At 42.3% G+C, this 144,179-nt stretch overlaps 1 protein-coding gene across 8 annotated transcripts; it reads right to left on the reverse strand.

Moving 5' to 3' along the window:
- Window positions 1-8,641: 8,641 nt before the first annotated feature.
- Window positions 8,642-105,872, reverse strand: cep63 (centrosomal protein 63). Of its 8 annotated transcripts, none has more exons than XM_041182945.1 (15): window positions 105,852-105,872; window positions 99,534-99,607; window positions 85,112-85,295; window positions 74,064-74,159; window positions 73,701-73,829; window positions 71,151-71,264; window positions 62,492-62,746; window positions 56,130-56,275; window positions 49,238-49,384; window positions 41,327-41,441; window positions 31,595-31,792; window positions 27,005-27,076; window positions 25,400-25,602; window positions 20,308-20,647; window positions 8,642-9,810 (listed from the first exon to the last, which is right to left on the reverse strand). In XM_041182945.1, exons 2-15 carry the CDS (start codon window positions 99,575-99,577, stop codon window positions 9,661-9,663), a joined length of 2,193 nt encoding a protein of 730 aa, XP_041038879.1. In that variant the 5' UTR covers window positions 99,578-99,607; window positions 105,852-105,872; the 3' UTR covers window positions 8,642-9,660. The 8 variants fall into 8 exon arrangements, with proteins under 8 accessions (XP_041038879.1, XP_041038878.1, XP_041038877.1 ...); XM_041182944.1 differs by lacking the exon at window positions 105,852-105,872 and adding an exon at window positions 103,619-103,640 and having other exon boundaries at window positions 49,238-49,381; XM_041182943.1 differs by lacking the exon at window positions 105,852-105,872 and adding an exon at window positions 103,619-103,640.
- Between the last annotated feature and the right edge of the window lie 38,307 nt (window positions 105,873-144,179).

Genomic DNA, 144,179 nt, shown 5'->3' on the forward strand with positions numbered 1-144,179 from the left:
TGGGCCATAATACAATCATCTGCTAATCTACTTTTTTGACACGTTTAGTCATTCTGCTGAAGTAGGAATAGATTTGCATTCACATTTATAAATTTACATGTCTGATCAAATATTTCCAGCATGCAGCAAAACCTTTTTAGTTTTAGCATAAAAACATAGGAAATAGAGACAGGAGGAGGCCTTTTGGCCCCTTGAGCCCACTCTTTCATTCAATAAGATCACGGCTGATCTGAATATGCTCTAAGCTCCACTTTCCTGCCTGTCTCCCACAAACAACTCCCTTGTCAATCAAAAATTTGTCTAACTTGGCCTTGAATATATTCAACAACCCAGCCTCCACTGCCCTCTGGGTAAAGAACTCCAAAGACTAATGACCCTCTGTGAGAAGAAATTCCTCCTCATTTCCATCTTGATGGGAGACCCCTTATTTTGAAACTGTGCCCCCTAGCTAGATTCCCCCTTGTGGGGAAACATTTTTTCAGCATCCACCCTGTCAAGTCCCGTCAGAATCTTGGTTCATTAAGATCACTTCTCATTCTAAACTCCTATGAGTTTAGGCCCAACCTTTCCACATAAGAAAACCCCTTCATCCCTAAGAATCAGCCTAATGACCCTTCCATGAACCGCTTCCAATGTAAGTATGTCCCTCCTTAAATGAGGAGGCCAAAACTGTTTACAGTACTCTAGCTGTGATCTTACCAATAATCCTGTAGTTATAACAAGACTTCCTTACAATTTTTTACTCCATCTCCCTGACAATAAAGGCCAACATTCCATTTGCCTTGTTAACAGCTTGCAGCTATGACAAGTAAACATTTTGGGATTCATGGAGAAGGGCACCCATATCCCTTAGTACTGCAGCACTCTGCAGTCTTTCTCTATTTAAATAATATTCTGCTTTTCTGTTCTTCTTGTCAAAGTGGACAACCTCACATTTTCCCACATTAGACTTCATCTGTCCAGCTTTTGCCCACTGACTTAACCTATCTATATCCTTTTGCAGACTCTCTGTATCCTCCTCACAACTTGCTTTCTGATCTATCTTTGTACGAGCAACAAATCTGCCTGCACTACAGTCAATGCCCTCATCCAAGTCATTAATATATATTGTAAATAGTTGAGAAAAGAAGAGTCCTAGAATAACTGTACTGTGCCCAACACCCACAGTCCTATATTGTACCAAAGACAAAAACATTTCTGTTCACACTTTTCCTTGTCTGATAAATACAACTGAATGGAGGAGGATCAAGGATCTCAGGATTCTTTTGACATTCCACTATTGATTCAGATTAAATAAAGTGAAGGGCTACATTATTCTCCAGTCAGATCTAGAAAGCACTTTCATTAAAAGCAATGATTTTTTTTCTTGGTAATTGTGACAAGTGTGCTGTTATATGCTGCTTGATCCTGTGCAGATGCTGTCGAGGTCCATTAAATAGCAAAAAGTAGTTTACAGTTACAAAAGCAGTTTCCTTCATAATGACAGAACACTGATAAAAGAAGGAGAAGTTAAACTGGAGATTCACACTAGTTTTGTCACTTACAAAAACATTGTGATCATGGTTTACTGAAGTTTTGAAACAAAAACAAAAGGGACCGACTTCTATTTTTTTTTGTCAGCTGTTGAATATATTTCCAAAATAAAGTTGGAGCATAATTAGTGAAATTGGCATTTATTTTTAACTGGTCAATTTTGCTCAGCATTTTCTGTGATAATCAAAACAACATTAGAAACAGTAACTTTTTAAAAAGATTTTACAGAACATTAAAATAAGGAGCTGAGATATGAGATTTTTAAACTGCAGCATTACCTGAGGAACATGAGAACAGGAAGAGGCTATTCAACCCATCAAGCATATTCCGCCATTCAGTTAGACCAAATGAACTCCAAAGTGAATGGCCTCACATTTCTCAACATTGAATGCCATCTACCACAGTTTTACCCACTCTTGTGATCTATCAATGGCTTATGTAACTTTCTGCTCCCTACTTCATTATTTACTGACAGAGAATATCTACCACAGAAATAAGCCATTCAGTCTAACTGGACCCAGCTTTTATGCTTCACACAAAACATCTCTGGCCACATTTCATCTTAGCCTATCAGCACCTCCTTCTATTCCTTTCTCCTTCATGTGTTTATCGAGCTTCCCCTTAAATACATATATGCTATTCCCCTCAACTGTTCCCTGTGAATTCCACATTTCCACCACTTCCTGAGTAAAGATGTTTCTCCTGAATTCTTTAGTGGACTCCTTATTAGTGATTGCCTTATATTTATGCCCCTTAGCTTTGGACTGCTGACAATTGGAAACATCTTCTCTACATTTACCCTCTCAAACAGCTTCATAATTTTAACTTTTCTGCTGTCTCATATATGTTTTGTATAAAATGGAGACCTGAGCTGTACACAATACACAGAAACTCTTAGAGTGGTCTAACTAAGGGTCTATACAAATTTAATATAACTTCTCTGCTTTTCAATTCTATCCCTCTAGGAATAAAGCCCAGTGCTTTGTTTGCTATTTTATGGAATTATTATGGCATTATTATTACACTTTTATGGCATTATTAGCCTGTGTTGCAACTTTGAATGAGTTGTGAACCTGGACCCTTTGCTCTTTTATCTCATTTAGATTTTTATTTTCCAGAGAATGTGTGACCGTCTTATTCCTCCAATCAAAATGCACCATTTCACAGTCCTCTATCTTGTAACTAATTTACCATTTATCCACCCATTCTGCGGGTTTATGAATGTCTTCGTGTATTTTGATGATGTTCTCTATATTAATTTTTAACTGTAGGGGAAGATGGTCACACAAGGGTAATGTCACTGGAATAGCAATCCAGAGGCCCCAGCTAATCCCACCACGGCGGCTGGTGGAACTTAAATTCAATTAAAAGCTGGGCTCAGTAATAATGATCATTGAAACCATTGTCAATTGCTATTAGAGCCCATCTGCTATCCTCACCTGGTCTGGCCGATCTGTGACTCCAGACCCACAGCAATGTGGTTCACTCTTAAATGCCTTTGAAACTGGCTGAGCAAGCCACTCTGTCGTATCAAACTGCTACAAAGCCAAAAATGAATTAAGTCGGACAGACCACCCGGCATAGACCTAGGCACAGGAAACGACAATGGCAAACTCAGCCCCATTGACCATGCAAAGTCAACTTTACTAACATCGGGGAGAGCGGTCCCGCAGATTAGGCAAGTAATAGCCTGACATCATCATACTCAGCAAATCATGCCTTACAATGTTCTAGACTCCACCCTCACCATTCCTGGGTACATCTTGCCCCACTGGCAGGACAGACCCACCAGAGGTGGTAGCTGTTAGGATCCCTGCTGAGGTTACCCCTGGACAAGCCTGATCCCAGAGTGGAACCCAGCTTGATAGATCCTAACTTTGTTTGTGTAGATATGTGGAGAGTAGCTACTGAACAAATAAGAGTCACAGGAGTCAACTGATGAACATTTATAAAACAATAAAACATTTAGTCAACAAGAAAAGGTGAACTATATTGCAATACTCCTTCACCACGACTAAACCTTTAAAGTATAAGATAGCTTTTGTGACTTGTGTTATTCTTACTGTGTACATTATAAATCTATACAGATTTGTAAATACCCAGTCCATGTAAACCCATGACACCCTGTTGTCAGACACACCACACTCTGACCTCAAGTGACAGATGCCACCTCAACCAGATGTTATGGATCCCTCAACTCCCCCCAGATATCTGTCACACTGTGAGCCAACCAGTCTCACTGAACTCTGTCCTTCACACAAGGGTTTCCAATCTCCACTCTCCAAGACCTCACCTTGGATTCTTCTCCCAAACTGATGTTTTCACTCAGACACCTTCCACAAGGGTTCACCTTCAGGGTTTCAAATTTTCCATTTCCCTGGTTCACCACGTGCATTCAAGCTATCTTTCATACAGTCTCTCACCAACTCAGCATTAGGAGTACACCACTGTTTCACATGCACATAGCAAAGAATTACAGACCTTCAGTTGTCTCTTTGAACCTTCTTGCTTCTTGCAAGCTGTTCTCACTTTAAATCTGAAGCTTGGAGCCTTTCCCTCTGCCACTCACTCTTAACTTTACTTAATAGGACATTTTCCCAGGCTCCTGTTCTTCCCTTAACTACAAGGCTTCCTTTAGACTTTCCCCTCTTTCACTTCTCTGGATTTTTGGGATTTTTCTGCACTTGAGGCCTTTTTGTTCTTTTGGGAAATCTGCAGTTCCCTCTCCCAGTGTCCAGTCTCTCTGGAGTCCTAACTTCAACTGAACTTAAAACTGTTGTTTCTTTAGTTCTGTGTGTATAACTTTGGGAGGAACCTGCCTATCTGCCTGCAACCCCAATCACCCCCCTCCCAACCTGTTGCTAGGCAACCAGCATTATTCTCTCTACTCGTGTGTTTACTTTTACTTTTTAGGGGTCGTAAACTTCTCGTTAGAAATGCAAGTAACCTTTTAAAGTGAAACTGCAACTCTATTTGACCTTTCTTAACACATGGATACAGAAATACAAATCAAACTTATTTCTACCACCCACAAATACAAATAATTTGAGTTTTAGCTTTGTAGTTTAAGTAGGTTATAATCTCCATTTCCTAACAGCGGCATGGTGGTATACAGTTGGAGCATGTGGCAAATGTCATATACTTGTACTTTGAAAGGGCCTTTGGAAAAAAAATAGGTAGGCTCAGGACAAAGTTAAGATAAATGCAGTCAGGGATAAATAGCTACACTGATAATAGCTACACTGATAGTGAATTGGCTAAAAATTGATTGGAGTTGGGGGCTAAAGGATAGTTATTCCTGAGAGTAGAAAGGAAAGTTCCACAAGGATCAGTGTTGGGACCATTCTCATTCACAATTTGCATCAATGATTTGGACTTCAACAAATAACTCAATGAACATTTGCAGATGATAACAAACTGAGGGGTCTAATAAACACTGAGGAACTATGCAATATTTTCAAAGATGACATTAGAGATCTGGCATACTGAGCAATTAAGTGGTAAAGTAACTAACAGTAAGTATGAGGTGATTACTCTGGTAGGTGCCATGAAGGGACATTAATCTATGTAATGTTATTGGAAATTATTTTAAATTGGATTTGTAGTAGAGCCTGTATCTGTGGGTGTGCCTCTATGTCTTAATTGATTCAAGCCAGATGGCAGGGTGCTTCGATGTACAGTAGTTTTGAGATGTTAACAGCAAGGTAAAGGGTGTATTTGCATTTTGATGAATAAACCATTTGAAGACTGGGGGTGAAATCTTGTACCTAGCTAAGAGGCACCAAGCAATATATTGATATTACTAATAAAATTGGTTCTATGAAAGGGGTTTGATTGTTAGAAGAGGTGGAGTTCAAAGGGCATAGTGATATAATGAGATTTTACATTCAAAGGGAAGGCTAGGTAAATACAGAAGAGTTTTGTGTTTGGAAGTCAGAGGCATGTGAGATCTAAGCCTGGAAGTCTATAACTGTGTCTGAAAAGGCAATAAATTGAAAGAGATCTCATTTTGAATTCGTAAGATAAAATGTGCTTTGCCTGGTGTCTGTTTAAAGTCTATGGGTAGAATTTTCTGGTCGGCGTGTGGGGGGGCGGGCGTGCATCCCGACGTCACTGCGTGTCATTCCAATCTTTAGTTCGGCGGGCACGCACCAGAGTTGGCTGCATGCCCGCCGAATTGTCAAAGGCCTATTAAGGCCATTGAGAACCTAATTAACCAATTGAACAGGGCTGCCCGTCCAACTTTAAGGCTGGCAGGCAGGCAGGCGAAGAGCCCAAGTGGCGCATCCACAGGCAGGATGAGGTTTCATGAAGGTTCTATTAATTCAATAAAAGTTTTCATGAAAATTCATAAACATGTCCCAGCTCATGTGACACTGTCACATGAGGGGACACGTCTGAATAATTTTATTTTTTTCCTTTTTTTTCAATGTTTCATTATGAAAATAATCTCCCTGAGGCAGCTTCATGCCTCAGGAGATTTCTGTGCTCTTTCGCGCACATGCACAAAAGAGCACAGGCCCCGACTCTCCCTCCTTACCCCACCTGCACAAGTAGCACTGAGCACTACTGGGCGTGCATCACGCTGGGCGGGCCTTAGTTGGCCCACCCATGTAAAATGGTGGCAAGCAGCTGATCAACTCCTTGCCCACCCCTGCCCACTCCCAAACCACCCACCTGACGGGGAGAAAATTCTCCCCTATGGGCTATTGTTGCCTTGGTGAAGATTTTAGGAGTGATTAATTTGGGAATTTGTTTAATAGTTACTGTGGTAGTAATTTGTAGATATCTTATGTGTTGTAGCTTTAATTCTGTGTCCATGTTACAGTGTGGGGGCCAGAACTGTGCACAGTACTCTTAAGTACAGCTTGACTAGTGTCCTATACAGTTTAACATAACATCACTATTGAATTCTATATCACTGGAAATAAACCCCAGTGCTTTAATATTTTTAATTATTTCGCTAACCTGTGGTGATGATATTACAGCTAATAGTTATTATGGTGGTAATTTGTAGCTCTGTATGTGTTTAATATCTTGTTAAAATTAATAAATGTTTAATTTAATTTATATAAAAAACCTCTGGAGCCTTGGTGGTTTTATTTCTGAATTCAGAGCTGCATCTCAAATATACCAATTGAAAATATAGCTTATGACAATTGTTTAGTTTCCCTCTGGGATTTTAAATAACTCGGCCTTTACCAACTGCTGTGTCATAACAGCAGGGAAAACAGAAACATCAGTGACAGCTTAGAAAATCAAACTGAACGGAGTAGAAGAGCAAAGGGACCTAGGGGTACAGGTGAACAAATGATTAAAATCAACACCACAGGTTAGCAAAACAATTAAAAATATTAATAAAGCACCGGGGTTGATTTCCAGCGATATGGAATTCAATAGTGATGTTGTTACAACTGTATAGGACGCTAGTCAGGTTATACTTAAGAGTACTGTGGACAGTTCTGGCCTCCACACTGTCACATGGACATAGAATTACAGAACGTGTAAAAACATTTACAAGGATGATGTCAGAATTAGCAGATTACAGCTATTGGTTGAACAGTTAAACTTAGGAAAGACCTGATGTTTTTAAAAAATTGGGAATGGGTTGGACAGGGAAGGTATGGAGAGAATATTTCCCCTTGTGTCAAAATCAAACTAGGGGCCATCATTACAAAATAGCTCCTAATAAATCCAATAGGGAAATAAGGAGACATTTCTTTACTCAGAAAGCAGTTAGAATGTGGAATTTGCTACCATAGAAAGTGATTGAGGCAAATAGTTTATCGAGTTTCCATCTGAAAGTATCTGAGTACATGAGAGAAAAGGGAATAGAAAGATCGGCTGAAAAGCTAAGATGAAGCAGACAGAATGAGAGAAGACTTTTGTGGGCCATAAACACTAGCACGTACTATTTGGTCTAGACAGCCTGTTTCTGTGCTGAGTGTTCTATGTTATTATTACATAAACTATTTGAATTTTTTCCTCTTTCTGCACATCACTGAAGTCCCATATCCCTGGTGCTATTCTAGAAAATCTCCTCTGTATCCTGTAAGGGCTTGAAATCCTTCTGAGAGTGTGGCATCCAGAATTAGACACAACACTCCAGCTGTGCTGTATAGGTTTAGCATAACTTCTTTGCTTTTGTCCTTAATTCATAAAGCCAAGAATCCCAAGTGTTTCTTCAACAGCCTTCTCAAATTGTCCCTCAAGGTTTTGTGTACATATACTGCATCCCGCCACACCCCACTCCACCCACCACCATCACAGCCACACCAGGTATCTCTCATCTTGCAACCCCTTTAAAATTGCACCATCTGGGACCACTGGTGACAGAGGTCTAATACAATACTAAGCAGGTACCTGTGTTTTACTTCAAAATGTGAACAAATAATATACTGCCTGGGATTTTGCCACATAATTCTATGGTCAAATCCTGGGCATTATATTGACATTTTTAAAAAATCATAAAAGTAAACTTTCTATCCTGTGTAGCACTGACCAACATAGTCACTATTTTGAGTTACCCTAGACAATTACCAAAAGCATCTTTTCTTGAAACCGTTTTACTTTCTCTAAGGAAACGTCAACCCTCCATCTAACATTTCCTCTAACCCACTCATTCAAGATTAGATCCTTGGGTGGAGAAGCGCAGAGACTCAAACACAAGAGCAAAATACTGTGGATGCTGGAAATCTGAAATAAAAACAGGGTTCTCTTTTTTGTTTATTATTTCACAGGATGTCAGCATCACTGGCTAGGCCAGCATTTGTTGCTCATCCCTAATTAGCCCTGAGAGGTGGTGAGCCACCTTCTTGAACCACTGCAGTCCCTATGGGGTAGGTACACCCACAGTGCTGTTAAGGAGGGAGTTCCATTGTGGAATTACTCAAGCAGCATCTGTGGAGAGAGAAAAAGAGTTGAAGTATCAGGTCTGTGACCTTTCATCAAACTATGGCTCCGTGTCTGTGCAATGCAACATGAGATCATGTATATTACAACAGGCAAAATAAAAACGGAAAGGACTCATTGTTGTTTTTATACAAATCTAACATGCATATAGATGTCACATCTGTGTACTTCAATAAAACAAGCTGGAACAAGCTTCTTCAATTGTGTATAAAGTTTATTGATAAATCTTATGTACATAAATATACAATTATAAATTAGCACTGGAGGTTTCCTTTATAAAACAAACAATTAGCTTCATTGATTAGTCTTTTCAGGAAGATGCAGGTCCTTTTAAGTAATACTGACCAATAGGCATGGGAACCTACTACCAATACATAACTGACAAAGGATAAACTGATCAAAAGCAGACTCTGAACTCATCAGTTTCATTCCTTCGACTGCACGAATAAAACTCTAACTTTTTGATAGAGTTTGAACTATTTGTTAACTGGCATTTATCCACCAGTTTATAATGGTGTAAAAAGTGTAAACATGATTTCAGACATGTCTAAAATACTGGTCATTCTTGGGCCACAATGTTGTACCAAAATACAGCTGTCAAGCAGATAGATTATTGTTTCCTTTCCTTTAACAGAAGCACCCATTGTTGTGTTTTGGCTAGTTTATTGGACAAGTAGGCCCAATTCAACGTCTTTAGCACAGCACCAATATGGAGTCTTCAAATGATAGTCTTCAAATGGTTCACAAATGTGTTTACTCATAAATACTGATGTAAACATGGCCTTGCACTTGACACTTGCAAAGTTGGGCTGTTGTAGGCACTGGAGTAGTTTCTCGGTGCCATCTCTGAAAATCGAAAAATTCAGGGACAGAGACTGGATTTTAGGGGAAGAATAAGAGCTTGAAGTAAACCTCCAAGAGTGGTATAGAGTGCACTTTGAGGCATATGCCGGCTGCACTGCTTTAGACTAACGTGATTACAGATCAGTAACTTTGGTCAGGATGAACAAAAAGCTACAGTACCACAGGTTATTAAGAAACCAGGAGAAGGATAAGTCAATGCATACTCTAATATACATTAGGTACAGTTCAAAGAACCAAAATGTAACAATCACCAAGGCTGGACAGTACACACAATAGCTCCATTTTATTCAGACTCACACTGAATAATGTCCATTATCTGGAGCCTGGGAGCTGTGTTTGGATCACAGTGGACTAAACATATTTGTCAATGGTTCTTTCGCTTTCAGTTTTGAGTTCCTCAATGTGCATGTCTAGACGTTTTAAGAGCTGCTGTGATCTCCTGTCCTCTTCCTCAAGAAACCTGACCGCGAATGATGTGTTGGTAGATGCAATTGTTGGGCTCTGAAATACATTAACCAACATGATTACAAACAATAAATGGGAGGACTATCTATTTTGAGAGAGACAGATAAATTAGTGCTACTAGTATACAGGTGTGAGCTGTTTTACACTATGTGCTCATATCATTAGTTGAGCCTCTTAACAACCTGCAGAGGAAGGAGACATTCTCATGGACTGGATATAAATGTGGATCCCTCGTGCAAAAGCTAAAGTCCTAACCAAATACATTGTGCTATTCCATTGTATAAATATGATGTTGCTATGAGCAATTTCAGGTCACCTTTTATGGTTTTTTTAAACACTAGCCGGAAAATTGGGCAAAGCCCAATAACGTGTGTGGGTATTGCAAAGCATAATTTACCCACATCTGTTGCTTCTGATGCAGGCAGCTTGCAAACTTTGTGCTACCTGTTAATTTGCATGATGACTGCATGCAGCCAGCCGTAAACCTGGCTGCAAGCAAGGGGCCCCAAGTTTGGGCAATACTCGCACCACTTAAAGCTGTTCTGCATCGCTTGAATGGAGAGGGGGATTCTGGCAGGATAATATGTTGGAAATGGTTGTAGAAGAGAGTGTGAGCACGAAGGACACTGAAATATGGCAGAACAGGTCATGAAGCGTGCTCCAAAGCTGTGGGAGTTTGCTGTGTGTGAACTGGTGTTGCATTTCCCACATCATAACAAAGACTATTCTTCTAAGGTACCTCACTGGCTATAAAGCATTTCAGCACATCCGGTGGTCATTACAGAAATGCAAAACTTTGTTTTCTTTATCAATCATGACTCATACTGCACATTCATAGTTTCATCTCACCTTCACACATTGAGAACTGGTGCACGCCTCACACCCACATCTCACAACCTGCACATACAACCAGCAGTTCAACCATGACAAGCACATCACCCAAATACATTGCAACACACTCACTAACACAGTTCCTTCTCTATTGCAGATAATAGGTGCATAAACTGGAGGCAGCAGCACCAAGCCCACAAGGGGCAGACAAGGTTGCAAGTCCTAACTAGATAGAAGAGATGATGGTTGCCGTGATTAGAGCAGCTATTGCGAATATTGGGGCAAGCAGCGGGGCTGAAACAATTCATAACAGCATCCTGTTACATAATCCTCCTCTCTTGCATCCTATAATTTCTTTTCCCAGTGGTCCCACCACAGCAGCCATGTAATCTGGGAGAGTTTGGGTTGGGTAGAAATGAGAAATGATAAAGGCAAGAAGTCACTTGTGGAAGTGGTGTACAGGCCCCCTAACAGTAACCACACAGTAGGACGGGGTATAATGGAAGAAATAATGGGAGCGTGTCTGAAAGGTATGGCAATAATTATGCAGATTAAAATCCCCCATCTAGACTAGGAAAATCAGATGAGGAATTCATAGAATGTTTTTGGGATAGTTTCTTAGAACAGCACACTCTGGCACCAAGCAGAGAGCAGGCTATACTAGACCTGGTACTGTGCAACAAGATAGGGTTAATCAATGACCTCATAGTGAAGGCACCCCTCAGTAGCAGTGATCATAATATGATTGAATTTTACAGGGAGAGTAGAGTGGGTCCAAGACTAGTATTTGAAACTTAAATAAGGGCAATTATGAAGACATTAAAGTGGAGCTAGCTAAAGTGAATTGGCAAATTAGGTTAGAGGATAAGTCAATAGAGATGCAGTGGCAGATATTTAAGGGGATACTTCAGAATATACAGGATAGAATTAAAGATTGTTCCAAAGTTAAAGAACAAGCATATACTTGCACAAAGATGGGTGGCAGGTCAGATGATAGGGTAGAATATAAATGATGGCAAGAATGACCAAAGGATTGATAGGCAAGGAAAAATTAGAGTACGAGAGAACGTGAGCTAGAAATATAAAGACAGACAATAAGAGTTTCTATAGGACCAGCGTTCACTTTATTAACTCATTTCTTTTTAAAATATTTACAGAAAGTGAGTCTGGGAAAATAAACAGATGGCAGATGAATTGAACTGGTACTTTGCATCGGTCTTCACTATACAGGATGCAAGTGACATCTCAGAAATAGCAGTAAATCAAGAAATGGAAGGGAGGGAGGAACTTAGGAAAATTACAAACACCAGGGAAGTGGTACTGAGAAAATTGTTGGAACTGCGGGCTGACCAGGACCTCATGGACTTCACCCTAGGGTCTTAAAAAAGTGGCTAGTGAGACAGTTGATAGTTGATCAAAATGGAGTGAGATGGCTGCAGCATTGGTTTTAATTTTCCAAAATTCCTGAAATTCAGGGAAGGTTCCTTTAGATTGGAAAATAGCCAATGTAACTCCTTCATTCAAAAAGGAAGGGAGGCAGAAAGCAGGAAACTACAGGCCAGTTAGCTTCTAATACTTTCCCTATGACAGATATTAAGCTATTATTAAAGGTGTTATAGCTGGGTGCTTGGAAAAATTCAGGGTAATCAGGCAGGGTCAATATGGTTTTGTGAAAGGGAAATCATGTTTAATTAAGTTATTGGCGTTCTTTGAGGAAGTAACATGGATAAAGGGGAACCGGTGGATGTGATTACCCAGAATTTTTCCAAGTACCCTGCTATAACACCTTTAAGTTTCTAGAAGGCATTTGATAAAGTGCTATATCATAAGTTACCCCGTACACAACGAGCTATTATTTTTCGCAATAACCTACCGGCATGGATAGATGACTGGCTAGCTGACAGGAAACAGAAAGAAGGCATTAATGGGTCTTTTTCTGATTGGCAAGGTGTAACAAGTGGTGTGCTACAGGGATCAGTGCTGAGCCCCAACTTTTTACAATTTATTTAAATGACTTGGATGAAGGGGCCTAAAGTATGGTTGCTACATTTACTGATCACACAAAGATAGGTAGGAAAGTAAGATGTGAAGAGGATAGTAGGAGGCTACAAAGGGATATACAAAGTGAGTGGGCAAAGACCTAACAAATGGAGTATAATAAGGAAAATGTGAAATTGTCCAGTTGGGAAAGAAAAATAAAAAACATTTTTTTTTATTCATTTATAGGGCATGGGCTTCGCTGGCTGGGCCAGCATTTATTGCCCATCCTTAACTGCCCTTGAGAAAGTGGTGAGCTGCCTTCTTGAACTGCTGCAATCCCTAGAGTGTAGGTACATCCACAGTGCGGTAAGGAAAGGAGTTCAAGGATTTTGACCCAGCGACAGTGAAGGAACGGTGATATATTTACAAGTCAGAATGGTGAGTGGCTTGGAGGGGAGCTTGCTGGTGGTGGTGTTCCCATCTATCTGCTGCCCTTGTCCTTCTAGTGGTCGCAGGTTTGGAAGGTGCTGCCAAAGCAGCCTTGGTGAATTTCTGCAGTGCATCTTGTAGGTGGTACGCACTGCTGCCATTGTTCGTCGGTGGTGGAGGAAGTGAATGTTTGTGGATGAGGTGCCAATCAAGTGGGTTGCTTTGTTCTGGATAGTGTCAAGCTTCCTGAGTGTTGTTGGAGCTGCACTCATTCAGGCGAGTGGAGAATTTACCATCTCACTCCTGACTTGTGCCTTGTAGATGGTGAACAGGCTTTGGGGAGTCAGGGGGTGAGTTACTCATCGCAGGATTCCTAGCCTCTGACCAGCTCTCATACGTGGCTAGTCCAATTCAGTTTCATATTATCTAAATGGTGAGAGACTCCAAAGCTCCAACATGCAGATTGATTTAGGGGTCCTCTTGCATGAATCGCAAAATGCTAGTATGCAGGTATAGTAAGTAATTAGAAAAGCCAATATAATGTTACTGCTTATTGCGAGGGGAATTGAATACAAAAGTAGGGACCTTATGCTTCAGTTATGCAGAATTTTGGTGAGACCATATCTGAAGTAATGTGTATAGTATTGGTGTCCTTATTTAAGGAAGGATGTAAATGCATTGGAAGCAGTTCAAAGAAGATTTACCAGACTAATACCTGGAATGGGCGGGTTGTCTTATGAGGAAAGGCTGGACAGATTAGGCTTGTATCCTGGTTTGTGGGCTGGTTTAGCAGGGTAAGAGGTGACATATGTTTCAATCAAAAGATCCTGAGGGGTCTTGACAGGGTGGAGAGGATGTTTCCTCTTGTGTGAGAACCCCTAGTACTAGAGGCCACTGTTAAAAAATAAGGGGGTTCCCAGTTAGGACAGAGGTAAGGAGAATTTCTTTCTCTGAGGGTAGTAAGTCTTTGGAAAACTCTTCCTCAAAAGGCAGTGGAAACAGAGTCTTTGAATATTATGGCAGAGGTAGATGGGTCCTTGATAACCTTTCACCACTTTGCTTATCAGGGTAGATAGGAATTTGGAGTTGAGGTTATAATCAGGTCAGCCATAATCCTATTAAATGGTGCAGCAGGTTCGAGGAGCCAAGTGGCCTACTCCTGCTCCTAATTCGCATGTTTGTATGTACCATCTTCCCCACTGAGTATCACCAACTATGCTGCAGCCACTGGGGTAGTGCCATGTAGCAGCACTAGGACACGGAAAGCCATAAGGAAACAGATACTAAGGAAATGCACACAGCTAACATTTATATGCAACATGGTATGGCTTAATTCATAAGTTTGGTTGGTATACTTATTTTTTTGCAGCTTTTTTGTATTATAGCCAAGCGGATACTGCGATGGGAGGGACAGTAAGGTGTGGGATTGTTGGGGAATTGGAACGGTGTTTCCTAGGATCACAGTCAGGTGAGCTGATCATGAACAGCCTGGCCAGGAAGGAGCTGTATGTTGGTTGCCTCTTCTCTTTGTCCTCCTCCTCCTATATATGGGAGCAAGGATTGTTCCCTCGGCAGGATTGTGCAGCAGACCACTATGAATCTTGGCACATCCTCTGCAAAGTACTTCAGGGCTCCTCCAGCAAAGTCTGAGCAGCATAAGCGTGGTTTAAACATCCCAACAGTCTGCTTGACCATATTTTGTGTGGCAGCATGGTTTCCATATGCATGCTGCATATTTAACGTACAAAAGTCATGTGCTAGGTGGTAGCTGATGGTGTTTGTGGCCCAGCAGCCTCTGATTTGTCCTGGTGGCTCAGATGCAGATGGGACTGTTGCAGAAGGAAGACATCATGACTGTTGCCAGGATACCAGGCATTGACCTGCATGATTCTCTGCTTATGGTTTGCACATCAGTTGGACATTGAGGGAGTGCAATCTGAATTAAAATGCACAGCAAAGCAATGGGCACACAGTCAACGGCATCTTGCACCTTAGGGAAGCCTGCAATCTTCACAAAGCCCTGTGCTCACTCTGCCTGCTTCTTTCTGGCAAGAGAGAGTGAAATGTTGCCAGTTCTCTTGGATATTTAAATGGAGAGAAACATCAGAAACAGAATGTTTCAGTGCGGAGGGATCTGGGTGTCCTCATGTATGAATCGCTGAAAGCTAGTATGCAGGTTCAGCAGATATTAAGGAAGGCAAATGGAATTTTGGCATTTATTGCTAAAGGAATAGAGTATAAAAATAGGGAAGTGTTGTTGCAACTGTGCTAGGCATTGGTGAGACTGCACCTGGAGTACTGTGCACAAGTTTGGTTCCCTTACTTGAGGAAGGATGTAGTTGTATTGGAGGCGTTTCAGAGGAGGTTCACTAGATTGATTCCAGAGATGCGGGGCTTGTCTTATGAGGAGAGATTGAACAGTTTAGGCCTATACTCGCTAGAGTTTAGAAGGATGAGAGGAGATCTAATTGAGGCATATAAGATGCTAAAGGGGATAGACAAAGTAGACACAGAGCAGATGTTTCCCCTTGTGGGGCATTCTAGAACGAGAGGCCATAGTTTTAGGCTAAGGGATGGTAGATTTAAATCTGAGATGAGGAGGAATTATTTTTCTCAAAAGGCCGTGAATTTATAGAATTCACGACCTCAGAGTGCAGTGGATGTCGGGTCGCTGAATAAATTTGAGGAGATAGACAGATTTTTAATTAGTAACGGGTTGAAAGGTTATGGGGAGAGGGCGGGAAATTGGAATTGAGGCCGAAATGAGCCACGATCGTATTGAATGGCGGTGCGGGCTCGAAGGGCTGAATTGCCTACTCCTGCTCCTAGTTCTTATGTTCTTAATACAGAGCCTCAGTGGACAACAAATTGGAAATGTTGCAAATATCACCTTCTCCAGCCTGCAAGCGCCCAGGCACATAAAAATTCATCACCATGGTCACCTTCACAGCCACTAGCAATGCCGTCCTCACCCTCTACTGAGCCTGCAGCAGGTGGTAGATTTCAATGAGGTGCCCTTAAGGCAATATCACACCTACCCTTTGTAAACACAGTGATATCAGCCTCCTCTAGGAACTTGCCTGAAACACTGTTTCTTACTGAGGATCAGGAAGGAAAATTGCTCCCTGAACCCTCTTTGTGGATGTGGTCTCCTGCAGAAAGCCCATTGTCCACCTCCCTCTTCCAACAGCCTGTCTTACTCTGTATTGCCTCTGCCTATTCTCCTCACCATGCTGTAGTCCAAGTGGGGTGCAAACTACTACACCTATGGCTGAGAACAAGTGGACTGTGCAGAATCCTCCAAGTCAGGCGTATCTCACATCACTCGCCATAGACTTGAACCATTTTAAAGAATTTAGAAACCAAACATTCCTACAAACTCTGCAACAGTCAGTAAAAATCAAACTGGCCTGACAGTTGATGATCCCTTGAAATAGCTCTGGTGGGGCAGCCTTCTGCTGCTGAACAGCTGAACATGTGTGTGAGGTGAAGAGAGGGCAAAAGCTGTATACTCCCAGCTGACACTCACTGCTCAGGTGTTAATGCCCTCATCAAAATGGCACCAGATGTGGCTTGCACCAGAAGCATGTGGTTTACCCCAGACGGCACTTGAGGCAAAAATAGCACTCATAATGCCAAGAAAACAGGCAGTCAACAGCATGATTTCAAAGACACTATGGGTGAATTCTGGTCTTCTCGCATGGTGAAAGATTCAGAGGCAAACCAGTAGATTACTACCCAACTTAAAAACCCTTAGTACTTGCAAGATTCAGGGACTTGGGCCTTTTCATTCTGGAAAAATGTAGGGAGGCATAATTAAAGGATTTAAAATTACATTTAAAGGATTTTGTACATGTAGCCATTTCCCCATGTGCTTGCTAATTTATCAAAATGAAATATTCTGTCTACAAGTTACGTGAGCATAAGGTTTAATGGCTTTCTTTTCAGAGAGTCACTGACCTTTATTGGCATTAGTGGTCGATCACAACATTGGGGCAGATTTACAGCAAAGATTCAAAAGGGAACAGGACAAGCTCTTAGAAGCGGCTCATATCACAGAGTTTACAAAAGGTATATGATGCATCTTGTGGTCATTTACCACCTAGAGCTAGTTTTTGATGATCGTCAGCAACAACTTGCATATATATAGCACATTTAACATAGTGAAATATCCAAAGGCACTTCACAAGAGGATATCAGACTAAGTTTGAAAATGAGCGACACAAGGAGATATTAGGACAGGTAACCAAGAGCTTGATAAAAGTGGTAGGTTTGAACAGGCTTCTTTTTATGAAAATGCATGTTCCAAACGCTTTGGCCAAATATTCTGCAATCATTTGCAAATGCTACCACTTTCCAAACCTGATAAAATTTTTCCACAGCTGGCAATCATTATACAAACTTTGGAAGTTAGAGAACAAAACGGGTTTCAATGACTAATGGTGGAATCATCCTAGATTTGCACTAACTGCAGCAATGGCTGCTTCTCACGCTGTACTGTCCCAGCATCAATTATGCAATTCCGGCAAACATGGCATTTCAATGCCGGACTGGTTTTCATTCGCCCGCCACCCCATCACCTCTCCGCTTCCTCACACTGGGCGCCATATTTAAAATGCATCTGTGTGCACATCTTTCAGTGCTTCCAGCCCAGGAATGCCGCATGGAAGACATGGACCTGAAATACAAAACAACTGCAGCCCCCAGGTTTAATGATGTGCCCGTTGAGCGCATTTTGGATGCAGTGGAGGCTCGCCGTGATGTCCTCTACCCCTGCTCTGGCTGCAGGATGAGCAGTAACATCACCAATCAGGCTAGGGAGATGTTGGCAGCTGTGGTCATTGCAAACACCTGACAAAAGACGACAGCCATCCAGTGCTGAAAAAGGATGAATGATCTCCGTTCTGCCAGGGTAAGTCACTCTTCTCATCACGCTCAACTCTCAAACTCACAAACCCACCACACAACCGCAGGGAGACTCCCATTCTCTCATGCACAGCTTCATTGTCCTCATCCCATCCATGGGACCACTCACCACCCACACATGCCAGGTATACTTATCATTTTACTCTCTCCATCTCTATTCATGCAGGACAAGCTCGCACACAACAAGAGGGAGAGGCTGCAGACTGGTGGAGGAATGCCTGAAATCAAGGCCATCCAACAGGCCGGTGAGAATCTGGGCTGTTCCTGTGTTGTCGGTGAGGCTGGCGGTGCTCTCCCAAATCCATTAGACAACCACGCTTTCAGTGGCGTGTACTGTTTCACAGACTACTGCCATGCACTAATTATCTCCCCTTGCTTCTGCAGGCACATCTGGGAAACAGCCAAGGGAGTCCACGACCCAAAGCCTCCAATCAAGCCATGATGAAACTTCTGAAGAGGAATCTGAACGCCCTTGTCCCCGAGGAGCCATCCCTGCAGCTTCAGTGGACCCTGGAAGATGCCAGGGGTCTGTGACCGACTGAGAATGTAGGAGTCGTGGACACTCCCTGGAAGTCGAGTGCAGACCTGCAGGGTGTGTTTGTGGTGGTCACACACCAGCTGCACATTCAGTGAATGGAAGCCCTTGTAGTTGATGTAGTTGACTGCTTGTTGCCATGCATATCTGAGCACCATATGAGTGCAGTCGAAGGCACCCTGTATCTGTGGGGAACCTGAGATCTAGGCAAGTTCAATAGCTCTTGCATCCTGGCTCTCCTGGTCCCAAGTGAAATTCACAAAGTTGTGTGCCTTCACAAAGATGGTGTCTGTGACCTTATGGGTGCATTTGTGGGTGGAGGATTGCGATATCCCACAGAGGTCACCTGTGGAGTCCTGAAAGGAGTCACTGGCATAAAAATTGAGTGCTGCAGTCACTTTCACAGCCACTGGCAGTGGATGTCCTCCATGTCCCAGTGGGGTCAAATCCTGCAGCAGCTGGCAGATGCCTATTTCACATGTTCCCTAGACATGCGCAGAATTCGGTGACACTGGTTCTAGGTCATCTGCAGGAATGAAAGGTTTCGACTTTAGACCCTGGGTCTGGACAGACTCCGCCCAGCAATGGCTCATTGTGGCTCTTCAACGGCGTATGCGGGAGTCAGCATCACCTCATCTTCCTGAGGGTACTACTTCTCCATCTGCACAGCCAGACGCCTCCGCTGCTCTCTTCTCCATCATCTCTGCTCTCTGTATGCCACGAGGCATACAGCTAGTTCACCAGGCTCCATGCTCCTATGTACTCCTCCTGCAGGATGAGAGAGACCTAGACTGTGGTGTTCATGGTATGATTTCAAAATTTTCAAGTGATACGAAGATTGGAAAGGTTGTCAACTGTGATGAGGATAGTCTTAAATTTCAAAAGGGACATAGACATGTTGGTGGGTTGGGCAGCCAAGTGACAGATGAAGTTTAATGCAGAGAAGTGTGAAGTGGTTCATTTTGGCAGGAAGAATATGGAAAGGAAGTATAAAATAATGGGAAAAACTCTAAAGGAGCTGCAGGAACAGAGGGACCTCTGTGTATATGTACCATAAGTTACTGAAGATGGCAGGGCATGTTGAGAGAGCAGTTAAGAAAACATATAGAATCTTAGGATCTATTAATAGTGGCATTGAGTACAAGAGTAAGGAGGTCACATTGAACTTGTATAAGACACTGTTGGACCTCATCTGGGAGTACTGCGTCCAGTTCTGGATACCATACTAGAGGAAGGGCGTGAAGGCATTGGAAAGAGTACAGAGGAAATTCACAAGAACAATTCCAGGGATAAAGAGCTATAAAGAGCTGTAGCTATGAGGATAGATTGGATAGGTTGGGACTGTTTTCCTTGGAGCAAAGAAGGCTGAGAGGAGACTTGATAGAGGCATTCAAGATACTGAGGGGAATGGACAGGATAAATAGTGAGAAATTGTTCCACTCAAGACAGCATCAAGAACTAGAGGGCACAGATACAAAATAATTGGCAAAAGAAGTCAAAGTGATGTAGAGAAAATTTTTTTCACCCAAAGGGTGGTTGGAGTCTGGAACAAACTTCCTGAGAGGGTGGTGGAGGCAGGTTTGATCGAGATATCAAAAAGGAGTTGGATTGCTATCTGGAAAGAGAGATTGTGCAAGGTTCTGAAGATAAGGCAGGGGAGTGGGACTAGGTAGAATGCTCTTTCAGAGAGCCAGTGCAGACACGATGTGTCAGATGGGTCCTTCTGCACTGTAAGGATTCTGTAATTTATATATTTCAGAATAAGATAGAAATTCACTGTTGAGGAGAATGCAAGTGTTTGATATACAATAAACGTACAATATATTACTTACCAAAGGCAGAAATTGTTCGCTGGGAGGTGAATGGACAGACTGTCCTGATACATTGTCAGAAAAATCTGCTTCATTTTCATCTGCAGACAGGATGACACAGGAGGTGATCCTGTGCAGGGATTCAGAAAATGAAGCATCAGATGAATCACTTTGAATGGCATTGGAAAAGCCCCTCTCAGTAAATCGGCCCTCTGTAAAATTGGGGAAATCAGACTCTGAGCACGGATGCTGGCTTCGCAGTGCCTGTTTGTCTCCTTCAGAGTGGACAGCCATCTCCTGGAGTCTGTTCTGAAGCTCTCTGAGTTCCTTCTTATGTTCAAGCTGGAGCTCCTCCACTCGTCTACAAATATTCAGAAAAGTTTTCAGATTACACAACTGTTCCTCTAATTAATGGAATTAAAGCAACTGCTGGAAGCTGTAAAACATCAGTTCTCCAGTGAGTGCTGCACTGAATCAATTACCTTTACCACTTTACACATTTTAAGGGAATTTTGATCAAAACATATTGCTCAAAAACTATTTTACACCTCTAGGGAAGGAAAGCAGCTGTGCCTTTCTAGCCTGGTCTATATATGACTCCATTATGCTGCAGGGTGATCTAGTGTTCAGTAGTCTAGTAAGCCATCTAGTTGTGTCAAAGCCAGTACAAAGAATAACGGAAATAAAACAGGGTGGACCACTCAGCTAAACACTCTACCTAATAGCATAGGGGAGCAACTTCACCAGCTGGACTGCAGCAGTCATGTCAGAAGGCAGCCCACCACAATGTTCTCAGGGTAACTAAGAATGGGCAATAAACGTTGGCTTTGCCAGTGATGCCCACAGCCTGAGAATGATGAAGAAGGTTTTATTTAACCAAAATTTGGAATGCAAAGCAATCACTTTTGAAGATCTCCAACTATGTCTTTCACCATCATGAGCTGCAACAGAGAGCTCCTGAACTTCTCAATTCTGGATGGGGCACTTAAAGCAAAAATTATATTGCAGTTTCGGAAATAAATGCCTGTAGATTTACTTTTTTGTCATGAGTACAGTGAAGATCTCTGCCAACTCTTCAGGTTACAGAATCAGCAGTACCACTCAATGTTACTAGGCTCCACCTAATTCAACATTAACCCAATGATAAAATCTGACACTGCAATGAAGCCATGTCTTATCAACAAGTTTCTTCATCACGATGTAACATCCAGCTCAGAAAAATACTCTCTTTTGGATGGTAAGAGGCATTACTAAAGGTGGCTCACTAAGTTTTGTGCATCATAGTTTGGAGCTTTTGAACTCGAGGAGATTGGGGAGAGGAACTTGTAATGAAATTCTGGAATTATAATCACACTACACTCTGCTCGGGGTGGTATAGTGGTAATATTATTGGACTGATAATCGCTTGATAGGACCTCCCAAACCCATGACCTCTACCACACAAGGACAAGGACAGCAGGCACATGGGAACACCACCACCTGCAAGTTCCCCTCCAAGCCACACACCAGCCTGACTTAGAAATATATTGCAGGAAACTATGTTCACTGTTGCTGGGTCAAAATCCTGGAACACTAACAGCTCTGAGCATGTACCTACACCACAGACTGCAACAGTTCAAGGTGGTTCGCCTCCAAGGACAGTTAGGGAAGGGCAACAAATGCTGGCCTAGTCAGCGAGCCTCATATTCAATAAAAGAAAATTGCAGGATACTTGTAACTTAAGCAAGTTAAGTTCTCCTTCCTTCTCCAGAACATCTTCAACTCAGTTTCTTTTACAATACATTTCACTCAATTAGATTTTCTCAGTTATTTCCATGATGCATTAGATACATGTCTGCCTCTTACACCCTACAGTTGCCTTCTAACTCTTTTTGAAGCTATTGTAGCACTTCCCAACTCAGGTCACGAACCACTAGACTCATCAGCCAGCTTTGTCCATGGTATTCACCATCATCAATAAATTGCCTCACGCATCACCCTTCAACCGCCACGTAAGTAAGAAATGAAAGAAGCTATTCAGCTCCTTGAATCTGTTCTATCATTCAATTAGATCATGGCTGGTTCAGTACCTCAACTACATTTAACCATCTTAACTCCATACTCCTTGAAACTCTTATCTATCAACGGTTTATCCATCTTGTGCCTGAAATTGCAATTATTCCAGAATCCACAGCATCTTGGGAACTAGTTCTAGATTTCCATTATGTGAAAAAGTGCTTCCTGATTTGACTCCTGAATAGCTGGCTTTAATTTGTAGTTATGCCCCCTTGTTCTGGATTCTCCTAACAGATGAAACAGTTTCCCTATTCTGTTGATCCCTGTTGTATTTAATTGAGTTCAGAAGGTTGAAAGATGATTTATAAAGTTGTTTTCATAATTTAACCCTGGTATTATTCAGATGAATTTGCATCGCTCCCCCTCCAATATATCCTTCCTTGAAGATCATTCCCCTGAACTGAAAACGATCCTGCAGATGAGGGTCTGATCTCGACTCAAATACATCTGAAACACTCCATTAGTCTTTTTGATTACCTTTTGTAATTTTATGTACATGGACATGCAGATCTCTCTACCCTTTCATAGTTCCAACTCTCTAATTGAGAAAACATTCCCATTTGGCTTTCCCAGGTCCAAAGTGGATGATCTCATATCTTCCCGCATTGAACGCCATCAGCCAGGTTTGCCCACACCCTTAGCCTGCTTAAATCGTTTTGTAACTTCTTGCTTCCACCTATATAACTTGCTAAGTCTCCCAACTTAGTGTTATCTGCAAACTTGATAGGCAGTTCTCTATTCCTTCAGCCAAATCATTGATTACATGGTGAAAAGCTGAGGCTCCAGAACAGATCCCTGGGGAATACCACTTATCACATCATATCACAATAAACCTCTCCCTTTATCCCTATGCTTTACCTCCTACCTCCATTACTAACCACAAGGTTACCTCCAAATCCAGATACTTGCATTTTTGACAATTTTCTGTGCTGGAACTTGAAAAATGCCTTCTGGAATTCCATTCTGACAAGATTCACACGCTACCATGTTAGTAACCGACTCCAAAAATTGAACTAGATGAGTCAGACTTGAACTACACATACATTATTAAACTGACAGGTCCTAAGTTACAACTGTGACTACACTTCATTGGCTGCAAAGCACATTGGGAAGTCTTTGGGTCCTGAAAGACACTAACCAACTGCAAATCTTTCTCTTCTTCTTTAGTTGGCTGGTTTCTACATCCCTCCCTTTTTAAATAATGAAACGACGATCACAATTTTCCAATCCAAAAGCACAGTTCCTGTATCTAGGGAGCTTTGAAAAATGACTAAAGCCTCACTATTTCTCTTAATTGCCATCAGGCCCTGAGGATTTGGCTATCATAAGTCCCATCATTTTCTCTATTGCTATTTTATTTAGAGTCCTAGAATGACACAGCAAAGAGGGAGGCCCTTCAGTCCATCATGCCCTGTAAAGAGCTATCTAACAGTCCAACTCCCTATAACTTATTTACTCACACTAAATCCATAATGTTTTACCTCATGAATTATATTTATGTTTCCTGCACCCCTGGTATTTTGTCCACATTCTCACTGAAAATGTATTAAAAAGTACTCATATTTCAAAAGCAAAATATTGCAGATGCTGGCAATCTGAGATAAAGAAAGAAAATGCTGGAAATACTCAGGTCAGGCAACAGCTGTGGAGAGAGGAATCTGCACCAATTCTAATAAAAGATCATTGACTTGAAATGTTGGCTAGAGTTTCTCTCTCTACAGATGCTGCCAGACATTCATTCTTTTGAGCATTTAATATTTATGTTCCCTTTACTCCACTTATATTATAAAAACTTTAGCTTCCATAACTCATCAAAGCTGTTTTTCTTTAAATATTACCTTGTTGCTCATTACCTCCTTTATAAGTCTGTTGCATTTTAGAGCTTTCCAGTCTCCTGGATTTCTACTTTCCCTTACACTTGTCCACGCCTTTACTTTCAGCTTTATTCTGTTTCTTGTCTCATTTATTTCCCACTGCTCAAAAATTTTCTGCGGGTATTTCTAACATTAAATTATTGATCTGAGCCTTGAAAGTGTCCCTCAGGATCTGCAGCATTTTTTGGGGAAGCGTGTTCCGGCTTTCCATTACCCTTTGTGTGAGAAAATGCTTCCCGAGTTTGCTCTTGAATGACCTGGCTCTAATTTTAAGATTATCTCCCCTTGTTCTGGATTCCGCCATCAGAGGAATTTGCTTCTCAGTCTCTAACCTATTGAAGCCATTATCATTTTAAACACTACTATTACATTCCTCCTAAATCTTTTATGCTCAACACAAGCCAAGTTAATGCAATCTGCCTTCAAGCTACTTGTTTGCATTTAGTCAACAAAATATTTGATAACAGTTTGCGGTTTTCTGAACTAATCACAGATGCTTTGGTCTATGACTGTGAAGTCTTGGAAGGTCTGGTACACATAACTACTGAAATTTTTAATTATATTAATATAAGCACATTTGGCATTACAACTGCATGGTGATGTTAACCAAGACTGCATACATCAAATGGTTTCTGACATCACTAAGTTGGAACATTCTCCTAAGTAACTACTGCCTAACAACAGATTGTGGCTATTAAGATGTTAAGTATTTCTCTATAAATACAATCTTAGATCTATTTCTTTTATATTCTTTCTTGGCCAGACCAACATTTATTGTCCATCCATAATTGCCCTTGAGGAAATGGTGGTGAGTCGCTTACAACTTCGTGGCTTGAGGCCATTTCAGAGTCACACAAAAGTCAACCACATTGGCGTGGCTCTAGAGTCACATATATGCCAGACCACATAAGGACTGCAGATTTCCTCTCTTGAAGGGCTTGAAGGGCAACAGTAGCCTAAGGAGGGTTTCACAACAATCTGGATCATTATTAATGGGACTAGTATTTCATTCCAGATTTATTCATTAATTGAATTTAAATTCCCTGAGCTGCCTTGGTGAAATTTGAACTCATGTCTCTGGAACATAAGCCCATTCCCCTAATGATACTGTAAATGTTAGAGGTTAATGCAGTGCATCTAGTTGAGATTTAACTACATATTTGTGCCTGACAAAGATTTCATACCTCTCCTCCGTTTCTCTGATATCTGTCAGCTTGTTCTGTATTTGCAGCAAGAGCATCTCGTATCTGTCCTGAGACACCTTGGCTGACATCTCCAGCTTGCTTCTCACATCAGTCAGTTCTTGTTGGAGCTGCTGGTTTTCTTGTTCCAGTCGCCTCACAGATGAAACATAGCCATCATGAAGGTCTGTTATTGAACAATTCTGCTGTAGTTGGAATGAATGGAGAGGTTGTTAATTTGTATCCCTTTCTCCCTCTTCCCCTTTGGAAGTCATGGATTCCTGCAGCTTAACAATATAACCATTTTTCAAGTGTCAACCGTAACACAGACTATTCAACCACAAAGACCATCACTGCTGAACACAATCCTACCATCATCCAGCATACGTGTATTCCAGAATAAGCCAGGACCTCTTATCATTGTTCCATTTATCTAGCTCAAAGGCACTAAGGTCAAGTATAGTGTCTGACATTGCTAGCCCAGCAGGATTCAATTGCTCCAGCAAGAGAGGGTGCAGGACCTGATACCTCATGTCGCAGTTAAAGGCTAGTTTTACCAAATGAGCACCCAATGTTCACTTTCAAACCGATTAATCAGTCACTAAGAAATTGTTAATAATTGCACTGTTAATAAACAGTTTTTTATATAAAAAAATAAATATTTCAGTAACCAAATCATTAATGTGAAAATAGTAATAGCTTCAGGGAACACATTTATTTCAGTAAAACTAGTTTACTTTTGACAAATGTAGCCCCATACTATGAAAACTACATTTTATTAATTATGATTTGGCATCATCTTGGAAAATATATTTAATTTCCTATTACTAACTATTAAGGAACATAACATAAAACCTTGCTTATGGGGATTTCAAATGGGAGCTGGTGTAATGTGTTAGAGAGAGAAAGTGTAATCTAGTTCATCTGCATTTAGATAGCGTCTTTGACAACAAAGTGTTTTTGCAGCTAATGCAGTGTTTATAAAGTCTAATTACTGTTTTAGTGTAGGAAACAGGGCAGCTAATTTATGCACAGCAAGGTCCCACAATCAGGAACATCATTATGACCAGACGATCTGTTTTAGGTTTAGTGATGTCAATCAAAGAATAAATATTGGCCAGGGCACCTATGTTTCCCCCATTCTTCTTCAAATAGTGCCCTGGGATTTTTTATGTCTACCTCAGTGAAGAGTTTGGAGCTTGGTAGCTCTGACAGTGCAGAGCTTCCTCAATACTGTACTAAAGTGTCAGCCTAGATTATGCACTCAAATCTCTAGAGAGGGACTGCACAATTGTGCAGTTGATGCAATGTGCTACTGAGCCAATCAGTAAATCATAAAACTACAGTGATGTGGCTTGTGCCGTTAGTCTTGTACAGGATGGACCCTTAACCTCAGCCTCACTGCTGAAAGATCCAGTTGGTGTTCATGTTTTCCCGCAAACTTTGCACTAGTGTTGACTGGAATCAGCGGCAGAGCGCCATATCTTTTCAACCAATAGCTCTAAACTGAAGTTAGGGCAAACAATTGTGGTCAAGAAGAATTGTCAAATTTAAGTGAACCTTAAGCTTGGCCATGCCTCACCCAATACATTTTAAATATGCCCTTACCCCATCTACTTTTAATTTTGCTGCTAAGTGTTCATTTTCCAATTTCAAGTTCTCTAACTGATTTTGGGTAATCTGGAAAAAAGGAAAACAAAAGCTCTTTAAAATCCAGGAGTTATCGTTTGAGGCTTACAATGTTACTCATAATTCAGTGTGTGTCCATTTTGATATTTAAGTACATTAAAGCAGATTCTGTAATAAGGCAAGGCAAAGATCTAAAAATAAATCCGAAGGCAGGATTCTGTTAAACTTCAAAGTAAGTAGAATATACAGCACAGAAATAAGCCATTCAACCAAGCCAGTCCATGAGTGCTTCTGTTCCACTTGAGCCTCCTTCTATCCTTCTTCATCTATCAATCAACACAACCTCCTATTCTCTCTTCCCTCCCTATGTTATCCAGCTAAACCTTAAATATCTTATACTGTTTGTCTGAACTAGTTTCAGCTGAATTCCTTATTTGATTTTTTTGATGCCTATCTTAAATTGATGGTCTCTGGTTTTGTTCTTCCAAATTTGTTACCTCTAGCACCTAGGAGAACAAGGACAGCAGATGCTTGGGAACACCCTTTCCATACAAGCACAGGAGATGCAACACCTGCCCTTTTATTTCCTCTCTCCTCACCATCCATGGCCCCAAACACTCCTTCCAGATGAAACAACAATGTACATGGATTTCTTTTAATTTAGTAAATGCTGTATTCACTGCTCACTATCCAGTCTGCTCCATATTGGAAAGGCCAAATGCAGATTATGTGATCACTTCACAGAACATCTCCGTTCAGTTCACAAGCATGATTCTGAACTTCCCGTCAGCAGCCTTTTTAATTCTCCACCTTCATCCCACTCTGACCTTTCTGACCTCAGCTTCCTGCAATGTTCCCATGAAGCTTAATGCAAGCTCAAGGAACAGTACATCTTTTGATTATTCACTTTAAAGACTTCTGGACTCACTATTGAGTTCAGTAATTTCAGGTCATAACCTCGGTCCCCATTTTGTTTCCATTTTCTTTGCAGGTTTTGGTTTTATTGTCTTGTTTTTCTATTTCTTTCCTTTATGATTCATATTCATCATTCGGCCATTCACACCTCCTCTAGAAACATATTTTGTTTCTTTACTTGTCCCATTACTACTACCCTTGACCCTAAACCACCAACCTTTTTGTCTTTTAACCTCTCCTGTTTTCCACCCCATACCACAGATCTTCCCTTTCAATCTTTTTCCAACCTTCCTCCCCTCCCACAACATTTCACCTACTTAAAACTTATTATATTTCTAACTTTTCCCAGTTCTGATAAAAGGTCATCGGCCTGAAATGTTAACTGTTTTTTTCTCTCTACAGATACTGCCAGACCTGCTGCATATACTGTTTATATTTCAGATTTCATGTATCTGCAGCATTTTGCTTTTGCAATATAACCAAGGCTTGATATAAAATTAACATAACCCCTCTATTTTTCAATTCTATCCCTTTAAAAATAAATCCCAGTGTTTGATTTGCATTTTTAAATTGTCTTTATTAAACTGTTATTCATTTTGAGTATTTATACTCCCTTTGCTCTTCTACCTCATCTAGATTCACATTTTCCAAGTAATGTGACTATCTCGTTTTTCTTACCAAAACGTGAAAGTAAAACATAAGGAGGGTAAGGGGTTTATGAAATGTGTTCAGGAGAACTCACTTGGCTAGTATGTTCTCCGCCCAACTAGGAAGGAGTCATTGCTGGGTCTGATGCTGGGGAATGAGATGGACCAAGTGTCTGTGGGTAACAGTGATCATTGTATCATAAGGTTTAGACTAGTAATGGAGAAAAGCAAGGAACAACATAAGTTAGAACATCCAGGTTGGAAAAGGGCTAAAATGGAACCAAAGACTGACAGGAAAAAACTGTAATGAAACAATGGCTGATCTTTAAGGAGGTAGGTTTGAACAAGGGTGAAAGGTAGGGGATTAAATAAAGTTTGATGGCATTGTATGCTGTACATTTCTCTATAATGAAATGTATAGGTTATTGTATGAAAGGCTAGATTATTTAACTTCATGAGGGAACATCTGTCCTGAGCAAATGTTTTTATGTAGCTATGTAACTATCACTCAATACCTGACCACAGCAGCACATGTTGAATATAAAATACCAACAGCTACCATCGCTTATCCTCACGCTGGATATCCATGTTAAAACAACACTCTCCTAGCAACCACACTGCCAATGAACAGAATACCGAAACAAATCAAATGAAATGACCCTGCTGCCACAGGCTGAACAATTGCTGCACTAGATTTATTTTTCCACTTGCTCTGTGCTGTGATGGTATCGCTCTGCTTTAATCCACAGTAAGTTGGATTAAGCAAATCACAAGTTGTGATAGACAGTAACTTTTTCCTCTTTTAAAGACAGAAAATTCTGAAAAAACTCAGCAGGTCTGGCCACATCTGTGGAGAGAGAAAAACATTACCTCTGTTTCTCTCTCCACAGATCTTGCTGAGTTTTTCCAGCATGTTTTTATTTCAGATTTCCAGCATCTGCAGTATTTTGCTTTTAACTTTTTCCTTATGTTCTGCTTCTACTAAACCTGTACTTTTTCAATCCAAAATTAAAACATAAGGTGGAAAAAAACTTTGTATTTCAAAATAAGAGAAATGAGAAAGTAAGTGCCTGACAGTGACTTAAAAGCAATAATTCAACCTCAACACTTAAAATACAGGAATTACACAAACTCAGCTCTTGCTATTAATGATGCTATCTTAACAATTTGATTGAAATGTGTCTTGTAAGCTTTCAGCTAATTGCAATCCTCCAATATTAAATGGAAATCATCATTGAAAATAATGAAGCAGGTTAGGGAGCTGGAAGAAGAGAGGCAAATTCGCTGTTTTGAGTGGAAACAATTCTGACGATAGGTCCTACTTAAAATTTTGACTTGCATTTCTTCGGGGCTTAGGGGGTTGAGGAGTTAGTAAGCAAACAGCTGAACAATACATAGCAAACATGTCTTGGGTCTGTGTAGCTATGGTTCGCTCTGTTACACAGCTGTAGTGCTTGACATTTCTGGGGTCGGATGGGAAAAAATAAAGAGTCAAGGCTGATGCCTGATAACACTGTCAAGCTCAGCTATGATGTTTTGTTAACAAATGGCCTGGAGATATTCGCTGACAATGTGGAGCAGGTGACCAGGGAACTGCACCCCAGTCAAACATCGCTACATTCATAAGAGGAGCAGGGGATCAAACAAACTGACTGGAAAATGAATGACACCATAACAGGAATCTCCTCTCTTTCAAATTCTGAGTAGCCATCTGTACATGTCTAGGTATAGAAGAGAAGGACTGCATGGCTGCAAGCAAGGTCAAATTCATGGACGAAGATGACAAATTTTAGTTAACAGTCAGAAAATATCACAGGCTTGGTTCTCATGATTTACAATGATTATATTTACAACAAACAATAACTTGGATTTATGTATAGTACCATTAATGTAGTAAAATGTCCCAAGGTGCTTCACAGGGGTATTATCAAACAAAATTTGATACCAAATCACATTAGGAGCTATCAATAAGCTTGATTCCTCATCCCTGCCCACAAGCCAATCTGTTCACAACCTTGGTGTCACATTTGATCCCAAAATAGGTTTCCGACCATGCTCTCACCAAGACCTTGGTAACATCATCCAACTTTGCCCCATCTCAGCTCATCTGCTGCTGAAATCCACATTCATGCCTTTGTTACCTCGAGACGTGACTATTCCATTACACTCCTGGCTGCTGTCCCACATTCTACCCTCTGTAAAGTTCAGCTCATCCAAAACTTTGCTGCTCCTGCGTTAACTCACACCAAGTCCCATTCCCCTATCACCACTGTGCTCGCTAACCTATATTGCCTCATTTTCAAGCAATTGTCTTGATTTTAATATTCTGATCCTTGTTTTCAAATTCCTCCCTGGCCTCGCCCCTTCCTATTGCTGAACTCCACCAGTCCCACAACCTTCTGAGATATCTGTGCTCCTCTAATTCTGGCCTCTTGTGCATCTGCAATTTTAATTGCTCAACTGACGGTGGTCATGCCTTCAGTTGCCTAGGCCCTAAAATTGGAAATTTCCTCCCTATACCTCTCCATCTCTGTGTCTCACTTTCCTTTTGACACTCCTTAGAACCTACCTCCTTGACCAAGCTTTTGGTATCTCCTAATATGGCTCAATATCATATTTGTTTTATATGCTCCTGTGAAGTGTCTTGGGGCATTTCATTACATTAGATTATTGTTGTTGTTGATTAAAGAGTTAGGGTTTAAGGAGTGTCTTAAAGGAGCGAAGAGAGGGAATTCTAGAATTCCCTTTCTTCTATCCTTTAAGATTCTCCTTAAACTCAGGGCACAGCAGCTGAAGGCAGAGCAATTTAAATTGGATGCATAAGAGGCTAGAATTATAGTAGCGCAGTTATCTCGAAGAATTGCATGGCTGGGGTAGGGACCCTCCCCCATTCATATCCCACTCTCCAGCACTGATATCCTTCACTTTGATAAGCTGAACGGCCTTCTCATATTTCTAAGTGCCATGCTATGAGGCAAAGCAATAAGTTAATGGTTAATTTAAATACCTTAACTTCTTTTGTTTTCCTATCAGTTTTATCCAATTCATTTCGAAGCTGTCGCTCCATGTTGGAGGTGGCTGCACTCATCGTCGCGATTGTTAAATCCCGCTGGTGCAGTTCGGTGGTTAGCTGTGCAATCTCCAATTTCATTCCCTTCAATTCAGAGTGGTGTTGCTGCTCGAGGGAATTCAACTGGTCTCTCAGCTGTTACAAAAAGAAAAGGCTTCATTGAAAGAGTATTCAGGGCATTAATTAAAGGAACCTCATAAGCTCTTTCCGTGTGTTGGGAGGTGGATGTTCTCCCAGCAGACTTACAATATAGCCCATGTCTGTCCTCCATTATACTAAAAGGACGTGCCAACTCATAATGAAACACTGCAGTAATGGATTTTTATGGCAAACTAAACACTTTTGTGCTGTGATCTTCCCAGTTACATTGAACACTTACATGAGGACCAATGGAATTCAATGAACTTCCCATTTCTAACCTGCTGAGGTATCTAGAAAGATAGATGTAGAGAAAAAGATGTGGGAAAAAAATTCTGATCCTTGTTTTCAAATTTCAGGTGGAGTATCTCCAGTTAATTCCCTGGAGTTTCCACAAGGAGTTTTCACTGCGCCATTTGCTTCAGTGAAATTCACCTGACATCAGTCAAACCAGCGCCAATGATTGCAGAATTTCAACATAGATTACCCCTGCACAATTCAAGTTTTCGCAATCTTTTGTTCTAGTTTAAAAAACATTATGCAAGAGACTAGCCCTGCTCATAAAAGTGGCCATGCCTCCAGATCAAATTAATCACCAGGGTGAGTTTCTGTTAATTATACCCAGTCCTGTAGTGCAGTGGAATTAAAAAATCCCACCACAGCAGCTGAGAAACTTAAATTCAATTACATGCATCTAAAATAAAAAACTACCACCAGTAATGGTAACCAGGCTGTCATAAAAACACATCTGGTTCACTAGCCTCCTTTAGGAAGGAAATCTGCTGTCCTTATTCATCTCGCTGTATGTAACTCCACACAGCAATGTGGTTGACTCTTAATTGCTGTGTGAAATGGCTGAGCAAGCAACATATTTGTATTCAAGGCAGCGACTCTCCACCACCTTGTTGAGGGCAATTAGGGATTGGCAAAAACTGTTGATCTTATCAGCAATGCCCTCATCCCATGAATGAATAAAGAAAAACTAAATCATTGGGCAGGTTTCTGTCAATTTCAGGGGGGCCTGGGGGAGGCACAGGGATGCAAGTAGGTACATTTCAAAAACATTTAAATATATTTTTTAGTTTACTAAGAAACTGCTGTATTACATCACACCAAAAAAAAATTATACTGAACCATTTGCAGAAGTGTTTTTCAATTATTTAAACTTAGGTGGTGGATTGACACTTTAATTAAAAAGCCTGTGTTTCTGTCTCTGCAACAGCAGGGGGCGGATTTGCCAGACATGCAGTCGCAGTGCCTGTGACATCACTGCCAGCAATCAAGGAATAGGACCATCCATAATACTGAGTATTATTAAACAAGTGCAGCATCAATATGTGTTTTCTACACCATGGTTAAGGATTGCAGTTTTCACAGAATATTGAATCCCAAAATGCCCAGTTGAAAATCCTTGGATCGCAATTGCGATTTTCTCACCACCCTGCTCGTTGCCTCACTGCTTCTCCCACTCACCACCCTGCCCCCTCGCTGTCTACAGGCAGCGAGTGGGAGGGTGACCGAATACGCCAAGGGTTGGACCAAAGCAGCGAGAGGGGTGGTGAGAAAAGAGGCCAAGGGTTTGGAGCGAGGCAGTGAGTGAAGCAACAAGTGAATTGAGCAAGTGGGTTAGCTTTCAACGAGTGCACAATGATGACATTAGCAGCACTGCATATGTGTCTACAGGTGGAGTAGATGCTGACTTCCTGTTCCAGGCGCACACTGATGGTGTCAGTATTGTAATTTGGATTCTTTAGATGTCTCAATCATGAGATCTTGAGATTTAAATTTTTAAACATGAACCGTTTATTGTTAGAGTTTAACTATTTACAGATTCCAGGTCACTGTCATACATGGTAGTTATCTCCATGCAGACTGGGTCGAGGGTGCTCTTTCTAGAATGTTCTCTGAGTGTATTACCTATACATTATACTATGGGCGGTGCTATTCTCCAGTCCCACAGTAACCCTTGCTCTGCTGAGCACCTTTACATTACAATGGCATGCAGCATACAACATTTTTTCTCCAAAGAAAACTTTCCTTTCCAACTGAGTATAACTATTTGTGATATAATCATTACTTGCTATCCTTGCTCCCCCATCTCAAGTCTTCGACTTTGTAAATTCAGACGGTCTTCAGGCTGGACAGTTCTTCCGCATCTTGGTCTGTCACATTTGGAGGAATGGTAGTAGGACTCTGTTTCTGATACTTGGCTATCTCCATTTGATTTGTTTTATGCGCTTTGAGTCATGTTGCTCTTTGTTAACACTCGTTCGCTTTTTCGGACACTGTGGGTTTGTCCTGTTCCTTCCATGGGGAATGTACACTCCATTCATTCCTAGAGTGGACTTGAATTTTCTTTTTCCATGGCGCCTGCCATGTTCTCGCTGGACCTTGACAATTTGCAAATGGAATCTTCATTTCCACTTGCCTCACAATCTCAGCCAAACATTTGTTTGCTGTTTTATTTTCAAATTGTTTTGCAAACTTACAAATCTTTTCATTCAGCTCAGCTTTTTCTTTTTCTAGCACCTGCTGCTTCAGTGTCTAATTTACATTTTCTGATCTCATTTCTGTCTGTTCTTTTTGTCGGCAACAGAACTTTCTCCTTGTCCTTCATTTTGGATTCACTGTCAGCCAGGTCTGCCTCTGGCCAAGTCTTAACTTAGTACTGTAATTATCCAACTCATGGCTTCATTGTCTGAATGCAGTTTGGAAAGTTCTACAGCTTTTCCTTTCAATGCCTCCACTTTTCCATTCAATTGTTGGCTTAGCTCTGGCTTCCTCCTGGAATACTGAACATTGCTGAGTCTTCTCTGCCAACTGGTTCTTCAGTTTGTTCGGAGTGATGTTACATCCATTTTGCTTCTCTTTACAATTTTTCAGAAGAATAAACTTTGTCCTGTGGGATATTCTTGTAACACGTGAAGGCTGTCAACAGGTTTTCCTTTTTTGTGAAGCTCACTTGCTTCATCTTGAGCTTTCCTGTAATTCAACAGAGTCTCGAGTTTCTTCTGCTGTGCTTCCTTTCTGCTCTTTAAGATGGTCTTCATTTCTTCATGTTGCTGAATGTTTACACATTCTTTTTATATTTGATCTTGAAGGACAATCAGTTGTTCTTTCAACTCTTTATTTTCTTGCTGACTGCTTGCCAACTCACTCGGGGCTTTAGTGCATCATTTTGTTGCTACTTAAAGTTCCAACACAGCTTTTTCTGAAGTAATATTCAACATTCTTTTTAGCATGATTTGTTATGGCTACATTTTTATTTTTCAAGGACCCTTTCATGGTCACAATTTCTTTGCATGCCTTATTTGTCTGCTGTTTTGCCTGGCTGTACATCTGGTTGAGTTTGCCCAACTCCTGCTTTGATTTGCCAACTGTGGAATTGAGGGTCAAAATCTCCTTTGTGTCATCTCTGACATTTTTGTTCAAACCTCAAACAGCTTGGTTCATTGAAGACTTCAGTTTATCATGCAGTTCAAATCTTTCAGCTCAGCTCGGATGTGAACATTTTCCTGTGGGACAGCTTCATTTACATTTTGCTTCTTTTGAGTTACCTCAGACGGTTCTTCTTTATTCACTGTCATCTGCTCACTCTGCACTGTCTCCCTCCCTCTGGGTCTTCTTTCACTCTCTTTCTGGGGTTCCCCGGTGCATGCCCCCTGGGGCCCTCTGCTGCCCTCAGCACTTTATTGGAGGTTACCCTCTCTCTGGGTTCTTTTGTTGTCCTCAGCACTTTACTGGGAGTTGCCCTCTCTTTGGGGTCTATTGCTGTTGTCCATGGTCTTTTTTTTTGCAGTTACTGTTTTAAATGTCATGACCCCTTTAAGGCTGTCAGTGAAGTAACTATTTTTTTCCACTTGGGCTGTCTGCAGCTGTTAGCTTTCCATGCTGTGAGTTTCATGTGCTTTTTTGGGTTTTGGCAGGATCTCTGCTGACCATGGCTGATTTTGTTTTTGAACTTCTAAACTTTTAAGTTAGGAGTATTGCTTTTCTCTAAGATGTTTTCCTTTTTTTCTGCTGGTCCTCTTTTTTGGAGTTTTGGTGGGCTTGTGGTCTGATGGGGTCCTTTTGTTTTTAAACTTAAAGCAACAACACTTTGTTCTTAAAAATCTGCAGGTCTCCTTTTTTAAACTCTGTATGGTCTGCTTAAACTTTTGACTCTATCAGCTGATTTTTGCAGTTCTTAAAAAACTTTGTTGATTTGCAGTGCTCTTTCAGCTGCCCACTGGATGCTGAGTCCTTGGGACCACTACCTATTCTAAAATGCAACTACAGCTATTTTTTTGTATTTTTGCTCACCATCTCATGAACTGTGTCATTCAGGTTCTTGAAATTTTCTGTCATGAACTTCCATTCACTCTGGTGGATTCCTCACTCCCAAGCCTGAGGTGAAGCTTCTTTCACTGTTTCTTGCAGTTTTTTTTTGTTAGGTGTGCATCTCTCTAGTTGGGCTTCAGTTGCTTTCAGTGTTTCATATCTTTGGGATGCCGCTCTGGGTTCATGATTTTAGTTGCCACCATGGATCAGCATGTTGGAGTACGGTACTTTCTCTGATGTGATATCTTGTAGAAACGACCACCGTTGCCAGCCATGTTGTAATATGGGTTCTTTAATGTCTCAATGATGAGATCTTGAGACTTGTATATTTAAACATGAAACATCTATTGTTAGTCTTTAACTATTTACAGATCCCATGGTGCTGTGACTTCCATGCAGGCTGGTTCAACAGTGTTCTTTTGAGACTGTTCTGCCATGTGACTCTGTACATCATACTGTGGGCAGTGCTATTCTTCAGTCCCACATTAACCCTTGCTCTGCCAAGCACCTTTACATTACAATGATATGCACGCACGTCATACAACAGTCAGCAGCACGGACTTTGTTTCTGTGCAGTGTCAGGAGTTTTAATTAAATAATAAATGCTTCTATTTTTGTGATAAACCCATAGAACATGAATCAATTTACTCAGGTTATCAAATACATCATGGAACATTGTTTAAAGCATTTATTTTTAAATTGTGTCCTAAAATGCTGCCAAATTATATTAGTTTGGCGCAGATTTTGTTTGGCGATTTGCAAATGAGTTTATGCAGGAACCAGGGCAAAAAATACATACATCAAAACTAGCACAATTGGGCACAATTTGCACCCAGATCACCAATTGTGCCAAAGATAGATCTCTACTTCCTTATGTATTGCCAATGCTTTCTCTCACATGGCACCAAAATGCTGTTACTTTGCCAGTGTACCAAATAAACTGTACTGTAAAGACAGAGAATCCCAGTGAATCTACATAGAGCAACCTCTTCATGTCAGAGTGGCAGGTTAGCAGGCTCAAAATGTGAAGGCCAGATGTTTTCTCACACGGGGAAGAAAGTACTTAAGGTAAGTCAACACAACTTCATCTCATGCACCTGTAAACAGATGGTTAAAGAATGTCAAAACCAATCATGTGGAGCAGACAGCTCGTCATACTTCTGGTTACAAAATAAAGTAAGTATGGATCTAATCCAGGATGAATTTCTGCTTCAACTGTCAGTTGATTTCAGCAGGGTGGCAGTGAGATTAGACTCAATGCCCAGATCTGGAGTGGGAATTGGGAAGTGTAACAGACAGGGTTACTGCAGTGAATCCTGCTGGAACCTGCAAGTGACTAGACAAACTGTAATACTCCCCCCACAATAAAATTAAATTGTTGCACCCTATGCTCAGGATCGTTCAGGAAGATACCAGAAGGCTGACGAGTTCTGCTCATGCCAAAGCTAACTGTCAGAGCATTCAGAAGCAAAAGGGATAAAAATTGTGATAAGGGGGGCCTTAGCAGAGAAGGAGAACTTTGAATTTGGATCTCAAGACAATTAACTAACAAAGCTACTCCAAAATTGTACTGTGGCTGTTTTTTTTATTCATTCATGTGATGTGGGCATCACTGGCCAGACCAGCATTTAGTGCCCATCCCCGAGTTGCCTTTGAGAATGGGGACTTGCATGAAGTATTTGCAGTTCCAGGATAAAATGCACATGTCATCAACAAAACATAACATTCTCAAGTTAGGACAGGTACAACTGTGAATTTTTTTTTCTATTATTCATTCACTGGATGTGAGCTTCGCTGGCTGGACCAGCATTTATTGCCCATCCCTAATGCCCTTGAGAAGTTGCTGGTGAGCTGCCTTCTTGAACCGCTGCAGTCCATGTGGTGTAGATACACCCACAGTGCTGTTAGGAAGGGAGTTCCAGGGTTTTGATCCAGCGACAGTGAAGGGACGGCGATATATTTCCAAGGTGGTGAGTGGCTTGGAGGGGAATTTCCAGGTGGTGGTGTTCCCATCTATCTGCCGCCCTTGTCCTTCTAGATGGTAGTGGTCGTGGGTTTGGAAGGTGCTGTCGAAGGATCCTTGGTGAATTCCTGCAGGGCATCTTGTAGATGGTACACACTGCTGCTACTGTGCTTTGGCGGTGGAGGAAGTGAATGTTTGTGGATGTGGTGCCAATCAAGCTGACTGCTTTGCTCTGGACAGCGTCAAGCTTCTTCAGTGTTGTGGGAGTTGCACTCATCCAGGCAAGTGGGGAATATTCCATCACACTCCTGACTTGTGCTTTGTCGGTGGTGGAAAGTCTTTGGGGACTCAGGTGATGAGTTACTCGTCGCAGGATTCCTAGCCTCTGACCTGTTCTTGTAGCCACAGTCTTTATATGGCTAGTCCAGTTCAATTTCTGGTCAATGGTAACCCCCCAGGATGTTGATAGTGTGGGATTCAGTGATGGTAATGCCATTGACCATCAAGGGGAAATGGTTGGATTCTCTCTTGTTGGAGATGGTCATTGCCTGACACTTATGTGGTGTGAATATTACTTGCCACTTGTCAGCCAAAGCCTGGATATTGTCCAGGTCAAGCTGGATTTGAACATAGACTGTTTCAATATCTGAGGGGCTGCGAACGGTGCTGAACATCGTGCAGCCATCAGTGAACATGCCCACTTCTGACCTTATGATGGAAGGACGGTCACTGATGAAGCAGCTGAAGTTGGTTGGGCTGAGGACACTACCCTGCGGAACTCCTGTACTGAAGTTCTGGAGCTGAGAGGACTGACCTCCAACAACCACAACCATCTTCCTTTGCGCTAGGCATGACTCCAACCAGCAGAGAGTTTTTCCTGATTCCCACTGACTCCAGTTTTGCAAGGGCTCCATGATGTCACACTTGGTCAAATGCGGCCTTGATGTCAAGGGCAGTCACTCTCACCTCACCTCAAGAGTTCAGCTCTTTGGTCCATGTTTGAACCAAGGCTGTAATGAGGTCAGGAGTTGAGTGGCCCTGGCGGAATCTAAACTGAGCATCAGTGAGCAGGTTATTGCTAAGCAAGTGTCGCTTGGTAGCATTGTTAATGACCCCTTCCATTACTTTATTAATGATGGAGAGTAGACTGATGGGGCGGTAATTTGCCAGATTGTATTTGTTCTGCTTTTTTGTGAACAGGACATACCTGGGCAATTTTCCACATAGCCAGGTAGATGCCAGTGTTGTAGCTGTATTGGAACAGCTTGGCTAGGGGCATGGCAAATTCTGGAGCACAAGTCTTCAGTACTATTGCAGGAATATTGTCAGGGCCCATAGCCTTTACAGTATCCAGTGCCTTCAGCCGTTTCTTGATATCACGTGGAGTGAATCGAATTGGGTGAAGACTGGCATCTGTGATGCTTGGGACCTCTGGAGGAGGCCGAGATGGGTCATCTACTCTGGCTGAAGATTGTAGCAAATGCTCCAGCCTTATCTTTTGCACTGATGTGCTGGGCTCCTCCATCATTGAGAATGGGGATATTTGTGGAACCTCCTCCTCCAGTGAGTTGTTTAATTGCCCACCACCATTCATGACTGGATGTGGCAAGGCTGCAGAGATTAGATCTGATCCGTTGGTTGTGGGATCACTGAGCTCTGTCTATCACTTGCTGCTTATGCTGTTTGGCACACAAGTAGTGCTGTGTTATAGCTTCACCGGGTTGACAGCTCATTTTTAGGTGTGCCTGGTGCTGCTCCTGGCATGCCCTCCTGCACTCTTCATTGAACCAGGGTTGATCCCCTGGCTTGATGGTAATGGTAGAGTGGGGAATATGCTGGACAATGAAATTACAGATTGTGTTTGAGTACAATTCTGCTGCTGCTGATGGCCCACAGCGCCTCATGGATGCCCAGTCTTGAGTTGCTAGATCTGTTCAAAATCCATCCCAAAAAGCACGGTGGTAGTACCACACAACACGATGGAGTGTATCCTCAATGTGATGGCGAGACTTCGTCTCCACAATGACTGTGTGGTGGTCACTCCTACCGATACTGTCATGGACAGATGCATCTGCAGCAGGCAGGTTGGTGAGGATGAGGTCAAGTATGTTTCTCCCTCTTGTTGGCTCCCTCACCACCTGCTGCAGACCCAGTCTAGCAGCTATATCATTTAGGATTCAGCCAGCTCAGTCAGTAGTGCTGCTACTGAGCCAGTCTCGGTGATGGACATTGAAGTCCCCCACCCAGAGTACATTCTGCATCCTTGCCACCCTCAGTGCTTCCTCCAAGTGATGTTGAACATGGAGGAGCACTGATTCATCAGTTGAGAGAGGGTGGTATGTGGCAATCAGCAGGTTTTCTTGACCATATTTGACCTGATGACATGAGACTTCAAGGGGTCCGGAGTTGATGTTGAGGACTCCCAGGGCAACTCCCTCCCAACTGTATAGCACTGTGCCGCCGCATCTGCTGGGTCTGTTTTGCCAGTGGGACAGAACATACCCAGGGATGGTGATGGCGATGGTGGTGTCTGGGACGTTATCTGTAAGGTATGATTCTGTGATGATGACTTTGTCGGGCTGTAGCTTGACTAGTCTGTGAGACAGCTCTCCCAATTTTGGCACTAGTCCCCAGATGTTAGTAAGGAGGACTTTGTAGGGTTGGCAGGGCTGAGATTGCCATTGTCATTTCCAGTGCCTAGGTCGATACCGGGTGGTCCGTCCGGTTTCATTCCTCTTTTGTGACTTTGTAGCGGTTTGTTACAACTGAATGCTATTTCAGAGGGCATTTAAGAATCAACTACATTGCTGTGGGTCTGGAGTCATGTGTAGGCCAGACCAGGTAAGGACAGCAGATTTCCTTCCCTAAAGGACAGTAATGAATCGGATGAGTTTTTACAACAATTGACAATGGTTTCATGGTCATCATCAGACTTTTAGTACCAGATTTTTATTGAATTCAAATTTCACCATCTGCCGTGGCAGGATTCGAACCCAGATCCCCAGAGCTTTACCCTGTCTCTGGATTACTAATGCAGCAACAATATCGCTATGCAGTCATCTCCCCCCTCACCCCGTGACAGCAATCATAGCAGGATTGAAAATTCCTGTATTGGTTATGGACAAGTTAAGAAATAGGGGAATTGAACAGCTCAAAGAAAAAATACTTATTTTTAACAAAAAAAAACAGACATTTAACATAATGATGGTGGATGGAGGACACTGCTGTGCCCAGTATTCATTCTGTACCTTTTTAATGTCTGCCTTGCATTTACCGTGCTCCATGTCCATCTGTCTCAGTTCCTCCTCTTTTTTCAAAATTTCCTCAGACAGAAATGTACAGTGATCATTCGATGAATCTAAACTAATAAAAGTATCTTTTTTTAAAATGGGTATCTAAAATCCATCTGCATTGAGAACATTAATCAAACTAATTTCCTCTTAAATCTATAACACTCTATTTAGATAGACCCACCACTAGAATTTATGAAAAGAAAGGGAAGTCTCAGTCGCCCCAGAGGACCATAGGCTGCTTTCTCATTAGAGGGAGATGAGTTTAACCTGAGGGTCACCACACCTCAGGCAAGGGGCAAGGTTCAGAAGGTGCGGCCTTCATGGTGACCTCAGCCGGTATAGGAATTGAACCTGCGCTGTTGATGTCACTCTGCATCACAAACAAACCATCTGGCCAACTGAGCTAACTAAGGCTCTGCTGGGAGTCTAAATACCTCTGAGACACACAGTTATAAATTTGCAGCTGCCACAGGTATATCTGCTCAGGTTCAGTGGAATCACCTGCTTCCTTAAGCAGTGTCTTTCTTACGGATGTTGAGTATTTTGCAATATCCACTGTGGTAGTGAGATTTGCGAGTATAACAACAAGGCTTTCTTTCGATCTGGACTGAATTTCAATGTGTTACACACATGCTCTGTTTCAACATCTCTGAAGGTGAAGCAAGGTAAAGCTGTATGGGGCAAACTTTTGTTTGAATCATAAATTGCTTTATTCCAGAGTAGGTTAAAAATACAGAAACAATGGGGTTAGTACAATGAACATACGAATTAGGAGGGTAGGCCACTTGGCCCCTCGAGCCTGCTCCACCATTCAATGATTGTAACCTTAACCCCACGATCCTGCCTACCCTCGATAGCCTTTCACCCCCTTTGTTAATCAAGAATCTAACTAGTAAAAGTATTCAAAGACCCTGCTTCCACTTCCTTTCACAGAAGAAAGTTCCAAAGGCTCTCAACCATCTGAGAGAAAAAATTTCTCCTCATCTCTGTCTTAAGCATCCCCCTATTTTTGAACAGTGACCCCTAGTTCTAGATTGTCCCACAAAAAGAAACATCCTTTCCACATCCACTCTGTCAAGGTCCCTCAGGATCTTAAAGGTTTCAATTAATTCGCCTCTTACACTTCCAAACTCCAGTGGATACAAGCCTAATCTGTCTAACCTTTAATCATAAGACAACCCGCCCATTCCTGGTATTAGTCCAGTAAACTTTCTCTGGACTGCTTCCAATGCATTTACATCTTCCTTTAAATAAGGAGACTAGTACTGTACACAATACTCCAGTCTCACCAGTGCCCTGTACAACTGAAGCATAACCTCCCTATTTATGTAATCAATTCCCCTCACAATAAATGATAACATTCTATTAGTTTTCTTAATTACCTGCTGTACCTGCATATGAATCTTGTGTGATCCTTGCACTAGGACACCCAGATCCCCCTGCACCTCAGAACTCTACAATCGCTTCCATTTAGATAATAAGCTTCCTTTCTATTCTTCCTGCCAAAGTAAACAATTTCACATTTGCCCACATTATACTCCATTTGTCAGATCTTTGCCCATTCACTTAACCTATCTATGTCACTTTGTAGCCTCCTTACAACTTATTGACAATTTACTTCCCGACCTATCTTTGGGCCGTCAGCAAATTTAGCAACCATTCCTTCCGCTCCTTCATCCAAGTCATTGATATAAACTGTAAAAAGGAGGGGCCCCAGCACTGATCTCTGTGGCACTCGTCACATCCTGCCAACCAGAAAAAGATCCATTTATGCCAACTCTCCGTTTCCTGTTAACTAACCAAACTTCTATCCATGCCAAAAGGTTACCTTTTATTTTCCGCACTTTATCAAATGCCTTCTGGAAAACTAAGTACAGTACATCCACTGGTTCCCCTTTATCCACAGCACATGTGACTCCTTCAAAGAACTCCAATGAATTGGCTAAAAATCAAACTCCTGAAAAGACTTTGAAAATAGAGTTGTCCAGCTGGCTGGCGACAATTTAAACCATTCCTGTGCTGACGGTGAGGTCGGTGGTGCTCAACCAAGTGAGGATCCAGCAGTGCAACATCCATCAGATAACCATGCTGTGAGTCACCCCCTGCTCTGCAGCCTCTGCCATGCACTAATTACCTCTCTTTGCTTTTACAGACACGTCTGGGAAGCAGCGGAGGCAGTCCACGCTCTAGGTCCTCGACTCAAGCCCCAAAGAAACTTCATTACAAGAGTCCGATGACAACCTCATTGAAGACCCATCACAGTGCTCACCCACATCCTCCACCAACACAGAGATATACACGTTGGTGGGACCTAGCTTTAGAGTAGCCTATGGGTCACAATCTGATGAGCGTGTCGCACTGTGGGATCAGCAGCAGGCGGAAGCAGGTTTCTGGCACTCGAGGACTGCTGGAGATCAGAAATCTGCTGAGTCAGAGTCAGATGATGAGCCTCTGGATTCGGTCATACCTCAGTTGTTGGGGCTGCAAAGGCAAGCTCAGTTACATCAGGAAGGGATGTCCACTGCACTCCTCAGGTCGCCTTCAGTCTGAGGTGATAGCGCCGGCATGCCAACACACAGAGGTCAACAATAGTAGGATGGACTATTGGTCCTGCACTGCTGCATGGGCTGAACTCGATTGCTGTCACCATTTGGCCTCCAACAGTGTGTACGCAAGAGGGGTGTGGAGCAGCTTAATCTCACTCCAGCTTCCCCTGTGGTTCTTCAGCAGCATGTGCAGCAGCCCCAGCTGCCATTTCTTCCTCAGGGTGCTGTTCTTTCCTCTGCCCAGCCAGGCCTGGATAGAGTGGACGTGGGGAAGATGTTTCCATTAATAGGAGAGACTAGGACCCGAGGGCACAGCCTCAGAGTAAAGGGAAGACCTTTTAGAACAGAGATGAGGAGAAACTTCTTTAGCCAGAGAATGGTGAATCTATGGAATTCATTGCCACAGAAGGCTGTGGAGGCCAGGTTATTGATTGTATTTAAGACCGAGATAGATAGGTTCTTGATTGGTAAGGGGATCAAAGGTTACGGGGAGAAGGCGGGAGAATGGGGTTGAGAAACTTATCAACCATGATTGAATGGCGGAGCAGACTCGATGGGCCGATTGGCTTAAATTCTGCTCCTATGTCTTATGGTCTTATGGCATCTCGATCGTTCTCTTCTCCTTCGTCTCTGCTCCCTGTAAGCCATGAGGCATACAACTAGGTCACCAGGCTCCATGATCCTGATGTACTCCTCCTGCAGGACGAAAGAGAGGCGCATCACACCATGCTGCCTTGCACCCCCCAACTCGCCTCAAACAGTTCTGGCTTTCACCCCCACCAAATGCAGTGCAGCACTTGCCCGGCACCACACTGTCTACTGGGAAAAAGTGACTTCCCGTGCTCTCGCTTGACTGTGCGGCGCCTTGAAGTCGAATGGGTGACTCTCACGAGCTCTGCACAGCGTTAGTGAGTACTCGCCTCCAAGTTCCCCTCAGCTCGCCAAGTGCACCCCTTTTAAATGCTATTGTGAAACATGTGATTCCTCGGGTGATCCAGCCTGGGGGGATGATTCCTGCAAGCAGGGCTTATAATTATAGGTAGATGTATTAAAATGATGTTCCCAACGTGCGGCAGTGGGAAACACTGCCTGCCATTGACGGAGCAGACAATTGCAAACTGGTGAAACCGATTTTTGGCCTTCCCGCCATGTTGTCCGCTCCCGCCCGCCATGACATCTGACGCCAATAGGGACAGAAAATTCCAGCCTATGTCTGCCTTCATCCCAGGATACAGAATATAATCCACATTTTCCAGGATCTCACTGCTGATCTTAATTGATGGGTGGAGTTGCAGTGCTTTGAGAGTTGTTTGAGGACCACCTCAGTGTTTCTGTGTATACTGAAAGTCCCACTTTCTCATTTGCTTCATAGCAGGAGCTGACAATGATCTGGACTCTTTCTGAGTGAGCGCACACACAAGTGTCATTTGCATAGTGAAGCTCTATGACTGAAGTTGGAGTGGTTTTGGTTTTGGATTGAAGGTGGTGTAGGTTGAACACTTCCCCGTCTGTTCTGTAGATTATCACTTGTGGGTAATTTGCTGGACCCTTTGACTATGTTAACTGCAAAGGCTTATGGAGTATCCTTCTCAAATTTGGTCACCCTCAGAAATTTGTCACTATCTTCCGCCTACTCCACGATGATATGCAGAACCATCACGAGCTCTATCTCAGTGAAAACTTGGTCAACAGTGTCATCACACCAACTTTTCCATTTTGCTCACAGCAATACTGATACAAAGAACAGCAAAGGATGACAAAGCAAGTATTAAGAGCTACAAACAGTGAGTATGAAAAGAAGCTTGCAAGAATATCAAAACCAAAATAAAGTTACTTATTTTCAAAAAATAGTGGGCAGGAGCAATATGGGCCCCTTTAAAATTAACAATGGTGATAGCAATGAAAATAAGGTAAAGATGGAACTTTGTGCCAATATTTAAAGTAGAGAAAAAGGCTAACATGCCAAACAACCCAAATATTGAATATGAACGACAGGGATACACCAAAATTTATTCATTTCGGGCTCTGCTCAAAAGCAGGTCCTTGACTCATTGTCTGCTGATGCTTCATCCTGAGCCATTTTCTAGGCAGTTTTTTGCCAGTGATGATTTGCCATTGCCTACCACTCTCAGGGAAAGTTGAAGGAGGCAATTCCCAAGTCTACCTCAGCTGGAATGGGAATCAAAACTGCACCATTGGCATTATTTTGAACCATAAGCTAGCCATCTAGCCAAGTGAGCTAACCAGGCACACCGAAAATTACCACAAGCAAAATAACAGTAATGAAGAAAATAAAGTCACTAAACAGTGACAAATCCCAAGGACCAGGCAGTTTCTATTCCAAGAAGTAGGTGAGAACATTGCAGATACCTTAACTTTAGGGTCATAACATCCAATAGAGTGACAATTGAGTCAGATTGACTCCGCTTGAAATTACTTACCTGGAAATCCAGGCGATCCCATCTTGCCCGATCTTTCTACTCGGGCTGGGAGAGATCAGTGCAATGCAGCACGCTCCCAGGGCGTACATGAGGGCAGCGCATTCGAAGATAGGTAAGCCACACTCCCTTTTTATGGCACTCTCTACCGTAAACCAGGTAGGTTTAAAGGTCCAGCTGGGTTTAAAGGTCTTTGACAAGCCAGGGAGAAAATAAGCATATAAGGTAAATGGGTAGGACTTTTTGGAAGGTGGTTGGGGGGGTGCAGGTGGGAGTCCAGCCTAGGGGGGTGGGAGCCTGTCTTGTAGAGGGGAGTCGGGTCTGGGGCGGAAGAGGTTCAGGAATTGGGCCTTGGGGGTGGGGTGATGTTGGAGAGAGAAGCCGGGCCTTGTGGGCTAGGGAGATGGTGGGGGAAGGGGCGGGGGAGAAAATTGGGTGTCAGGCCTCGGCGGGTGGGGAGTTTTGTTGAGGGACTATTGGGCGGAGGAACGGTGGGAGGAGTCCCACTGAATGGAGATTGGGAGGAGGGGAGGTAGCCCCAGGCAGGAGTTGCGGGGAGGGGAGAGGGTGGGGGTGTGTGGGTGGTACATGGAGTCCTGCGGGGGTAGGGCTGGGTCAGTCCTATAGTTACCCAGAAGCTAGAAGTGGTTGTAATTCTTCTGTTTCAGGGTAACTATTACTGCACCACAGTTGGAACCATCTGAAGTTTGCGATTTAGATCATATTATTGGATAGTTCCCAGTGCAAGGCAATTGCCCAGAGGAAGTTAGAATTTCCAGGGTAATTGCCGTACAATCCTTATCTGGGAACTTCTGGGTGTGGGGTGGGCAGTTCCCCTGTGCATCTTTGGCGTTCATGGCGCTAAAGATGCACAGGGGAACTGCCCTCCTCACACCCAGCAGATACATTGCCCTGGAGCTTGAAAGTTACAGTCCAATTTGGGAACCATTGTTTAGATTGGAAAATTGTGTATATCAGTCTGCTATTTGAGAAAGGTAACAAGCCAGTTAGCCTCACATCTGTTGTTGGGAAATTGCTGGTAGCTACAATTGAGGATAGGGTGACTGAACAACTTGAAATTTTCCAGCTCATCAGAGAGAGCCAGCAAGGATTTGTAAGCAGTAGGTCTTGTGCGAAGAATCTAGTCAAATTTTTTGAAGGAGTGACTAAGTAACGAACATGGAAATGTCTGTGGAAATTATTTAAATGGATTTTCAGAAGGTATTTGCTAAAGTTCCTTCTAAACTTGACAGCTAAAGTTGAAATTTATGGAATTGAAGCCAAATAATGACCTGGTTGAACCAGGTAAATAGAGAGTAGGGATAATGGAAATGGACTCTAATTGGCAGGATGTGACCAGTGGCAAGGATCTGTGTTGGTGCTTCAACTTTTCACTGTATCTATCAACAACCTGGAATAGATAGCCACATATCCAAATTTCCTCATGCCACATTGAAAGGCAGCATCATAAGCAGGGTTCATGGATACGAGTGGTCAAAGATAAAAAGATCTGAACATTTTTTGTGACGAGAAATGATATAATTATAGCACTTTTTAATCCGTAGTGAAATGCAAATGCTTCTGGGCTGCTTCAAATGTGTGGAATTATTAGACTTCAAGTGGGTAGAAACAATAGTCTTTCCTTTGTTTACCTTCCATTACCATCAAGACCATGAAACCAATGCATTTGTATCAAATCACCAAAGTGACTTTAGCATTTCAGCATTCAATGCCGTTATTGCATGTAATGCAGGACGAAGTCCATACTAACAACAGATCATGACCTTGTTGGATTACATGTACAAGAAGTGAAGCAAAGCACTATGGCAATATTTCACAAATTATTTTCCAATGTGACCCCAATTTTACTCACCACCACCTTCTCAAGGGCCCCTTATCCTGAGACTGTGCCCCTGTGTTCTAGATTCCCCAGCCAGAGGGGAAAACCTGTGTCCACCCTGCCAAGGCCCTTCAGAATCTTACATGTTTCAATGAGATCACTTCTCATTCTTTTCATCATAGCCAACCCGCTCATCCAGGAACCAATCTAATGAATCTTCACTGTACCACCTCCAAGGCAAGTATATTCTTCCTTAGATATGACACCAAAATTACACACAGTATTCCTGATGTGGCCTCACCAAAGCCCTGTACAATGTAGCAAGATTTCCTTATTCTTGTACTCCAATGCACTTACAATAAAAGCTAAGGTGGCATTTGCTATCCTTATTTCTTGCTGTATCTGCATGCTAACTTTGTACAAGTACACCTCAGTACCTTCGAACATCAACATTTAGAAGTTTCACAACTTTTAAACAAAAATATTCAGCCTTTCTATTCTTATTACTAAATAACCTCATACTTCCCCACATTATACTCCATTTGCCACTCTGATGCCCACTAATATTCTCTTCGCAGCTTCTCTGTGTCCTCCTCACAGCTTACTTTCTTTAGCTTTATATCAGCAAACTTAGATAAATTGCTCAAGGTAAGAACTTCAATTACTCATTCACTCTGAATCACGCTAGTCCCTACCTCAGCCCATTATGTCAAGTATAAAGTATCCATTATACGCACATATAACTCAGTAACTGGTACAGTGCACCCTTTAAACAAAGGTCAAATTACTGAATATCAAAGCACAATATACTTAAAAAGCAATAATTTACAGGGCTATGGGGAAATAGCAGGGAAGTGGAATGAATTCGGCAGCTCTTTCGAAGAGCCAGCACAGGCAGGATGGGTCAAATGGCTCTCTTTGTGATTTATGATTCATTGATATGCTGAAAGTATCTTAACTGTAGCAAAAAGCAAAGAGTAACATTTCAGCTATTAGCTCGTGTTCATGCCTTAACTCTCTTTACAAATCTCTTGGTGCTTACCTGTGCTGAAGGAGTATCATTTCTTCCTTGAGATCCACTTCACCTTGCAGGTTTGCTTGGAATTGTACAGGTGTCTGTTGTACCTCAGTCTGCCTGTGGGAAATGTCACTACACTGCTGCTCCAGTAAGTTTTCTTCTCGAGATCTGCTAGGATTCAGGGTAGAAGTTAATTGTTTTTAAAAGGGGTCTGTCAGAAAAGTACACGATGCACTTGTAGGTTAAACTAATATCTGGCTTAATACTACATTTACTTCAATTTGTAATAACCTCAGTCTTTCAGCTGGTGAATGAGGGATTAATTGACGAGGAAGCAAAGCAACAATCCATATAAAAAAGTCTAATTAAAATATTCATTCAAAATATAAAATACTGAAATGTAGGTCTCAGAATTTCTACATACAGTACTTTGTTTATGTTATAAAAATGTTCAGTGCAATACATACAAGACTGAGGCAACTCAGCTGCAACAACTAGCTGGAACTGAGAACATAAACACACCTGAACATATCATCAGCAAGCACAATACATATATACGTAACCAAACGAACAGAGCTGCCAGCCACGTGCAGATTCTTTTATCCTTTATTTGTACTATTTTGACAAATCCCTACTTCCCTTCCTCACTGTACAAATTTTTACAGGGCAGATTTTCTTAATTTTAAATACTGAAATCAATATTGGTTAGACTAAAGAACAGGGGCATACAGCAAGAAGTCTTTACAATGCTGTCCTTCAGATCTGGGGAGCATATTTTAGAAAAAGGAGGTATAGGAAAATAGGAACAGATGTTGGACATTCGGCCTGTCAAACCTGCTCCTCCATTCAAACAGATCATGGTTGATCATCTACCTCTTTGCCATTTTTCCCCACTATCCCCATAACTCTTGATGTCATCATAGTATTTAGTATTCTATCAATTTCAGTCTCGAACATGCTCAATGACTGAGCTTCCACAGCCCTCTGGGACACAGAATTCCAAAGATTCACCTCCTCATCTCAGTCCTAAATGGCTTGCTCCTTATTCTGAGACTGTATCCCCTGATTCTAGAACCCTACCCCCCCATCCCCCACAACCCACACCCCCCCCACAACAAACCAGGGGAAACATCCTACATCTAAACCTGTCACATCCTGTAAGAATTATTAAGTTTCAATGAGATCACCTCCATTCTCATACATGCCCAGTTTCCTCAATCTCGCCTCCTTAAACAATCCTACCATCCCAGGAATCGGTCTGGTGAACCTCCATTGCACTCCCTCTATGGCAAGAATATCCTTCCTTAGATAAGGAGACCAAAACTGTACACAATACTCCATGGTTTCTAAATGCAAGATTAAGGAAAACACTAAAAAACTAAGTAAGTTTCATATGCTGTTGAAGGAAAGGAATACAATGTTCCAAATACATTCTAATGAAATGCAGTCCAAAAGGAAAGCTCTGTGAAGAGCAAGATCCTGGAGGCAGCAGAAATGAAAGGCTGGTGAAACTGTTCTGATGTTATGGCGAATCAATAAATGCTGGGCATGATACCAGGGAACTCGTTCTTTAAATAAAGCAATAGGATCACAAACCTCCACCTGAACCAGTAGACAGGGCCTCAGTTTAACATCTCATCTGTATTGTAGCACCTCTAACATAGGAACAGGAGTAGGGCATTCAATTAGATGAAAGCTGATCTGCAGACTTCAATGCCATTTATCTACCTTTTCTCCATAATCCTCAATGCCTACAGAAAACTATCAATTCCAGCCTTGAAAATTCCAGCTGACCCTGAGTTTCAGATTTCCACTACCCTTGGTATGGTAAAACTGCTTTCATTTCTACTAGTCTTGTAGTAATTTTCAGATTAGGCCTCCTTGGTCTGGATTACATCAGTGGGAATAATTTCTCAGCACCCACCCGAACAAATTTCTATCATTCTGAAAACCTCAACCTTCCAAACTTAAGGGAATACAAGCCAACTTTATCCAAAGTATCTTCATAACAACTAGTTAAGCCTTGGTATCATTCTGGTGAATCTACACTGTAACCGTCCAAGGCCAAAACATCCTTCCTGAGGTGTGATGCCCAAATTTGAAAGCAGTGCTCCAGGGGAGGTCTGACCAAGTTTGGTACAACAGAGTCAGAGTCATTAGAGCACAAAAGGGGGCCATTCCACCCATCGAGTCCATGCTGGCTCTCTGTAGAGTAATTCAGTTAATCTCATTCTCCCATCACTTCATATTATAACCACCTTGAGATGAAGGCCAATGCTCCATAAGCCTTGTTGATTACTTTTTATACCTGTTCACCAGCTCTTAGTGATCTGTGCACATGGAGATGCAAACCACTTTGCTCCTCCACAGTTCTTACTCTTTACCCATGAAGAAAATGTTCTAGTTTGCCTTTGTTGGATCCAAAGTAAATCACCTCACCCTTCCCTACAACTAACTCATAACTGCCATATATTTTCTAAAAGTTAGTCTGTGTCCCATTGCCTGCTCCCATCTACACAACTTACTATGAATCCGAAATGCAAACTTGGATATATAGCTCTCTATTCCTTTGCTCAAATTATAAATATATATTGACCCAGATGTTTCACAAGTGGCAATCACCATTGTTGGACTGCTGCTCTGTTCAAACTTTTGCCTGTCCCAATGCTACTACGCACTTCAAAGCCTGGCTTTTCCAGAAATGGGGAGCGCAGTATCCATCAAAGAGCTCCACTGCAGCACTGTTGCGTCAGGGCATGCCCCCTTTTTACGGCACCAGCTGCCCTATAGTAGGTTTAAAAATTCTCAGTGTGTGTTAGTAAATGGGTGAGAGAGTATGTGGGTGAATGTTAGTGTTGGCGGATGGGTAATGGGTAGTGGGCGGTAAGGAGATAGGGGGGTTGGGGGTAGTCAAGTCTGACTGAGCAGGTAATCGGGTGGTCAGGATTAAGTGTGTTTGGAAGGTGCCGTTGGGTTGGGTGTAGTCAGGTAGTCGGTGGCAGGGTGGTCAAGGAGTCAGTCATGGGGGACAGCATGAGTAATTGGGGAGTCAGTTCAGTATTACCCAGGAGTTAGACCAGAATTTTTCTGCATAACATTTCCTGGGTAACTATCCAGGCAAGTGTTGTGGAACTGTCCGAAGTCTCTGACTCTAGCAGAGGGACCCAGGGAACAAAGGAATTGCCCATCAGGACAACACCACCTGCAAGTTCCCCTCCAAGGAATTCAGCATCCTGACTTGGAAATATATTGCCGTTCCTTCACTGTCGCTGGGTCAAATTCCAGGAACAGCATTGTAGATGTACCTACACTACATGGACTGCAGCGGTTCAAGTAAGCAGCTCACCACCACCTTCTCAAAGGCAATTAGGGATGGGCAATAAATGGTGGCCCAGCCAGCGATGCCCACATCTCATTATTGAATAAAAAAACAGGAACCCACAGTTCCCAGCAATTCACACGGTCAATGCACTGGGACTTCCGCAGAGTCTTGATGCACATAATGGGTTGGAGAATGGAAGATCTGGGCCATTTCAAACGGCCAAAGTCCCACAACAGATCTCTGGAGAACACCATTTGTCATATCTTGCCAATCAGTGTATTCCCCTTATCCCTTCCTTCTGTCTAGCCAATTTTCATCACAAAGTTGCATCCAATTCCATGTGCTTTCATTTTTTATGATAATTCCTTGCGTGAACTGTATCAATTGCTTTCTGGAAATCCATATTGACAACCCCTGTAGAAACTTCCCTCCCTACCATGTTTGTGACTTCCTCAAAAAATGTAATGAAGTAGTCAGACATGCCTTATCCATCACAAGCCATGCCAACTCTCTCTGATTATGTCATAATTGCCCAAGTGGTTTGCCACTCTGTCACCAATGATAGTTCCAAGTAACCTCCCTGCAATTCACACTAAACTGACGATCTGAAGTTATAGATTTCTCCCTCCTTCCTTTCTTAAATGTCATTACAGTTGCAATTTTCCAATCAACATGCACAATTCTTGAATCTAGAGTGCATTAGAAATTAAGATAAAAGCAAAAAACTGCAGATGCTGGAAATCTAAAACAAAAACAAAAATACCTGGAAAAACTCATCAGGTCTGACAGCATCTGCGGAGAGGAACACAGTTAATGTTTTGAGTCAGTATGACTCTTCAACAGAACTAAGGAAAAATAGAAAAGAGGTGAAATAAAAGCTGGTTTAAGGGGGAGGTGGGACAAGTAGAGCTGGATAGAGGGCCAAAGATAGGTGGAGATAGCCAAAAGATTTCATAGACAAAAGGACAAAGAGGTGTTGAAGGTGGTGATATTATCTAAGGAATGTGATAATAAAGGTACAGATAGCCCTAGTGGGGGTGGGGTGAAGGGAAGGGATTGAAATAGGCTAAAAGACAAAGATAAAACAATGGATGGAAATACTTTTAAAAATAATGGAAATAGGTGGGAAAAGAAAAATCTATATAAATTATTGGGAAAAAGGGGGGATCAGAAAGGGATTGGGGTTGGAGGAGAGAGTTCATGACCTAAAATTGTTGAACTCAATATTCAGTCCGGAAGGCTGTTAAGTGCCTAGTCGGAGGATGAGGTGCTGTTCCTCCAGTTTGCGTTGAGCTTCACTGGAACAATGCAGCAGGCCAAGGACGGACATGTGGGCACGAGAGCAGGGTGGAGTGCTGAAATGGCAAGCGACAGGAAGGTCTGGGTCATGCTTGCAGACAGACCGCATTAGAAACTTATGACTAGTACATTTGCCATTTCCCTTATTTCTTTTAATACCCAATGTAATATTACTCAAGAATTATGAAATGTCAACTTTGATGTTGCATTCTGTCCTGAGATGAAATTTAAACCTACAATTTTTTTGATTCAACTGATAAAATTACCTTTAGCACTTTTAGCTATATATTATGCAACCCATCTTTCTTCTTGGCTTGGGCACAGTATAGAAAGGAGACCAAAGCACATTGAATTGGCTTGTCAAATCTCACTCATTTACAGTGAGTCACAATTTTTATGATTTTTTTTAAAGCCTTGTCATCATGAAAGAGCTCCCAGCTCACTTGTTTTTTTCTTCCAATAGGTTTTCAAATAATGTCAGTTATTCTTGAAAAAAAAATGGAATGTTTTCAATAGTGCAACCATGACAATGACATATGTTTGTATGTGCGTGGGTGAAAGGGGAATCGCTTGCAGACGCTTGATTAACCAGCTGATCAAGGAAGAGATTGCTGCACAAAGTTTGGAAAATCCTACAAATACTAATCTAATAAGGGGGGGAAAAAAACTTGCATCCAATCGTGCCGAGAGATCTTTCCTCATGACACTGAAGTGCTAGCCTAGATTGGGAAGTTAAAATCCTGGTACAAAGCTTGAAAGCATGGTTAAAATGGTTAATGCTGAATCTCCATATTCAAAATGCAACGTGTGGGGAGCACACATTGAGTAACCTTGCCATTCACGTTCAGCACTAACCATTTTAACGCCATGTTTTCAAGCTCCATTCCAGTATTTTGTGTATCCTTTGGTCAGCTGAGTTGCATTTAATAAAGAAAGAATAGGAAAGAGCTGCATTTATACAGAGCAGTTCAAGATCTCAGGACATCACAAAGCGCTTTCTGAAATACTTTTGAAGTGTAGTCACTGTTATAATGTAGAAGATACGGTAGTCAATTTATGCACAGCAAGAATCCATAAACAGCAATGGGATAATGCCCAATTAATTTGTTTTAGTGATGCTGGTTGAGAGAGAAACATTGGCTAGGACATGAGGAAGAATGCCACTTTTCTTTGAAATAGTGCCGTAAGATCTTGGTTTAAGGTTTCATCCTGAAGATGACACCTCCAACAGTGCAGCACTCCCTCAGTTCCTAGGTTTTGCTTTCAAGTCTCTGGAATGGGGCTTGAACCCACAACCTTCTGACTCAGATATTAAAGTGCTACCAGTAATCTATGGCTGACAAGTGGGCATAGCTAATACTAACAGCAGTAAATTTTATTACTGCTGGTTTCCCCAGGAAATGTTGGTTTAGTCTATTCAGTTACACTGTAATGACTGGGAGAGCAAAGCACCCACTAATGCACACATCTTTAAAGCTTGATGACTAATGCCAAGGGGGAATAGTTAGAATGAATAGAATGCATTTACAGAGCAATTCACTACAAACCAAACAGACTATTTTGTCTTTGTACAAGACTATAGTTGAGTGCCCCTGATAGAATACTTTGTGCAGTTTTGGTCTGCTCACATGGTAGATGACACTGAGGCTTTGGAAAGTGTACGACAAAACTGATTCACAATTTAAAGCATCTTAAAGATAGGGTCAAAGAGCTGGGGCTCTATACTTTATGGAGGCATAGACTTAGTGTTGATTTGATCAAGGTTTATCAGATGTTGACAGGACTAGATGGTGTTGGGGTAAACAATTTGTTTCAACTAAATAGGCTTGTAGGACCACAGTCACAATCTCAAGGACAGATTTAGGTTAGATGTCAGTAAATGGTTCTTTTCCCAGAGATAAGGCTGCAGGCTCATTGCCGATTCACTAAGCTCCTTCCAGTGAGAGCAGGGCCCGTTTCTGGCTGGGGTTGAGAGCGCCTTGTACAAGAGGTATGAGCTACAAGAAACTGTGATTCACATGTCACCTGAGGTTGAAGAGGAATTTTCCAAATTTTTAAAAATCCCCTAATTGGTCTGGCTTTCAGTCTGTTCTTACCCCTCTTCCAGATCATCATAAGACTTCTAGGTGAAAGTAGGGAGTATCTGTCTTCTAGTGCACACTCATTACAGTACTTGGAATATGCTAGATGGAGCAAAAGGTCTTTTCATGTCCATCATTCCTAGTATGATGTTAGTACGATCACACTGCCAAACGCACTTTAATTGACAGTGTCACCCTCACAAGAGCTGGTTACCTGGTTACTTTCTCCCGGGCGTGCAGTAATTCATTACACCGAGTTAACTCCTTGTACAGTTGCTTTTGCTGAAGATCTTTACTCTGAATGATATCCTCTTGTGTTTGGAGCTTAGTCTTCAGTTCCTCATTTTCCTCCACTGATTTCTAGTAATCAAACAAATTGCAAAATCCAAATAAATCATAAACTGAGCTCTTTACCAAGTTAAAAGTTTAAAGGTAATGCATTAAAAATGATATGAAAAGCCAGAAACAGTGCATGGAAGTTTGATTCCACACTTAAAATGCCACTGATTTTCCAGATAAGAACATAAGAAATAGGAACCGGAGTAGGCCATATGGCATCTCCAGCCTGTTCAGCCATCTAATAAAATTATGACTGATCCTCGACCTCAACTCCACATTCCTGTCCCATATTCCTTGATTCCCTTAGAGCACAAAAATCTATTGAACTCATTCTTGACATGACTGAGCATTTGCAGCCTTCTGGGGTAGAGGATTTTAAAGATGTACAATCCTTTGAGGAAAAAATCTTCTCCTTCCACAAATCAATCTATGAACCTTTTGTTGTTGTACCCACTCTAAGGCAAGTATACCCTTCCTTGAGAATGGAAACAAAACCTATTCCCAATACTTCAGGTGTGGTCTCACCAATATCCTGTACAACTTAAGCAAGACTTCTTTACTCTTGTATTCCAACCCTTTTGCATTAAAGGTCAATATGCCATTTCCCTTCCTAGCCTCTTCCTGTACCTGCATGTAAACTTTCTGTTTCTTGTATAAATCCTTCTGGTCATAACAACTTAAAGCACTAACATCCCTTGGTTAATGCTGCTAATGATAGAATTAACAAAAACAGCAACACTTTCACCAGCAGAAATACTGTACTGTACTTTCTGTACTGGAAACAACTCTACAGAAACAAACAAATTTGCCTCCAAAGCCATTTCATAGCCTACAATGGTCCTTCCCAGTAAGCTACTTTACAAATCTTTGTCCTTTGGGTGTTAATATCTCCAGGTTTTATTGCTGGGAAATACTTGTGTGGGGTCATGATTTGCCATTATTACGACATCGCAAACCCTCCTATTGCTGAATAAACAGCTGGCATACTTGAGAAATTGAGCAGGTGAGATAAAAATGGGCAGTTGGTGAGGCATCAGGGACAGCCAGCACTTGTATTGTATCAAGTATGAGTCACAGGAACAGAGAAAGGAGGAGTAGACCATTCAATCTCTTGAGCCAGTACCACCATTCAATTAGATCATGCTTTCATTCCATAACCCTCAAGGAAAGTTTATCACTCAGTTTTGAAATCTTCAGTTGGCCTCAAGCCACAGAAGTGTTTTGACTCAAACTTGTCAGGAGGAGGAAAGAGAAAATCAGGAAAGAAAAGCAAGAAGAAAAGGAAAGAAAAACAATCAATGCGAAATTTCAGATGAATACTTTAACAAAATATTGAAACCGTACACTAGCAACCAATATAACCAAAGCACTGCAAAAAAAGCCTTGAAGCAATAATAATCGGGATCTGAAGGTTTTAGGTGCTTACGACTGTAACAAAGGCTATTCTAATAAAAAAAATGGTTCAAGACTTAAACCACACTGTAGGATATGGTACAAAGTAAGTAACATAAAAGGAAAACAATTACACAAATACTGTGGAAGCCTTTTATATTACAACACTTCTGCAACAAAAAGTCACAGAGGTTGACTGATCAGTAATTAGATACATATTTTGAGGAAATAAGGACAGCATCAAGTTACAGTTATGAAACCAGCACACTCTCAAAACACTTAAAACTTGATCCTTTTAAAAGTTAGTTGAACTTGGTACATTAACAAACTCATGACTTTCACAACCTCGGAACATCCCAAAGCACTCTACAGCCAATAAATTGCAGTCATTGTTGTAACATTGAGAACAATGCAGCTAATTTGCAGCCAGCAGGTTCCTACAAATAGCAATGTGATTGTGAGCTAGTCATCTATTTCAGTGAAGTTGGCCGAGGGGTAAATATTAGCCAAGACACCTGGGATAATTCCACTGCTCTTCTTCAAAATAGTGCCACGAGGCTTTTTATATCCAACTGAAAGGGCAGAAGGAGACTTGGTATAATGTCACATCTTCAAGACAGCATCTCCAATGATGCAGCACTCCCTCAATACTGCGCAAGGCACATCAGGCTAGACTTTGTACTCAAGTCTCTAGAGGCACGAGTACAACCAACTGAGACATGGCAGACACATTAGTGTAATAAGACTCCTGAAGCTAAATATAATGAACACCTTTTTAAAAAAATAGTTCTCTCTCTTGATGGTGCTGGCTCTTACTGAGCTATGTTTACAATGGTAGCACAATCCTCCTGTATCACCACCTAATGCCATTCTACATGAATAAGTGCCCATTCAACCACAGAGGGCACTGAACCAATTTAAGTTCTACACAAAGCACCACACCGTTAATAGGCCATTGGGAGAGTTCAACTGAATGGACAGAAAAGCTGAAATGAATGTTCAAGGGTGGGGTGGGAGGAAAGACGGGTTCACAATACCGAGGCTCCAGACAGTAGCCAAGCCTCACAAATCCAAACGTTCCCAGAATCAATGCAGCTGTGCGAGCAGAAACCATCCAAGTAACCCAAGCTAGGAAGAGAGAGAGGTAAAAGTAAATATCATTCAAGGTTTCTGCTCACTATTCACCAACCCTTGTTGCAAAGCTCACCAGGGCATCTAGTGAGAACGGTGCGAGGCTAACACATGATGACTCTTTTGAACAGCCTGCTAGCACTCGTCACATACTCACAGATGACAAATGACCATTTGGGCCAGGTACAAGGGCATATCCAATGTCAGTTTTCTAAAGGCTTATAAATATAGTTCTAAGACTGCAGCAAGAAGAGGGGTGGAACTGATTAAGGACCGAAAAGAGGATTTATGTATGGAGACAGGAGGCATGGCTGAGGTAGTAAATGAGTGCTTTGCATCTGTCATAACCAAAGAGAAAGGGACTGTGAAAGTCAGAGTGAAAGATAAGGCAGTTTGAGATACGGAATGGGCTACAATTAATAAAGAGAAAGTATTAGAAAGACTGATTGTATTTAAAAGTTGATAAGTCACCAGGACCGAATAAGATGATTTGAGGAAAGCAAGGGCAGAAATTGCTGTAGACAATCCCTCATAGATTTGAGGAAAGTATGTTGCAGGAAACAGTGCAGTTCTGAGTTGTAGTTCCCCTGTTGGGAGTCTGGGACCACTGTTTTTAATATACATAAATGACTTAGACTTTGGCGTGCAGATGATACAAAGGGTACATAGAAGGCGCAGGAATAGACAGGCCTTGGGGTATATTTGCACAAATCATTGAAGATGGCAGGGCAGGTTTACATGGTTGTTAAAAAGGAAAATGTAATTCTCTACTTTATAAACAGAGGCATAGAGAACAGAAGCAAGTAAGTTATAGAGAGCAAAAATAAAAATACCTGGAAAAACTCAGCAGGTCTGGCAGCATCAGCGGAGAGGAACACAGTTAACATTTTGAGTCCGTATGACTCTTCAACAGAACTAAGTAAAAACAGAAAAGAGGTGAAATATAAGCTGGTTTAAGGGGGGGCGGTGGGTGGGACAGGTGGAGCAGGATAGAGGGCCAGTGATAGGTGGAGATAACCAAAAGATGTCATAGACAAAAGGAAAAAAAGAGGTGTTGAAGGTGGTGATATTATCTAAGGAATGTGCTAATTAAGGGTAGAAAGCAGAACGAGCAAGGTACAAATAGCCCTAGTGGGAGTGGGGTGGGGTGAAGGGAAAGGATCGAAATAGGCCACAAGGTAGAGATAAAATAATGGATGGAAATACATTTAAAAATAATGGAAACAGGTGGGAAAAGAAAAATTTATATAAATTATTGGAAAAAAAGGGGGGATCGGAAAGGGGGTGGGGATGGAGGAGAGAGTTCATGATATAAAATTGTTGAACTCAGTATTCAGTCCGGAAGGCTGTAAAGTGCTTAGTTGGAAGATGAGGTGCTGTTCCTCCAGTTTGCGTTGAGCTTCACTGGAACAGCAGGCCAAGGATGGACATGTGGGTATGAGAGCAGGGTGGAGTGTTGAAATGGCAAGCGACAGGGTGGTCTGGGTCACGCTTGCGGACAAACTGAAGGTATTCCGCAAAGTGGTCACCCAGTCTGTGTTTGGTCTCTCCAATGTAGAGGAAACCGCATTGGGAGCAACAAATGCAGTAGACTAAATTGAGGGAAGTGCAAGTGAAATACTGCTTCACTTGAAAGGAGTGTTTGGGCCCTTGGATGGTGAGGAGAGGGGAAGTAAGGGGGCAGGTGTTGCATCTTCTGCAGTTGCATGGGAAGGTGCCGTGGGAGGGGGTTGAGGTGTAGGGGGTGATGGAGGAATGGACCAGGGTGTCCCAGAGGGAATGATCCCTGCGGAATGCTGCGGGGGGGGGGGGGGGTGGGGGGGTGAAGGGAAGATGTGTTTGGTGGTGGCATCATGCTGGAATTGGCGGAAATGGTGGAGGATGATCCTTTGAACGCAGACGCTGGTGGAGTGATAAGTGAGGACAAGGGGGACCCTATCATGGTTCTGGGAGGGAGAAGAAGGTGTGAGGGCAGATGCACAGGAGGTGGGCCGGACACGGTTGAGGGCCCTGTCAACCATTGTGGGTGGAAAATTAGAGAGAGCCTTTCTTTACAAAACAATAGTTCAGCCTCAACTGGAGTACTACATCCGATTCTGGTCACTGCATTTTAGATGTGAAGCCTTTACAACAGGTGCAGAAAAGATTTACCAGAACGATTCCAGGAATGAGGGCTCAGTTACATGGATAGATTGCAGAAGCTGAGGTTATTCTCCTTAGAGGTTGTTGACAGGAGATTTGATTGAGGTGTTCAAAATCCTAAGGGATCAAGACAGAGTACATAGAGAGAAAAAAACAAAAAAACTGCGGATGCTGGAAATCCAAAACAAAAACAGAATTACCTGGAAAAACTCAGCAGGTCTGGCAGCATCGGCGGAGAAGAAAAGAGTTAACTCTTTTCTTCTCCGCCGATGCTGCCAGACCTGCTGAGTTTTTCCAGGTAATTCTGTTTTTGTTGTACATAGAGAGAAACCGTTTCCATTATGGAAAGATCGGGAACCATGAAAAATGCATATTTGAAGTGAGTGGCAATGGACGACATCAGGAGAAGTGGTTTGGATCAGGAATACAATGGCTGAGAGCGTGGTGGAGGCAGATTTAATCATGGCTTTCAAAAGACAATTGGATATATATCCAGAAGTATCTGCAGGGCCATGGGGAAAGGGGGGGGTGGGTGGTGAAACTAGCTCTACTGCTCTTGCAGAGAACAGGCATGGGCTTGATAAGCCAAATGGTTTCCTTCTGTCCTGTAAACATTCTATGATTCTATAGCAGAGGTAGAGTTGGAAAGAGTGTGAGATTGCACATGGTCCCACATTTTTGCAAGAAGTAATGCAAGGGCTTGTAACTATGTGAGGTGTATCTGTGTTGTATCAACTATTTAAAAAATGAAATTTACCCTTTTATTTGAAATGCTCTTCACCTGTTAATGTTTCAATTCTGTTGGTTTTAGTTAGTTTGATACAGTAAAATTTTTAAAACATGAAATCTTGTCCATCAGTTCTCTTCCCATTGGCTTTGTGGGGATTCCGTTCTTTTTAAAAGTTATTGGCCTTTACAGGAATCATAACAGTTACCAGGATTGCATAAGTTCCAAGTCTGAAGTAGTTACTGTTCAAATTGTCATTACATCAAGTTGCTTTTAGGTATAATCCCATCCCCAAATTCAACAGAAAGGACTATCCATATTGAACTACTGAAATGACTCTCCTACAATTCCAAAGATTTGGAACATATTTTTCTTTAGATTTGTCCCCATGGTAAAAGACACTTTTTGATGGAGCTTCCTTAGCTGCTCCAATAACATTACAGATGTAGACCATTCTTAACTAGTCAAACCAGAAAGAATACAATTCCTTGTATCATTGCTTCCAGTACTGAAACCACAGTGTCCTACAGCGACTGCCTGGACTCAAACTTTAGATCCATTTACCATCTTGATAATCACTGCCATACAACGCTGCAATTTGAGAGAACACAAAGAGCCCTAGGTTCATGTCCTAATGCTACCAGATGGACATACCGGCAACAGAAAAAATGGCTGCCCATCACTGAGTCCTGCTTCAAGGTGTTTCTTCTGTCCCAAACCCATATAGAAACAAAGATTTCTGGCACAGAAGGAGGCCAGCCTCAATTTGCAACTAAGTTGTAAATCACCTCACGTTTTCACAAAGGTAAACAACCTTCCCTGCTATTAAAGCTGAATCTTCCAACCTGTATGAGTTGCTGCAATTGTTGCAGTTCTTCCTGCAAGAGTCGTTGTCCCTCTTGAAACTGCTGGTTAGCACCTTTTAATTCATCCACTGTCATGTTCAGTCGCTCCATGGTCATGTCATTTGCACAGATTGTGTCATTGGCTCTCTCCAACTGGCTCCTCAGATGCTGCATTTCTGACTGGCTGATTAGCTCAGTCTGCTCAATGAGCTGTTTCTGACCACCGAGCTGCGTCTGATATTTTACAGTCTGTTGCTGATGAAAGACACAAACAAAAGCACAAACACAGAAAGAGAGAAGCTTCAGAACAAATACAGGCAAGAGTGAATGTACAGATGGAACTGAAATTAAACCAGCTGGGCAATTAGAATAATCACTATATTCAGGTCAAATCACAGCAGAACATTCCATAGAATCAGCCAGCCCACTTCATTCAAAATGTTCACTGGGAAAGTCTTGCAGTGCGATTCCATTTAACAAAATTGGGAATAATGGGCTGAGAATCTGTCTCCGTAAAGCAAAGGAAACCATGTCCTTTTTACTCTTTTGTTCAACCAAGTATTAAAATCAAAAGTACAAGGGTTTCCTCATGCACTCAGGGCATCACTGATTTCCAGGTGGAGTTTGAAGATTGAATCACTGATGTGTTGTGATGCCTGCAGCTTCTCCACGAAGCTAATTAAACAGAGAGCAGCAAAGCAGGTGTCAGAACGTATATGTACATGTTCACAGTTCTTTGTTACCAGATGTCTGTTTGATCCTGGTCATAACACTGAAACCTGGATGCTTGGTGTGTAAAGTGAACTTGCATCTTTTTGATGAGCACAGGAAGCTCCACTGTTCACCAGCAAATGGCTTTTACCTGGTTAATTTTTTTTAAAAAGACCCAATATTGATCGCTTTACAAGCATCCCTCAAAATTTGAGAAAACAGCAAGTAGTGATATTGCTTTCTGATGTTTAGATCAGAAGAGGTTCCACAGAATAGCAAGGGAGCTAAATGTAACACAAATATTCATTTGACCTCCTGAGTTTCTTACATTGGCAGATGGAAATAAGAGGCTTGTGTAGGGCTGAGCACAAGGAACATCTCATTATTTTTGCCCATACATCAAGTTTAAGTTCCTTGTCTTTGCTCTTTTAATTGTCTGGAAATCTGCTCACTTTCATTTCCCAGACTCCTGGACTTATCTGCCATTTGGACTATGCTTTCTGCTGCACTACAATTCATGCATTGGCTGTTGAGATTCTGCTCTGTGACTCAACTGCTTCATTTTTAAGGTAATCTGTTCTGGTCTACACAGTGTTCAGCTGCCCTCCCACTGCTGTTATCTGCTGAGCTTCACAACTGCAGGACTGGCTTCTCAGCTTTACTCAGCTGCTGTGCTCAGTTCAGGATAGATGTCTGTCTTTTCCCATGCTGAAGTTCACTTCTCCACTGGCTTCTGAGCTTTAGTGACATCTACCTTCACCATTGCTTTCTATTCCCTGCTGAACTGTCTCTATTCTCGTATCTGATCGGCTTCTGCAGAGTCAATTTGCTCTTCATTCATTGGGAATTTTTCACTATGCTGAACTGGCTCTGACCTGCTCCTTTAGGCTTCCATTCTGTTCTCGACTCTGCCCCCTTAATTGATTGATTTCTGCATTGCTGATCTATGTTTACTGTGACTGCTGACTCTGATCATCCTTCATCTATCACCCTTCTGGGTTGAATAAGCTACAAGTGTTACTGCTGACCATGTATGCTTCTCGCCTCTTCACAGCTGCTCCTGTGACCAGCTCCCTTGACTGCACCCATCCCTGTTAAGCAAAGCCTCAATGTTAAAATTCTTATCCTTGTTTTCAAATGTCTCCATGTCCTTTCATGACCCTCTCGCTGTAAACTCCACCAGCCTACAACCCTCAAGATATCTGCGCTCCTCTAACTGTGACCTTGGGCTTCCTCAATTTTAATCATTCCACTATTGATGGCCATGTCTTCAGCTGCCTAGGCCCAAAACACTGGAATTGTCTCTCTCGCTGCCTCTCTTTCCTTCTTTATGACGCTCCTTAAAGCTACCTCTTATGATCATCTGACCTAATATTTCATGTGGCTAACATTTTGATTTATAACATTTTTCCTTTCACACACAGACTGGTCCCTTTCCATTCCTTCTCTCTTATCCTCTCATAATCTTGTCACCCAGTCATGCCAGCCTTTATTTTTCCCTTCTTGGGTAATATGCCTCCCCAACCCCTACCCAAATCCACTACCAGCTCCCATGCCTCCCTATTCTCCTGCTGCCACCCCAGACTTGAATCCCTGCTGAACAAGTCCATACCTAGCCTTCTGGATCTACCTTGGATCTTCTGAAGAATCCCATCAAGATACTTGTCCCTGCCTGAGAAGAAGCAGCAATTTCAACTGCCCCAACCTCCTTTCTTGCTAATCTTCCCACCCAGTGCATCCACTGTGGGAGCAATTTATACTCACATGGTCTGCATCACAAACAAGGCCATCTCCAAATATTGTCCTTTCATTCACCATGATACTTAAGCAGCTGTTGATCTGTTCAACCACAACGTCACCTTTCATACTCTTGTCCCAAGTAAAACTTTCATTCTCTCCCATCCTAGCTGTTTTCCACCCGCCCCCCCAACTAAGGTATCCTTCTTCACTTCCTCAAGTCTAAGGCATGTACACTAGAGCATATTCAACACAAAACTCACTTAGCCATCAATCAGCAGATCTGTTTGGATCACGTCAATTATTATCAGGCCTCACTCTCCCACCAAAACCAATGACTGCTCCAGGGTCATCTGATAAACAAAGATAACCTCAGCTTATTTACTCCACAATCTACCAACTCCATCAATCCCTTTCCACCTTCACTTGCAACAAGTGCAAGATGATCAGGATTGAGACGATTTGATAAGCTTTCCCCTTCCCTTTCCTTCACCAAACCAAACCTCCTCACTGCCCATGGTCTGATCTGACTTTTTATTTGGTTTCTCTCTAGGCCTTCTTCAAGTTCATGTTGTCCATGAGACAATCTCCTTCTCCCTTGAACAAATTAGGAACATAAGAACAGGAGGAGTTCATCTAGCTCCTCAAGACCTTTCAATGAGATCATGGCTGATCTGTGACTTAAGTCTATATACATGCCTTTGCCCATATTCCTTAATATCTTTGGTTAACAAAACTCTATAAACAGATTTAAAATTAACAATTGATCTAGCATCAATTGCCAATGGGAAGGGAAGTTTCAAACTTGTATCACCCTTTGTGTGTAGCATGGATCCTGAAATTTTAGACTATGCTCCCTGATCTTAGATTCCCCAACCAGCAGAAATAGTTTCTCTCTATCACTTCCCCTTCATATTTGGATCAAATCATTCCTTAACATTCTAAATTCCAAGGAACACAATGCTATTTTGGGTCAAGGGTTATGGGGACAGGCAGGAAAGTGCACTGAAGCCACAATCAGAACAGCTATGGTCTACTGAAGGCAGAGCAAGCCTAAGGGGTTGAATGGCTTACTCCTGCTCATATTTCTTATTTTATGGTGTGTCGTGTAATCCCACCTTTTAATTTAAAGGTAAGATTCTGCTATCTACGATGCACTCCTTCCAAGGCCAAATATATCCTTCCAAAGGTGTGATAACCAGAACTGATTACAATATTCCAGATGTGGTCTAACCAGGGATTCCTACCACTGAAACATGACTTCTACCTCCTTGTATTCTAGTCCTCTAGATATAGAAGCCAGAATTCTACTGTTTTTTTTAATATTCTATATATTTTTCCTGGTATTTTAATGATCTATGTACTTTGCCCCTTTAGTTGCTAATTTTTCACCATCTAAAAACACCCTTTCCATCCTGATTAGATCCAAAGTAGATTACCTCACTCTTGCCTGAATTGTTAACAGGTCTCACTTTCCTCTGCCAAAACCAATGACTGCTCCACAGTCACCTGGAGAACAAAGATAACTCCAGTTTATTTTCTCCGCAAAGATATTATGCACAGGTTAAGTGAGTGCACCACAAGGTAGCTGATGGAATATATTATGGGCAAGTGTGAAGCTATTCACTTAGATAAGAATAGAAAAGCAGAATTTTTTTTCAAAGGTGTGAAACTTCTAAACGTTGATGTTCAGGCTTGGGTGTGCTTGTACAAGGAATACAGAAAGTGAGCATGCAGGTACAGCAAGCAATTAGGAAGGCATGTTAGCTTTTCTTCCAAGGGGATTGGAGTACAAGATTAAAGAAGTCTTGCTACAATTGTACCTAACTTTGATGAGAAGAGTACTTGCCCATTATCCCTACTTTCCATCCCTTGCCACTCAGCTAATTTCCTGATAGATCAGCCTTTGATTCCATGAGGTTCAACATTAGCTAATGGCCTCTTATTAGGGGCTTTGTCAAATACCTTCTAAAGTCCATTTTAATAATATTCATAGACATTGCCCTGTTCATTACTTTAGTCACCTCTTCAAAATTTCAATCAGATTTATCAGACATTATCAATGCTAGCTCTCTTGGATTAGTTGAAAATTTCAAGATATTCAGCAACCCTACTCTTAATTATACATGCTAAAGATTTCCCAACAAATGTTAGGCCATCTGGTCTATAATTCCATGGTTTCCATCTATCACCTTTCTTCAAGTATTTTGAATACTTTGTGATTTTACATATACCGTGGATCAACAATGGATTAAATGGGCTTTTTCAAAAACAGAAAGGGTTAACCCACCAAGCTCATCATTAACAGAACTTACAGTTCTGATTCACAGGCATAGAGAGTAATAATAGGAGCGTAAAGGGAGAGGACAATAGAGTTTCTTTCATGCAAAGGAACATTAGAATATGCATTAGACAAAGCATTTTTTCAAAGTCAAGCCAGTCACAACTTTTAAGGGGTAAACCAAAAAGTTGCAGGGCAAACACTAAACTAGGGTAAGGGATAAAAACAAAAAACTGCGGATGCTGGAAATCCAAAACAAAAACAGAATTACCTGGAAAAACTCAGCAGGTCTGGCAGCATTGGCGGAGAAGAAAAGAGTTAACGTTTCGAGGATAAGGGATAGCTATATTGAACGTGAAGCTAGCTCCAGCAGTTATACTTCACTGAATAGCCATCTTGTGTGCTGGAATGTTTGTGACTCACCACTGAAGGAAACTGCCATATTCACACTCCATTAAACTGCTCAGCTCATGTTGCCCTGTAACTAAAAGGAGGCTGTTCTTCCACACAAAAAAAAATGACTCTTCACAGTGAAGCTCAACGCAAACTGGAGGAACAGCACCTCATCTTCCAATTAGGCACTTTACAGCCTTCCGGACTTAACTGAGTTCAAACATGTCAGACCGTGAACTCTCTCCTCCATCCCACACCTTTCTGATTCCCCCCACCCCAACTTTTTTCTTATTAATTTTTATTTATTTATTATTAAAAATTCCTCCACTTTTTTCATTATTATTTTTATTTCCATTTTATTCATTGTTTTAGCCCCAGCTTTTAGCCTTTTCGATTTTTTTCCCACTACTGTCCCCTCCCCCCACCCCACCCCACCCCCACTAGGGCCATCTGTCACTTTCCAAAGCGCTGAACCTGGTCCGGCCATTATCACATTCTGCTTTCTACTCTTAGTGTCACCATTAGCACCTCCTTTAGCCAGAACCACCACTATTAACACCCCTTCGACCTTTTGTTTATGACATCTTTCGCAATTTCTCCTTTGCCTCTACCTATCACTGGCCCTCTATCCAGCTTCACCTGTCCCACCCCCTCTTAAGCAGTATATATTTCACCACATTTTTACTTCCCTTTAGTTCTGAGGAAGAGTCATACAGACTCAAAACGTTAACTCTGTCTTTCTCTCCACAGATGCTGTCAGACCGGCTGAGTTTTTCCAGCATTTTTTGTTTTTGTTGTGACTCTTCCCCAGAATTGCCACCAGCTCTATGTGGCCCACCCATTGGGAGTGTTAGTAGCAATACTTAAAGCAACTTTAAAGCAATTTAACAGACAACCAATGGCCTCAGGCATTTAATTTACTACAAAGAACCTTGGGAAACAATTCAACACCCAAACATGCCAATGTGGGTTCTAGCTTCAAACAAAATCAAAGGTCCAAGCAACCATTACTCATTGATAAAAACAAAAAAACTGCGGATGCTGGAAATCCAAAACAAAAACAGAATTACCTGGAAAAACTCAGCAGGTCTGGCAGCATCGGCGGAGAAGAAAAGAGTTGATGTTTCGAGTCCTCATGACCCTTCGACAGAACTTGAGTTCGAGTTCCTTGGACTCGAACTCAAGTTCTGTCGAAGGGTCATGAGGACTAGAAACGTCAACTCTTTTCTTCTCCGCCGATGCTGCCAGACCTGCTGAGTTTTTCCAGGTAATTCTGTTTTTGTTTTTAACCATTACTCATTGTCTTCCAAGTTATCACTTCATTGTTTACCCCCAAGCAGCTAACCAGGAACTAATGTGTTTCCACCTTTCAAACTCAGAACTGTATTGCTGCAAACTATTTTCACATTTGTTACTAGGCTGTAAAATCATTCAAAAAGTAGCAAATATTCCACATGAATGTGGAGGTAAGGCTTCAGACGTTTAAAAACATAAGGTAATGTGTAAACGGGTAAGAACTGTGAGGCGATGCACCTGGGGAAATCAAACAAGCAAAAGGAATACACAATTAATGGAAGAATGCTGAGAGGTGTCGAGGAAGTGAGGGACCTTGGAGTGAATGTCCACAGATCCCTGAAGGTAACAGAACAGGTCAATAAGATGGTTAAAGTGGCATATGGAATCCTTTCCTTTATTAGCTAAGGTATCGGATACAAGAGCAGGGAGGCTAAGCTGGAAACATATAAATGGCAGATGGAGTATAACGTGGGAAAGTGAAGTTGTCCACTTTGGCAGGAAGAATAGAAAAACAGTTTATTATTTAAATTGTGAAAGATTGTTGGCATTATTGCACAAGGAAGAGATATAAAAGTAGGGAAGTTTTAACTACAGCTGTATAGGGCCTTGGTGAGACCACATCTGGAATACTGTGTACAGTTTTGGTCTCCTTATTGAAAAAAGATATAATTGCATTAGAAGCAGTTCAGAGAAGGTTCACTCGATTCATTCCTGGAATGAAGGGCTTATTTTATGAACAGATTGGGCCTATACCCACTGGAGTTTAGAAGAATGAGAGGTGAACGTACTGAAACATACAAGATCCCGAGGGGACTTTATAAGGTGGATACCGAGTGTATGTTTCCGCTTGTGGGAGAAACTAGAAATAGGGGACACAGTTTAAGAATAAGAGGTCTCACTTTTAAGATGAAGATGAGGATTTCTTTTCTCTCAGGGATCGATAGTCTGTGGAATTCTATTACATAAAAAGCATTGGAGGCTGGGTCATTGAATTTATTCAAGGTAGAATTAGATAGATAAGGGAGTCAAGAGTTACGGGGCTCAGACAGGAACCACAATCAGATCAGCCATGAATGGTGGAGCAGGCTCGAAGGGCCAAATGGCCTACTCCTGCCCTAAAGTCCTATGTTCCTTTGTCCTAGGTGGTTAAGTTTACTATACATAACTGATCAGAAACATAAATAGATTTAGACAAAACATCTATTCAAGTATATAAAATAACTAATTGGGTTCTGATGAAAGGTCGTAGACCTGAAATGTTAACTCTGTTTCTCCCTCCACAGAGCTGACTGACCTGAATATTTGCAGCATTTTCTGTTTTTACTTCAAATTTCCAACATCCACAGTATTTTGCTTTTTGTCCATCAATTTAAGTGCTGCTTCCTGCATAGCACTTCAACCCAAGTTCATTTAAATGTTTCATTGAACATCCATAGCAATTATCTCTGGATGGCTTATTTAATGAAGGTAGTTACAAGAAGTAGAGTTGGGAGCCAATTTGCTTGATAAATTGGTGGACAATCCCTAGACAAGTTGCAGTAATGTGTGATTTACTACAAATGTTGCTTTGTTTGTTCACTCTGTCTTTGTAAAATAAACATTTGATCATTTATATTAGGCCTCATCTTACTAAAGTAAACTACCTTTTGGAATATTTGAGAAGGCACACATAGGGTTAATGCACCCAATTTTTATAACAAGTTCAATTTCAAGCTCTGGGTCACACCATATCACTTGATAGTAAGCAGTAAATGTAAACTCCTGATCAAAAGAGATGTGCAGCCCATTTATTGGAAAGATCAGTAACAATGAACGTGAGAGAATATCTAATGCTGACCCAAAATTTGTAACGGTCCTTTGGTCTGCATATTATTGGGCAGTGATGCAGAGCAACTCAACTGATTACCATTACTGTGACACCCATCACCAACAAATGAGCAGCAAAACCAACAAATAACAGAATATAAATGATCCAAAACTCCACAGCATGTATATGAGAGATGTTGGATATTTGGGAGACATTTCCAAACCATAATGTGTGCAAATACTTAGAATCCCCAAGAGGAGGGTCGCTGGGGTCCTCTGAAGAGAGGACAACCTTGTGATTGTTCCTGCTCTATTAAGCTCTCTGCACAATTTGTACTTCTTTTCAAATGATTGGAGTGCACAGGATGCCAAAAGCAAATTCTAATATAGACGTAAGCTTGTTTAATGTAGCCCAAAACTGATTAAATGTTGTACCTGAATGGCTTTACACTGGTCTGCCAGCAGCTTTCTCTCTGCATCCAGTGATGCCACCTGTTGTTGATAATAAAGCCGCTGTTTCTCCCAGGCCAGTGACTTTTCTGTAAACTCCTAAAGACAGAAATGCTTTTATTGAGGCTCAGTAAATGAGAAAAAAAAACACACCCAGAATGTAAAGAACCCACAGAGACAATGTAACAATATCCTAGGCCTGAAAATATTAATTCTTCAGCATTTTTGAAGCATTATTAAATTGTTGGTAAAAGTTGAAATGTTCAATCTCTGCACTGTCAGAGGTGCCATCTTTAGGGTGAGATGTTAAACCAAAATGAGATGTCTCTCAGGAAGATGTAATGCATCCTTTAGCATTAATTGAAGGGGAGTTCACCAATATTTATCCCTCAATCAACATCACAAAAACATGATTATATGGTAAAAGCAAAATACTGTGGATGCTGAAAATCTGAAACAAAAACAAAAATTGCTGGAAAAACTCAGCAGGTCTGTCAGCATCTGTGGAGAGGAAGACAGAGTTAATGTTTTGAGTCCGTATGACTCTTCATCAGAACTGATTAAATAGTCATTATCACATTGCTGTTTGTAAGATCTTCCTGTGTGCGAATCAGCTGCTACATTTCCTACGTTATAACAGTTTCATTATAACAGAACTTTATAATGCTTCAAAAGTACTTCAATGGCTGTAAAGTGCTTTGGGATGTCCTAAGGTCATAAAACGTGCTGCACAAATACAAGCCTTTTTTTCTCTTTATTTCAATTCCTATTTGATTAAAAGCATTATCTTCTTGTATTCTCTGCCTGAAGGCAGGTCTGACCCACGGTGCCACGACCTCCACCATGGGTAAGGCAAGGAGGCCAAATCCACCCTGATCGAACCCATGCTGTTAGCACCAATCTGGTCCCCACAAACCGTCCAGCCAACTAGCTCCCCATTGAGTCTAGGTCGCTGTGGTGACATACACTTTTACAAGCATGTCGTAGCCTAGACATATGGATAGAGATTCCAATTTCTTTCCATCACATGGCTGACCAAGAATCTCTCCTGCTCTTACCGTCTGGAGTATATCGGAAGGGTTGATAATCAACCAGTTTGGCCACGTTATGAACAACCTTCTTTGGCCATCAAGTCCTGGAGTGGGGCTTGAACCGGGAGCTTCCAGCTCAGGGGAAGGGACACTGCCCACTGCACTACAGGACCTCCCATAATGGCATTATATATTCTAGCAATTAAAAGACACATTAAAATACTGGGCTGATTAATTTTTTCAAATAGCAACCACCACATCCACACTCTTGCAGCAATTAGAAATCTAAGAAACAAGTTTTTTATTCATTTGGATCTATTCCTGAATCACCATCCTGTGCTGTAACATAACACCAGAAACCATTTCCAACACCTTTTAGAGAACTGTAGTCAGCATTACCTCACATGAGTTCATTCAGGTGTTCCAGACTCAGGAGACCAATGCCAGGCTGCATTTAACAACTGCTCAACTGATATAGTCATTCTTCTGAGATCACATAAATGCCTGGTATTAAGCTGTTAGCCAGGTGACTATTTTAAGATTGCCAAGGTAATGTGATGACAGAGTTGGAAGCCGACACAGCTCCAAACCCAACAAGTCCAATTTTGGTAGAATGTCAATTGTGCTCATCTGAATACGGAACCTGAAGCAGGCCAACTGTCTATCCACAGGGAGGAAAGAAAACAAACTCAAAGCAAGGTTCACCTTTAAAGAGTTACTTCTAATGGCAGCTCTAACATCTGCCACTTCATAGCCTTGCAATGTTTACACTACTCAGTGGACCATGAGCAATTCTGGTCTCTATATTGTAAAATGAAGCACTGGAGAAAGTGAAAACAAGAGTTACAAAGGATGATAGCAGAATTGAGAGGTCATAACCATCAGGAAAGACTGAACAGGCTGGAGCTCAGAAGACCAAGGGTAACCTAATGGCGGTCTTCAAGATAATGACAGGACTCGACAGGGTACATGTAGACAAGATGTTTCCACTTATGGGGAATCCAAAATTAAACATAAAATAGTCACTAATAAATCCAATAAGGAAGTCAGGAGCAGTTTCTTTACCCCGAGAGTAGTGAGAATGAGGAACTCTACCACAGAGAGTAGTTGACGCAAATCATATAAATACATTTAAAGGGAAGCTAGATAACAGGAAGTGGAGAGTGTGCTGAAATAGACTTAGATAAAGTAGGGTGATCAGAAACCTGTGTGGAGCATTAACACTGGCTCAGGAGAGTTGGGTTGAATGGTTGTAAAATAGTACAGAATTCCATGTATTTACCTACTGCCATATGCCATACATGTCCGCACTTACAATAATGCACACTGTTAAACCCTCGGTTCCATCTTGCAGCAGAAAAGTCAGGCAAGAACAAAACAAAACAAGAGTGTACTGTGTACCCAGTGAATCCTTACAGATGAAAGTATTAATGAAACCTTGAGAAATACTGAATAATCCAAATGTCCAAAGCAAACAAACTAAATTTCACATGGGGTTGTTTACCTCGACCTTCTTATTCAGCCTGTTAAGTTCAGATATGCCCTGCTTCTCTTTTCTGTCCCTCACATCCTCCTTCCTGTCCTTCAACTGGCGTCTCTGCAACTTCTCATAGCTTTTCTTCAGTTTTCCAATCTGAAAATATGAAAGTTTGAATGGAAGCTAAAAATTGATTGTATTTTAGTAAATACGTTGTGCCCCCATGTTCCCCACTTTTGCATCCTGCAGTAGGTGGTCAACTGGGCTGGCTAGACTCAGGGCTGCCTTGGTGAACACTGCAGCAAGTGTGCTGAGCCCTGGGAATTTCCAGACTAAGTAGTTTTTCTTTGTAAAAGGGATTCTATGTGATGTTTCGACACCACCTCTTACCTCTTCCCGAAATACGTTCAGCTGTGCTTCATATTGCACCACCATATCATGTTGAACCTTTTCATTGTCCTGCAACTGCTGTCTCAATATTCCCACCTGAAAAATAGAAGAAACATTCCTGTTATTTGTGAGAGAAATCGCACACAAAAATGAGGCATGTAATCCAAAGAGTGCAGTACAGTTATTACCCACAGACCGTGCTCTTCACTCCCAGAGTTAGTAAGTGAACTATTCACATCTGGGGTGGAATTTTACGCCGGTGGGATTTTATGGTCCTGCCGAAGTAAACGGGCTTTTGAATGGCTCGCTGCATTTTATGACCCTGCCTACACCTCCACAGGGCCGTAAAAATCTACCCATGGATTGAAAACAGAAACTGCTGAAAAATACTCAGCAGGTCAGGCAACATCTATGGAAAGAGAAACAGAGTTAATGTTTCAAGTCAAGGACTATTGTCAGTACTCTGATGAAAAAAGTCTGATGAAAGGTCATCCACCTGAGCCGTTTACTCCATTTCTCTCCTGACAGAGACTGCCTGAAATACTGGTAGGCAAAAATCAGGGAATGTTTTTATTTCAGGTTTCCAGCCTCTGAGTATTTTGTTTATTTAGTTAAATATGAATTCCTGGTATGGTCACAATATTGGAGGAAGAAAGTGCTACAGCAGGCTGCAGGAGAATGGGGACAGAAAGCAGAGGGAAAGAGAAGGGAACGGGATTGAGGAATCCAAATAGAAGTCCTTCCACAGCCAACTAATCTCAGCAACATCTTCAATAAGAGGTGGCAAGCAGGTGGCCAGTTAGTTCTTCACAAAGTGAAAATAAGGTGGTTTTTATTTGTTTACAAGTTGTGGACAGCATTAAAAGACCACATTTCCTGGCCATTCCAGTTGTCCTGCGATGATGGTGCTCTTGGAGTCTTTAGTCTTTGACAAGATGATGTTCCAGAGATGGTGCACAATAGGGACCATGGGAATGAGACAGTCTCAGCTTCCCATGCACAGCTCTGTGCTCAGCTAAAGAACAGCACAGAATGGAAAGAGAGAGGCTTCCACACTCACCCCCCGCAACACCCCCAACCACTCATGGTGCCTGATGCAGAGAAGCTGTGAAGGCAAAGATAAACAGAGATATTCAGTGATTACTTCTGTAGTAACTATAAAAAAAGGGAAAAAATTAGCAGGGTAACCATCACCTTCAGCTTTGGGTTAGGTCTGCTTAGATATAAACAGAAGATGAGAAAAGACGGGGCCAAAATTTACTTAAAGAGTGCATGAATAACACATGCTACAAGTGTGCAAATCAGCTAGCGACTCATAGTAAGTGAGAGATGCCCTGTGAGTTCTGAATTATCACAATTGATGGCTGTTTTGCAGCATTCCACCTTTGCGAAAACAGCATCGTACCCTAAACCTCCCTTGTCATGAAGTTGCTGCATGTGTACACTAATTGCCTATTAAACTCACCACAGAAAGCCAAGTCAAGTCATAGCATAGGTACCCCTTTAATGGTGTGAACATTAACAACTACCAAAAAAACCTTTCCATCCAGAAAGTGAACAATTAGAAGTGTGGAATCACATTCCTTCAACAAGTGAAGTATTTGAGATTTTTAAAACGGTCAAATTTTAAAAATGTCCACTTATTTTCTTATTTTCCTTTCTCTCTATTTTTCTCTCTCAGTGAAATCTTTCTTTCCCTCTCTGTTTCTCTGTGTGATGCTTATTTGACATTAAATTCACCCACTCTAATTCATGGTCCTTCTCAGTCCCTTTCTATTTAATTCATAATCCTTAAACTTCACTGTTTGTTCGCAGATCCCATTGCCCTTGTAACCACCACCCCGCCCCCCGGCCCCCACTCACACCATCTGCTTGCACTTCCAGGAATTTTATGGACAAACAAATATTTTTTGAACTGAAGGGGCAGGAAGGAGTCTAACTAACAGAGCCCACTGTGGGATGTCATCTCCAGAAAATCATGAACCAATGAGCTCCACTGTGTAGGATCAAACCTCCTCCAACTGGGAAATTTATGGAATATAATTTCAAACCAACGGACATGTTTTGACCTCATGATTGAAACTACGAATTTCAAAAAGATAAGCTGCGGTCAGCAGTACAGGGCTGGGCAGGAAAGGGTTAATTCGGACATTTAATGAAAACACAGTGCATCTTCCAGTCAGCGATTGGGGGCTGCATCTTCCGCTCGCCGACACATAAAATGGCGCAGGGTAACGTTGGGCAGGCGTCTCAACGTCACTGCGCGCCATTTAGATTTTCAGGTCTGCGCGCCCGCCAAACTGTCAAAGGCCTATTAAGGCCATTAAAAAAGTAATTGCAATCATTAATGGACCTGCCCGTCCAACCTTAAGGTTGGTGGGCAGGCCAGGGGCCCAGGTGGGCTTCTGAAAAAACATCAAAACTCATCCACGGGCAGGATGAGGTTTCATGAGGGATTTAAAAATTTCTGAATATTTAAAAATAAAAGTTATGGAGATGTCCCAACTCATGTGACAGTGTCACATGAGGGGACATGACAGCAAAATTTTTTCTATTGTTTAAACAGCTTTTTACGTTTGAGCTGATCTCCCTGGGGCAGCACTTTGCTCAGGGAGATCTGTGCGCTCTTTCGACCGGAGGCGCTGATTGGGAACACGCCTGCCCATGCCCGCTCCCGCACATCCACCCTGACAGGGGGAAAATGTTGCCCAGTGACTCATCAAAAGGGTTTGAACATTGACTAATGTGATCAAGAAGTCTGATTACTCAATACAATAGCACAATGGGCATATCATCAATACAATACACTCAAGGAATTATTCAATCACCACAGACAATAGAACTGGAATAGGGTCAATCAAATCCTCATTAACTTTGGAGCCAGGTGCTGGTACTGTGCTGTTATTGCGCCACATCAAACAGCAGGAGAATTGCTCATACAATGAGAACTGATAATATTGGTCTGGATACATCTTCCATGGAAAATCCTGTATTGTTTCAACTAGCAGGAGCTGATGACATTTGTCTGGACTTTGCGGGGGATCAACTAAGCGGACATTAGAACAACAGGAAATATGTTTTGACATGTGTGAGTTAAGTTATAAAAGAAAAGCACATCTGAGGTTTTCGGCTGGGGTTGGGAGAAAGATAGAGTTTGGTCACCTTGACTCAGGCCTGCAGTCAACACCAGACAGACCAGCCATGTTGGAGATTGTAAGTGTTTTCAGCCAAATCGTAGTATATTGGTCTGAGGGTTTTGCGAAAGTTTGGGGCAAAAACTTGGGTTTTTTTGTTGGTACCTGCAACTTGTTTCAGCCATATCTTGGTGATATTGGTCTGAGGGGTTTTATTCTTAAGGTTTCAGGACAGGGTGTGGTGTTTTGCCTGTGTTTTTGTAAATTTTAACCGAGTCAGGGTGATTTTGTGTCGGGTACTGGGAATAGGTTGTTTTAATTTTTGGGTTTTGTACTGTGGGGTTGTGGGTGACTCAATAAAATGACTGTGAATTATCAGAAGAAACTTGTCTCACTGCTCATTTTGTTCAAGTCATACACTTGTGAATCTAGCGTCACGAGCTTGAGAGTGGGGAGGATCTCTGAGGGAAAATGGGAACCCCTACAACTGTGGCACCCACATCTCATTTTTTTCCCCACAGGTTTCTTTCTTTTCTTTTTTCTTTGGAAAAGGATAACAGGAGTCCTTGCGTTAAGGAGCTTAATGGGGGAAGGCTAATTATAACAATATTAGGCAGGAACTGAGGAATCTAGGCTGGAGACAGATGTTTGAGGGCAAATCAACAACAAACATGTGGGGGGCTTTCAAACGTCAGTTGATAAGAATTCAGGACTGGCACATTCCTGCTAGGATGAAGGATAAGTATGGCAAGTTTCAGGAGCCTTGGATGACGAAGGATATTGTGAGATTAGTCAAAAAGAAAAGGGAAGCATTTGTAAGGGCTGGAAGGCTGGGAACAGATGAAGCCCGTGGAGAATATAAAGAAAATAGGAAGAAACTTAAGCAAGGAGTCAGGAGGACTAAAAGGGGTCATGAAAAGTCACTGGCAACCAGGATTAAGGAAAATCCCAAGGCCTTTTATACATATGTAAAAAGCAAGAAGGTAGCCAGGGAAAGGGTAGGCCCACTCAGGGACAGAGGTGGGAATCTGTGTGTGGAGCCAGAAGAAATGGGAGAGTTACTAAATGAATACTTCTCATCAGAATTCACCAAAGAGAAGGACTTAGCGGTCGATTTGTCTAGGGAAGAGCGTGTAGATAGCCTGGATCATGTTGAGGTATAAAAGAAGTGTTAGGCGTCTTAAAGAATATTAAGGTGGATAAATCCCTTGGGCAGATGGGATCTACCCCAGAGTACTGAGGGAGGCAAGGGAGGAGATTGCTGGGGCCTTGACAGAAATATCTGTATCCTCACTGGCTATGGGTGAGGTCCCAAAGAACTGGAGAATGGCTAATGTTGTTCCATTGTTTAAGTAGGGCAGCAGGGATAATCCAGGAAATTACAGGCTGATGAGCCTTACATCAGTGGTAGGGAAATTATTGGAGAAGATTCTTCGTGACAGCATTTACTACCATTTGGAAGCAAATGGGCGTATTAATGACAGGCAGCATGGTTTTGTGAAGGGGAGGTCGTGTCTCTCTAACTTGATCGAGTTTTTCGAGAAAGTGACAAAGATGATCGATGATGGAAGGGCAGTGGATGTTATATACATGGATTTCAGTACGGCCTTTGACAAGGTCCCTCATGGCAGACTGGTACAGAAGGTAAAGACGCACGGGGTCAGAGGTGAGCTGGCAAGATAGATACAGAATTGGCTTGGTCATAGAAGACAAAGGATAGCAGTGGAAGGGTGCTTTTCTGAATAGAGAGCTGTGACTAGTGGAGTTCCACAGGGATCAGTGCTGGGACCTTTGCTGTTTGTAGTATACATAAATGATTTGGAGGAAAATGTAACTGGGCTAATTAGTAAGTTTGCAGACAACACTAAGATACTGAAGAGGATTGTCAAAGGATACAATGGGATATAGATTGGTTGGAGACTTGGGCGGAGAAATGGCAGATGGAGTTTAATCTGGACAAATGCGAGGTAATGCATTTTGGAAGGTCTAATACAGGCAGAAATTATACAGTAAATAGCACAACCCTTAAGTGCATCAACAGGCACAGGGATCTGAGCGTACAGGTCCACAGGTCACTGAAAGTGGCAATGCAGCTGGATAAGGTAGTCAGGAAGGCATAGGGCATGCTTGCCTTCATTGGCAAGGGCATTGAGTATAAAAGCTGGGAAGTCATGCTGCAGCTGTATAGAACCTTGATTAGGCCACATTTGGAATATTGCATGCAATTCTGGTCGCCACATTACCAGAAGGATATGGAAGCGTTAGAGAGGGTGCAGAGGAGGTTTATCAGGATTCTGCCTGGTCTGGAGGTTATTAGCTATGAGGAGAGGTTAGAGATTGTTCTCACTAGGGCGACGGAGATTGAGGGGCGACTTGATAGAAGTTTACAAAATTATGAGTGGCATGGACAGAGTAGATAGTCAGTAGATTTTTCCCAGGGTGGAAGAATCAATTACTAGGGGACATAGATTTAAGGTGAGAGGAGAAAACTATAGAGGAGATGTGCGTGGCAAGTTTTTTACGCAGAGAATAGTGAGTGTCTGGAATTCTCTGCCAGAGGAGATGGTGGAAGCAGGTACGATAGCGGTGCTTAAGAGGCAGCTTGACAAATACATGAATAGGATGGGAATCAAGGGATATGGACCCCGGAAATGCAAAATGTTTTTGCTGATGGGCAATATGATTGGCGCAGGCTTGGAGGGCCGAAGGGCCTGTTCCTGTGCTGTACTTTTCTTTGTTCTTTATTAACAGCAAGTCTCCTGTAAAGACAAAGTCACTGGGCTCCATTTAGTTGATGGATGATAGCTATAACCCAAGGAAGGATCGATGATTTGGTAAAAAATTCTATTAGCATTACCAACTACTTGATTGTTAACTTCTAAGAAATACAGAGCTGTTTGAGATATTGACCAATGTGATCTTACTGAGTTACGACAGGACTTGGAAATCCACAACCTCGCGTCCCCAGTATTGAAGGCATCTTGTAAAACTTAACATTAAAAATAGACTTAGCCGGTTTTGTTTGCTGGCCCAGATCTTCCAATCCCCATGGTGGTGAATGCTACACTGTTACTGTTCACTGCTACTGAGGATCACAATGGCATTAGAAATCCTGGGAAGCTGATTTACTCCTGAGCACAGAAATTCTGGTAGACCAGAAACGGTTTCCTGGGAGCCCTCGCTCATGGCCCCATCAGGACCTGTCAAAGTGTAAACTTGGGAAGTTTGCCCTATACGGACACTGTTTATTTTTACACTGATTTGCTTGGATCTGTTCCCAGCAGCTGTAAAGCCTGATCAGGAGCACAGCTCAAAATAATTCAGGCACAGTGTCAGAGCACTCCAGCACCCATGGGAACCAGACATCGCTCATCTCACGCCACCAACTCCCTCCACATCACTGGCAATGAACTCCCACCACCGTACCCTCAACATGGCTCACCACCCGTCTCATACCTCTTCCAACACTGCTCACCCCGCCGCCACCAATGTTCACTTCCCGGCCCACATATCCCCAGCACAGCACCCAGAATCCCTAGTTCCTTAGTCTGGCTGATGTTGGAAAAGCACTCCCAGCATTTCAGGGGGTGTGGGGTGGGGGTGGGAATGAACATTGCCGGGGGGTGCGCAGATAGGGGCAGAAAATTAGCATGGGGGGGGGGGTGAGAAGGACAAATGTCGAGAGGGGGAGGGAGCAGTCGGGGGAGGAATAAGCATTGTCGAGTGGTGGAGGGATGAACATTGTCGAAGCTTGCAGGGATAGGGGGAGAAAATGAGCATTGTCAAGGGGCAGGAAGGAGCATTGTCGGGGGTGGGGGAATGAGGGTTGTCGAGGGGGGGAATGAGCATTGTTGGGCGGGGGGGGGGGCTCATGAGCATTGTCAAGGGTTGCTGGGGGAGGGGGGGAAAATGAGCATTGTTGGGTGGGGTGGGGGGAATGGGCGTTGCTGAGGGTTGCGAGGGTTGGTGCTGGTTTGAGCAGTGTCAAGGTGCAGGCCGAGCAATGTCAGTGGTGTGAGTCGAGGGGGAACCTAAAGACAAAGACAGGTCCATTTAAAAGCAGTGCAACTCAGTGAGCTGAAGACAGACCTCAGGTGATGTGCCTTCAATTCATGTTGAGAAAAGCAGTGTGGCTTGGGCTGTAGTTCACCACTTGCCCTCTCAACTCAATTCGTCACTGGATCCATATTGGAGCCAGGACAAAAGATTCTAAGGCCCCAACATAAATAAGTAAGGGTGCAGCATGAAACGGGACTGGCGGTATACACCCCCACTCCACTGCTGACAGGAAGATATGGGCCATTAATTCTAAAACAAAATACTGCGGATGCTGGAAATCGGAAACAAAAACAGAAAATGCTGGAAATACTCAGCAGGTTAGGCAGCATTAGGTGGAAAGAGAAAGGGAGTCAACTTTTCAGGTCAATGACCTTTTATCAGATGAGAGGTCCTGATGAAAGGTCATCGGCTTAAAATGTTAATCCTGTTCCTCTCCCCACTGATGCTGCCTAACCTGTTCAGTGTTTCCAGCATTTTCTATTTTTATTACTTATTATTCTCCTGATTGGAACATAATTTGAGCAGCCTAAATGCGATTTGAATAGTAGTTCCTCTAAATCTTTGCAGTAGAGACTCAGCTACAATGTAAAGCAATAATGCCACCTACAGGCACATTTAAATGCAATGATAAGCCATGAGCCATAAGCTAACTAACTTTCTGCTGCATGATCAAAATGAAAAGAAAACATAGCAGGATTGACTTTCAGAGTGAAGGACTGCACTGAGCCAGTTACATATAGCACAGATTGACTAGTGTTGTTGCGGGGGGGTGGTGGGGGGGGAGGGGGGGTTAAATTAGCTAGGCAGGAGGATGGGAAGTTGAGAGCAGATTCAAAAGGGAGAAAGGCAGAGGTAAAAACGGAAGGCAGAAAATTAGTGAGAGAAAAGTTTGGAAGGCAGAGCAAACAAAGGTTGGAAAATAGATTTAAAAAGAGTCTGGTTGTGCTTCATGGTATGTACCTGATTACGAGGAGTATCGTGAATAATGCAGATGAGCTAAGGGCACAGATTGACATCCGGAAGAATGAGTTTTTAGTGGTCACTGAAACACGGGTCTCTAGATCGTCAGATATAGAACGTACACTGGGCGATGGGACGTACACTGGGCGATGGGCATTTGGACTCTGCAAATGACCTGACGCACAGGCATACACAGGAAATTGCCTGATAAGTTTAAGCTTCCAACTGGCTGATTCCCTGCTGCCGGGGCCTTCTACAAATGTCTCTGACCCCAAGCTCAGGGCAGAAACCTGGGCCAAATAAGTGAGACTCACCTGCATACCTACCCAGAAATGCTGGACAGTTTAATTCCTGGTCTAACAGCCGTGTAACTCAACTGAACATCACAAATGAACCCCCCCCCCACAAATTACCCCCTTCATCTTCCTGACCCTCTCACCCATATTTATTCATTGAAAGCCTTAAGGCCTTTAACAACTTACCTGAATATGGCAGATACTGTCATAAAAAGGGAACATCCTCTCCTTTTCTCAACCCTCCTAACACTCATTGGATTTACTCTGCAGTACCGGTGCTGCCCATTTCTGCTTCAACCAGGATAGGAAGAGCCCAGAAGAAATGGGAGTATTGTCGAGTTGGAAAAAAAATCCAGGCCATGGCTTAGGGAGGATCAGGAATGGCAGCTTAATTCTTGTTACAGAGTTTTCAGATGAAACTGGGAGGGGTTGGGAACCAAGAGACGAAAAAATGAAGCGGTGTGGCAATTTTAATTAAACAATTATAGCTATCAGCAGTGATAATGTGTCAGTAGGATCATCAAATGAGGTTATGAGAGTTGAATTAAGAGTCAAAAAACTAAAGGGATATCACACTGTTGGGAGTGTACTAAAGACCCCATATAGTCCTTGGGAGATAGAAGAGCAAATTGCAAAGCAAACTTCTTAGATTCAAAAACAATAAGAATTATTGTGGATTATGGGGGATTTCAATTACCCTAATATTAACTGGGATACAGTCAGAGTAAGAGGTACAAAGATCACAGAATTCCTAAATTGCATTCAGGAAAACTTTAGCCAAAACATGGCAAACCCAACAAAATTTGGGAAATTCTGAACGTAATTTTAGGAAATGGGGCAGGTGGAAGGAGTATCAGTGCAAGAGCATTTTAGTGCTAGTGATCATAATTCAGTTAGATTTAGCATAGGTGTGGAAAAGGACAAAGATTAAATAGTTCTAAAAGTTCTAAATTTGGAGAAGGCTAATTTCATTAGGTTGAGGACTGATTTAGCAGATGTCAGTTGGAAATAGCTACTTGAAGGCAAATCAGTGTCAGAGCAATGGGAGACATTCAAGTAGGAGATTCAAGGTGTTCGAGGTAAACGCGTTGCCACAAAGAAAAAAGGTGGGAGAGCCAAATCTAAAGTCCCCTGGATGACAAGGTACAGAGAGGCTGATAAGGCAGAAAAGGGAAGCTTCTATCAGACATCACAGAAAGCCTAGAAGAATAGAGAAAGTGTAGGTGTGGAATTAAAAGGAAAATTAGGAAAGTAAAGAGAGGGCATGAAAACATACTGGTAAGTAAAATCAAGGAAACCCCAAAGATGTTTTGCAAGTACATAAAGAGCAAGAGGATAGCCAACGAAAGAGTAGGGCCTATTAGGGACCAAAAGGTAGCCTGTATGTGGAGTTGGCAGGGGATATGGACAAGGTTCTTAAAGAATACTTTGCAGCTACCTTGATGATGATGACAGCATAGTTAAGGAGGAAGGATGTGAAATATTGGATGTGAAGTTATACCAGAACCATACACAACACCAGACAGACAATAAATCAAGTACCGTATACAGTTCTGGCCACATTACAGGAAAGATGTAATTGCACTGGGCAGGATGCACAGGTAGTTTACAAGGATGTTGTTGGGACTGGAAATTTTTAGCTGTGAGGAAAGATTAAAGAGGCTAAGCTTGTTTTCTTTGATACAAAGAGGGCTGAGGGGTGAATGAATTGAGGTGTACAAAATGATGAGCAGCCTAAATAATGTAAATAGGGATGACCTATTTATCTTAGCAGCCGAATCAAAAACTATGGCACAGATTTAAAATAATTGGTAGAAGGATAAGTGGGGAGATGAAGAAACATTTTTTCATCCAGAGGATGGTAAGGGCCTGGGGCTCACTGTTTTTTAGGGTGAGTTTCTGCCTCTGCCACCACATTTAAGGAGTAGTCTACTTGAAGATCAGTGACCTGCTGGGCTACAGAAGGTGGGATTAGGCTGGGTAGCATTGATTAGCACGGACAAGATGGACCAAATGACCTCCTTCTGTAAATTTCTATGAGATTGGAGCAAGCCACCATTTCAGCTCTGAGTGTCACTAGGGTGCTAATCAAATACTAGTCACATCAGTAATCCAGATGAAAACTCACGAACCTCAATAATCTATGTAGACCCACAGCAGTGACATTTCAATCATTAACATCCCAATTACCAAGCAGGACTCAGAGGTACCTAGCTTTCAGTGACATTCACCGGAAAGTTTTGAATTAAACTCATGTGAACGTCACACTGAAAGTTTCCATCTGCCCACATCTTCAAGTTCATCTTTTACTCCTGATGGAGGGATTATTGGTAGGTACACCTACCTAATCACTCCTTCTCCCTGCAATTGCAGCCACCCGCCCCACCCAGCTAGCTTCCACATCCTCATACTCCCCAGGTTGTTGCCTACTTCGAGGCTCATTCCATAATAACTTGCCTCCCCAGTAAGTTTAAAAGCACACTCGCATCGAGATTGTAATATCCTCCTCTTGAGCTGTACTGAACTGGCAATATGTAGGTAACTTGAAAGTCTGCATGGCCACTTTCAGTTGTGGTATTGAGGGAAGCTTTGCTCCTACCTCTGTGTGTTTCTGGTCAAGCAATAGTCGAAAGGCACTGAGCTCCTGTTCTCGGACCTTCAGCCTCGTTTCCACCGACTGGAACTGCGCTTCCCATTCAGACTTTTTCTGTGCCACCATAATATCGATCTGCTTCATCAATTCTTGTAATTCAGCCTCGCAGGTGGTCAGGGCACTGCTGCAACTTGATTCAGTCAAAGGTAATAAAATCAGAGAGAAAGAAATTCAGAAGTTTAAAAAACAGACTCCTTTCCCCAATGACATGGTGAATAAAGGCATCAATCATTACATAGTTTCATTGTACCAATACTGAGACTATCATCAATTTCCATAAAAATGTCCTTTAGGGAAGGAAATCTGCCGAACTTACCCAGTCTGGCCTACATGTGACTCCAGACCCACAGCAATGTGGTTGACTCTTAACTGCCCTGGCCTACCAAGCCACTCAGCTGTACCAAACTGCTACAGAAAAGTTAAAGAGCAATAAAACCAAATGGACCACCTGGCATCAACTTAGGCACCAGAAATGACAATGCAGGGTTGATGGGGTTGAGTGTGCCAAAGTCCTCCTAACTAACATCTGGGGCTTGCACCAAAATTGGGAGAGCTGTCCCACAGTCTAGTCAAGCAACAGCCTGACATAGTCATACTCATCGAATCATACCTTACAGACGATGTCCCAGACACCACCATCATCCCTGGGTATGTCCTGTCCCACTGGCAGAACAGACCCAGCAGAGGTGGCAGCACAGTGATATACATTTGAGACAGAGTTGTGCTGGGAGTCCTGAAATTGACTCCAGGCCGCCTGACATCTCATGGCATCAGGTCAGACGTGGGCAAGGAAACATCCTACTGATTACGATGTACTGCTCCCCATCAGCTGATGAATCAGTACTCCTTCATGTTAAACACCAATTTGAAGAAGCACTGAGGGTGGCAAGGGAACAGAAAGTACTCTGGGTAGGGGCTTCAAAGTCCATCATCAAAAGTGGCTTGGTAGCACCATTACTGACCAGGCTGACTGAGTCCTAAAGGACATAGTTGCTAGAGTGGGATGCAGCAGGGTGTGAGGAAACCAACAAGAGGGAAAAACATGCTAGACCTTGTCCTCACCAACCTACCAGATGCATCTGTCCATGATGGTGGTGGTAGGAATGACCACTACACAGCACTTATGAAAACCAAGTCCCATCTTCACACTGAAGATACCCTCCATCATGTTGTGTGGCACTAATACAGTGCAAAATGATTTAGAACAGGTCTAGTAACTCAAAACTGGACATCCATGAGGCACTACAGCAGAATTGCATTCAACCACAATCTGTAACCGGCATATCCATCATTCTGCCATTACCATCAAGAACAAAGAACAAACAAAAGTATAGCACAGGAACAGGTCCTTCGGCCCTCCAAGCCTGCACCAATCATATTGCCCGTAAACTAAAACATTTTGCACTTCCGGGGTCAGTATCCCTCTATTCCCATCCTATTCATATATTTGTCAAGCTGCCTCTTAAAACACCACTATCATACCTGCTTCCACCACCTCCTCTGTCTGTCAGCAAATTCCAGACACTCAATACCCTCTACGTAAAAAACTTGCCCTGCACATCTCCTCTATGGTTTTCTCCCGCACCTTAACTCTATGTCCTCTAGTAATTGACTCTTCCACCCTGGAAAAAAGCTTCTGACTATCTACTCTGTCCATGCCACTCATAATTATGTAAACTTCTATCAAGTCTCCCCATAATCTCCATCGCTGTAGTGAGAACGATCCGAGTTTCTCCAACCTCTCCTCATAGCTAATAACCTCCAGACCAGGCAGCATCCTGGTAAACTCCTCTGCACCCCATCTCCAACGCCTCCATATCCTTCTGGTGACCAGAATTGCACGCAATATTCCAAATGTGGCCTAACCAACGTTCTATACAGCTGCAGCATGACTTCCCAGCTTTTATACTCAATACCCCTGCCAATGAAGGCAAGCATGCCATATGCCTTCCTGACTACCTTATCCACCTGCGCTGCCATTTTCACTGACCTGCGGACCTGTACACCCAGATCCCTCTGCCCACTTAAGGGTTGTGCCATTTACTGTATAATTCCTGCCTGTATTAGATCTTCCAAAGTTCATTACCTTGCATTTGTCCGAATTAAACTCCATCTGCCATTTCTCCGCCCAAGCGTCCATTCGATCTATATCCCATTGTATCCTTTGACAATTCTCTTCACTATCTGCAACTCCTCCAACCTTATGTCATCTGCAAACTTACTAATTAGCCCAGTTACAGTTTCCTCCAAATCATTATGTATACCACAAACAGAAGATCATTTATGTATACTACATCAAGCCAAGGGATCAACCCCGGTTTAATGAAGATTGCAGAAGGAATGGCAGGAACAGCACCAGGCATACCTAAAAATGAGGTGTCAACCTGGTGAAGCTACAACACAGGACTACCTGCATACCAAACAGCATAAGCAGCAAATGGTGATAAAGTTAGACAATCCCACAACTAAGGAATCAGATCAGTTCTGCCACATCCAGTCATTAATAATGTTGGACAACTGAACAATTTTTAAAAAAATCATTTATGGGATATGGGCTTCGCTGGCTGGGCCAGCATTTATTGCCAATGCTTAGTTGCCCTTGAGAAGGTGTTGGTCAGCTGCCTTCTTGAACTGCTGCAGTCCATATGGTGTAGGTACACCCACAGTGCTGTTAGGTAGGGAGATCTCAGATTTTGGAGGAGGAGGCTCCACAAATATCCCCATCCTCAATGATGGAGAAGCCCAGCACATCAGTGCAAAAGATAAGGCTGAAGCATTTGCAACAATCCTCAGCTAGAAGTGCTGCTGGGTAATCTAGCTCAACATCCTCTCGAGGACCCCAGCATCACAGATGTCAACCTTCAGCGAATTTGATTCACTCCATGTGACATCAATAAGCAGCTCAAGACATTGGACACTGCAAAGACTATGGGCCCTGGTATCATGTCCCTGCACACAAAGAGAAGGCAAATCCATTCCAGCCAATTACCCTATCAGCTTCCTCTCGATTATCAGTAAGGTGATGAAGTGACACTTACACAGCGATAACCTGCTCACTGATTTAAGTTATGAAGAGAGGTTGGATAGACTTGGGTTGTTTTCACTGGAGCAGAGAAGACTGAGGGGCGACCTGATCGAGGTGTACAAGATTATGAGGGACATGGACAGGGTAGATAGGGAGCAGCTCTTCACCTTAGTTGAAGAGTCAGTCACAAGGGGGCATAAGTTCAAGGTGAGGGGCAGGAGGTTTAGGGCAGATGTGAGGAAAAATTTTTTTACCCAGAGGGTGGTGACAGTCTGGAATACTCTGCCTGGGAGGGTGGTGGAGGTGGGTTGCCTCCTTAAAAAGTACCTGGATGAGCACTTGGCACATCATAACATTCAAGGCTATGGGCCAAGTGCTGGTAGATGGGATTGGGTAGGAAGGTCAGGTGTTTCTCACGAGTCAGTGCAGACTTGATGGGCCGAAGGGCCTCTTCTGCACTGTGATTCTGTGATGCTCAGTTTGGGTTCCGCCGGGGCCAGTCGGTTTCTGACCTCATTACAGCCTTGGTCCAAACAGGGATAAAAGCGCTGAAATCAAGAGACATGGTGGGAGTGACTGCCCTCGGCATTAAGGCAGCACTTGACTGAGAGTGGCATCAACTGGAGTCAATGGGAATCAGAAGGAAAAGTCTCAATGGTTGAAGTCATACCTAGAACTAAAGAACATGGCTATGATTGTTGGAGGCCAATCATTTCAGTCCCAGGACATTGCTGCAGGAGTTTCTCAAAAGTAGTGCAGTAGTGCCAAAATGCAGCAAGACCTAGACAACATTTAAGCTCTTGCTGATAAGTGGCAAGTAATGTTTGTGCTATACAAGTGCAGGCAATGACCCTCCCCAACAAGGGAGAATGTAACTATTTCCCTTTGACATTTAATAGTATAACCATAGTTTAATCTACCACTATCAATATCCTGGGGGTTACTACTGACCAGAAACTGAACTGGACTAGCCATATAAATACTGTGGCTACAAGATTGGGTCAAAGGCCAGGAATTCTGTGGAGGGTAACTCATCTCCTGACTCCACAAAGCGTGTCCACCACCTACAAACACAAGTCAGGAGTGTGATGGTTCTACTTGCTCAGATGAATAATCTTTAAAAGTTCTTTCACAGGATGCGGGTTTGTTTGCTAGGCCATTTGCTGCCCTTCCATAGTTGCCAGAGAGGGTGGTGGTGAGCCACCTTCTTCAACCATTGCAATCCAGGGTACCACTATGTAGGTACACCCATAGGGCTGCTAGGGAGTTCCAGGATTTTGACCCAGCATCAGTGAGGGAACGGTGATATAGTTCCAAATCAGGATGGTGTGTGTCTTGGAGGAGAATTTGCAGGTGGAGTGCCCCCATAAGCGCGTTGACCTTAATCTTCTTGGGTGATAGAGGTCACTGGTTTGGAAGGTGCTATCCAAGCTGCCTTGTTCAGTTGTTGCGGTGCATCTTGTAGATGGTACACGCTGCTATACTGTGCGTTGGTGGTGGAGGGACTGAATGTTTGTGGATGTGATACCAATCAAGTGGGCTGCTTTGTCCTGGATGGTGTCCAGCTTCTTGAGTGTCGTGGGCGCTGCACTCATCCAGGCAAATGGAGAGTATTCCATCACACTCCTGACAGGTAACTTGTAGATAGTGCACAGGCTTTACGGAGTCTTGAAGTGAGTTAGTAGCCACAGAATTCCCAGCCTACGGGAATGCTCTTGTAGCCATAGTATTTGTATGGCTGATCCAGTTCAGTCTCTGGTCAATGGTAACCACCAGGACATTGATAGTGGGGAATTCAGTGATGGTAATTCCATTGAATGTCATGGGGAGATGGTTAGATTCTTTCTGCTGGAGATGGTCATTGCCTGGCACTTGTGTGGTATGTATGTTACGTGCAACTTGTCAGCCCAAGCCTGGATATTGTCCAGGTTTTGCTGCACTTGGACATGGACTGCTTCAGTATCTGAGTTGGTGCACAATCATCAGCGAACATCCCCACTTCTAACCTTATGATGGAGGGAAGGTCATTGATGAAGCAGCACTACCTGGAAGAAATCTTGCAGCAATGTCCTGGGACTGAAATTATTGACCACCAACAATCACAAACAAGTTCCTTTGTGCTAAGTGTGACTCCAACCAGCAGAGTGTTCTCCCCCAAAGTCCTATTGACTCGAGTTTTGCTCGTACTCCTTGATGCCACACTCTGTTCAATGCTGCCTTGATGTCAATCTCACCTCACCTCGAGTTCAGCTCTTAAGTCCAAGTTTGGACCAAGGCTGCAATGAGGTCAGGAGCTAAGTGGCCCTGGTGGAACTCAAGCTGAGTGTCAGTGAGCAGGTCATTACTGTGTAAGTGCCATTTGATAGAACTGTCAGTGACATCTTCCATCACTTTGCTGATGATCAAGAGTATATTGATGAGGCAGTGATAGGCCAGGTTGGATTTGTCCTGCTTTTTGTGGAGAGGACATACCTGGGCAATTTTTCACATTGTCAGGTATATGCCAGTTATATAGCTGTGTAGCTCCAACAACACTCAAGAAGCTTGACACCATCCAGGACAAAGTAGCCTGCCTGATCAGCAATCCATCCGCCAACATAAACATATAGTCCCTCCACCACCGAATGCACAGTGGCAGCAGTGTCTATCATTTACAAAATGCACCGCAACAACTGAACAAGGCATCTTGGATAGCACCTTCCAAAGAGCAACACAGCAAGGCTCCTTCAATAGCAACTTCCAAACTCATGACCCCTACCATATAAAAGGACAAGGACAGCAGATTCATGGAAACACCACCACTTGGAAGTTCCCCTCCAGGTCACTCACCTTCCTGACTTGGAACTATATCGCCATTCCTTCAATGTTGCTAGATCAAAATCTTGGGACTCTCTCCCTAACAGCACTGTGGGTGTACCTACACCACATGGACTGCAGCAATTCAAGAAAGTGGCTCACCACCACCTTCTCAAAGGTAATTAGGGATGGGCAACAATTTCTGGTCTTGCCTGTGATGCCCACATACCATGAAAAAAGTTTTTAAAAAATGAGCCACAAAATCTGAAATGATAATGCTCATTATCAACCTATGCCGAACCAATTGGGGGATTACAAAGTAGATCTTAGCTAAAGGGGAAAAGAGCAACAAATTCAGCCAGGGTCCTCATTTCTGATTCTTCTACAGTGAACTTTGCTGCAGAAGGACATGAGGATAGCCCCTGGCTCAACTGTGATATCTTCCACAACTGAAAAAGTTGCAGGCATACACAAATGGGCCTGTATTAACTCTGTAATATCACCTGAGGAGCTGGTATGAACATACGAACGAGGAGTCCATTTAGCCTGCTCCGCCATTTAGTAAGATCATGCCTGATCTGATAATAACCTGAAACCTGCGTCCCACCTACCGCTGATAACCTATTACCCCTTGCTTACCAGGAATCTATCCACCTCTGCCTGAAAAATATTCAAAGACTCTGCTTCCACAACCTTTTCAGGAAGTGGGTTCCAAAGACTCAATCTTCTGTAAAAATTTCGCCTCATCTCTGTTTTAAATGAGTAACCCCTTATTTTTAAACAGTGACCCATAGTTCAAGTTTTTCCACAAGAAGAAACAACCTCTTCACATCCATCCTGTCAAGATCCCTCAGGATCTTATATGTTTCAATCAAGTCGCCTCTGACTCTTCTAAACTCCTCATTAAGACAACCCACCCATTCCAGGTATTAATCTGCTAAACCTTCTCTGAACTGCTTCCAACACATTTACATCCTTCCTTAAATAAGGTGGCCAATAATGAACACAATACTGCAAATGTGGTCTCACTAGTGCTCCATACAACTGAAGCATAACCTTCCTACTTTTGTATTCAATTCCCCTCGCAATAAATTATAACATTCTATTAACTTTCCTAATTACCTGCTGTACTTGCACACTAGCCTTTTGTGATTCATGCACTAGGGCGCCCAGATCCCTCTGCATTTCAGAGCTCTGCAATTTCTCACCATTTAGATAATAAGCTTCTTTTTTTATTCTTCCTGCCAAAATGGACAATTTCACATTTTAACACATTATACTCCATCTGCCAAATCTTTACGCACTCTCTTAACCTATCTATATCTGTTTGTAGCCTCCTTATGTCCTCCTCACAAATTACTTTCCTACCTATCTTTGTGTCATCAGCAAATTTGTCAACCAAAGCTTCAGCCAAATCATTTATATAAATTGTAAACAGTTGAGGTTGCAGCACTGATCCCTGTGGCACGCCACTCGTTACATCTTGCCAACGTGAAAAAGACTCTTTATGCCTACTCTTTCCTTCCTATTAGTCAATCAATCTTCTGTCCATGTCAGTATGTTACCTCCTATACCATGAGCTTTTATTTTCTGCAATGTGACCATAATATGATAGAATTTACCCTGCAATTTGAGAGGAAAAAGCTGGAATCAGGTGTAACGGTATTACAGTTGAATAAAGGCAACTACAGATGCATGAGGGAGGAGCTGGCCAGAATTGACTGGGAGATGAGCCTAGCAGGAAAGACAGTGGAACAGCAATGGCAGGAGTTTCTGGGAGTAATTTGGGAGACACAGCAAAAATTCATCCCTAGGAAGAAGAAGCTTACTAAAGGGGGGACGAGGCAACAATGGCTGACAAGGGAAGTCAGGGACAGCATAAAAGCTAAAGAGAAAGCATACAATGCGGCGAAGAGCAGTGGGAAACCAGGGGATTGGGAAGCCTATAAAGACCAACAGAGGACAACTAAAAAAGAAATAAGGAGGGAGAAGATTAAATATGAGGGTAAAGTAGCCAGTAATATAAAAGAAGATTGCAAGAGTTTTTTTTAGATATATAAAGGGTAAGAGAGAGGCAAAAGTGGACATTGGGCCGCTGGAAAATGACGCTGGAGAAGTAGTAGTGGGGAACAAAGAAATGGCAGAGGAATTGAATAGGTACTTTGCGTCAGTCTTCACAGTGGAAGACATGAGTGACATCTCCAAAGTTCAAGAGAGTCGGGGCGGGGGGGGCGGAGCTGAGTATGGTGGCCATTAACAAGGAGAAGGTGCTAGGAAAACTGAAAAGTCTGAAGGTGGATAAATCACCTGGACCAGATGGATTACACCCCAGAGTTCTGAAGGAGATAGCTGAAGAGATAGTGGAGGCATTAGTGGTGATCTTTCAGGAATCACTGGAGTCAGGGAGGATCCCAGAGGACTGGAAAATCACTAATGTAACCCCCCTGTTTAAGAAGGGAGTGAGGCAAAAGACAGGAAATTATAGGCCAATTAGCCTGACCTCGGTCATTGGTAAGATTTTAGAGTCCATTATTAAGGATGAGATTTCAGAATACTTGGAAGTGCATGGTAAAATCAGACAAAGTCAGCATGGTTTCTTCAAGGGAGGTCATGCCTGACAAATCTGTTAGAATTCTTTGAGGAGGTAACGAGTAGGTTAGACAAAGGAGGGCCAATGGATGTTATCCACTTGGACTTCCAGAAGGCCTTTGACAAGGTGCCACATAGGAGGCTGCTCGGTAAGATAAGAGCCCATGGTGTTAGAGGCAAGGTACTAGCATGGATAGAAGATTGGCTGTCTGGCAGGAGGCAGAGAGTGGGGATAAGGGGGTCCTTCTCAGGATGGCGGCCGGTGATTAGTGGAGTTCCGCAGGGGGCAGTGTTGGGACCACAACTTTTCACTTTATACATTAATGATCTAGATGAAGGAACTGAGGGCATCCTGGCTACATTTGCAGATGATACAAAGATAGGTGGAGGGACAGGTAGTATTGAGGAGGCGGGGAGGCTGCAGAAGGATTTGGACAGGTTAGGAGAATGGGCAAAGAAGTGGCAGATGGAATACAATGTGGGGAAGTGTGAGGTCATGCACTTTGGTAGGAAGAATAGAGGCATAGACTATTTTCTAAATGGGGAGAGAATTCAGAAATCTGGAGTGCAAAGGGACTTGGGAGTCCTAGTCCAGGATTCTCTTAAGGTTAACTTGCAGGTTGAGTCAGTAGGTAGGAAGACAAATGCAATGTTGGCATTTATTTCGAGAGGACTAGAATATAAAAACAGGATGTGCTGCTGAGCTTTATAAGGCTCTGGTCAGACCACACTTAGAATATTGTGATCAATTTTAGGCCCCGTATCTCAGGAAGGATGTGCTGGTTCTGGAGAGGGTCCACAGGAGGTTCACGAGAACGATCCCAGGAATGAAAGGCTTAACATATGAAGAACGTTTGAGGACTCTGGGTCTATACTCGATGGAGTTTAGAAGGAGGAGGGGGGATCTGATTGAAACTTACAGAATACTGAAAGGCCTGGATAGAGTGGACGTGGGGAAGATGTTTCCATTAGTGGGAGAGACTAGAACCCGAGGGCACAGCCTCAGGGAAGACCTTTTAGAACAGAGATGAGGAGAAACTTCTTTAGCCAGAGAATGGTGCATCTATGGAATTCATTGCCACTGAAGGCTGTGGAGGCCAGGTCATTGAGTGTATTTAAGACTGAGATAGATAGGTTCTTGATTGGTAAGGCGATCAAAGGTTACGGGGAGAAGGCGGGAGAATGGGGTTGAGAAACTTATCAGCCATGATTGAATGGTGGAGCAGACTGGATGGGCCGAATGGCCTAATTTCTGCTCCTATGTCTTATGGTCTTATAACCTGTGATGTGGCACTTTATCAAATGCCTTCTGCAAATCTAAGTACAGTACATCCACTGGTTCCCCTTTATCCACAGCACATGCTGCTTCCTCATAGAAGTCCAATAAGTTGGTTAAACATGCTCTCCCTTTCACAAAAACATGCTGACTCTGCCTGATGACCTTGAACTTATCCAAGTGCCCTGCTATAACATATTTAATAATAACTTCTAACATTTTCCCTATGACAGATGTTAAGCTAACTGGCCTGTAATTTCCTACTTTCTGTCTCCCTCCCTTTTTGACTACTACAGTTACATTTGCTATCTTCCAATCTAATGGAACCTTCCCCGAATCTAGGGAGTTTTGGAAAATTAAAACAATGCACCAACCTGTCAGCCCACAGCTCCAACAATTTACTCAGTGCCACTTCTCTGGTGACTGTAATTTTCCTGACTTCCTTTCCCACTTCCATTTCCTGGTTTAAAGCTGCTTCTGGGGTGTTAGTTGTATCCTCTATAGTGAAAATTGATGTAAAATACTTGTTCAATTCATCTGCCATCTCTTTGTTTTCCATTATCAATTCTCCAGACTCACTTTCTATAGGACCAACACTCACTTTGTTAACTCGTTTCTTATTTAAATATTTATAAAAACTATTTGTTTTTATATTTTTGGCTAGCTTTCTCTCATACTCTAATTTTTCCCTCCTTGTTAGCCTTTTAGTCATTCTTTGTTGTTCCTTATATTCTGTCCAATCTTCAGGCCTTCTGCCTACCTTTGCAATATTATATGTCTTTTCTTTAAGTTTGATATTATCTTTCACCTTTCTAGTTAACCACGGATGGTGTGTCTGTTCCTTGGACTTTTTCTTACTCATTGGAATGTATCAACTCTGTGCATTCTGAAACATTCCCTTCAATATTAGCCACTGCATCTCTATTGAACTATCCCCTAATCTAATTTGCCAATTCACTTCAGCCAGCTCAGTTTTCATCTCCTCATAATTGCCTTTATTCAAGTTTAAAAACTTAGTCTTAGACCCACTCCTCTTTCCCTCAAACCGAATGCAAAATTCAATAATAACATGGTCGCTGTTACCTCGTGGTGCCTTCACTATGAGGTCACTAATTACTCTCATCTCATTGTACAATCCCAGGTCTCGTATAGCCTGCTCTCTAGTTGGCTCCAGGACATGCTGTCCTAAGAGACTACCCAAAAACATTCAATGTACTCCTCATCTAGGCTACCTTTGCCCATCTGACTTTTCCAATCTATATGTAAATTAAAATCTCCCATGATTATCGCAGTGCCTTTCTGACAAGCTCCAATTATTTCTTCCTTTATGCTCCACCCTACCATGTGGTTACTATTAGGGGGCCTGTTCACAACTCCCACATGTGACTCCTTGCCTTTTCCATTTCTCATCTCTACCCAAACTGTTTCCACATCCTGCTTTCCTGAACTTAGGTCATCTCTCTCTATTGTACCAATAGCATCGTTAACCAACAGAGCCACCCCTCCACCTTTTCCTCACTTCCTGTCCTTCCTAAATATCCTGTGCCCTTCAATATTCCGGTCCCAATCCACGTCCTCCGGCAGCCTTGACTCCATAACGGCTATCAAATCATAATTATTTACTCCTATGTGCGCTCTCAGTTCATCTGCTTTGTTTTGAATGCTACGTGCATTTGAATACAGAGCGTCTTTTTTAATCCTTTTATTCTTTTTATAACCTCTAGTTTCTTCCTTGATATACCATTAGATGTGTACTTTCTATCCCTCCCTGTCATTGTTGATATATAGAAATATATATTTCTATATATCACTATTTCCATTATCATCAATAGGAGGGTAGAAACAAATGGGCAACATAAAATATTTCTTCAGTTGTTCTCAGTTATTTAGGTTTGATTTCACTTTTCCTTTCCATCCTTCAGTTTTCTGTATATGTTTCATCAGCCCTTCAGCTAATGACTCATACAGGGAATATTTTTAAGCAATGACAATGCACCAAGTGGCTATTTCTCATGTTTCAATAGCAAATGTTAGCTTATTTCACTGTAGAGGCCATTATATCTCAGGGTAATATCATGGTTCTGGTACTGGGCTAACAGCCAGGAGGCTGTGTTCAAGGTCCACAATGGCAAATTGATAATGGAATTAAATAATCTGGTAATTTAGATTCATAGGGCCAGATTTTCATGTGGGAAGCAGTAAGGTCGAGTAGGGAAACCTCCCTAGCAGACCTGACTATTTTAAAAAGCTCCCCCGCCTAATATATTTTTGTTCCTGAGAGGAAGGGGCAGGATGGATTCAGGTCTGAGAAGACAACAGAAGCCAACAGGCTAGAATGCCAACTTCTATTTACTGGGACACCAGCCCAGTTTTAACGATAAATGCCAGGCTCTGTAACCTCACCCACCCAATACCCCCTCCATGTCCCCATGCCATGTCACCAATACCCCAATACCCACGTTGCCACCTCCATGCCCCCCATAACCCCCTTCCCCCTTCATGCCCAACATGTATTCTCCATAGCCACTCACCCAGCATCCACTATGGGCAGGCCTCAGGGTATTCTTGAAATGGACATTTAAAAAAAATAAACTTCTAACCATCTAATATTCAAAGACACTTCAGACTGGTGAAAAAAAAACCATCCATAAAACCCATTCAAAAAATGTAAATCCCTTCAAGTGGTCAATCTGTTATAAAAACAAACACTTATTCACTTACATCAAAGACAGATAACCCTTTAATAACAACTGTCAATCAAAATGTGAACACAACCCTGTTCCCCCACCCTGGTCCCCTGAGGTAAGTGGTTCTGGACTTGTCGAAACTCAGCCAAACATTCATAATAGTCCCAGCTATCAAAACAAATCCTGGGAAATATCAATAATAGAGTCCACTGAAACACCAGGTAGTCTTTTTTTGAGCTGCAGCTGCTGTTTTATTTCCATTTCAAAGTAGACTGCCAATTAATGGAGTGTAGCAGGTACTTAGACTTTTTTTAAAGTTCAACAGCAAGGTCATTTTTTTCAAAGCTATGGATTGCTGTTCATTTAAATGCCAATACAAACATGACAGGACAATTTCCCAGCACATTTTTCCACAGTTGTGGATGCAGTTTGGCATTTTCTTTTTCTCCATCATGGGGAGACAGTGGTGTAAAAAGGAAATAGATAGATTCCCAGACTCTAAAGGCGTCAAGGGGTATGGGAAGAGAGTGGGAGTGTGGCATTAAGATAGAGGATCAGCCATGATCATACGGAATGGTAGAGTGGGCTCAAAAGGCCAAATGACCTACTCCTGCTTTTACTTTCTATGTTTCTATATAATGGTACTGTCACTTTGGTTATCCACTTGGAATTGGGGTTTCCCCATGGTTCATTACTCCTCTTAGGTGCTGTGAACCAATCTCCTACCAAAATGGGGCCAACTCCATGAAAATAGTGGAGGGTCTGAAATGCTCACCACCGCCCCCCCCTCCACCCCGGACATTGGAGTAGGCAAGGGTAGGATTGCTGGTTGTAGGCTCATTATCTGCACCCTTATCCCAGGGCCATAAAAATCCAACACAATGGGAATGGGAGCAGGAATCCAGGAAACAGGTCCTGATAGCTATTTTTAAATCCCCCGCCTCCATTTGAGCATGGACAGAGGCATGAAACTCCAGGCCATACAGTCATTACGGCACAGAGGAATGAAAATCGGCCCACTGAGTCCATGAATTTGTGGGCAAGCACCAGGAGGCATGACCGTGAAAGTTGGTTCACTATTGCAATTCTAAGCTGGGCTGTGACTCCAGTTCACATTAAATGCTTAACTCTCAGGTTAAATGGTTAACCTGGTGTTCTCAATACCCTCAGGACAACAAGGAATAGGCACCAAGTGCTGCCTCACCAGCATCAATCAATTCTCCAGAACAAATTTAAAAAAACCTTTGTCCACTTGAGCATAATTCCAGCTGAGGTGGATCCACTGGATATGTAATCCCATAACCAATGTTCCCTATAAATTCCACGGCCACATGGCTACCTGAAAGATCCCACCTGGGTTGTACGCAAGCCAGCCTCTTTAATCGACTGTGCATATACTGCTACGCAAAAAATATGAAGTACAAAAATATGAAACATGCACACTTAAATAGATCACACATGCACTCCAAAAAAAATTAATGAGAATGTTGCCCATAACCTATTCCTTGGCTCAAAGACATTAAGGCCACTGCACCATTATCAAGATTGTCCAGGGGTAAAAACTGTACCTTTCCTCATTATTCCTCTTGCACTCTTTGTAGTCTCTTGTCTGTTTTCTCACTACCTAACCTTTCAAAAAAATTACATTACCCCTCCTTTCCCTTTTATTATAGAAATTTGCAGCATAAAGGAGGCCACTTGGCCCATCATGTCTCTGCTGGCTTTTTGAAGAAGCGATCCAATTAGTCCCACTCCCCTGTTCTTGTTCCAGACATTTCTGAGTCTTCTTGTAAGATTCTACTAGCTGAAAGAAAAATCTAATGCGAGTTAAATCTTGTGCTAGGTTTTCAGGTAAATCTGAGGTATGATTGTACAGCAACGCAATTTAAAATCTGTTCATTACAGTGACAACGAGAAAAGAAATTAAGCCCCTAAACGTCAGATTTTGTAAGCACAACTAACACTCTACCCCAGAGAACAAGTTATTCTACTCACCCATCTTGGCCAAAGTTTTGCACTGCTTCCAGTAAAGCCTCCATTTCTTCCTGCTTCCCAGCTTCAACGGATAACTGTAAGAAACAAGGACAGGAAGAACTAGTAAAGCTCATTGATAAAAAAAAATTTCAAAACCGTATCTGCCACAACCTCCCATCAATTAAATTTGCTGTTCCACTCTCATCACACTTCTCAAATTCAGAGTCATCTCACTCTTTTCTTGCACGATGAAACCTTTTTCATTTCTGCTAGTTGAAAGATTACACAGGCAGAAGGGGAATGGGTGACCATCTGAAACAGTAAAAGACTCAGGAAGGTAGTGCAGGAGTCCCCTATGGTCATCCCCCTCTCTAACAGATATACCGCTTTGGATACTGTTGTGGGGGGGGAGGATGGCCTCTCAGGGGAAAGCAGCAACAGCCAAGTTCATGGCATCATGGGTGGCTCTGCTGCTCAGAGGGCAGGAGGAAAACAAGTGGCAGGGTTATAGTGATAGGGGATTCAATAGTTAGGGGCACAGACAGACACTTCTGTGGCCACAAACGTGAATCAAGGATGGTATGTTGCCTCCCTGGTGCCAGGGTCCAGGATGTTACGAAGCGGCTGCAGGACGTTCTGGGGAGGGAAGGTAAACAGTCAGTGGTCGTGGTACATATTGGTACCAAAGACATAGGTAAACTAAGGGATGAGGACCTGCAAGCTCAGTACAGGAAGTTAGGAGATAAATTAAAATGCAGGATCTCAAATGTAGTAACCTCAGTATTACTCCCAGTTCCATGTGCTAGCGAGAGCAGGAATAAGAGGATAGACCAAATGAACACGTTGCTGGAGAGATGGTGTAGCTGGGAGGGATCAGATTCTTGAGGCACGGGGACCGGTTCTAGGGAAGATGGGAACTGTACAAACCGGACGGGCTGCACCCAGAGCTGGGACCAGTGTTCTTGCGGGGGCTTTTGCTAGTTCTGTTGGGGAGTATTTAAACTAGTATGACAGGGGAATGGTATCCCAGGAGTAGGATCAGATAGATCAGATTCAGATCAGGAAAATGGAGGTAGAACGTTAGCTAAGGACGTTGTAATAGACATGGAGTTACAGGAGAAGCAAAGTTTACAAAGTGTCCAGCAAGGGAAATTGACGGGGTTAAACTGTTTATACTTTAATGCAAGGAGTATTACAAACAAGGGAGATGAGTTAAGGGCACAGATAGACACATGACAGCAGGATGTCATTGCTATAACGAAGACCTGGCTAAAGGAGGGACAAATTGAGACATAATAGAGTAGGACATAAAAAAGGAGGGGTGGTAGCACTAATGGTTAAAAGAATCAATTCCAGTTGTGAGAAGGGATGATATACTAAATGGGTCAACAAACAAGGTTTTATGAATTGAGCTTAGAAATAAAAAAGAGGCAGTCACACTACTGGGAGTATACTACAGATCCCCAAATAGTGAAAGGGAGATAGAAGAACAAATATGTAGGCAAATTTCTGCTTGTAAGAACAAGAGGCAATAATAGCAGGAGACTTCAACTATCCTAATATCAACTGGGATTCAAACAATATAAGGAGCACTGAGGGAGAAAAATTCATGCAGTGTGTCCAGGAACATTTTTTCAACCAATTAGTGACAAACCCAACGAGAGGAGATACAATTCTAGACCTAGTCTTGAGGAAGGAAGAAGGGCAAGTGGGTGAAGTGACAGTTGGCCACCATATCAGGGACAGTGATCATAATTCAGTTAGATTTAGCATTACCATGGAAAAGGACAGAGGTAAGGCAGAAGTAAAAGTCTTGAACTGGTGGAAGGCAAATTTTGCAGAAATGAGAAGGGACTTGGCAGAGGTGACTGGACAGCACTGCTGGAGGATAGAATAGTGGAAAACCAGTGAGAAGCACTAATAGGCGAGAGCCTAAATGTACAAAAAAGAGTGGTACTGCCAAATCTAGACCCCCTAGTTGTCTAGAGAAATACAGGGGAAGATCAAACAGAAAAAGAAAGTGTACGATAGGCACAAAGAACTAAGAACTGCAGATAGCCTAGACAAATATAGGAAGTACAGGGACAAAGTAAAAAAGGAAATAAGGAAATCAAAGAGAGGGCATGAAAAAAGATTAGCAAGTAAAGTTAAAGATAATCCAAAGATGTTTTACCAATACATTAATGCTAAAAGGTTAGTTAAGGAAAAAGTGGGATCTATCAGAGATGAAGATGGAAACTTGTGTGTAGATGCAGAGGCTGTGGGAAGGGTTTTGAATGAATATTTTGTCTCTGTGTTTACAAAGGAAAGGGAGGATGTAGATATAGTAGTCCAGGAGGAACACTGTGAGATATTGGATGGGATGGTCATAAAGAGAGAAGGAGTACTCGAAGGGTTGAAATCCTTGGAAGTTGATAAGTCACCAGGACCAGATGAATTGTTTCCGAGGTTGAAGGAAGTCAGGGAGGAGATAGCAGAAGCTCCGAGGATGGTTTTCCAATCTTCACTCGATACAGGGGAGGTACTGGAGGACTGGAGAAATGCAAACATAGTTCCATTGTTTAAAAAGGGACCAAAGGAAATGCCAAACAATTATAGGCCAGTTAGCCTTACATCAGTGGTGAGCAAATTAGTAGAATAAATCCTGAGAGATAGGATTAACTGTCATGTGGAAAGGCATGGACTAGTCAGGGATGGTCAGCATGGATTTGTTAAAGGAAGGTCTTGCCTCACAAATTTGATTGAATTCTTTGAGGAAGCGACAAGAAGGGTTGATGAAGGTAGTGCAGTGGATGTTGTGTACATGGATTTTAGCAAGGCATTTGACAAGGTCCCACATGGCAGATTGTTCAGGAAAGTAAAAGCCTATGGGATTCAGGGTAATGTGGCAAACTGGATAAAAGGTTGGCTTTGTAACAGGAAACAAAGGGTAATGGTCGATGGATGCCCTTGCGAATGGAAAGTTGTCTCAAATAGTGTTCCACAGGGCTCAGTGTTAGGACCCTTGCTGTTTGTGTTATATATTAACGATATGGACGTGAACATGGGGGGCATGATTGGGAAATTTGCAGGTGACACAAAGATTGGCTCAGTAGTGGATCGTGTAGAGGATAGCCATAATCTCCAAAACGATATAGATGGGTTGGTGGAGTGGGCGGTAAAGTGGCAGATGGATTTTAATATAGAAAAGTGCGAGGTCATACATTTAGGGAAGTCAAACAGTTACAGAGATTATACAATAAATGGGAATATACTAAGAGGGGTAGATGAAGTGAGAGATCTTTGCGTACAAGTACACAGGTCCCTGAAGGCAGCAGTTCAAGTAGACAAGGTTGTAAAGAAGGCATATGGAATGCTCTCCTTCATTGGCAGAGGTATAGAATATAAAAGTAAGGATATAATGTTGGATTGTATAAAACAGTGGTGAGGCCACAAATGGAGTAGTGTGTGCAGTTCTGGTCACCACATTACAGGAAGGACATAATAGCTCTGGAGAGAGTGCAGAGGAGGTTTACAAGAATGTTGCCAGGGTTAGAAAAGTGTAGCTATGAGGAGAGACTGGATAGGTTGGGGTTATTTTCCTTAGAACAAAGAAGGCTGAGAGGTGACTCGATTGAAGTGAACAAAATTATGAGGGGAATAGATAGACTGGACAGGATAAAATTGTTTCCAATGGTGGAGAATTCTAGAACCAGGGGACACAGATTCAAGATAAGGTGTAGGGGGAACATGAGGAAGAACTTTTTTTACACAGAGGGTAGTGGGTGCTTGGAATTTGCTGCCCGAGTTGGTGGTAGAGGCAGAAATTTTAAAGTCTTTTAAAAAGCACCTGGATCTGCACCTAAAGTGCTGTAAGCTGCAGGGCTATGGGCCGGGTGCAGGAAGGTGGGATTAGAAAGGGCACCTGGGTGTCCGCAGGCTGGCATGGACAAGATGGGCCGAATGGCCTCCTTCGGTGCTGTAACTTTTCTATGGTTCTATGGTTCTGAAGCTCTTCCTTCTTACTAATTTCCACAATACGCTTCCCACTCCTACCCTCCAGTCCGAAGGAAGAACATGTGTTAAATTCTACTATCCCATTGCTTACCGCACCTCTTTCAAATTACCTGATTTAGGAAAAGCATGCGTGGCTGGGAGTAATGAGATAGATCGTTCCACGAGTTGGAATAAGTATGACTGGTGAATCATACTCCCATTTTGTTAGGCTCCAGGATGCGGAACTGCAGTTACATAGATTGATTGGAGAAGAGAAGCTTGAGAGGAGTTTTGATATAGGTATTCAAAATCGTAAGGGGTCTGGGCAGAATTGATCAGGAGAAGCTGCTCCCATTGGTGGAAGGATCGGCTACAAGAGGGCACAAATATAAAGTAATTGGCAAAAGAAGCAAAAGTGACAAGAGGAAAACCTTTTTCACGCAGTGAGTGGTTAGGATCTGAAATGCACTGCCTAACAGCGTGGCGGTGGCATGTTCGATCGAGGCATTCAAGAGGGAGTTGGATTATTAGTGGAAAAGGAAGAATGGGTAGGCCTTGAAGGTGAAGGCGGGGGAGTGACCGCAGATAAATTGCTCAATGGAGAACGAATGTAGACACAATGGGCTGAATGGCTTCCTTCTGAGCTGTAACAATTCTGTGATTCTGATTAAATAATTCTGCTGCATTTGCCAAATTAATGAACTCAAAGAGGACAGGATGTGGGATTTTTTTTTAAGCTAAAGTGAATACAACTCTAACTTCTAATTATTGAATCACCATTATTCACAACTTCATTAGCTCTACCTGTCCCAGTTGATGTTACTACTAGACAAGCCAAATCTCAGATGGAACCTGGCTTGATAGATTCTAACTTTTATTTTTTATTTAGATATGTGGAGAGTGGTTACTGAACAGATTCACAGGATCAGTTCACAGGATCAGAGATTCAGCTAATGAACATTTAACAAAATAATAAAACATTTATTAAATTAGAAAAGATTAACTATATTACAATACTCCTTCACCCACATCAATATCTTTACAGATCTATTCAGATTCATAAGAATAACATAATTTACAGAAGTTATCTTATACTTTAATGTTCCCAGTAAGTACAAAGTTCATGTAAACCAATAGGCACAATCAAACACACCACATTCTGAAACCAAGTGACAGATACCACCCCAATGCTATGAACCTCTCCTCAACTCCCCCCAGACGTCTGACACACCGTCAGCCAGCCAGTCTCACTGAGCTCTGCCTTTAACATGAGGGTTTCCAATCTCCACTCTCCAAGAACTCACTCTGAAATCTTCTCCCAAACAACAATTTCTCTTAGACGCCTTCCACAAGGGTCCACCTCCAGGGTTTTGAACTCCCCTTTCAATGTTCCTCTCCCCTGGATTGCCATGTACATTCAAGTTTTCCTCCCACACATTCGCTGTCACTGATTCAGCTGTACCAACAGAATACCATTGCTTCACATGCCCATAGTAAAGAGCTACAGACCTTCAGCTGTCTCTTTGGATCTTCTGACTTCTCACAAGCCATTTTTGCTTTAAATCTGCCTCCTGCAGCTTTTCTTCTCTTTAAACTTGAAGCTTGGAACCTTCCTCTCTGCTCCTTACTTTCACTTCCATATAACAGCACCTTTTCCAGAATATTGTTCTTCCTTTGACTAGAAGGTCTTCTTTGGACCCCTCCTTTGTCTCATTCCTTGGCTTTGGGAAATCAACTCTTTCTGCAGTTCCCTCTCCCAATATCCAGTTCTCTGGAATCCTGGCTTCAACTTCAGTTTGGGAATTGCTTTCTGTCCTTCTGCTGTCCAGTCTCACTTTAAAGATATACCTTATTCTTAATACACCCAAAAACACATGTAACTTACTTAAACTATCACTATTTACTAAAAGCCCCTTTCTAAAGAAAAATCTTGAACGGCTGCGATCAGTCTTCCCTTTTCCCGACTGTCCAGCTGTTAATTCCAGATACTTCTGACCAGTGTCCCATAACTCACTCTCACAGAATAGCCTGCAAAAAAAACTCAAACTGTAATCCAGACCCATCCCTTCTCATTCTGCACTGTAAAGTTCATTCTCTGGAATCCAGTCCCATCTCATTCAACAGCAACATTTACATAGTATATTTGACATAGTAAAACATCCTGGGGCACTAGAGGGGAGGCAGTGGCGTAGTGGTATTCTCATGGAGTGACAATCTAGAGACCCAGGGGAATACTCTGGGGACCAGGTTCAAATCCCACCGATAAAAATCTGGAATTTAAGGTTTAATGATGACCATAAAACTATTGTAAAAACCCATCTGGTTCACTAATGCCCCGTAGGGAAGGAAATCTGCTGTCCTCACCTGGGCTGGCCTACATGTGACTCCAGATCCACAGCAATGTAGTTGACTCTTAATGCCCTCTGAAATTGTCTAACAAGCCACTCAGCTGCATCAAATGCTAAAAAGTCAAAAAAATAAGAGAATGAAACCAGACGAACCACCCGGCATCGACCAAGACACCAGAGACGACAACGGCAAACCCAGCACTGTCGACCCTGCAAAGTCTTCCTGATAACATCTAGGGGCTTGTGCCAAAATTGGGAGAGCTCTCTCAAAGGCTAGTCAAGCATAGTCATACTAATGGAGTCATACCTTACAGATCATGTCCCAGACACCACCATATGCATCCCACTGGCAAGACAGGCCCAGCAGAGGTGGCAGCACAGTGGTATACAGTTGGGAGGGAGTTGCCCTGGGAGTCCTCAACATCAATTCTGGACCCCATGAAGTCTCATGGAACCAGGTCAAACATGGAAAAGGAAACCTCCTGCTGATTACCACGTACCACCCTCCCTCAGCTGATGAATCACTGCTCCTCCATGTTGAACACAGCTTGGAGGAAGCACTGAGGGTGGCAAGGACGCAGAATGTACTCTGGATGAGGGACCTCAATGTGCGTTACCTGAGACTAATGGTCAGGACTAGCTCAGACTATCTGAGTGTATAAAGGTCATGGACTAGCTCAGTACTGGGTCTGCGGCATGGTGGTGAGGGAATATCTGAGTGTATAATGGTCATGGACTAGCTCACTATCTGAGTGTATAATGGTCTTGGACTAGCTCAGTATCTGAGTGCATAATGGTCATGGACTAGCTCAGTATCTGAGTGTATAAATGCTGTGGACTATCTCAGTATCTGTGTGGATAATGGTCGTGAACTGTCTCAGTATCTGAGTGTATAATGGTCATGGACTATCTCAGTATCTGAGTGTCTAATGGTCATGGACTATCTCAGTATCTGAGTGTATAATGGTCATGGACTAGCTCTGTTTCTGAGTCCTAATGGTCATAGACTAGCTGAGAATCTGAGTGTATAAAGGCCTTGGACTAGCTCAGTGTCTGAGTGTATAATGTTCGTGAACTGGCTCGTTATCTGAGTGTATAATGGTCATGGACTAGCTCAGTATCTGAGTAGATAATGGTCATGGACTAGCTCAGTATCTGAGTGTATAATTACCATGGACTACGTCAGTATCCGAGTGTACAATGGTCGTGAAATAGATCAGTATCTGAGTGTATAATGGTCATGGACTAGCTCAGTATCTGAGTGTCTAATGGCCATGGGCTAGCTTAGTATCTGAGTGTATAATGGTCATGGTCTAGCTCAATATCTGAGTATATAATGGTCATGGACTAGCTCAGCATCTGAGTGTATAATGGTCATGGACTAGCTCAGCATCTGAGTGTATAATGGTCTTGGACTGGCTCAGTATCTGAGTGCATAATGTTCATGGACTAGCTCAGTATCTGAGTGTATAATAGCCATGGGCTAGCTCAGTACCTGAGTGTATAATGGTCATGGACTAGCTCAGTATCTGAGTGTCTAACGGTCATGGACTAGCTCAGTATCCGAGTGTATAATGGTCAAGGACTAGCTCAGTATCTGAGTGCATAATGGTCATAGACTAGCTCAGAATCTGAGTGTATAAAGGCCGTGGACTAGCTCAGTATCTGAGTGGATAATGGTCGTGAACTGGCTCAGTATCTGAGTGTATAATGGTCATGGACTAGCTCAGTATCTGAGTAGATAATGGTCATGGACTAGCTCAGTATCTGATTGTATAATGGCCATGGTCTACGTCAGTATCTGAGTGTGTAATGGTCGTGAAATAGCTCAGCATCTGAGTGTATAATGCTCATGGACTAGCTCAGTATCTGAGTGTATAATGGCCATGGGCTAGCTCAGTATCTGAGTGTATAATGGTCATGGACTAACTCAATATCTGAGTGTATAATGGTCATGGACTAGCTCAGCATCTGAGTGTGTAATGGTCATGGACTAGCTCAATATCTGAGTGTATAATGGTCATGGACTAGCTCAGTGTCTGAGTGTATAATGGTCATGGACTTGCTCAATATCTGAGTGTATAATGGTCATGGACTAGCTCACTATCTGAGTGTATAATGGTCTTGGACTAGCTCAGTATCTGAGTGCATAATGGTCATGGACTAGCTCAGTATCTGAGTGTATAAATGCTGCGGACTATCTCAGTATCTGTGTGGATGATGGTCGTGAACTGTCTCAGTATCTGAGTGTATAATGGTCATGGACTATCTCAGTATCTGACTGTCTAATGGTCATGGACTATCTCAGTATCTGAGTGTATAATGGTCATGGACTAGCTCTGTATCTGAGTGCATAATGGTCATAGACTAGCTGAGAATCTGAGTGTATAAAGGCCTTGGACTAGCTCAGTGTCTGAGTGTATAATGGTCGTGAACTGGATCAGTATCTGAGTGTATAATGGTCATGGACTAGCTCAGTATCTGAGTAGATAATGGTCATGGACTAGCTCAGTATCTGAGTGTATAATTACCATGGACTACGTCAGTATCCGAGTGTACAATGGTCGTGAAATAGATCAGTATCTGAGTGTATAATGGTCATGGACTAGCTCAGTATCTGAGTAGATAATGGTCATGGACTAGCTCAGTATCTGAGTGTATAATGGTCATGTTCTAGCTCAGTATCTGAGTATATAATGGTCATGGACTAGCTCAGCATCTGAGTGTATAATGGTCATGGACTAGCTCAGTAACTGAGTGTATAATGGTCATGGACTAGCTCAGCATCTGAGTGTATAATGGTCTTGGACTGGCTCAGTATCTGAGTGCATAATGTTCATGGACTAGCTCAGTAACTGAGTGTATAATAGCCATGGGCTAGCTCAGTATCTGAGTGTATAATGGTCATGGACTAGCTCAGTATCTGAGTGTCTAAAGGTCATGGACTAGCTCAGTATCCGAGTGTATAATGGTCAAGGACTAGCTCAGTATCTGAGTGCATAATGGTCATAGACTAGCTCAGAATCTGAGTGTATAAAGGCCGTGGACTAGCTCAGTATCTGAGTGGATAATGGTCGTGAACTGGCTCAGTATCTGAGTGTATAATGGTCATGGACTAGCTCAGTATCTGAGTAGATAATGGTCATGGACTAGCTCAGTATCTGATTGTATAATGGCCATGGTCTACGTCAGTATCTGAGTGTGTAATGGTCGTGAAATAGCTCAGCATCTCAGTGTATAATGCTCATGGACTAGCTCAGTATCTGAGTGTATAATGGCCATGGGCTAGCTCAGTATCTGAGTGTATAATGGTCATGGACTAACTCAATATCTGAGTGTATAATGGTCATGGACTAGCTCAGCATCTGAGTGTGTAATGGTCATGGACTAGCTCAATATCTGAGTGTATAATGGTCATGGACTAGCTCAGTGTCTGATTGTATAATGGTCATGGTCTTGCTCAATATCTGAGTGTATAATGGTCATGGACTAGCTCACTATCTGAGTGTATAATGGTCTTGGACTAGCTCAGTATCTGAGTGCATAATGGTCATGGACTAGCTCAGTATCTGAGTGTATAAATGCTGTGGACTATCTCAGTATCTGTGTGGATAATGGTCGTGAACTGTCTCAGTATCTGAGTGTATAATGGTCATGGACTATCTCAGTATCTGAGTGTCTAATGGTCATGGACTATCTCAGTATCTGAGTGTATAATGGTCATGGACTAGCTCTGTATCTGAGTGCATAATGGTCATAGACTAGCTGAGAATCTGAGTGTATAAAGGCCTTGGACTAGCTCAGTGTCTGAGTGTATAATGTTCGTGAACTCGCTCAGTATCTGAGTGTATAATGGTCATGGACTAGCTCAGTATCTGAGTAGATAATGGTCATGGACTAGCTCAGTATCTGAGTGTATAATTACCATGGACTACGTCAGTATCCGAGTGTACAATGGTCGTGAAATAGATCAGTATCTGAGTGTATAATGGTCATGGACTAGCTCAGTATCTGAGTGTCTAATGGCCATGGGCTAGCTTAGTATCTGAGTGTATAATGGTCATGGACTAGCTCAGTATCTGAGTATATAATGGTCATGGACTAGCTCAGCATCTGAGTGTATAATGGTCATGGACTAGCTCAGCATCTGAGTGTATAATGGTCTTGGACTGGCTCAGTATCTGAGTGCATAATGTTCATGGACTAGCTCAGTATCTGAGTGTATAATACCCATGGGCTAGCTCAGTACCTGAGTGTATAATGGTCATGGACTAGCTCAGTATCTGAGTGTCTAACGGTCATGGACTAGCTCAGTATCCGAGTGTATAATGGTCAAGGACTAGCTCAGTATCTGAGTGCATAATGGTCATAGACTAGCTCAGAATCTGAGTGTATAAAGGCCGTGGACTAGCTCAGTATCTGAGTGGATAATGGTCGTGAACTGGCTCAGTATCTGAGTGTATAATGGTCATGGACTAGCTCAGTATCTGAGTAGATAATGGTCATGGACTAGCTCAGTATCTGAGTGTATAATGGCCATGGACTACGTCAGTATCTGAGTGTATAATGGTCATGGACTAACTCAATATCTGAGTGTATAATGGTCATGGACTAGCTCAGCATCTGAGTGTGTAATGGTCATGGACTAGCTCAGTATCTGAGTGTATAATGGTCATGGACTAGCTCAGTATCTGAGTGTATAATGGTCATGGGCTAGCTCAGTATCTGAGTGTATAATGGTCATGGACTAGCTCAGTATCTGAGTGTATAATGGTCATGGACTAGCTCAGTATCTGAGTGTATAAATGCTGTGGACTAGCTCAGTATCTGAGTGTATAATGGTCGTGACTAGCTCAGTATCTGAGTGTATAATGGTCATGGACTAGCTCAGTATCTGAGTGTATAATGGTCATGGACTAGCTCAGCATCTGAGTGTGTAATGGTCATGGACTAGCTCAGTATCTGAGTGTATAATGGTCATGGACTAGCTCAGTATCTGAGTGTATAAATGCTGTGGACTATCTCAGTATCTGTGTGGATAATGGTCGTGAACTGTCTCAGTATCTGAGTGTATAATGGTCATGGACTATCTCAGTATCTGAGTGTCTAATGGTCATGGACTATCTCAGTATCTGAGTGTATAATGGTCATGGACTAGCTCTGTTTCTGAGTCCATAATGGTCATAGACTAGCTGAGAATCTGAGTGTATAAAGGCCTTGGACTAGCTCAGTGTCTGAATGTATAATGGTCGTGAACTGGCTCGTTATCTGAGTGTATAATGGTCATGGACTAGCTCAGTATCTGAGTAGATAATGGTCATGGACTAGCTCAGTATCTGAGTGTATAATTACCATGGACTACGTCAGTATCCGAGTGTACAATGGTCGTGAAATAGATCAGTATCTGAGTGTATAATGGTCATGGACTAGCTCAGTATCTGAGTGTCTAATGGCCATGGGCTAGCTTAGTATCTGAGTGTATAATGGTCATGGTCTAGCTCAGTATCTGAGTATATAATGGTCATGGACTAGCTCAGCATCTGAGTGTATAATGGTCATGGACTAGCTCAGTATCTGAGTGTATAATAGCCAAGGGCTAGCTTAGTATCTGAGTGTATAATGGTCATGGACTAGCTCAGTATCTGAGTGTATTATATCCATGGGCTAGCTCAGTATCTGAGTGTATAATGGTCATGGACTAGCTCAGTATCTGAGTGTCTAACGGTCATGGACTAGCTCAGTATCCGAGTGTATAATGGTCAAGGACTAGCTCAGTATCTGAGTGCATAATGGTCATAGACTAGCTCAGAATCTGAGTGTATAAAGGCCGTGGACTAGCTCAGTATCTGAGTGGATAATGGTCGTGAACTGGCTCAGTATCTGAGTGCATAATGGTCATGGACTAGCTCAGTATCTGATTAGATAATGGTCATGGACTAGCTCAGTATCTGATTGTATAATGGCCATGGTCTACGTCAGTATCTGAGTGTGTAATGGTCGTGAAATAGCTCAGCATCTGAGTGCATAATGGTCATGGACTAGCTCAGTATCTGAGTGTATAATGGTCTTGGACTGGCTCAGTATCTGAGTGCATAATGTTCATGGACTAGCTCAGTATCTGAGTGTATAATACCCATGGGCTAGCTCAGTATCTGAGTGTATAATGGTCATGGACTAGCTCAGTATCTGAGTGTATAATGGTCATGGACTAGCTCAGTATCCTGAGTGTATAATGGTCAAGGACTAGCTCAGTATCTGAGTGCATAATGGTCATAGACTAGCTCAGAATCTGAGTGTATAAAGGCCGTGGACTAGCTCAGTATCTGAGTGGATAATGGTCGTGAACTGGCTCAGTATCTGAGTGTATAATGGTCATGGACTAGCTCAGTATCTGAGTAGATAATGGTCATGGACTAGCTCAGTATCTGATTGTATAATGGCCATGGACTACGTCAGTATCTGAGTGTGTAATGGTCGTGAAATAGCTCAGCATCTGAGTGTATAATGGTCATGGACTAGCTCAGTATCTGAGTGTATAATGTCCATGGGCTAGCTCAGTATCTGAGTGTATAATGGTCATGGACTAGCTCAGTATCTGAGTGTATAATGGTCATGGACTAGCTCAGTATCTGAGTGTATAATGGTCATGGACTAGCTCAGCATCTGAGTGTATAATGGTCATGGACTAGCTCAATATCTGAGTGTATAATGGTCATGGACTAGCTCAGTGTCTGAGTGTATAATGGTCATGGACTTGCTCAATATCTGAGTGTATAATGGTCATGGACTAGCTCAGTATCTGAGTGTATAATGGTCTTGGACTAGCTCAGTATCTGAGTGCATAATGGTCATGGACTAGCTCAGTATCTGAGTGTATAAATGCTGCGGACTATCTCGTGTCTGTGTGGATGATGGTCGTGAACTGTCTCAGTATCTGAGTGTATAATGGTCATGGACTATCTCAGTATCTGAGTGTCTAATGGTCATGGACTATCTCAGTATCTGAGTGTATAATGGTCATGGACTAGCTCTGTATCTGAGTGCATAATGGTCATAGACTAGCTGAGAATCTGAGTGTATAAAGGCCTTGGACTAGCTCAGTGTCTGAGTGTATAATGGTCGTGAACTGGATCAGTATCTGAGTGTATAATGGTCATGGACTAGCTCAGTATCTGAGTAGATAATGGTCATGGACTAGCTCAGTATCTGAGTGTATAATTACCATGGACTACGTCAGTATCCGAGTGTACAATGGTCGTGAAATAGATCAGTATCTGAGTGTATAATGGTCATGGACTAGCTCAGTATCTGAGTGTCTAATGGCCATGGGCTAGCTTAGTATCTGAGTGTATAATGGTCATGGTCTAGCTCAGTATCTGAGTATATAATGGTCATGGACTAGCTCAGCATCTGAGTGTATAATGGTCATGGACTAGCTCAGTAACTGAGTGTATAATGGTCATGGACTAGCTCAGCATCTGAGTGTATAATGGTCTTGGACTGGCTCAGTATCTGAGTGCATAATGTTCATGGACTAGCTCAGTAACTGAGTGTATAATAGCCATGGGCTAGCTCAGTATCTGAGTGTATAATGGTCATGGACTAGCTCAGTATCTGAGTGTCTAAAGGTCATGGACTAGCTCAGTATCTGAGTGTATAATGGTCATGGACTAGCTCAGTATCTGAGTGTATAATGGTCATGGACTAGCTCAGTATCTGAGTGCATAATGGTCATGGACTAGCTCAGTATCTGAGTGTATAAAGGCCGTGGACTAGCTCAGTATCTGAGTGGATAATGGTCGTGAACTGGCTCAGTATCTGAGTGTATAATGGTCATGGACTAGCTCAGTATCTGAGTAGATAATGGTCATGGACTAGCTCAGTATCTGATTGTATAATGGCCATGGACTACGTCAGTATCTGAGTGTGTAATGGTCGTGAAATAGCTCAGCATCTGAGTGTATAATGCTCATGGACTAGCTCAGTATCTGAGTGTATAATGGCCATGGGCTAGCTCAGTATCTGAGTGTATAATGGTCATGGACTAACTCAATATCTGAGTGTATAATGGTCATGACTAGCTCAGCATCTGAGTGTGTAATGGTCATGGACTAGCTCAATATCTGAGTGTATAATGGTCATGGACTAGCTCAGTGTCTGAGTGTATAATGGTCATGGACTTGCTCAATATCTGAGTGTATAATGGTCATGGACTAGCTCACTATCTGAGTGTATAATGGTCTTGGACTAGCTCAGTATCTGAGTGTATAATGGTCATGGACTAGCTCAGTATCTGAGTGTATAAATGCTGTGGACTATCTCAGTATCTGTGTGGATAATGGTCGTGAACTGTCTCAGTATCTGAGTGTATAATGGTCATGGACTATCTCAGTATCTGAGTGTCTAATGGTCATGGACTATCTCAGTATCTGAGTGTATAATGGTCATGGACTAGCTCTGTATCTGAGTGCATAATGGTCATAGACTAGCTGAGAATCTGAGTGTATAAAGGCCTTGGACTAGCTCAGTGTCTGAGTGTATAATGGTCGTGAACTGGCTCAGTATCTGAGTGTATAATGGTCATGGACTAGCTCAGTATCTGAGTAGATAATGGTCATGGACTAGCTCAGTATCTGAGTGTATAATTACCATGGACTATGTCAGTATCCGAGTGTACAATGGTCGTGAAATAGATCAGTATCTGAGTGTATAATGGTCATGGACTAGCTCAGTATCTGAGTGTCTAATGGCCATGGGCTAGCTTAGTATCTGAGTGTATAATGGTCATGGTCTAGCTCAATATCTGAGTATATAATGGTCATGGACTAGCTCAGCATCTGAGTGTATAATGGTCATGGACTAGCTCAGCATCTGAGTGTATAATGGTCTTGGACTGGCTCAGTATCTGAGTGCATAATGTTCATGGACTAGCTCAGTATCTGAGTGTATAATAGCCATGGGCTAGCTCAGTACCTGAGTGTATAATGGTCATGGACTAGCTCAGTATCTGAGTGTCTAACGGTCATGGACTAGCTCAGTATCCGAGTGTATAATGGTCAAGGACTAGCTCAGTATCTGAGTGCATAATGGTCATAGACTAGCTCAGAATCTGAGTGTATAAAGGCCGTGGACTAGCTCAGTATCTGAGTGGATAATGGTCGTGAACTGGCTCAGTATCTGAGTGTATAATGGTCATGGACTAGCTCAGTATCTGAGTAGATAATGGTCATGGACTAGCTCAGTATCTGAGTGTATAATGGCCATGGTCTACGTCAGTATCTGAGTGTGTAATGGTCATGGACTAACTCAATATCTGAGTGTATAATGGTCATGGTCTAGCTCAGCATCTGAGTGTGTAATGGTCATGGACTAGCTCAATATCTGAGTGTATAATGGTCATGGACTAGCTCAGTGTCTGAGTGTATAATGGTCATGGACTAGCTCACTATCTGAGTGTATAATGGTCTTGGACTAGCTCAGTATCTGAGTGCATAATGGTCATGGACTAGCTCAGTATCTGAGTGTATAAATGCTGTGGACTATCTCAGTATCTGTGTGGATGATGGTCGTGAACTGTCTCAGTATCTGAGTGTATAATGGTCATGGACTATCTCAGTATCTGAGTGTCTAATGGTCATGGACTATCTCAGCATCTGAGTGTATAATGGTCTTGGACTAGCTCAGTATCTGAGTGCATAATGGTCATGGACTAGCTCAGTATCTGAGTGTATAAATGCTGTGGACTATCTCAGTATCTGTGTGGATAATGGTCGTGAACTGTCTCAGTATCTGAGTGTATAATGGTCATGGACTATCTCAGTATCTGAGTGTCTAATGGTCATGGACTATCTCAGTATCTGAGTGTATAATGGTCATGGACTAGCTCTGTATCTGAGTGCATAATGGTCATAGACTAGCTGAGAATCTGAGTGTATAAAGGCCTTGGACTAGCTCAGTGTCTGAGTGTATAATGGTCGTGAACTGGCTCAGTATCTGAGTGTATAATGGTCATGGACTAGCTCAGTATCTGAGTAGATAATGGTCATGGACTAGCTCAGTATCTGAGTGTATAATTACCATGGACTACGTCAGTATCCGAGTGTACAATGGTCGTGAAATAGATCAGTATCTGAGTGTATAATGGTCATGGACTAGCTCAGTATCTGAGTGTATAATGGTCATGGACTAGCTCAGTATCTGAGTGTATAATGGTCATGTTCCAGCTCAGTATCTGAGTATATAATGGTCATGGACTAGCTCAGTATCTGAGTGTATAATGGTCATGGACTAGCTCAGCATCTGAGTGTATAATGGTCTTGGACTAGCTCAGTATCTGAGTGTATAATGTTCATGGACTAGCTCAGTATCTGAGTGTATAATAGCCATGGGCTAGCTCAGTATCTGAGTGTATAATGGTCATGGACTAGCTCAGTATCTGAGTGTATAATGGTCATGGACTAGCTCAGTATCTGAGTGTATAATGGTCATGGACTAGCTCAGTATCTGAGTGCATAATGGTCATAGACTAGCTCAGAATCTGAGTGTATAAAGGCCGTGGACTAGCTCAGTATCTGAGTGGATAATGGTCGTGAACTGGCTCAGTATCTGAGTGTATAATGGTCATGGACTAGCTCAGTATCTGAGTAGATAATGGTCATGGACTAGCTCAGTATCTGATTGTATAATGGCCATGGACTACGTCAGTATCTGAGTGTGTAATGGTCGTGAAATAGCTCAGCATCTGAGTGTATAATGCTCATGGACTAGCTCAGTATCTGAGTGTATAATGGCCATGGGCTAGCTCAGTATCTGAGTGTATAATGGTCATGGACTAACTCAATATCTGAGTGTATAATGGTCATGGACTAGCTCAGCATCTGAGTGTGTAATGGTCATGGACTAGCTCAATATCTGAGTGTATAATGGTCATGGACTAGCTCAGTGTCTGAGTGTATAATGGTCATGGACTTGCTCAATATCTGAGTGTATAATGGTCATGGACTAGCTCACTATCTGAGTGTATAATGGTCTTGGACTAGCTCAGTATCTGAGTGCATAATGGTCATGGACTAGCTCAGTATCTGAGTGTATAAATGCTGTGGACTATCTCAGTATCTGTGTGGATAATGGTCGTGAACTAGCTCAGTATCTGAGTGTATAATGGTCATGGACTAGCTCAGTATCTGAGTGTCTAATGGTCATGGACTAGCTCAGTATCTGAGTGTATAATGGTCATGGACTAGCTCAGTATCTGAGTGTATAATGGTCATGGACTAGCTCAGTATCTGAGTGTATAAAGGCTGTGGACTATCTCAGTATCTGAGTGGATAATGGTCGTGAACTGGCTCAGTATCTGAGTGTATAATGGTCATGGACTAGCTCAGTATCTGAGTGTATAATGGTCATGGACTAGCTCAGTATCTGAGTGTATAATGGTCATGGACTAGCTCAGTATCTGAGTGTATAATGGTCATGGACTAGCTCAGTATCTGAGTGTATAATGGTCATGGACTAGCTCAGTATCTGAGTGTATAATGGTCATGGACTAGCTCAGTATCTGAGTGTATAATGGTCATGGACTAGCTCAGTATCTGAGTGTATAATGGTCATGGACTAGCTCAGTATCTGAGTGTATAATGGTCATGGACTAGCTCAGTATCTGAGTGTATAATGGTCATGGACTAGCTCAGTATCTGAGTGTATAATGGTCATGGACTAGCTCAATATCTGAGTGTATAATGGTCATGGACTAGCTCAGCATCTGAGTGTATAATGGTCATGGACTAGCTCAGTATCTGAGTGTATAATGGTCATGGACTAGCTCAGTATCTGAGTGTATAATATCCATGGGCTAGCTCAGTATCTGAGTGTATAATGGTCATGGACTAGCTCAGTATCTGAGTGTATAATGGTCATGGACTAGCTCAGTATCTGAGTGTCTAACGGTCATGGACTAGCTCAGTATCCGAGTGTATAATGGTCATGGACTAGCTCAGTATCTGAGTGCATAATGGTCATAGACTAGCTCAGAATCTGAGTGTATAAAGGCCGTGGACTAGCTCAGTATCTGAGTGGATAATGGTCGTGAACTGGCTCAGTATCTGAGTGTATAATGGTCATGGACTAGCTCAGTATCTGAGTAGATAATGGTCATGGACTATCTCAGTATCTGATTGTATAATGGCCATGGACTACGTCAGTATCTGTGTGTGTAATGGTCGTGAAATAGCTCAGCATCTGAGTGTATAATGCTCATGGACTAGCTCAGTATCTGAGTGTATAATGGCCATGGGCTAGCTCAGTATCTGAGTGTATAATGGTCATGGACTAACTCAATATCTGAGTGTATAATGGTCATGGACTAGCTCAGCATCTGAGTGTGTAATGGTCATGGACTAGCTCAATATCTGAGTGTATAATGGTCATGGACTAGCTCAGTGTCTGAGTGTATAATGGTCATGGACTTGCTCAATATCTGAGTGTATAATGGTCATGGACTAGCTCACTATCTGAGTGTATAATGGTCTTGGACTAGCTCAGTATCTGAGTGCATAATGGTCATGGACTAGCTCAGTATCTGAGTGTATAAATGCTGCGGACTATCTCAGTATCTGTGTGGATATGGTCGTGAACTGTCTCAGTATCTGAGTGTATAATGGTCATGGACTATCTCAGTATCTGAGTGTATAATGGTCATGGACTAGCTCAGTATCTGAGTGTATAATGGTCATGGACTAGCTCAGTATCTGAGTGTATAATGTCATGGACTAGCTCAGTATCTGAGTGTATAATGGTCATGGACTAGCTCAGTATCTGAGTGTATAATGGTCATGGACTAGCTCAGTATCTGAGTGTATAATGGTCATGGACTAGCTCAGTATCTGAGTGTATAATGGTCATGGACTAGCTCAATATCTGAGTGTATAATGGTCATGGACTAGCTCAGCATCTGAGTGTATAATGGTCATGGACTAGCTCAGTATCTGAGTGTATAATGGTCATGGACTAGCTCAGTATCTGAGTGTATAATAGCCATGGGCTAGCTCAGTATCTGAGTGTATAATGGTCATGGACTAGCTCAGTATCTGAGTGTATAATGGTCATGGACTAGCTCAGTATCTGAGTGTCTAACGGTCATGGACTAGCTCAGTATCCGAGTGTATAATGGTCAAGGACTAGCTCAGTATCTGAGTGCATAATGGTCATAGACTAGCTCAGAATCTGAGTGTATAAAGGCCGTGGACTAGCTCAGTATCTGAGTGGATAATGGTCGTGAACTGGCTCAGTATCTGAGTGTATAATGGTCATGGACTAGCTCAGTATCTGAGTAGATAATGGTCATGGACTAGCTCAGTATCTGATTGTATAATGGCCATGGTCTACGTCAGTATCTGAGTGTGTAATGGTCGTGAAATAGCTCAGCATCTGAGTGTATAATGCTCATGGACTAGCTCAGTATCTGAGTGTATAATGGCCATGGGCTAGCTCAGTATCTGAGTGTATAATGGTCATGGACTAACTCAATATCTGAGTGTATAATGGTCATGGACTAGCTCAGCATCTGAGTGTGTAATGGTCATGGACTAGCTCAATATCTGAGTGTATAATGGTCATGGACTAGCTCAGTGTCTGAGTGTATAATGGTCATGGACTTGCTCAATATCTGAGTGTATAATGGTCATGGACTAGCTCACTATCTGAGTGTATAATGGTCTTGGACTAGCTCAGTATCTGAGTGCATAATGGTCATGGACTAGCTCAGTATCTGAGTGTATAAATGCTGTGGACTATCTCAGTATCTGTGTGGATAATGGTCGTGAACTGTCTCAGTATCTGAGTGTATAATGGTCATGGACTATCTCAGTATCTGAGTGTCTAATGGTCATGGACTATCTCAGTATCTGAGTGTATAATGGTCATGGACTAGCTCTGTATCTGAGTGCATAATGGTCATAGACTAGCTGAGAATCTGAGTGTATAAAGGCCTTGGACTAGCTCAGTGTCTGAGTGTATAATGGTCGTGAACTGGCTCAGTATCTGAGTGTATAATGGTCATGGACTAGCTCAGTATCTGAGTAGATAATGGTCATGGACTAGCTCAGTATCTGAGTGTATAATTACCATGGACTACGTCAGTATCCGAGTGTACAATGGTCGTGAAATAGATCAGTATCTGAGTGTATAATGGTCATGGACTAGCTCAGTATCTGAGTGTCTAATGGCCATGGGCTAGCTTAGTATCTGAGTGTATAATGGTCATGGTCTAGCTCAGTATCTGAGTATATAATGGTCATGGACTAGCTCAGCATCTGAGTGTATAATGGTCATGGACTAGCTCAGTATCTGAGTGTATAATGGTCTTGGACTAGCTCAGTATCTGAGTGTATAATGTTCATGGACTAGCTCAGTATCTGAGTGTATAATGGTCATGGACTAGCTCAGTATCTGAGTGTATAATGGTCGTCAAATAGCTCAGTATCTGAGTGTATAATGGTCATGGACTAGCTCAGTATCTGAGTGTATAATGTTCATGGACTAGCTCAGTATCTGAGTGTATAATGGCATGGACTAGCTCAGTATCTGAGTGTATAATGGTCATGGACTAGCTCAGTATCTGAGTGTATAATGGTCATGGACTAGCTCAGTATCTGAGTGTATAATGGTCATGGACTAGCTCAATATCTGAGTGTATAATGGTCATGGACTAGCTCAGTATCTGAGTGTATAATGGTCATGGACTAGCTCAATATCTGAGTGTATAATGGTCATGGACTAGCTCAGTATCTGAGTGTATAATGGTCTTGGACTAGCTCAGTATCTGAGTGCATAATGGTCATGGACTAGCTCAGTATCTGAGTGTATAAATGCTGTGGACTATCTCAGTATCTGAGTGGATAATGGTCGTGACTGGCTCAGTATCTGAGTGTATAATGGTCATGGACTAGCTCAGTATCTGAGTGTATAATGGTCATGGACTAGCTCAGCATCTGAGTGTATAATGGTCTTGGACTTTCTCAGTATCTGAGTGCATAATGGTCATGGACTAGCTCAGTATCTGAGTGTATAAATGCTGTGGACTATCTCAGTATCTGAGTGGATAATGGTCGTGAACTGGCTCAGTATCTGAGTGTATAATGGTCATGGACTAGCTCAGTATCTGAGTGTCTAATGGTCATGGACTAGCTCAGTATCTGAGTGTATAATGGTCATGGACTAGCTCTGTATCTGAGTGCATAATGGTCATAGACTAGCTGAGAATCTGAGTGTATAAAGGCCGTGGACTAGCTCAGTATCTGAGTGTATAATGGTCGTGAACTGGCTCAGTATCTGAGTGTATAATGGTCATGGACTAGCTCAGTATCTGAGTAGATAATGGTCATGGACTAGCTCAGTATCTGAGTGTATAATGGCCATGGACTACGTCAGTATCCGAGTGTACAATGGTCGTGAAATAGCTCAGTATCTGAGTGTATAATGGTCATGGACTAGCTCAGTATCTGAGTGTCTAATGGCCATGGGCTAGCTTAGTATCTGAGTGTATAATGGTCATGGACTAGCTCAGTATCTGAGTATATAATGGTCATGGACTAGCTCAGCATCTGAGTGTATAATGGTCATGGACTAGCTCAGTATCTGAGTGTATAATGGTCATGGACTAGCTCAGTATCTGAGTGTATAATGGTCATGGACTAGCTCAGTATCTGAGTGTATAATGGTCATGGACTAGCTCAGTATCTGAGTGTATAATGGTCATGGACTAGCTCAGTATCTGAGTGTATAATGGTCAAGGACTAGCTCAGTATCTGAGTGCATAATGGTCATAGACTAGCTCAGAATCTGAGTGTATAAAGGCCGTGGACTAGCTCAGTATCTGAGTGGATAATGGTCGTGAACTGGCTCAGTATCTGAGTGTATAATGGTCATGGACTAGCTCAGTATCTGAGTAGATAATGGTCATGGACTAGCTCAGTATCTGATTGTATAATGGCCATGGACTACGTCAGTATCTGAGTGTGTAATGGTCGTGAAATAGCTCAGCATCTGAGTGTATAATGCTCATGGACTAGCTCAGTATCTGAGTGTATAATGGCCATGGGCTAGCTCAGTATCTGAGTGTATAATGGTCATGGACTAACTCAATATCTGAGTGTATAATGGTCATGGACTAGCTCAGCATCTGAGTGTGTAATGGTCATGGACTAGCTCAATATCTGAGTGTATAATGGTCATGGACTTGCTCAATATCTGAGTGTATAATGGTCATGGACTAGCTCACTATCTGAGTGTATAATGGTCTTGGACTAGCTCAGTATCTGAGTGCATAATGGTCATGGACTAGCTCAGTATCTGAGTGTATAAATGCTGTGGACTATCTCAGTATCTGTGTGGATGATGGTCGTGAACTGTCTCAGTATCTGAGTGTATAATGGTCATGGACTATCTCAGTATCTGACTGTCTAATGGTCATGGACTATCTCAGTATCTGAGTGTATAATGGTCATGGACTAGCTCTGTATCATAGTGCATAATGGTCATAGACTAGCTGAGAATCTGAGTGTATAAAGACCTTGGACTAGCTCAATGTCTGAGTGTATAATGGCCATGGGCTAGCTCAGTATCTGAGTAGATAATGGTCATGGACTAGCTCAGTATCTGAGTGTATAATTACCATGGACTACGTCAGTATCCGAGTGTACAATGGTCGTGAAATAGATCAGTATCTGAGTGTATAATGGTCATGGACTAGCTCAGTATCTGAGTGTATAATGGCCATGGGCTAGCTCAGTATCTGAGTGTATAATGGTCATGGTCTAGCTCAGTATCTGAGTGTATAATGGTCATGGACTAGCTCAGCATCTGAGTGTATAATGGTCATGGACTAGCTCAGCATCTGAGTGTATAATGGTCTTGGACTGGCTCAGTATCTGAGTGCATAATGTTCATGGACTAGCTCAGTATCTGAGTGTATAATAGCCATGGGCTAGCTCAGTACCTGAGTGTATAATGGTCATGGACTAGCTCAGTATCTGAGTGTCTAACGGTCATGGACTAGCTCAGTATCCGAGTGTATAATGGTCAAGGACTAGCTCAGTATCTGAGTGCATAATGGTCATAGACTAGCTCAGAATCTGAGTGTATAAAGGCCGTGGACTAGCTCAGTATCTGAGTGGATAATGGTCGTGAACTGGCTCAGTATCTGAGTGTATAATGGTCATGGACTAGCTCAGTATCTGAGTAGATAATGGTCATGGACTAGCTCAGTATCTGATTGTATAATGGCCATGGTCTACGTCAGTATCTGAGTGTGTAATGGTCGTGAAATAGCTCAGCATCTGAGTGTATAATGCTCATGGACTAGCTCAGTATCTGAGTGTATAATGGCCATGGGCTAGCTCAGTATCTGAGTGTATAATGGTCATGGACTAACTCAATATCTGAGTGTATAATGGTCATGGACTAGCTCAGCATCTGAGTGTGTAATGGTCATGGACTAGCTCAATATCTGAGTGTATAATGGTCATGGACTAGCTCAGTGTCTGAGTGTATAATGGTCATGGACTTGCTCAATATCTGAGTGTATAATGGTCATGGACTAGCTCACTATCTGAGTGTATAATGGTCTTGGACTAGCTCAGTATCTGAGTGCATAATGGTCATGGACTAGCTCAGTATCTGAGTGTATAAATGCTGTGGACTATCTCAGTATCTGTGTGGATAATGGTCGTGAACTGTCTCAGTATCTGAGTGTATAATGGTCATGGACTATCTCAGTATCTGAGTGTCTAATGGTCATGGACTATCTCAGTATCTGAGTGTATAATGGTCATGGACTAGCTCTGTATCTGAGTGCATAATGGTCATAGACTAGCTGAGAATCTGAGTGTATAAAGACCTTGGACTAGCTCAGTGTCTGAGTGTATAATGGTCGTGAACTGGATCAGTATCTGAGTGTATAATGGTCATGGACGAGCTCAGTATCTGAGTAGATAATGGTCATGGACTAGCTCAGTATCTGAGTGTATAATTACCATGGACTACGTCAGTATCCGAGTGTACAATGGTCGTGAAATAGATCAGTATCTGAGTGTATAATGGTCATGGACTAGCTCAGTATCTGAGTAGATAATGGTCATGGACTAGCTCAGTATCTGAGTGTATAATGGTCATGTTCCAGCTCAGTATCTGAGTATATAATGGTCATGGACTAGCTCAGTATCTGAGTGTATAATGGTCATGGACTAGCTCAGTATCTGAGTGTATAATATCCATGGACTAGCTCAGTATCTGAGTGTATAATGGTCATGGACTAGCTCAATATCTGAGTGTATAATGGTCATGGACTAGCTCAGCATCTGAGTGTATAATGGTCATGGACTAGCTCAGTATCTGAGTGTATAATGGTCTTGGACTAGCTCAGTATCTGAGTGCATAATGTTCATGGACTAGCTCAGTATCTGAGTGTATAATAGCCATGGGCTAGCTCAGTATCTGAGTGTATAATGGTCATGGACTAGCTCAGTATCTGAGTGTCTAACGGTCATGGACTAGCTCAGTATCCGAGTGTATAATGGTCAAGGACTAGCTCAGTATCTGAGTGCATAATGGTCTTCGACTAGCTCAGAATCTGAGTGTATAAAGGCCGTGGACTAGCTCAGTATCTGAGTGGATAATGGTCGTGAACTGGCTCAGTATCTGAGTGTATAATGGTCATGGACTAGCTCAGTATCTGAGTAGATAATTGTCATGGACTAGCTCAGTATCTGATTGTATAATGGCCATGGTCTACGTCAGTATCTGAGTGTGTAATGGTCGTGAAATAGCTCAGCATCTGAGTGTATAATGCTCATGGACTAGCTCAGTATCTGAGTGTATAATGGCCATGGGCTAGCTCAGTATCTGAGTGTATAATGGTCATGGACTAACTCAATATCTGAGTGTATAATGGTCATGGACTAGCTCAGCATCTGAGTGTGTAATGGTCATGGACTAGCTCAATATCTGAGTGTATAATGGTCATGGACTAGCTCAGTGTCTGAGTGTATAATGGTCATGGACTTGCTCAATATCTGAGTGTATAATGGTCATGGACTAGCTCACTATCTGAGTGTATAATGGTCTTGGACTAGCTCAGTATCTGAGTGTATAATGGTCATGGACTAGCTCAGTATCTGAGTGTATAATGGTCATGGACTAGCTCAGTATCTGAGTGTATAATGGTCATGGACTAGCTCAGTATCTGAGTGTATAATGGTCATGGACTAGCTCAGTATCTGAGTGTATAATGGTCATGGTCTAGCTCAGTATCTGAGTGTATAATGGTCATGGACTAGCTCAGTATCTGAGTGTATAATGGTCATGGACTAGCTCAGTATCTGAGTGTATAATGGTCATGGACTAGCTCAGTATCTGAGTGTATAATGGTCATGGACTAGCTCAGTATCTGAGTGTATAATGGTCATGGACTAGCTCAGTATCTGAGTGTATAATGGTCATGGACTAGCTCAGTATCTGAGTGTATAATGGTCATGGACTAGCTCAGTATCTGAGTGTATAATGGTCATGGACTAGCTCAGTATCTGAGTGTATAATGGTCATGGACTAGCTCAGTATCTGAGTGTATAATAGCCATGGACTAGCTCAGTATCTGAGTGTATAATGGTCATGGACTAGCTCAGTATCTGAGTGTATAATGGTCATGGACTAGCTCAGTATCTGAGTGTCTAACGGTCATGGACTAGCTCAGTATCCGAGTGTATAATGGTCAAGGACTAGCTCAGTATCTGAGTGCATAATGGTCATAGACTAGCTCAGAATCTGAGTGTATAAAGGCCGTGGACTAGCTCAGTATCTGAGTGGATAATGGTCGTGAACTGGCTCAGTATCTGAGTGTATAATGGTCATGGACTAGCTCAGTATCTGAGTAGATAATGGTCATGGACTAGCTCAGTATCTGATTGTATAATGGCCATGGTCTACGTCAGTATCTGAGTGTGTAATGGTCGTGAAATAGCTCAGCATCTGAGTGTATAATGCTCATGGACTTGCTCAGTATCTGAGTGTATAATGGCCATGGGCTAGCTCAGTATCTGAGTGTATAATGGTCATGGACTATCTCAGTATCTGAGTGTATAATGGTCATGGACTAGCTCAGCATCTGAGTGTGTAATGGTCATGGACTAGCTCAATATCTGAGTGTATAATGGTCATGGACTAGCTCAGTGTCTGAGTGTATAATGGTCATGGACTTGCTCAATATCTGAGTGTATAATGGTCATGGACTAGCTCACTATCTGAGTGTATAATGGTCTTGGACTAGCTCAGTATCTGAGTGCATAATGGTCATGGACTAGCTCAGTATCTGAGTGTATAAATGCTGCGGACTATCTCAGTATCTGTGTGGATGATGGTCGTGAACTGTCTCAGTATCTGAGTGTATAATGGTCATGGACTATCTCAGTATCTGAGTGTCTAATGGTCATGGACTATCTCAGTATCTGAGTGTATAATGGTCATGGACTAGCTCTGTATCTGAGTGCATAATGGTCATAGACTAGCTGAGAATCTGAGTGTATAAAGGCCTTGGACTAGCTCAGTGTCTGAGTGTATAATGGTCGTGAACTGGATCAGTATCTGAGTGTATAATGGTCATGGACGAGCTCAGTATCTGAGTAGATAATGGTCATGGACTAGCTCAGTATCTGAGTGTATAATTACCATGGACTACGTCAGTATCCGAGTGTACAATGGTCGTGAAATAGATCAGTATCTGAGTGTATAATGGTCATGGACTAGCTCAGTATCTGAGTGTCTAATGGCCATGGGCTAGCTTAGTATCTGAGTGTATAATGGTCATGGTCTAGCTCAGTATCTGAGTATATAATGGTCATGGACTAGCTCAGCATCTGAGTGTATAATGGTCATGGACTAGCTCAGCATCTGAGTTTATAATGGTCTTGGACTGGCTCAGTATCTGAGTGCATAATGTTCATGGACTAGCTCAGTATCTGAGTGTATAATAGCCATGGGCTAGCTCAGTACCTGAGTGTATAATGGTCATGGACTAGCTCAGTATCTGAGTGTCTAACGGTCATGGACTAGCTCAGTATCCGAGTGTATAATGGTCAAGGACTAGCTCAGTATCTGAGTGCATAATGGTCATAGACTAGCTCAGAATCTGAGTGTATAAAGGCCGTGGACTAGCTCAGTATCTGAGTGGATAATGGTCGTGAACTGGCTCAGTATCTGAGTGTATAATGGTCATGGACTAGCTCAGTATCTGAGTAGATAATGGTCATGGACTAGCTCAGTATCTGATTGTATAATGGCCATGGTCTACGTCAGTATCTGAGTGTGTAATGGTCGTGAAATAGCTCAGCATCTGAGTGTATAATGCTCATGGACTAGCTCAGTATCTGAGTGTATAATGGCCATGGGCTAGCTCAGTATCTGAGTGTATAATGGTCATGGACTAACTCAATATCTGAGTGTATAATGGTCATGGACTAGCTCAGCATCTGAGTGTGTAATGGTCATGGACTAGCTCAATATCTGAGTGTATAATGGTCATGGACTAGCTCAGTGTCTGAGTGTATAATGGTCATGGACTTGCTCAATATCTGAGTGTATAATGGTCATGGACTAGCTCACTATCTGAGTGTATAATGGTCTTGGACTTGCTCAGTATCTGAGTGCATAATGGTCATGGACTAGCTCAGTATCTGAGTGTATAAATGCTGTGGACTATCTCAGTATCTGTGTGGATGATGGTCGTGAACTGTCTCAGTATCTGAGTGTATAATGGTCATGGACTATCTCAGTATCTGAGTGTCTAATGGTCATGGACTATCTCAGCATCTGAGTGTATAATGGTCTTGGACTAGCTCAGTATCTGAGTGCATAATGGTCATGGACTAGCTCAGTATCTGAGTGTATAAATGCTGTGGACTATCTCAGTATCTGTGTGGATAATGGTCGTGAACTCTCTCAGTATCTGAGTGTATAATGGTCATGGACTATCTCAGTATCTGAGTGTCTAATGGTCATGGACTATCTCAGTATCTGAGTGTATAATGGTCATGGACTAGCTCTGTTTCTGGGTCCATAATGGTCATAGACTAGCTGAGAATCTGAGTGTATAAAGGCCTTGGACTAGCTCAGTGTCTGAGTGTATAATGTTCGTGAACTGGCTCGTTATCTGAGTGTATAATGGTCATGGACTAGCTCAGTATCTGAGTAGATAATGGTCATGAACTAGCTCAGTGGCTGAGTGTATAATTACCATGGACTACGTCAGTATCCGAGTGTACAATGGTCGTGAAATAGATCGGTATCTGAGTGTATAATGGTCATGGACTAGCTCAGTATCTGAGTGTCTAATGGCCATGGGCTAGCTTAGTATCTGAGTGTATAATGGTCATGGTCTAGCTCAATATCTGAGTATATAATGGTCATGGACTAGCTCAGCATCTGAGTGTATAATGGTCATGGACTAGCTCAGCATCTGAGTGTATAATGGTATTGGACTGGCTCAGTATCTGAGTGCATAATGTTCATGGACTAGCTCAGTATCTGAGTGTATAATAGCCATGGGCTAGCTCAGTACCTGAGTGTATAATGGTCATGGACTAGCTCAGTATCCGAGTGTATAATGGTCAAGGACTAGCTCAGTATCTGAGTGCATAATGGTCATAGACTAGCTCAGAATCTGAGTGTATAAAGGCCGTGGACTAGCTCAGTATCTGAGTGGATAATGGTCGTGAACTGGCTCAGTATCTGAGTGTATAATGGTCATGGACTAGCTCAGTATCTGAGTAGATAATGGTCATGGACTAGCTCAGTATCTGATTGTATAATGGCCATGGACTACGTCAGTATCTGAGTGTGTAATGGTCGTGAAATAGCTCAGCATCTGAGTGTATAATGCTCATGGACTAGCTCAGTATCTGAGTGTATAATGGCCATGGGCTAGCTCAGTATCTGAGTGTATAATGGTCATGGACTAGCTCAATATCTGAGTGTATAATGGTCATGGACTAGCTCAGCATCTGAGTGTATAATGGTCATGGACTAGCTCAATATCTGAGTGTATAATGGTCATGGACTAGCTCAGTATCTGAGTGTATAATGGTCATGGACTAGCTCAGTATCTGAGTGTATAATGGTCATGGACTAGCTCAGTATCTGAGTGTATAATGGTCATGGACTAGCTCAGTATCTGAGTGTATAATGGTCATGGACTAGCTCAGTATCTGAGTGTATAATGGTCGTGGACTAGCTCAGTATCTGAGTGTATAATGGTCATGGACTAGCTCAGTATCTGAGTGTATAATGGTCATGGACTAGCTCAGTATCTGAGTGTATAATGGTCATGGACTAGCTCAGCATCTGAGTGTATAATGGTCATGGACTAGCTCAGTATCTGAGTGTATAATGGTCATGGACTAGCTCAGTATCTGAGTGTATAATGGTCATGGACTAGCTCAGTATCTGAGTGTATAATGGTCATGGACTAGCTCAGTATCTGAGTGTATAATGGTCATGGACTAGCTCAGTATCTGAGTGTATAATGGTCATGGACTAGCTCAGTATCTGAGTGTATAATGGTCATGGACTAGCTCAGTATCTGAGTGTATAATGGTCATGGACTAGCTCAGTATCTGAGTGTATAATGGTCATGGACTAGCTCAGTATCTGAGTGTATAATGGTCATGGACTAGCTCAGTATCTGAGTGTATAATGGTCATGGACTAGCTCAGTATCTGAGTGTATAATGGTCATGGACTAGCTCAGTATCTGAGTGTATAATGGTCATGGACTAGCTCAGTATCTGAGTGTATAATGGTCATGGACTAGCTCAGTATCTGAGTGTATAATGGTCATGGACTAGCTCAGTATCTGAGTGTATAATGGTCATGGACTAGCTCAGTATCTGAGTGTATAATGGTCATGGACTAGCTCAGTATCTGAGTGTATAATGGTCATGGACTAGCTCAGTATCTGAGTGTATAATGGTCATGGACTAGCTCAGTATCTGAGTGTATAATGGTCATGGACTAGCTCAGTATCTGAGTGTATAATGGTCATGGACTAGCTCAGTATCTGAGTGTATAATGGCCATGGGCTAGCTCAGTATCTGAGTGTATAATGGTCATGGACTAACTCAATATCTGAGTGTATAATGGTCATGGACTAGCTCAGAATCTGAGTGTGTAATGGTCATGGACTAGCTCAATATCTGAGTGTATAATGGTCATGGACTAGCTCAGTGTCTGATTGTATAATGGTCATGGTCTTGCTCAATATCTGAGTGTATAATGGTCATGGACTAGCTCACTATCTGAGTGTATAATGGTCTTGGACTAGCTCAGTATCTGAGTGCATAATGGTCATGGACTAGCTCAGTATCTGAGTGTATAAATGCTGTGGACTATCTCAGTATCTGTGTGGATAATGGTCGTGAACTGTCTCAGTATCTGAGTGTATAATGGTCATGGACTATCTCAGTATCTGAGTGTCTAATGGTCATGGACTATCTCAGTATCTGAGTGTATAATGGTCATGGACTAGCTCTGTTTCTGAGTCCATAATGGTCATAGACTAGCTGAGAATCTGAGTGTATAAAGGCCTTGGACTAGCTCAGTGTCTGAGTGTATAATGGTCGTGACTAGCTCAGTATCTGAGTGTATAATGGTCATGGACTAGCTCAGTATCTGAGTGTATAATGGTCATGGACTAGCTCAGTATCTGAGTGTATAATGGTCATGGACTAGCTCAGTATCTGAGTGTATAATGGTCATGGACTAGCTCAGTATCTGAGTGTATAATGGTCATGGACTAGCTCAGTATCTGAGTGTATAATGGTCATGGACTAGCTCAGTATCTGAGTGTATAATGGTCATGGACTAGCTCAGTATCTGAGTGTATAATGGTCTTGGACTAGCTCAGTATCTGAGTGTATAATGGTCATGGACTAGCTCAGTATCTGAGTGTATAATGGTCATGGACTAGCTCAGTATCTGAGTGTCTAACGGTCATGGACTAGCTCAGTATCCGAGTGTATAATGGTCATGGACTAGCTCAGTATCTGAGTGCATAATGGTCATAGACTAGCTCAGAATCTGAGTGTATAAAGGCCGTGGACTAGCTCAGTATCTGAGTGGATAATGGTCGTGAACTGGCTCAGTATCTGAGTGTATAATGGTCATGGACTAGCTCAGTATCTGAGTAGATAATGGTCATGGACTAGCTCAGTATCTGATTGTATAATGGCCATGGACTACGTCAGTATCTGAGTGTGTAATGGTCGTGAAATAGCTCAGCATCTGAGTGTATAATGCTCATGGACTAGCTCAGTATCTGAGTGTATAATGGCCATGGGCTAGCTCAGTATCTGAGTGTATAATGGTCATGGACTAACTCAATATCTGAGTGTATAATGGTCATGGACTAGCTCAGCATCTGAGTGTGTAATGGTCATGGACTAGCTCAATATCTGAGTGTATAATGGTCATGGACTTGCTCAATATCTGAGTGTATAATGGTCATGGACTAGCTCACTATCTGAGTGTATAATGGTCTTGGACTAGCTCAGTATCTGAGTGTATAATGGTCATGGACTAGCTCAGTATCTGAGTGTATAAATGCTGTGGACTATCTCAGTATCTGTGTGGATAATGGTCGTGAACTGGCTCAGTATCTGAGTGTATAATGGTCATGGACTATCTCAGTATCTGAGTGTCTAATGGTCATGGACTATCTCAGTATCTGAGTGTATAATGGTCATGGACTAGCTCTGTATCTGAGTGTATAATGGTCATGGACTAGCTCAGAATCTGAGTGTATAAAGGCCTTGGACTAGCTCAGTGTCTGAGTGTATAATGGTCGTGAACTGGCTCAGTATCTGAGTGTATAATGGTCATGGACTAGCTCAGTATCTGAGTAGATAATGGTCATGGACTAGCTCAGTATCTGAGTGTATAATTACCATGGACTACGTCAGTATCCGAGTGTACAATGGTCGTGAAATAGATCAGTATCTGAGTGTATAATGGTCATGGACTAGCTCAGTATCTGAGTGTCTAATGGCCATGGGCTAGCTTAGTATCTGAGTGTATAATGGTCATGGTCTAGCTCAGTATCTGAGTATATAATGGTCATGGACTAGCTCAGTATCTGAGTGTATAATGGTCATGGACTAGCTCAATATCTGAGTGTATAATGGTCATGGACTAGCTCAGCATCTGAGTGTATAATGGTCTTGGACTGGCTCAGTATCTGAGTGCATAATGTTCATGGACTAGCTCAGTATCTGAGTGTATAATAGCCATGGGCTAGCTCAGTATCTGAGTGTATAATGGTCATGGACTAGCTCAGTATCTGAGTGTCTAAAGGTCATGGACTAGCTCAGTATCCGAGTGTATAATGGTCAAGGACTAGCTCAGTATCTGAGTGCATAATGGTCATAGACTAGCTCAGAATCTGAGTGTATAAAGGCCGTGGACTAGCTCAGTATCTGAGTGGATAATGGTCGTGAACTGGCTCAGTATCTGAGTGTATAATGGTCATGGACTAGCTCAGTATCTGAGTAGATAATGGTCATGGACTAGCTCAGTATCTGAGTGTATAATGGCCATGGTCTACGTCAGTATCTGAGTGTGTAATGGTCGTGAAATAGCTCAGAATCTGAGTGTATAATGCTCATGGACTAGCTCAGTATCTGAGTGTATAATGGCCATGGACTAGCTCAGTATCTGAGTGTATAATGGTCATGGACTAGCTCAATATCTGAGTGTATAATGGTCATGGACTAGCTCAGTATCTGAGTGTATAATGGTCATGGACTAGCTCAATATCTGAGTGTATAATGGTCATGGACTAGCTCAGTATCTGAGTGTATAATGGTCATGGACTAGCTCAGTATCTGAGTGTATAATGGTCATGGACTAGCTCAGTATCTGAGTGTATAATGGTCATGGACTAGCTCAGTATCTGAGTGTATAATGGTCATGGACTTGCTCAGTATCTGAGTGTATAATGGTCATGGACTAGCTCAGTATCTGAGTGTATAATGGTCATGGACTAGCTCAATATCTGAGTGTATAATGGTCATGGACTAGCTCAGTATCTGAGTGTATAATGGTCATGGACTAGCTCAGTATCTGAGTGTATAATGGTCATGGACTAGCTCAGTATCTGAGTGTATAATGGTCATGGACTAGCTCAGTATCTGAGTGTATAATGGTCATGGACTAGCTCAGTATCTGAGTGTATAATGGTCATGGACTAGCTCAGTATCTGAGTGTATAATGGTCATGGACTAGCTCAGTATCTGAGTGTATAATGGTCATGGACTAGCTCAGTATCTGAGTGTATAATGGTCATGGACTAGCTCAGTATCTGAGTGTATAATGGTCATGGACTAGCTCAGTATCTGAGTGTATAATGGTCATGGACTAGCTCAGTATCTGAGTGTATAATGGTCATGGACTAGCTCAGTATCTGAGTGTATAATGGTCATGGACTAGCTCAGTATCTGAGTGTATAATGGTCATGGACTAGCTCAGTATCTGAGTGTATAATGGTCATGGACTAGCTCAGTATCTGAGTGTATAATGGTCATGGACTAGCTCAGTATCTGAGTGTATAATGGTCATGGACTAGCTCAGTATCTGAGTGTATAATGGTCATGGACTAGCTCAGTATCTGAGTGTATAATGGTCATGGACTAGCTCAGTATCTGAGTGTATAATGGTCATGGACTAGCTCAGTATCTGAGTGTATAATGGTCATGGACTAGCTCAGTATCTGAGTGTATAATGGTCATGGACTAGCTCAGTATCTGAGTGTATAATGGTCATGGACTAGCTCAGTATCTGAGTGTATAATGGTCATGGACTAGCTCAGTATCTGAGTGTATAATGGTCATGGACTAGCTCAGTATCTGAGTGTATAATGGTCATGGACTAGCTCAGTATCTGAGTGTATAATGGTCATGGACTAGCTCAGTATCTGAGTGTATAATGGTCATGGACTAGCTCAGTATCTGAGTGTATAATGGTCATGGACTAGCTCAGTATCTGAGTGTATAATGGTCATGGACTAGCTCAGTATCTGAGTGTATAATGGTCATGGACTAGCTCAGTATCTGAGTGTATAATGGTCATGGACTAGCTCAGTATCTGAGTGTATAATGGTCATGGACTAGCTCAGTATCTGAGTGTATAATGGTCATGGACTAGCTCAGTATCTGAGTGTATAATGGTCATGGACTAGCTCAGTATCTGAGTGTATAATGGTCATGGACTAGCTCAGTATCTGAGTGTATAATGGTCATGGACTAGCTCAGTATCTGAGTGTATAATGGTCATGGACTAGCTCAGTATCTGAGTGTATAATGGTCATGGACTAGCTCAGTATCTGAGTGTATAATGGTCATGGACTAGCTCAGTATCTGAGTGTATAATGGTCATGGACTAGCTCAGTATCTGAGTGTATAATGGTCATGGACTAGCTCAGTATCTGAGTGTATAATGGTCATGGACTAGCTCAGTATCTGAGTGTATAATGGTCATGGACTAGCTCAGTATCTGAGTGTATAATGGTCATGGACTAGCTCAGTATCTGAGTGTATAATGGTCATGGACTAGCTCAGTATCTGAGTGTATAATGGTCATGGACTAGCTCTGTATCTGAGTGCATAATGGTCATTGACTAGCTCAGAATCTGAGTGTATAAAGGCCGTGGACTAGCTCAGTATCTGAGTGGATAATGGTCGTGAACTGGCTCAGTATCTGAGTGTATAATGGTCATGGACTAGCTCAGTATCTGAGTAGATAATGGTCATGGACTAGCTCAGTATCTGAGTGTATAATGGCCATGGACTAGCTCAGTATCTGAGTGTATAATGGTCGTGAAATAGCTCAGTATCTGAGTGTATAATGCTCATGGACTAGCTCAGTATCTGAGTGTATAATGGCCATGGGCTAGCTCAGTATCTGAGTGTATAATGGTCATGGACTAGCTCAGTATCTGAGTGTATAATGGTCATGGACTAGCTCAGTATCTGAGTGTATAATGGTCATGGACTAGCTCAGTATCTGAGTGTATAATGGTCATGGACTAGCTCAGTATCTGAGTGTATAATGGTCATGGTCTAGCTCAGTATCTGAGTGTATAATGGTCATGGACTAGCTCAGTATCTGAGTGTATAATGGTCTTGGACTAGCTCAGTATCTGAGTGCATAATGGTCATGGACTAGCTCAGTATCTGAGTGTATAATGGCTGTGGACTATCTCAGTATCTGAGTGGATAATGGTCGTGACTGCTCAGTATCTGAGTGTATAATGGTCATGGACTATCTCAGTATCTGAGTGTATAATGGTCATGGACTAGCTCAGTATCTGAGTGTATAATGGTCATGGACTAGCTCTGTATCTGAGTCATAATGGTCATGGACTAGCTCAGTATCTGAGTGTATAATGGCCTTGGACTAGCTCAGTACCTGAGTGTATAATGTTCGTGAAATAGCTCAGTATCTGAGTGTATAATGGTCGTGAAATAGCCCAGTATCTCAGTGTATAATGGTCATGGACTAGCTCAGTATCTGAGTGTATAATGGTCCATGGACTAGCTCAGTATCTGAGTGTATAATGGTCATGGACTAGCTCAGTATCTGAGTGTATAATGGTCATGGACTAGCTCAGTATCTGAGTGTATAATGGTCATGGACTAGCTCAGTATCTGAGTGTATAATATTCATGGGCTAGCTCAGTATCTGAGTGTATAATGGTCATGGACTAGCTCAGTATCTGAGTGTATAATGGTCATGGACTAGCTTAGTATCTGAGTGTATAATGGTCTTGGACTAGCTCAATATCTGAGTGTATAATGGTCATGGACTAGCTCAGTATCTGAGTGTATAATGGTCATGGACTAGCTCAGTATCTGAGTGTATAATGGTCATGGACTAGCTCAGTATCTGAGTGTCTAATGGTCATGGACTAGCTCAGTATCTGAGTGTATAATGGTCATGGACTAGCTCAGTATCTGAGTGTATAATGGTCATGGACTAGCTCAGTATCTGAGTGTATAATGGCCGTGGACTAGCTCAGTATCTGAGTGTATAATGGTCATGGACTAGCTCAGTATCTGAGTGTATAATGGTCATGGACTAGCTCAGTATCTGAGTGTATAATGGCCATGGACTAGCTCAGTATCTGAGTGTATAATGGTCATGGACTAGCTCAGTATCTGAGTGTATAATGGTCATGGACTAGCTCAGTATCTGAGTGTATAATGGTCATGGACTAGCTCAGTATCTGAGTGTATAATGGTCATGGACTAGCTCAGTATCTGAGTGTATAATGGTCATGGACTAGCTCAGTATCTGAGTGTATAATGGTCATGGACTAGCTCAGTATCTGAGTGTATAATGGTCATGGACTAGCTCAGTATCTGAGTGTATAATGGTCATGGACTAGCTCAGTATCTGAGTGTATAATGGTCATGGACTAGCTCAGTATCTGAGTGTATAATGGTCATGGACTAGCTCAGTATCTGAGTGTATAATGGTCATGGACTAGCTCAGTATCTGAGTGTATAATGGTCATGGACTAGCTCAGTATCTGAGTGTATAATGGTCATGGACTAGCTCAGTATCTGAGTGTATAATGGTCATGGACTAGCTCAGTATCTGAGTGTATAATGGTCATGGACTAGCTCAGTATCTGAGTGTATAATGGTCTTGGACTAGCTCAGTATCTGAGTGCATAATGGTCATGGACTAGCTCAGTATCTGAGTGTATAAATGCTGTGGACTATCTCAGTATCTGTGTGGATAATGGTCGTGAACTGGCTCAGTATCTGAGTGTATAATGGTCATGGACTAGCTCAGTATCTGAGTGTCTAATGGTCATGGACTAGCTCAGTATCTGAGTGTATAATGGTCATGGACTAGCTCAGTATCTGAGTGCATAATGGTCATAGACTAGCTCAGTATCTGAGTGTATAAAGGCCGTGGACTAGCTCAGTATCTGAGTGTATAATGGTCATGGACTAGCTCAATATCTGAGTGTATAATGGTCATGGACTAGCTCAGTATCTGAGTGTATAATGGTCATGGACTAGCTCAGTATCTGAGTGTATAATGGTCATGGACTAGCTCAGTATCTGAGTGTATAATGGTCATGGACTAGCTCAGTATCTGAGTGTATAATGGTCATGGACTAGCTCAGTATCTGAGTGTATAATGGTCATGGACTATCTCAGTATCTGAGTGTATAATGGTCATGGACAATCTCAGTATCTGAGTGTATAATGGTCATGGACTAGCTCAGCATCTGAGTGTATAATGGTCATGGACTAGCTCAGTATCTGAGTGTATAATGGTCATGGACTAGCTCAGTATCTGAGTGTATAATGGTCATGGACTGGCTCAGTATCTGAGTGTATAATGGTCATGGACTAGCTCAGTATCTGAGTGTATAATGGTCATGGACTAGCTCAGTATCTGAGTGTATAATGGTCATGGACTAGCTCAGTATCTGAGTGCATAATGGTCATGGACTAGCTCAGTATCTGAGTGTATAAATGCTGTGGACTATCTCAGTATCTGAGTGGATAATGGTCGTGAACTGTCTCAGTATCTGAGTGTATAATGGTCATGGACTAGCTCAGTATCTGAGTGTATAATGGTCATGGACTAGCTCAGCATCTGAGTGTATAATGGTCATGGACTAGCTCAGTATCTGAGTGTATAATGGTCATGGACTAGCTCAGTATCTGAGTGTATAATGGTCATGGACTAGCTCAGTATCTGAGTGTATAATGGTCATGGACTAGCTCAGTATCTGAGTGTATAATGGTCATGGACTAGCTCAGTATCTGAGTGTATAATGGTCATGGACTAGCTCAGTATCTGAGTGTATAATGGTCATGGACTAGCTCAGTATCTGAGTGTATAATGGTCATGGACTAGCTCAGTATCTGAGTGTATAATGGTCATGGACTAGCTCAGTATCTGAGTGTATAATGGTCATGGACTAGCTCAGTATCTGAGTGTATAATGGTCATGGACTAGCTCAGTATCTGAGTGTATAATGGTCATGGACTAGCTCAGTATCTGAGTGTATAATGGTCATGGACTAGCTCAGTATCTGAGTGTATAATGGTCATGGACTAGCTCAGTATCTGAGTGTATAATGGTCATGGACTAGCTCAGTATCTGAGTGTATAATGGTCATGGACTAGCTCAGTATCTGAGTGTATAATGGTCATGGACTAGCTCAGTATCTGAGTGTATAATGGTCATGGACTAGCTCAGTATCTGAGTGTATAATGGTCATGGACTAGCTCAGTATCTGAGTGTATAATGGTCATGGACTAGCTCAGCATCTGAGTGTATAATGGTCATGGACTAGCTCAGTATCTGAGTGTATAATGGTCATGGACTAGCTCAATATCTGAGTGTATAATGGTCACTGACTAGCTCAGTGTCTGAGTGTATAATGGTCATGGACTAGCTCAGTATTTGAGTGTATAATGGTCTTGGAATAGCTCAGTATCTGAGTGTATAATGGTCATGGACTATCTCAGTATCTGAGTGTCTAATGGTCATGGACAATCTCAGTATCTGAGTGTATAATGGTCATGGACTAGCTCAGTATCTGAGTGTATAATGGTCATGGACTAGCTCAGTATCTGAGTGTATAATGGTCATGGACTAGCTCAGTATCTGAGTGTATAATGGTCATGGACTAGCTCAGTATCTGAGTGTATAATGGTCATGGACTAGCTCAGTATCTGAGTGTATAATGGTCATGGACTAGCTCAGTATCTGAGTGTATAATGGTCTTGGACTAGCTCAGTATCTGAGTGTATAATGGTCATGGACTAGCTCAGTATCTGAGTGTATAATGTCATGGGACTAGCTCAGTATCTGAGTGTATAATGGTCATGGACTAGCTCAGTATCTGAGTGTATAATGGTCATGGACTAGCTCAGTATCTGAGTGTATAATGGTCATGGACTAGCTCAGTATCTGAGTGTATAATGGTCATGGACTAGCTCAGTATCTGAGTGTATAATGGTCATGGACTAGCTCAGTATCTGAGTGTATAATGGTCATGGACTAGCTCAGTATCTGAGTGTATAATGGTCATGGACTAGCTCAGTATCTGAGTGTATAATGGTCATGGACTAGCTCAGTATCTGAGTGTATAATGGTCATGGACTAGCTCAGTATCTGAGTGTATAATGGTCATGGACTAGCTCAGTATCTGAGTGTATAATGGTCATGGACTAGCTCAGTATCTGAGTGTATAATGGTCATGGACTAGCTCAGTATCTGAGTGTATAATGGTCATGGACTAGCTCAGTATCTGAGTGTATAATGGTCATGGACTAGCTCAGTATCTGAGTGTATAATGGTCATGGACTAGCTCAGTATCTGAGTGTATAATGGTCATGGACTAGCTCAGTATCTGAGTGTATAATGGTCTTGGACTAGCTCAGTATCTGAGTGTATAATGGTCATGGACTAGCTCAGTATCTGAGTGTATAATGGTCATGGACTATCTCAGTATCTGAGTGTATAATGGTCATGGACTAGCTCAGTATCTGAGTGTATAATGGTCATGGACTAGCTCAGTATCTGAGTGTATAATAGTCATGGACTAGCTCAGTATCTGAGTGTATAATGGTCATGGACTAGCTCAGTATCTGAGTGTATAATGGTCATGGACTAGCTCAGTATCTGAGTGTATAATGGTCATGGACTAGCTCAGTATCTGAGTGTATAATGGTCATGGACTAGCTCAGTATCTGAGTGTATAATGGTCATGGACTAGCTCAGTATCTGAGTGTATAATGGTCATGGACTAGCTCAGTATCTGAGTGTATAATGGTCATGGACTAGCTCAGTATCTGAGTGTATAATGGTCATGGACTAGCTCAGTATCTGAGTGTATAATGGTCATGGACTAGCTCAGTATCTGAGTGTATAATGGTCATGGACTAGCTCAGTATCTGAGTGTATAATGGTCATGGACTAGCTCAGTATCTGAGTGTATAATGGTCATGGACTAGCTCAGTATCTGAGTGTATAATGGTCATGGACTAGCTCAGTATCTGAGTGTATAATGGTCATGGACTAGCTCAGTATCTGAGTGTATAATGGTCATGGACTAGCTCAGTATCTGAGTGTATAATGGTCATGGACTAGCTCAGTATCTGAGTGTATAATGGTCATGGACTAGCTCAGTATCTGAGTGTATAATGGTCATGGACTAGCTCAGTATCTGAGTGTATAATGGTCATGGACTAGCTCAGTATCTGAGTGTATAATGGTCATGGACTAGCTCAGTATCTGAGTGTATAATGGTCATGGACTAGCTCAGTATCTGAGTGTATAATGGTCATGGACTAGCTCAGTATCTGAGTGTATAATGGTCATGGACTAGCTCAGTATCTGAGTGTATAATGGTCATGGACTAGCTCAGTATCTGAGTGTATAATGGTCATGGACTAGCTCAGTATCTGAGTGTATAATGGTCATGGACTAGCTCAGTATCTGAGTGTATAATGGTCATGGACTAGCTCAGTATCTGAGTGTATAATGGTCATGGACTAGCTCAGTATCTGAGTGTATAATGGTCATGGACTAGCTCAGTATCTGAGTGTATAATGGTCATGGACTAGCTCAGTATCTGAGTGTATAATGGTCATGGACTAGCTCAGTATCTGAGTGTATAATGGTCATGGACTAGCTCAGTATCTGAGTGTATAATGGTCATGGACTAGCTCAGTATCTGAGTGTATAATGGTCATGGACTAGCTCAGTATCTGAGTGTATAATGGTCATGGACTAGCTCAGTATCTGAGTGTATAATGGTCATGGACTAGCTCAGTATCTGAGTGTATAATGGTCATGGACTAGCTCAGTATCTGAGTGTATAATGGTCATGGACTAGCTCAGTATCTGAGTGTATAATGGTCATGGACTAGCTCAGTATCTGAGTGTATAATGGTCATGGACTAGCTCAGTATCTGAGTGTATAATGGTCATGGACTAGCTCAGTATCTGAGTGTATAATGGTCATGGACTAGCTCAGTATCTGAGTGTATAATGGTCATGGACTAGCTCAGTATCTGAGTGTATAATGGTCATGGACTAGCTCAGTATCTGAGTGTATAATGGTCATGGACTAGCTCAGTATCTGAGTGTATAATGGTCATGGACTAGCTCAGTATCTGAGTGTATAATGGTCATGGACTAGCTCAGTATCTGAGTGTATAATGGTCATGGACTAGCTCAGTATCTGAGTGTATAATGGTCATGGACTAGCTCAGTATCTGAGTGTATAATGGTCATGGACTAGCTCAGTATCTGAGTGTATAATGGTCATGGACTAGCTCAGTATCTGAGTGTATAATGGTCATGGACTAGCTCAGTATCTGAGTGTATAATGGTCATGGACTAGCTCAGTATCTGAGTGTATAATGGTCATGGACTAGCTCAGTATCTGAGTGTATAATGGTCATGGACTAGCTCAGTATCTGAGTGTATAATGGTCATGGACTAGCTCAGTATCTGAGTGTATAATGGTCATGGACTAGCTCAGTATCTGAGTGTATAATGGTCATGGACTAGCTCAGTATCTGAGTGTATAATGGTCATGGACTAGCTCAGTATCTGAGTGTATAATGGTCATGGACTAGCTCAGTATCTGAGTGTATAATGGTCATGGACTAGCTCAGTATCTGAGTGTATAATGGTCATGGACTAGCTCAGTATCTGAGTGTATAATGGTCATGGACTAGCTCAGTATCTGAGTGTATAATGGTCATGGACTAGCTCAGTATCTGAGTGTATAATGGTCATGGACTAGCTCAGTATCTGAGTGTATAATGGTCATGGACTAGCTCAGTATCTGAGTGTATAATGGTCATGGACTAGCTCAGTATCTGAGTGTATAATGGTCATGGACTAGCTCAGTATCTGAGTGTATAATGGTCATGGACTAGCTCAGTATCTGAGTGTATAATGGTCATGGACTAGCTCAGTATCTGAGTGTATAATGGTCATGGACTAGCTCAGTATCTGAGTGTATAATGGTCATGGACTAGCTCAGTATCTGAGTGTATAATGGTCATGGACTAGCTCAGTATCTGAGTGTATAATGGTCATGGACTAGCTCAGTATCTGAGTGTATAATGGTCATGGACTAGCTCAGTATCTGAGTGTATAATGGTCATGGACTAGCTCAGTATCTGAGTGTATAATGGTCATGGACTAGCTCAGTATCTGAGTGTATAATGGTCATGGACTAGCTCAGTATCTGAGTGTATAATGGTCATGGACTAGCTCAGTATCTGAGTGTATAATGGTCATGGACTAGCTCAGTATCTGAGTGTATAATGGTCATGGACTAGCTCAGTATCTGAGTGTATAATGGTCATGGACTAGCTCAGTATCTGAGTGTATAATGGTCATGGACTAGCTCAGTATCTGAGTGTATAATGGTCATGGACTAGCTCAGTATCTGAGTGTATAATGGTCATGGACTAGCTCAGTATCTGAGTGTATAATGGTCATGGACTAGCTCAGTATCTGAGTGTATAATGGTCATGGACTAGCTCAGTATCTGAGTGTATAATGGTCATGGACTAGCTCAGTATCTGAGTGTATAATGGTCATGGACTAGCTCAGTATCTGAGTGTATAATGGTCATGGACTAGCTCAGTATCTGAGTGTATAATGGTCATGGACTAGCTCAGTATCTGAGTGTATAATGGTCATGGACTAGCTCAGTATCTGAGTGTATAATGGTCATGGACTAGCTCAGTATCTGAGTGTATAATGGTCATGGACTAGCTCAGTATCTGAGTGTATAATGGTCATGGACTAGCTCAGTATCTGAGTGTATAATGGTCATGGACTAGCTCAGTATCTGAGTGTATAATGGTCATGGACTAGCTCAGTATCTGAGTGTATAATGGTCATGGACTAGCTCAGTATCTGAGTGTATAATGGTCATGGACTAGCTCAGTATCTGAGTGTATAATGGTCATGGACTAGCTCAGTATCTGAGTGTATAATGGTCATGGACTATCTCAGTATCTGAGTGTCTAATGGTCATGGACAATCTCAGTATCTGAGTGTATAATGTCATGGACTAGCTCAGCATCTGAGTGTATAATGGTCATGGACTAGCTCAGTATCTGAGTGTATAATGGTCATGGACTAGCTCAGTATCTGAGTGTATAATGGTCATGGACTAGCTCAGTATCTGAGTGTATAATGGTCATGGACTAGCTCAGTATCTGAGTGTATAATGGTCATTGACTAGCTCAGTATCTGAGTGTATAATGGTCATGGGCTAGCTTAGTATCTGAGTGTATAATGGTCATGGTCTAGCTCAGTATCTGAGTGTATAATGGTCATGGACTAGCTCAGTATCTGAGTGTATAATGGTCATGGGCTACCTCAGTATCTGAGTGTATAATGGTCATGGACTAGCTCAGTATCTGAGTGTATAATGGTCGTGAAATAGCTCAGTATCTGAGTGTATAATGGTCATGGACTAGCTCAGTATCTGAGTGTATAATGGTCATGGACTAGCTCAGTATCTGAGTGTATAATGGTCATGGACTAGCTCAGTATCTGAGTGTATAATGGTCATGGACTAGCTCAGTATCTGAGTGTATAATGGTCATGGACTAGCTCAGTATCTGAGTGTATAATGGTCATGGACTAGCTCAGTATCTGAGTGTATAATGGTCATGGACTAGCTCAGTATCTGAGTGTATAATGGTCATGGACTAGCTCAGTATCTGAGTGTATAATGGTCATGGACTAGCTCAGTATCTGAGTGTATAATGGTCATGGACTAGCTCAGTATCTGAGTGTATAATGGTCATGGACTAGCTCAGTATCTGAGTGTATAATGGTCATGGACTAGCTCAGTATCTGAGTGTATAATGGTCATGGACTAGCTCAGTATCTGAGTGTATAATGGTCATGGACTAGCTCAGTATCTGAGTGTATAATGGTCATGGACTAGCTCAGTATCTGAGTGTATAATGGTCATGGACTAGCTCAGTATCTGAGTGTATAATGGTCATGGACTAGCTCAGTATCTGAGTGTATAATGGTCATGGACTAGCTCAGTATCTGAGTGTATAATGGTCATGGACTAGCTCAGTATCTGAGTGTATAATGGTCATGGACTAGCTCAGTATCTGAGTGTATAATGGTCATGGACTAGCTCAGTATCTGAGTGTATAATGGTCATGGACTAGCTCAGTATCTGAGTGTATAATGGTCATGGACTAGCTCAGTATCTG

This window comes from Carcharodon carcharias, chromosome 2, assembly GCF_017639515.1.
Source record: "Carcharodon carcharias isolate sCarCar2 chromosome 2, sCarCar2.pri, whole genome shotgun sequence".
In the NCBI taxonomy this organism is placed as follows: domain Eukaryota; kingdom Metazoa; phylum Chordata; class Chondrichthyes; order Lamniformes; family Lamnidae; genus Carcharodon; species Carcharodon carcharias.

Coding starts and splice junctions, on each gene's coding strand:
- cep63 (XM_041182943.1), bottom strand. Junction 73,830..74,063: donor TGAACGTATTTCGGGAAGAG/GTAAGAGGTGGT, acceptor TCATATTTTCAG/ATTGGAAAACTGAAGAAAAG. Junction 27,077..31,594: donor GGAAAACAAAAGAAGTTAAG/GTATTTAAATTA, acceptor CCTTTTTTCCAG/ATTACCCAAAATCAGTTAGA.